The sequence below is a fragment of the Mercenaria mercenaria genome, chromosome 19 (genome assembly GCF_021730395.1).
Source record: "Mercenaria mercenaria strain notata chromosome 19, MADL_Memer_1, whole genome shotgun sequence".
NCBI classification, from domain to species: domain Eukaryota; kingdom Metazoa; phylum Mollusca; class Bivalvia; order Venerida; family Veneridae; genus Mercenaria; species Mercenaria mercenaria.
In genome coordinates, this window is record NC_069379.1 from 16,623,823 (window position 1) to 16,768,001 (window position 144,179).

The following is a 144,179-nucleotide window of genomic DNA, read 5'->3' on the forward strand; positions in this document are numbered from 1 at the left end:
TTCATGTCATACAAGTGAGTAAATAGAAAGAATGGTAGGATATGGTTCTGTTTTTGGTGACAGGGTGAGCTTTTGTGATCGAATTTTGTCCGTCGTCTGTCCATTATCCGTTCATAATTTCTTGTGAACACGATAGAGACCAATTTTGCATTCAGTTTTAATCAACCTTGCACACAACTTGTATTGTCATAATATTTCGGTTCCTTACAAAAACTGGCCAGATCCCATCTTGGGTTTTAAACGTATGGCCCCTTACAGGGCCTAAATTTGTCAAACTTGCACACAACTTCACAGTATTGGCAATATCTTAAAGGGCCAAAATTTGCTATTTTTTGGCTTGTAAACAGGATAGAGACCACATTTTGCAATCAATTTCAGTCAGACTTGCTCACAAGTTGTATTGGCATGATATCTCGGTTCATTTTGAACACTGATCAGATACTATCATGGGTTCTAGTTATAGCCCATTAAATTAAAGGGCCAAAATTTTCTTATAGTTAAAACAGAGTATAAATGTGTACAGCCAATAAAAAACTGGAAGTTTTTTTTAAATAATTATAGCATGACATTTGATTATGACTGTGGCGCTACACAAGCAAAATTTTTTTGAGCCGTGCCATAGGAAAACCAACACATAGTGGGTTTGCGACCAGCATGGATCCAGACCAGCCTGGGCATCCGCGCAGTCTGGTCAGGATCCATGCTGTTCGCTTTCAAAGACTATTGTAATTAGCGAAACCATTAGCGAACAGCATAGATCTTGACCAGACTGTGCGGATGCGCAGGCTGGTCTGGACCCATGCTGGTCACAAACCCACTATGTTGGTTTTCTAATGGCGCGGCTCATTAATAATTTATATTTTTAGCAAAGTTAATTACATTGGATGAGGATTTTCTACATTTGAAGAAAATGCCTAAAGATAAAATATTTTAGTGAAAGACAGCAATATAATATAATGTTTTATTTTCTGTCAGGCAGCCTTGCTACATGACACAGTGGAAGACACAGACACAACTTTTGAGGAACTGGAGGAACATTTTGGACTGGAAGTAACAGGTATGTAGAGGGAGCCTGCGTGGCCAAGTGGTAAAGGTTGCTGACTTCAAGTCACTTCCCATCACCGATGTGGGTTCGAGCCTCACTCGGGGTGTTAAATTCTTCATGTGAAGAAGCCATACAACTGGCTTACGGATGGTCTGTGGTTCTACCCAGGTGCCCACTCCTGATAAAATAATGCACAGAAGGGTGCCTTGTTTCTTCCTCCCCCATCAGAGCTGGAAAGTCACCATATGAACTTTAATTGTGTTGTTGTGATGCTATAATATGACCAAAGCTTTATAGGAAGATCATTTTTAGTCAAAATCTGGAGTTCTGTGTCTTTAATAATGTTGCCTATGTTGACAGTGATTGTCAAGGAATATCATTATAGGGCTGTATAAATGTATCTGCAACAGTTACTTTAACATTAACTAACATTAACTTTTAAGTATAAAATGCTACATAAAAGAACCAGGATGGTGAGCCTGTCTTAAGGCTGTGTGTGAGATTTAATTTAAACTATGTCCTTAGACAGGGGACATAAATACAGGTCTGTGTAAATAGAAAAGCTAGAGTTACTTCCTCCTAACACATAATGCCGTTCAATACTACAGGGCATAATATACTGAAATCTTTGTATAAGGAAGTGTACAAGATTAAACAGATATTTCTACATGCCCGTTTTTTGTTTGGTTTAACATCTCATTTACATAGAAATATTTTCAGCCTGCTACATTAGCCAGTTTTTTAACATATGAGCCTGCTATGAGAAAACCAACATAGTGGCTTTGTGACCAGCATGGATCCAGACGAGCCTGTGCATGATGGTCAGGATTCATGCTGTTTGCTTTCAAAGCCTATTGCAATAAAAGAAACCGTTAGCATACCCGGATCCTGACCAGACTGCACGGATGCGCATGCGGGTCTGGATCTATGCTGGTTGCAAAGCCACTATGACAGTTTTCTCATAATGCTCATATTGTTTCTGGTTTCAGGTTTAGTAAGGGAGGTTACTGATGACAAATCTTTACCAAGTGCTGTACGGAAACAAGAGCAGATTAATCACGCCCCACATGCCAGTCCGAAAGCCAAGCTCGTCAAACTTGCCGACAAACTTTACAATCTCAGAGACCTCAATCGACAGGCCCCACGTGGCTGGACGGACGAACGTGTACACGAGTATTTCATATGGGCGTCAAAAGTGGTGGCCGGCTTAAGAGGAACTAATGCAGTCATGGAAAATCAGCTTGATATTCTGTTTAGAGATAGGAATGTTACACACGGGACAGTTTAGTACATAATCAGAATGTAAAGTTAGATATGATCATGGTGATATTTATATTTTATTTTTTAACTCCAGTATTGCATTCCACAAATTTTAAAACAGTATTTTTTTTTTTGCAAATTTGTTTTAGTTGTTTATCTAGAATTCATTTGTGATGGAAATTTTCAAAGTTACACATCCTGTACACAGCAATGGTAAGGTCACAACAGCGTTTTTATAAGAACTAAGAAAAAGTGCTACCATATTTGATCTACATGTACTATATTTTGCATAAAGGCATGTAAGAATCAGAATAACATACAATTGCTTAAGCATATTTTAATTGATTAAAGCCTTCCGAATTAGAAATATGCCACACAGAATAATTCATTTGTCTCATGAAAGAGCATTGTATAACATTATTTCCCTTGTCTGATAGACAGGTTCCAGTAGAAATTATGAAAGAAATAGTAATGCTGCAATAATGTTCAGTTTAATAACAAATGCATGAAATTGAGATCAGTATCCAAAGTTGGGGTGTTTATTCTGGATGGATTCATGTAACAGTTCTAGTTATCAATGCTTAATCCTTTTATGTACACACTTTGATTGACCTTGGTGCCAGAAATAAGAAATAATTTGTTTTAATACTATTTATACACGATGGGCTGTTATACGTGGCCGTAACAATTTCACAAGAGCACAGTTCTATTGAAATTATTTTGAAGGACGTATCACGGTCCGAGTGTATAAAAAGTGATCAAATACAGTTTTTCTATGAATTATTTGGATTGTAATATGTCTTTTTTGTTAAATTTATATCAGATATGATAGAACTGTTTCTTAGCGCCTGAATTGCGCCAAATTGTAGGTCATCACGCTTCATTGTTTTTACGCGCCAGGACCATAATTGGTAATACATCTTGAGATAGAGTTCAATTTTTGCAAAAATGATGGCAAGTTACTCTTCAAAGGGGATAACCAACTCAGTATGTGTGTAAATTAATCAAGACAGTTGTGCAATGTGACATTTCGTTTTAACAATGCTATTAAGTAAAAATTTGATTAATTCAGAAAGTGCTACATGTATTTCTAGATGCATTCATGGCACCATTAACATAATATCGTGATGATTTGAGCATTGCCAGTCATATTAGAATAAGAAATAGTGTTTTATATTTTTTTGACAAAAATTTGCTTTCGGTCTATTTTGCTGTGATATTTTGAATTGGCATTCGTACAAATTTCAAGCAAGGTTATCAAAACAGCAAGAAATTCTTTCATTTTGTAAGAAAAGTAAAAATGTAGTAATCAAGTTAGTTATAGCATTTTTGTTTTTTTTGTTAAATGTTTTTTGTAGTCTTTGAAATATGTAGAAAAGCTGTCTTTATGACTTAGTTACATTGTAAAATGTGATAAACATAAAATAGTAGGAAATGATTAAGGTTCACAACTTACAGCGTCTTCAGAATAGTCCTAAAACTTAGTTTGAAGACCAGTCTCACATTGCAGCTTTGCCATTGGCCAATTACGAGATGGAATTCAATATTAACCAATCAGATGCTTGAGATTTTAGACTGGTCTCCTGACTCAGTTTTAAAACTTTTGACTGTGATTCATGACTTTATAGATTTTATAGAAATTGTTGTTGGCAGTGTTGGGCTATAAGACTTATACAAAGGGAGATGGGGCTAGTTTGGTTCCTTTTGTGCACTGAATATGTATAGAAGGCTGTGAGGAATGAATTTATTTATCTCAGAATTCATAGGAAACGAATAGCAAATGTATTTTTGCACAGCTGATCATATTCTGTCGTTTATTTCCCTTTAACTCGGAAAAAATTAATTGGTTTCTGTAATTAACGTTATAATTTAATTATTTCATTTTCATTTGTGAACATTTTTTTTCTTAAATTGCACACATTTCGTTGTATTTGACAGTAGAATTAGCTTCCCAGACAGAACAAGTGTGACATCATCTAACTACAAACAAGCATTGTCAATACAGCAGCAGTTTATTACTCAATAGTACTATCGTAACTTCAATAAGATATATTAATAATTGAGCTGCGCCATGAGAAAACCAACGTAGTGGGTGTGCGACCAGCATGGATCCAGACCAGCCTATGCATTCGCGCAGTCTGGTCAGGATCCATGCTGGTAGCTAACAGTTTCTCTAATTGCAATAGGCTTTGAAAGTGAACAGCATGGATCCTGACCAGACTGCGCGGATGCACAGGCTGGTCTGGATCCATGCTGGTCGCAAAGCCACTATGTTGGTTTTCTCATGGCGTGGCTCAATTTATGTTTTCTTTATTTTGAGAATTTTTAATTGCACATGTTTAAATACAGCTCAAATTTTTTTGCTGATTTTATGATATTATTTGGAATTATTTCATTTGCGATATTTTTTTTTTTTTTTTTTTTTTTTTGGTATTATATGGTTAAAAAAAAGCTTTTATCAGTTTGATTATCACAATGGCTGCTATTTTTTCAAGGCAGGTTTATATTTCCATGTGCTTGAACCATGCAGGTTTTAATGTACATTTTTAGCATAAAATTAATGTTTTTCCTGAAAGACTCCTGTATGCCTTTCTAAACATAGTAGAAAAAATTGTTGAATATCAAAGTCTTCACCAGGAGAAACAATCCCATAACTCTGATTTGAATGTTGACAGAGTTCTGACACTTTTTAACTGAGAATTTTTTTTTTGTTAAAGTTTTTGATAAAGTGAAATATCTCTGTTACTATTAAAGTCTACACCAGGAGAAACAATCCCCATGACGCTGATTTGAATTTTGACAGAGTCATGCCCCTTTTTAACTTAGAATGTTTTGGTGAAAGTTTTTGATAAAGTCAAATATTTCATTTACTGTTAAAGCTTTAAAGCTTTTGACTTGAAACTTAAAATGAGCCGTGCCATGGGAAAACCAACATAGTGAGTTTGCGACATGGATCCAGACCAGCCTGCGCATCCGCTAACAGTTTCTCCAATTCCAATACGCTTTAAAAGCGAACTGCATGGAGCCTGACCAGACTGCGCAGATGCAAACCCACTATGTTGGTTTTCTCATGGCACAACCCACTATAGTTGGTTTTCTCATCAAAGTCTACACCAGGAGAAACAATCCCAATAACTATGGTTTTGATTTTAACAGAGTTATGCCCCTTTTTAACTTAGAAATTTTTGGTAAAAGTTTCATCAAGTTTTTACTGGCAAAGCTCTAAATTAAATTCAGAGTCAAGCACTGAGAAAAGTCTAGCGTGCTTTCTTATGGAAGCTCTTGATTAAATGTCTGTTTGACCAGACACTGGTGAATGAGTCACTCTAAATGTCTTTTATGTAATTTTAAGTTAATAATGAGCAAATTCTTCAAGGAATATGATCAAAAAGGCCATAAATTGTGCTGCAATTTAAGTGGTTTGTTTACATACTTGTTTCTAATTTATGATCTTATGTATGGTACTTATCAGTATAAATTTATGGTCTTAAAAACTGCTTACTGTATATAAAATGTCTCTTAACAACTTTAAGAATGATTTATGAAAGTATCTCACCTTCTCAAGAGTTGTCTGCCTTGAGTGATTAACATAACAGCTACTTTAGTTGTTTATATACATTTTTTGATTTACAAAATCCACTTTATAAACATTTTGAGATCTGTTTATCTTTGGTTGTACTGCATATATTTAATAAAAATCTCAGGCTAAAAGTTTTTTTCTAGAATTTATTTTTTGTTTGTTGGTTTCTTGTTAAAGATTGAAGATTTTTTACTTATGTAGAAAAAGTATTAGTATCAGATCATGTTGTTTAGTAAATTTTTTATCAATGACAATTATTAAGAATAATTTGAAGGCATAATTGATACTTTTTATATTTGTAGTAGTTATTTATAGAACAAAGAAGAAACAGTATTGAAAGAATTTGAAAAATGGATTTGATAAACCTGTAACTCTAAAGTCTGAAAAAAAAATGAGCCATGCCATGTGAAAACCAACATAGTGGGTTTGTGACCAGCATGGATCCAGACCAGACTGCGCATCCGCGCAGTCTGGTCAGGATCCATGCTGTTCGCTAACAGTTTCTCCAATTCCAATAAGCTTTAAAAGCGAACAGCATGGATCCAGACCAGACTGCACGGATGCGCAGGCTGGTCTGGATCCATGCTGGTCGCAAACCCACTATGTTGGTTTTCACATGGCACGGCTCAAATAAATCTGATATGTATACATTTGTATATGTTTTTATTAAGCTGTAATCATTATAAAAGATTTTCAGAATATATTTTTTTTTTTCCAATATCATTTTAAAAATGTTGTCTTGTTAATGTTGCTGAATAATAACTGAAGAGAAAAAGTTGTTCCTCTTGGTTATGCTTTTTGCTTTTTTCTTCATAAATGCACAATCATAGAATCTTGTACCTTTTGCCATGACATGTCTCATGTTTAGGACATAGGATAATTTTATGAGATGAATTGGGACCCAGGGGCCTCCGTGGCCGAGTGGTTAAGGTCGCTGACTTCAAATCACTTGCCCCTCATCGATGTGGGTTCGAGCCTCACTCAGGGCGTTGAATTCTTCATGTGAGGAAGCCATCCAGCTGGCTTACGGAAGGTCGGTGGTTCTACCCAGGTGCCCGCTCGTGATGAAATAATGCACGGAGGGGCACCTGGGGCCTTCCTCCACCATTAAAGCTGGAATGTCGCCATATGACCTATCATGTGTCGGTGCTACATTAAATCAGAAAAAAAAAAGAATTGGGACCCAGTATCACTACATTTTGATCCACCAAGTCCCTAACAGCGTTTTTCGTGAATTATGCAGCATTTGTCACCGAGGGTAATAAAAGATCTGTTTTCATTTTCAATACATCTTTGATATTGTCAATTTTAATGGCAGAAAATGTATTTTTTCTGCTTTGTAGAATTAGATGGAATCACAGTTTCAAGAAATAAACCGCTGGCAAAATTTCTAAAACGTTGCCTGTAGTGGCTATCTAAGATATCCTTGAAGTTTTTTAACAATTAGTTTACAAATACAGTCAAAGTTGATTTTGTCTAATGTTTTAGTTTGAAAAAAACATCAAAAATACAATAGAAAATACATTTTTTTTTGGTGGTCAGTTCAAAACTAATTAAGACTGTTTGAAAATAAAGGGTTCCTATTTCTTCCCTTAAGATTCTTTACAGTGATAAATGAGCCACGCCATGAGAAAACCAACATAGTGGCTTTGCGACCAGCATGAATCCAGACCAGCCTGAGCATCCGTGCAGTCTGGTCAGGATCCATGCTGTTCGCTAACAGTTTCTTTAATTGCAATAGATTATGAAAGCGAACAGCACGGATCCTGACCAGACTGCGCGGATGTGCAGGCTGGTCTGGATCCATGCTGGTCGCAAAGCCACTATGTTGGTTTTCTCATGGCGCAGCTCAAATTATGTCAGTCACTGTGATAATGTATTATATCTAAAGAGAAATCAAAGGAAAAACCGTGTTACAAAAAGATGGATGAAAAGATACAATTGTTATGGCACAGGACGTAAGAAGAATCTATCATAATGGTTGTTTTAATTCCTGGGATTATAACAACATCTCAAGGTCCAAAAAGAATTCCGCTTGTTAAGACCAATGACAGACGGTATAACGTACAAGTCATAATTTTAGCACGTCCGAAACATTGCGGAAGAGACCAATGGCTACATTTTACTTGGATTTTATGATAGACTCCCTGGTGGTAAGAGATTTCGGTGATAAAAGTCTTCCAACACACAGTCAGTGTTACTGCCAATATACACCCATCATCGAATTTGTTGGCAACTTTTATGTTTTGATGGTGGTAATGGAATAGTTAGAAGTGGCTTGATACGTTTACGCTAATCACTGTTCGTCGCCTCAACGCGAAACTAGTCTATGTGTATATAGAAATAGAAGCAGATAGACTAGTTTCGCGTTGAGGCCACGTGTTAATGTACCAGTTTTGGCTCGAATCCTGTTTGATACATTCTACATTTAGACAGAAATGTTCCAGTCTGTTAATATGTTCAAACACGAGTACGCATCCTTGTTTCAAGGTGTAGTGGACACAGTAATGTATTTTAATGCCGTGCATCTTGATCTTACGTATCATCAGGAAGGTCTAATACGGGGAGTAGAAACTCCGTATAAATCAATACATTTATCTGTACTATGCTGTCGTCCATACCTGTAAATATCGACCAGTCGTTAGCGATCGATATTTTGTTTTCGCCACTATCGATTAGCGCGTAAATTAAAATAACAATATTTTTTTAAAAAAAAGGCCGACAACGAAGTTACATTTAGTATTCCGAACTTTTAGATAAAACTGCAGAAAATCATCTAGGTTTAACACGCATTTAAATGGTGAAGAACAGAGCAATATCATAAACAAATATTTTCAGGCAACAGTTTACAGTTTTGACTTGCTATTTTCATTAAAATATGTCCTAATTTTTTTTATTCTAAATACTCCGAATCAACAAGGCAAATATCATGTAAAAAACGACATCTTTCTCTCTGGGTAAGACAAGTCTAGATTTAGCCATTTTCACAGGGCGAAAAGTAACATTAATGTAGATATTTTCGATATAAAAACAGATGCAGGCAATAATTTCATGGCAGAACTTTTGTTTTCAACAAAAAATTCAACAAATGCTTTCCCAGATTTTCACTGAAAGGACGAGTTAAACTGTAAGGCGTAAGTGTTTGAGTAATAGCAGAATAACCTACGGCATACGCTTCGATTGGACGACAGCATCAGATAAGATAAATGCCTGTTTCCAGTCCCCGTATCAGTTGTTCCAGATATCATTTAAGTGTAATATCTCTTTAAGAAAAGAAATGGTGTATTATATTACAGGAATGTAAGTTTTAGGGTTCCTCATTATAGTATATGACTGAAAACAATATATTTTGTTGAATAGCCTATTTTAAAATTGAAAGTATAGTTTGTTTGTCTTTCTGTTCGTCAAACTTTTGTATATTTTAAAAAGCATTTAAATTATTGTAATGAACCTGAATTAACTTTACAGACATGATTTATGGCCACTCTACTAGATTATGTATTCATTTAGTGTTTGATACATTTATGCGCGTTTTTTTTTTGTTTTTTTTTGTTTTGTTGTTGTATTTTTTTTAATTAGAGTCATTTAAGTAAACGCTATTTATGTTCATGTGAAACTTCAGTGCTAAATTATATGGGTCTGCTGAAAACTAAAAAGTTAATAATGAAGTTGCTAACTTCATGAAAACCTTCAAGCTTGAAACTTAAGAGTTATGTGTTTCAAGCTCATTTGAATGTGTTACCCGTTCAATACATTAGTTTCGGATCAATATCGGCAAGCAGATATCCATTTTTAGTTGAGTCGACTTTCAGCCGATATCGGACAAAAGGTAACCTCCATTTTAATTGGTCCGTCCGCGAACGTTTGAATTTTCGAAACGGGCCAATAATAAGTACGCGCTCATATATGGTCGAGCGATGTCGGACTTTTCACTCAAATGGTACTCCATACATTCGCATATGTAACCACTCTAATCATACCAATATTACGGCAACTGCATAGTGATATATCAAGCGATGTCAGACTTTTGACCCAAATGGTACTCCTTAGATTTGCATATAAGCACTCTAATGGGTCCAATATTACGGCATCTCTGCATATTGATATGGTGGACGTAACTTGACCCCGATAGTTGACCTTTGTATTATAATACATAATGAGGCACAAGCTATTATTGAAAAGGAGTGTACGTAAAACACGAGCTGCATGAGAAAAAGGAAATATAAATTTGTGCAAGTATAAATTAGTGTATTGGACAGTTTTAACTGATCAAATGTAAGTATGCATACTTTGATACTGCACTGTATACAAACTAATTCCATATAAATATACACGGCTACCCTAAGCACCCCTTATTTCTAAAATGAAATAATCGATATGAATAATCAGCCTAAGGTCAACCATCGTGGTCAAGTTGCGACTACTATACTTGCTTGGTACTACTAGCACACGGTATTTGTAACATTAACATGTTTATGATATTGTCAAGAAACGGGGAATCGGGTAGTGAAACCATTATCCGTGACACAATAGTTGATCGTGTTGACTATAAAGAAAACCCTAATTTACCAATAAAGACATAATCGACTTTTCCGATAACGTTTTCGTTATCGTTTTCTATTTATATATCGCATTGTTTGGAAAGTAACACTACCATGCACACACTGTGTTTTGTATCTGTTTTGAGATATTAATTACTTTGTATTATGTCTTGTCAAAAGTAACATGACTGAAAGACACCCCAGTCATCAGCCTCAATCATCAAGGTCGTAGAAATGAAATACTAGCGAAACCTATACACAACTGACGAACTTTTCTTGAACTCCAAAGTGAAGAGTTAGTTGATGGAAATAAGATCTGCAACAAACTATTAGTGTAATGTAAAACTATGTTTTAAGTTCATTTGCTCGACTGTTCAGGTGTGAGGTATACAAAACAATCTGCTAAAGTCATCATTTAGATAATTTATGTTCATCGTATGACTTTCGTGAACCCCAGACCGATTATTTGATATACAGTCTGTATATATATGAAAACGTAGATAAATATTGTAGAATTGTTATGTATACAGAAAAGACTTGGCTATCACGTCATCTAAGTTATGTTGTTGTATGAACCAACTCTGCGATAAGTCTGTTTCCACAGAAAACTGTCATTGGGCAAGTTTTAGCAATCAAAAATCTCCTTGGACTTGTTCAAATTTAATAAAGGTTTAATTTTCTCATACTGGTGGAATAAACGATATGAAATTAGGCGCAGCAAATATGAAATCATCAGTGTAGCCTTTTCGAGGGGTTGCCCCCCCCCCCCCCCCCCCCCGACGAAAATGGTCGTTTCGTTATTCCCTCGTGAAGGCCAATGATAATTTCTGCGACTTTTTAGCTCACCTGTCACAAAGTGACAAGGTGAGCTTTTGTGATCGCGCGGTGTCCGTCGTCCGTCGTCTGTGCGTCCGTGCGTCCGTCCGTCCGTCCGTCCGTGCGTAAACTTTTGCTTGTGACATCTCTAGAGGTCACATTTTTCATGGGATCTTTATGAAAGTTCGAAACTGGGTCACGTGCCGTCAAAAACTAGGTCAGTAGGTCAAATAATAGAAAAACCTTGTGACCTCTCTAAAGGCCATATTTTTCAATGGATCTTCATGAAAGTTGGTCTGAATGTTCATCTTGATGATATCTAGGTCATTTTCGAAACAGCGTCATGTGCGCTCAAAAACTAGGTCAGTAGGTCTAAAAATAGAAAAACCTTGTGACCTCTCTAGAGGCCATACTTTTGAATGGATCTCCATAAAAATTGGTCCGAATGTTCATCTTGATGATATCTAGGTCAAGTTCGAAAGTGGCTCACGTGCCGTCAAAAAGTAGGTCAGTAGGTCAAATAATGAAAAAACGTTGTGACCTCTCTAGAGGCCATATTTTTCATGGGATCTGTATGAAAGTTGGTCTGAATGTTTATCTTGATGATATCTAGGTCAAGTTTGAAACTGGGTCAACTGCGATCAAAAACTAGGTCAGTAGGTCTTGAAATAGAAAAACCTTGTGACCTCTCTAGAGGCTATACCCTTGAATGGATCTTCATGAAAATTAGTCAGAATGTTCACCTTGATGATATCTAGGTCAAGTTTGAAACTGGGTCACGTGCCTTAAAAAACTAGGTCAATAGGTCAAATAATAGAAAAACCTTGTGACCTCTCTAGAGACCATATTTTTCAATGGATCTTCATGAAAATTGGTCAGAATTTTTATCTTGATAATATCTAGGTCAAGTTCAAAACTGGGTCACATGAGCTCAAAAACTAGGTCACTATGTCAAATAATAGAAAAAACGACGTCATACTCAAAACTGGATCATGTGGGAAGAGGTGAGCGATTCAGGACCATCATGGTCCTCTTGTTAGAAAAAGTCGCTGCACAACATGTACATCTCTATGAACATTTTCAAAATATAGGTATAAAGTTTAGATGCTCTGAAAAATACGCTAATATCCAAAGTACATTTCTTAAAGAAGAAAAAATATGTTTATATAGTGTAAACAAAATTCTTACCTATACGTCTATTTATTTGGGGGAGACATGCGCTTTTCTGCAAAAGCATCTTCTAGTTAGTACTGAAGTTCGTCTGGACAAGGGAGAGAGATTAAATATATGGAAAGTTTGTAACCACCATCTCTACAAAAATTATTTGGCTATGTCCCTTTGGGTATCATCCAATTTAATGTACTTACCAGTGTGACGTGAACATTCAGCCAAGCATCTGTGATACACAGATTGTGTTAGAATTTTTATATAGAAGCTAAAATAATGTTTTGCGATTATTCTTTTACATGTAGGGAAAATGATATTACGTAGACGTAAGTAGTGACGTCACGTTTTTCTTTGCGACGTTTTGAATAAATTAACAACTGGCTTCTTCCTGGTCCGTTCATTTAGTTGTATCGTATTCCTTCTTAACAGAAGAGTAATGAGATTATATGAGCCGCGCCATGAAAAAACCAACATAGTGGGTTTGCGATCAGCATGGATCCAGACCAGCCTGCGCATCCGCGCAGTCTGGTCAGGATCCATGCTGTTCGCTAACAGTTTCTCTAATTGCTACAGGCTTTGAAAGCAAACAGCATGGATCCTGACCAGACTGCGTGGATGCGCAGGCTGGTCTGGATCCATGCTGGTCGCAAACCCACTATGTTGGATTTCTCATGGCACGGCTTAAATATTATTTGGCTATGTCCCTTTGGGTATCACCTAATTTAATGTACTTACCAGTGTGACGTGAACATTCAGCCAAGCATCTGTGATACACAGATTGTTTTTGAATTTTTATATAGAAGCTAAAATAACGTTTTGCGATTATTCTTTTACATGTAGGGAAAATGATATTACGTAGACGTAAGTAGTGACGTCACGTTTTTCTTTGCGACGTTTTGAATAAATTAACAACTGGCTTCTTCCTGGTCCGTTCATTTAGTTCGGCGCCATGGGAAAACCAACATAGTGGCTTTGCGATCAGCATGGATCCAGACCAGCCTGCGCATCCGCAGTCTGGTCAGGATCCATGCTGTTCGCTAACAGTTTCTCTAATTGCTATAGGCTTTGAAAGCGACCAGCATGTATCCAGACCAGCCTGCGCATCCGCGCAGTCTGGTCAGGATACATGCTGGTCGCAAAGCCACTATGTTGGTTTTCTCATGGCACGGCTCATATTTGTTGTATTAAAAAAAACCCACATGTTTCGTCTTAATTAATATATGCGGAGGAATTCATTCGACGTCCAGTTTTTATTTAATAGTGCTCAGTACGATGAGTAATATAACAATAGAATGAAATTCCGAATGATTCGTGTACAATAACTGAAATACTGTTGACACAGAAAATGCAAACAAACGGGGTACTCATTTTTATGAGATCTTTTATTACCCATTTCTGAAGTGCATTTTCGCACATTTAATCACCTATCTGTCTTCATAGCGGCTGTACAGTGTTTGTACAGCTCTTCAAATCGCTTATTAACGGACTGCTTCTATATATTTTACTTACTTTGTACTTTCAAGAGGGTGATAATCGCGTTCCAGTCTGTACAGTTCTATTATATACCGCTACCATATTTTTTTTACTTTGATATTCTGTACTTCAGCGCAAATGTTCGCAAATTTAACACTGTATTCCACGTTGTGTTCCAGCGTTCTTAAAACTGAAACTGTATTAAACCACTTTAACAGTTCTTAGGGGGTCCAAATGTGAGACTGTAAAAGGAAGGAACCATTGCTCGATTTTGTCTTTTCGAACACGTATCAAATATTCCAAAATATTACATCTATCATATGCTCCATTGGAAACGAGCTAGGGAAGGAAAGGGTCGGGAAAGGGGTCAACGTCACACCGATATAATTATTGATCGTATTGCGTGTTTCCTGCTTTTGATGGTGAAGGAAGTTCCCAGATGCCCCTCTCTGGATTCTCTAGACAATGTTTTCATCAATCGGGTAGTGACCAGCGACCTTCAGTAAGTCAGCTGCTTTCTTTCCTAACATGAAAGAATTAATCTTCACAATGGAGGTTTCGAGCTCATATCGGTCATGTGACCTTAACCACTCGACCGCGGAGGCTTTTAATTAAGAAAGTAGTAAAGCTTAAAAGAAATACAGCGCAGAACCGGTTAGATCCGAATAGGTCTGCGAATGTTCATTTAAATTCCACCTATAAGTATGACTACTCCAGGAGACTGTCATAGTATGTTGGGTGGGGGGGGGGGGGGTGTCGGTGGTTGCGGGGAAAGGGGGTCGCGGGAAGTGGTAGAAACTATCTGGGTCTTTAACGTACTAAGTTCAAAGCACCCGTATCACGTACTCATAACGGATGCTATGTCAGTTATCTGAATTTAGTGAGATTGGACTCGCGCCCGCTGATTTTGAAGTCCGGTGTTTTGCCACGGGACCAGGCTTGAACTATTGAGGTAACAGCTCTATATTATGTGAAAAAGGTAGACAACTATGATCATGATGATGGAGAATTTTTTTTTTCACTTCTTTTCACGAGTTATAATTAGTTAGCTTAAGTCCGTTAAAAGTAAATGAACTGTGTAAATATTACATCTAAAACAGAACAATAGGCCTTCTTTTCTTGTTTAAAGTATAATACTATATAGGAAGAAAAATTCTGTAATGCGAAACCAACTTATATGCTGAACATTTGTATAATGAAAACTTTATTCAATATAATTATGAAAAAGGTCATACTAGAGTTTACATACAATACTTAAAATAATGGTAAAACGATTTAGAATGAATTACATGTATAACGTTTTCATCTAACTGAAAGAGTGCATACACCGATTAGCCTAAAGTTTTTGCCAGACTGTTTTCATCCGCATTCTGATGTCAATTAATAAAATTAATTGTTTTGTTCTTTATAGAAAATGACGAGCCCAGATCCGTAAGTAATTACAAGAAATAAATACAATTTGTTGTCTTTTTGTAAACCTTAGACACTTGCAAACGTTCCGGTCTATTCACACATTTTTAAACGCAGTGTAAGTTAATCCTTTTTACAAATATTGGCCTAATTTTCGGTCAGACACAAAATCTATTTTGTTTTGTGATATGCAAACATATATATATATATAAATTCATCAGGTAAATATTAATTTGCTATTTTTCTTCCTTGACTATAAACCTGATTCAACAGTGTGCAAAACATGGATGGAAACAGTTTATTCCACTCGTCTCATCCGCACACTTAGCTTTTATTACAACCGCCCGAAGTCGCCGTCGGTAAGACTGGTGCCGTCAAACTGTCAAAAAGCGGTATATTGGCGGGATACCAAAAATTGGTCTCCCGCTGACTCTGCTGGCACATTTCGTTAACAAATGCATGGTAGACACACATCATGTCTCGTATAAATGTCCTGCTATATCCGGCCCGTGTCACCAGTTTTGTTATTCAAATTTCAAAATACCCAGAGTCTGCCTACAATAAATAACTTGTCCACCATCGTGTTACCCAACCGACAACATCTCCATCGTCGTGTTACCCAACCGACAACATCTCCACCATCGTGTTACCCAATCACCAACAAGCCAATCATCATTCTACTAAATCGCCAACATGTCTGCCATCGTGCTAAATCTAATCGCCAACAAGTCCACTGTCGTACTGCACAATCGCCAACTTGCCATCATCATCTCACCCGACTGCCGGTGTAATGAAGTATTTCGACCCCCATAGAATAACGACCCCCCCCCCCCCCTCCCCCGGGTCATTATTCTATAGAAAATGTGACTCCTTTCCTGTAAAATATTGACTCCCCTTATAAAAACTGACTCCCTTTGAAAACTCTATAGAATAACGACCCCCGGTCATTATTCTATATAAAAACTGACCCCTCCAAGTAAAATACTGACTCCCTAAAGATGACTCCCTTCGAATCTCATAGAATAACGACCCCGGTTATTATTCTATAGAAAAAGTGACTCCTTACATGTAAAATACTCACTGCCGAAATTACTACATTCGAACTCTCATGCAATATCGATTCCCGGACATTATTCTATTTCAAAAAGTTACTCTTTCCGTGTAAAACACCGGCTCCTAAAAAGACTTTCGACGATAATATCTATTAAAAAGTGATCCCCACCAAACCTAACGGACAATTCTACTAGATCTACAACTCTAATACCCTCCATTGCCAATAGTTAACATTTTGATTGTACTACTACTACTGGTGCCGCTACTTCTATTGCTATTACTACATGTACGTCTTTTTTTTCTTCTACTACTACTACTACTTCTACTACTACTACTACAACTGCTACTACTGATACTACTATACCTGCTTCCACTAATACGTCTTGTACATCTACCTCTTCTTCTCCTGCTGCTGTTGTTGCTGTCACTTATTCCTCTGCTGCTGCTGCTGCTGCTGCTGCTACTGCAACTGCCACTACCACTGCCACTACTACTACTACTACTACTACTACTACTACTTTCTATTGTTGCCGCTACCGTACTTTACTGCCACTGCTAAGTATTGCAACTTCTATTAATACTAAGTTCTATGCTAGCAGTTTCTTGTGCAGTTTTCTTCTGAAGAATTACTTCATACCGAAGTTTGCAGGGATTATTGACACTGGTGTGTTTTGTGAACGTATTGTGAATTGTTATTTTCCTGAAAAAAAATGTATACACCAAGATACAGCGTCTAGAAATAGAATCCCTTTTCCCGTTGCGGAATGCTCTGATTTCTTTCTCAAGTGATGGTATCTGGGGCTAATGGTCAAACAAAAGGACGAACGGACAGACGAACAAGGGCAAATCTATATGCCCCCCTCCCCCGAGTGGGGGCATAAAATGCAGCATTAGGCCTTAGATACACGAGTTATCACTAAATTTGACCAAATGACCGGGGGTCGTTTTTTTATGGGAGTCAATATTCTTCGTGAGGTTCAGTTTACTTCACGTGGGGGAGTCATAGTACTATGATCTGGAGGTCATAATACTATGACCGGGGGGTCACTTTTCCTATAGAATAATGACCGGGGGGTCATTATTCTATGGGGGTCGAAATACTTCATTACACCGGCATGTCCACAATTTTGTGTTGCCCGACCGCAAACATGTTCACAATCATGTCACCCGACCACCAACATGTCCACCATCGTTTTACCTGTCCAAAACATGTAAAAAACGTGTTGGCGAACCGCCAACTTGTCCACCATCGAATTTCCACCGACCACCCGGCGCATAGCTCAGTAGGTAGATCTTTTGGTCTACGGATCGCGGGTCGTGAGTTCGATTCGCGGGCGGGACGTATGTTCTCCGTGACGATTTGATAAACGACATTGTGTCTGAAATCATTCGTCCTCCACCTCTTACTCATGTTGGGAAGTTGGCAGTTACTTTCGGAGAACAGGTTTGTACTGGTACAGAATCCAGGAACACTGGTTAGGTTACATGGCCGTTACATGACTGAAATACTGTTGAAAAACGTCGTTAAACACAACACAAACAAACATGCACGTCAGCTTGTTGGTTTTCTCATATGATAGAATTCCATTCCAGGTGCGGAAAGGCCTAATGATTCGAGATCGGTTTTTTCTTAACCACCCGACAGAAGAGCCGTACTGTCGAATTGGAAGCTCACGTGACCTAAAATGAAAAGAAATAATTGGATAAAATTTAAAGTACGTAAACACACGGACAAGGATCTGAACACGGAATAGAAGTTATAAACATACCTGTATATACTGTTGACAAACTGAAATAAATTTTCAACTGTAACACGACAGTTTGAAATTGCTTAAACGGAGGGAAATAATTAATTCAGAGAGACAAGAGTACAAGGTGAGAGCTAATTATTAATGCAAATGTTTTTGCTAGCTTAAATGAGTGTTATATATTTAATAGTAAATGTATAAGATTAAAACAGTAAACTTTACATTAACTGATTTTTGTACAACATTTCGTTACAGAAATACTACATTCTGCGGATGTTATATATTTCATGATAGTGATTTTATTAGATTATTACTTGATTCTTGTACAACATTTCGCAACAGAAAAAGCTTAATTATTTGTGAACCAGGAATTGTTGTATAACTTTAATGCGTGCAGCTTGTTTAGAAAAAATAGGAAAATACAATATGTCCTAGAAATTTAATTTTTTTTTTGTTTTTGTTTTTGTTTTTTGTTTTTTGGGGTTTTGTTAATCTATATCCTAGTGGCAGTTAAAGCGTGTTTTTTTTTACCTGTTTTGTTAAGTTTGGGCTTGCTTATTTGGGCAGATCGTTAAGAAAACGTTTTATTTGAGTGAATCTTTTATAAACGAGCTTTCATCACTATACTGCGCACAAGTTCGTAAGATATCATTTTATTTTAAATTCGTAGTTTTTGCATGAAGGCACTTTACTCGCGAACCACTACATTCTCAAACTTCACATGCTGATAGTACTTATTGAGTACACGACCCCTACTGACTTTGGGGTCACCAGGTCAAAGGTCAAGACGCTGCGGGGACATTTGTCACCATTAGTGACAGCTCTTGTTTAAAACCTTGTATAGAATGACATTTATTCTTTACTTTTGTTTGTTGTTGTAGTTTTCATTTTTTTAAATCTTTGTTTTTTAATTTTTGTTTTGTGTTTTGTTCTTTTGAACTGCACATGCCCATTTTGAATACTGCTAACGGCATGCTGTTGAAACATGTCCGAAATCTGAGTCAAAAGATACGCAGACAAAGTCGATGTCGTACTGTACGTGTGAACTTACGTATATTTTGCACGTGTGCATTTTACGACTCAGCATTGAAAACGTCACGTCCACGCGTCCGAGCGCGTTCAGTAAATGTAGCAGCCCCCCCCCCCCCACACCCCCCGCAACACACACCCAACTCCTGCACTTTTCACTTTTCTGTAGTGTCAGAAATCATGTCTGTATCGTATGCCTAATTATGGCGAACTGCATGAACACGTTTTCACTAATTATATGAAAAAGTAACTTTAGTGTCTGACGTGCAGATTTCCTAAAGCTATTTACAAAATTTAAGCAGAAATGTAAATAAACTTATGTAAAAATAAGACTGAGAATACAGATTGTTGTACTTTAAGTTAACGTTACAGCAATGTACAAATGCAAATTATTCAAATGAAGTAATGTTAATAAGACATAATTGAGCCGCACCATGAGAAAACCAACATAGTGCGTTTGCGACCAGCATCCGCGCAGTCTGGTCAGGATCCATGCTGTTCGCTTTCAAAGCATATTGCAATTAGAGAAAATATTAGCGAACAGCATGGATACTTATCAGACTGTGCGGATGCGCAGGCTGTTATGGATCCATGCTGGTCGCAATCGCACTATGTTGGTTTTCTCATGGTGTGGCTCAATTATCTTAATCGTTTTATTTGTTTTTCTTCTCTTGTCTTCAAGATGCTTCGCTTTACCTTAGTGTCAGCGATTAATATTAAACCTAACTCTAATGTTGAACATGAAATTGAAACTACTTTTTTATTTTTATTTATTTATTTTTTCTTCCTTATTAAAACGAGCATGATAGGGACATTGGATAAGATACAAACATTTTTACTACTTTGAATGGAGTATGATGTAACATTTTTTTTAAATCGAGGTAACTCTGCACGTTTGATTAAACTTTAGCCATTTCGTAATGTCATTCACGTATACAGTCTGGTTTCGCCAAAATTTCGTAATATATTCGAACGTTTTTGGGGAAAATACTTTAATAAACTTCTATCTTCTTTTTTTATAATCTTTTTTTTAGGAAAGTACGTAATTAATCACTTTAATGGGGGATAATATAAAGTATGGAATCATAAAGGAATCATAGAGAATTCTTATATCATCTCGTGGCCAAGAAATGAAATGAAGGATTTTATTTTCAAAACAAAATTTCTACTTTATCTCGGGAGATAAACTGAAAGGAAATATTTTGAATTGGGAAGTTATTTCGTGACCGCGAGATAAAATTTAAAAACACGCACAGCACATGTGCCCGCGCATTTCTACTTTCTTAATTTTCAAAAAAAAATCCTTCCATTTTTCTCGTGGCACGAGATATATTTACGTAAATCATATTTCCAAAAAATGTAATCTTTCAGAGTATCTTGTGACCACGAAGAAAAAATATCTAAAAAAAATCTTTCTGTCCATCTTGTGACCACGGGATGAAATCATAATTTCTTATGTCCCCTCTATGCTTCCGTATTAATGCGAGTGGTCTTGTTTGTGCACAGTTATTTATAAAAAAATGTCCTGTCAAAATTTAAATGCAATTATTTATGCACATAAATCACGATGTCATCTACCAAAAGAAGAAATGAAGATGTAGATAATAGTTTCACATGATTTTATCTCCAAAGCAAAAAAGTGAATCTGTAAAGAAGATATTCACGTTATTTATCACTGCCTTCAAAACATTTTTTTAATATGTCTATTTCTTACTCCAGAAAACTAAAACTTCACGGTCCAAGATCTCACGATTTCATTTTCGCGATTTCTCGATTTCATGTTATTAATTTCATGACTTTTCGATTTTAACATTTCATTATTTCAACTCCGCAATTTCACAATTTCTTGATTTGAAGTTCATGCACGACTTCTGATTTTGAAATCTTAAAATCGTGAAAATGAAATGGTGAACTCGTGAATTTATGGAATGGAATTCGTGAAATGATGAAGTGGAAATCGTGGACTATTGAATTTGCAATGTCACCACCGGTCTTTCATACTTTTCATTTGTAACCCTAATTAACCGTAAATCAAGTTGTGTACCATTTCCTTATTTATTTTAACACATTCATCTGTGAGATGTTTACCAAATTATGTGACTGAAAACAATAGATGTTTGGCAACTAACTTATTTTAATCTAAAACAGTTTCGTCGTTTGCAAATTTAAAATGCAAATGATGGGAAAAGTACCTGAATAGATTAATGACTTTTTGCGATGTTTTACTGATTCACAACTGATACTCGATAAAGTAGCTACACGCGTAGTTATGAGTATAGGCGTGCATGGAAACTGCAAGAAAAGTAAAAAAAGATACACCCCTCACGGTTGAGTGAAATTTTTGCAACATGTTCGTTTCCACCAAATTTGGCATAGAATGTATATGTATAATAGAGCTACTAAAATGATAAAGTGAGTGAAAAGTAAGTGTTAGATGTTGGTAAAATGATATGATGTTGTCTTTCTGCACTATTTTACCCTGCTAAATTTCTATAATGAACTTGTCCATCTTTCAATTTTGGCATTACCATTAACTGTTAAAAGGGGTCTTTATCAAAAAGATACTGACGGAATGGCGAACAGTGCAGATCATGATCAGACTGCACGAATGTACAGGCTGATCATGATCTACACTGGTCGCAAGGGCAGAATCAGTCGTGCCCAGCATGATAAGAGTTAAAAGCGTTGCAACTGTTTACACACTTGTGCCATCACTTTATATCTTAGCGGGTGTCTTTTGTCATTTAAACCAAAGTTTGACTACTAATTATACTTTGTTAGGCCTGCGGGACTTGGAAATGTCTTCGAGATTTTTTAAAAATAAGGCGTAAAAAATGTTTGTTTCCGGTACCCCGACTACCCTATATTTTTGGCCCGACCCTAAATGTTTTTATGGCCTTGGAGAATAAGTTTTTCAATTTTTTGACAAAAAGTTGCAAAACTGCATTTTGTATGCTTTAAACATGGTCATTGATGTTGGAAATCAACTTACTGACGCTCTAAAGGCATAAGCCCCTTATTTGTACTCATTTTTGACACAAAAATAATTTCCGAAAAGTCTCCCTTGATAAAAAGAACAGAAAAAAATTCCGACCTACCTACAGTACCCTAATTTTTTTAGTATGTTACCAGAAACAAAGAATTGTTTAGGTCTAAGCGAATCAATGTTTTATCTTGACAGTAGTTCGGCGTGGTAATTATCTTTGGACCACTTTCACCACTGCTATTACTATTTGTGCTATTGATATGATTAAATACATCTCTTAAATTACAAATGTTCGCTTTAAAACAAGTCCGTTAGAGTAAATAAACTTTGAAAATATTACATTTGGTATAATGTAGTCGAACTACTATAGCTGTTTACAATGCAGTCCTTTACAACATCAAAAATCATGTAACATGACGCCAGAATGTTTAAAGTGTAATATTTGAACCAGTCAAAACTAAAAATAAATAACATTTTCATTAAATTTAGTAAGGTGTGTATCATGATCCATTTGCTGTTTTCATCCGCATTCTCATGTCAGTTAATGAAAGGGTTGTTCTGTTGTTTAAAACAAATGACGAGGTCGGATCCGTGTGGACTAATCAAGAATGCAATATAGCAAAAACATATTACAATTTGTACCTTCTTCAATATCACAGACTGTTACTAAACTTTTGCTTTTATCAGAGATACATGCATCTCGAGAAAATGACCTGTAATACTTTTTTTGTGAAAATAAATACATAAACCAAATGATTAAGGGCTAACTGATAGGCATGTAAATCAATATGAGTTCCAAAAGCTAACAGAAGAACTACGATAACAACAAAACAAAAGGGAGCGGAAGACAACCGCATATATAACGCGGCGGTATGCATATTTTCTAGTGTAGTGTTTGTTAATATTTAACAAATATTGATATATATTCGGTCTGACATAAAATCTGTTTTGCTAAGAGATTAGACTTGGTCTCATTGCACGATGATATACAAATGAATATGGCAAATCGTGTAAATATTTACCAACCCGTTTCTGCACCCGTACTTTGCATTTTGACGGGTTAGCACAATTGAGTGCAACAAAAAGCAATCATCTTTTGATTTTCTTGCTTTATTTGAGCCGTGCCATGAGAAAATCAACATAGTAGGTATGCGACCAGCATGGATCCAGACCAGCCTGCGCATCCGCGCAGTCTGGTCAGGCTCCATGCTGTTCGCTTTTAAAGCCTACTGGAATTGGAGAAACTGTTAGCGAACAGCATGGATCCTGACCAGACTGCGCGGATGCGCAGGCTGGTCTGATTGCATGAGTGCAACAAAGCATCATCTTTTGTTTTCTTGCACGTCATTTTATTTGTGAATCCCGGAAGTTAGACTGCTTCCCGCGATATTTAGAAAATTTTATTCTTGACCTGATACGTGCTACGTAAAGCAATGGTCACATTTACGTTCACGCACGTAGTTGGTCGTAGTTCATTTTAAACGTAGTTTGTCGTACGTTGAAGTACGTGTATGTATGAACAACTACGTTCAACTACGAGTAAATCGGGTAGGGTTAACTAGGGTATCACTACGTCTTACCACGAGTTACTACGTTACACTACGATCGAAGTACGAACAACTACGACAAATTACGATCAACTACGTTGAGCTACGGAAAAGCGTTTAGCCGTAGTGGAGCCCTAGTTTAGTTTAGCCGTAGTGGAGCCCTAGTTGATCGTAGTTGAACCGTACTGTCGATGTGTTTTTCTTGTACTACGATCAAAAACGATACACACTACTGTTAAGTATGATCAAGTGCGTTTAACTAAGATCAACTACGTTCAAACTACGGTCACAGTAGAGTCAAAACATCGTAGTTAATCGTAGTCAGATTCTGAACATGTCGAAAAATTATTTGCTTACTACGGACAAATCATAAGTTCGAACTACGATCATTACTACGTTTGACTACGATTATCTTCGTGTAACTACGCTTAGTACGATCAACTACGATCAACTACGATCATTCATTACTACGATTAACTACGTGTAGTGTGACCACGCCATAAAACGTTACCAGTCTATCAGTCTGTGTTTTACGGTGTCTCAGGAATGCCAAACGTGATATACTGAGAAGGGGAAATAACACTGTGTCGGAGTTGGTATTCCTCAATGTAGTTGTAATCCAGTCTGATCCGCAGCACGGTTGCTGCAATTATAATTTCAGACTGCTGAATGTCGTCTCTCATCATGCCTTAATATCGCCCCTAGCTTTGAACATTAGAAATCCAGCTAGCAAAATATATGTGACCCATATGGGCCCCTTTTTGTTTTCTATAAGGGGCCCACATGGGATTTGCAAACGGGATATTGGCATAGATCCCACATCTAGGAGATATTGTATATGGGTCCGTTGTGGGCAAATACTTACAATATGGGTCACATATGGGCCTGTATGATACATTTGCTCAGATATAGCCCATATGGGCCCCATTTAGGCTTGCGTGCTGGGAACATATGAAGGTCATTCACGTTAAAAGCGTCGGCCTCCAGAAAGTCGGCTTAAGTTTTCTTGTCATACGAAAGAATTTCTGGATGGTCTTTGGAGTTGTTCTTGCCTATATTATTATAATGGTGGAACATAAATAAGTTGGAGCCAAGATTGGACTCACTTGTCCAGTGGTAACACTGTTTGACTAAAAAAAAAACAGGGATCATGAGTTTGAGCCTGCGCTCCTCCATCCAGATATACAAACATTCGGATAAGAGTCCCATGTTTGTGTGCTTTACAATTGGCGCAGAAGCTTCTGGAATTAGAGCGTCTTCAGTATCTTGCCCTATCCTCTCACTAACATTAGCGACAGTTTACTGTAGGAGTCGCCCATATTGGATACCGGTGGCGACTATAAATAAGCCGTACCATTAGAAAACCAACATACTGCATTTGCGACCAGCATGGATCCAAACCAGCCTGCGCATCCGCGCACTCTGGTCAGAATCCATGCTGTTCGCTAACGGTTTCTCTAACTGCAATATGCTTTGAAAGCGTACAGCATGGATCCTGACCAAACTGCGCGGATGCACAGGCTGGTCTAGATCCATGCTGGTCGCAAATGCACTACGTTGGTTTTCTCATGACGCGGCTCATTAATAAGCTGAAAGAGAAACAAATAATTCGAAGTCGTTTTTTTTAACCACACGACCGAAGTACGTTCAGTCCCATTACATGTCATCTTTAAAAACTTACTGAAAATACTGAATTGATGAGAAGGTCTCGTGACTAAAAAAATGAAATGATTAGATATAAATAACCTACGAAACAGGATATAAGGTATTAACGTAACTGTATATTCTGTTGACAAACTGAAATTAATTTTGTAAAAATTTGTAAAACGATCGCTCAAAACTGCTTAAACTGGAAGGAGGGGGTTATTAGTTCAGAGTGACAGGAGTGCAATGTGAGGGCTATTCATACAATCGTTCTCGTTATTTTTAGACATTAATTTATAAGAACAGAACAAAACGAGATTATTTCAGTGAATGACATATTATACAACAGATGCAATATTTTACGAAATTCTTTTAACGTTCTGAATATGAAGCTATTTTAGGGAAAATGGGCAAATTATTAAAAGCTGTATTAGACCCAAAAATCATCTTTGAAAATATGAACAATTACTTCTTATCTGTATGAAAATAAATTTAAAATATTTATGTTTATAACTAGTAAAGTGTGTTTGCCTTACAAGTGTACTATTTCAGCGTTTCTGAAATCTAGATCAAATATAAAAAAAAAATCAAGTACTTCGTGTAGCTACCGAATCCATCTTGTCGGCTTTTGAAAGTAGCAAACTACCTAACATCGTGCAATACGCACGTATTCACTAATGTATATTCTCATATTTTAAAGGTGGATAATCAGATTTTGGCCATGGAACGGATTTGTTCGAAACTTTAGCATCTGATCATTTACACTCATTTATGTTCACTTAACACTTAATACAAATTAGATTTTCACTGGAGGTATTTTTAAAATTTCATTTTCCTATCCTGGTTGCCCAACCAAGATAGAGTTATTTTATCATAAGTATAAATTTGATAAACATACTTTGCCTAAGGAAATGTATAAATATTAGACATATTGTAATATATTTGTAAAATATTTGCATTAAAAATTATGTATTTAGATGGAATTTATTAAAAAAAGCAAGTTTGAAAAATTATTATTACCTCCCTTTGCCTATCTTGGTTGCGCAACCAAGATAGATTGGAAATAAATGAATTCAGAAGCTACACACGGCTTTAAAACTTGCATTTTGGTTCAGATTGTTCAATAGCTGATATGTCTATCAAATGCAAATGTAAAACTAGACATTGTATCGAAATAAAAAGAAATACCCAGCTTTTCATATACTTTCATATTAAAGGGGAGTAATTACAAAATTTTATAAAAATAATAAAATATGCATTTCAAATAGGAATCTAACTCTATGTAATCGGTCTTTTCGTTCCTTAAATAATTCTCTACCAGAATATACAAAAAGTAAAAAATGTCATTAAATGTTGTTTAAATGTGATTGACCACCTTTAAATATGTTCACAAACGTAGCCAATAGAGCGTTTCGACGTCTGGTATGTTTCGCATTTTGGATCAACATAATTATATAGAATGGAACAACTATATATAGCTTCGTCGAATAAAAGACCCCAAATATGAAGCTACTCATCCACAGTTTGGTTATTTTTTTCAACTTGTTCATTTCCATCAAGTTTTGCATATAATGTATATATGTCTCTGAAAAATGATAAGGTTGGTGAAAATAAAGGTTAGATATTAGTAAAAATGCAAAAAGATTGTAGATTTTCTGCATTATTTAAAAAGCGCTTGCGCACAACGGTTTACTACCTTATGCACAATAAAAGAATATCTTGTCAAAATGTTTTGTCAATAAGTTTGTACTACCAGTCACTTTCAGAGTACTCACTTTTTATGGACTTTTGAGAGATTTTATTTTTCGCCTAAAGTGCGTGGGTCAGTCCCTTTCATATTTCACAGACAGATTTGTTATGTCGTTATGCACACTGTAAACAAAAAAAAAACAGTTAAAAATACACCGAGAACACCGTAAACCAAAACATGTTTGAATGCAAGATTTTTCAACAAGTGAATACAACATAATTCATTTGTTTTTCGTCCCTTTGTTTTCTCAAATTTCCCCGCAGTTAATCACACTGATTTACGGTGTATTTTGAAGGACGCAGAGAAAGGTTAAATCTCTCCGGTGTTGATTTTAATCAATACTGGCAGAAAAGAAATGCACTTTACTTTTAAACTCAGCGACATTAACAAAAATGTTTTTGAATACATTTGCGAATAACGTCTTCTGTCATAATTCAAAAGCTTCTGCAACTGTCATTTAATCATAAATTATACAAAATAGAAAATTTAGATTAAATTTGATATTATTTTACAGCAAAAATATTCATGCCATTTATCATTACCCGGAAAACGTGTCTTGAATAACGTTTATTTTATAATATTACAGAAAAGATAATTATGTTCACATACACATGATATTAGACCCGTCGTGTGCGCGCGAACTGATATCGCTTCTTCGTCATCATACTGACGTAGCATCGTTCCGTCACGATCGTGTCATCGTATTGTCGTCGCATCGCGCATACATGGAGGCGGCATCGATAGCACGATGGGCCTAACGGGACACCGTATATATGATATATAAGCTATGGATGCGAAGTTGACATCAAATAATAAGCGTGGTATCATTATTATTATTATTATTATTATTATTATTATTTGTAACGTGTCAGTCTCGCTTTTGCATGGTTTGCAGGTTGAAGTCACAACAGCGTATTGTAAAACATTTTTAATTTTCTCAAGTTTTTAAAGAAAGCATTCGATAAGCATCCATCTGTATTAAAAAACATAAAAACTAAAAATACATATGGCTAACGTTCATTCATGTTTAAACGACCGAAACCAGACAGTTTCCAAAACTAATTAACACGTTTTTATGCAGCAGTTTGGGTCTAATATTATACTGAAGTATCTAAAGCTTAAAACGTTTTTTTTTTTCGGTTTTCGTTATACTTGATAAAATCGTAAGGCCTAAAAGTTCTTTGTTACCGGTAACTTGCTCAAAAACAAAGTCGGTTTTTTTTTAATTCTCTGAGACTTTTCGGAAATTACTTTTGTGTCAAAGAATAAATACAAATAAGGGGGTTATACCTTTAGAGCATCAGTAAGTTGATTTTTAACATCACTGACCATGTTTAGAGCATAAAAAGTGCAGTTTTGCAGCTCTTTGTTAAAAAGTTTTTAAAAAAATCTCCAAAGCCATAAAAACATTAAGGATCGGGCCAAAAAATTTAGGATAGGTCGGGATACCGGAAACAAACAATTTTTTTTACGCCTTAAATATATTATCTTGTTAACACCGCGCCACACACGATTACCAGAAGCCACTATACATGTTGATTCGTAAATGAGAGTTCATCATTTTTAGCAACGGGAGCATGACTGAAAATAATCTTCTTTTGTTATACAAATATGAAATAATATGTTAATCCCTAGATATAATCAATGGGTTAATATGCGCGGCTCACCGTAGTAATAGAATCACTTCACCATATTTCTTTCATTTAAATCGCTTCTGTTTTGCGTATTTTTCTCGTGGAAATCGACAGAGGTCATAAACCCTCTCATTACGCAGGTTACGGTTTTATTTTGCATAAAAAATGAAGGAAGAATAAGTACAATGTAATGAGTACAGAAAACTAGCCTAGATGGTCATTGTCTATCCAGCGTCATTTTTAAATGGTCCCCCTACCGCGTGAATTAGCTAGCAGATCTATAAATAGGCCTATGGTCGGTCTTAATACAGTTAAAAAATATTTTGAAAAATTCTTTTGTAAAAGGTAACATCCCCAAAAATTTCTATAATGAACGTGTCCATCTTTCAATTTGGACAGTACCACTAACTGTTAAAAGGCTGATCTTGGTCTGCACTGGTCGCAAAGGCAGAATCACTTGCCGACAGCAGGCTAAGGGTTAAAGTAACATCCCCAAACAATTAGCAGATATGGTTGATGTTATTGATAGCTTTTTTTTCACAGGACATCGAGTCCAGTTCCATTTAATTATTCCCCCGTTCGTGATCCACCTCGGTCTCTTGTAAATAAGTTGTGAGTTAATTGTTGGATATAGGTTAGTACTGGTACAGAACCCATAAAAATCAATTAGTACTTGTACAGAATCCAGGAACACCAGTTAGTACTGGTACAGAATCCAGGAACACCAGATAGTACTGGTACAGAATCTAGGAACACCAGTTAGTACTTGTACGGAATCCAGGAACACCAGATAGTACTGGTACAAAATCCAGGAACACCAGTTAGTACTTGTACGGAATCCAGGAATACAAGTAAGTACTTGTACGGAATCCACGAACACCAGTTAGTACTGGTACAGAATCTAGGAACACCAGTTAGTACTTGTACAGAATCCAGGAACACCAGTTAGTACTGGTACAGAATCTAGGAACACCAGTAAGTACTTGTACAGAATCCAGGAACACCAGTTAGTACTTGTACAGAATCCAGGAACACCGGTTAGTACTTGTACGGAATCCAGGAATACAAGTAAGCACTTGTACGGAATCCACGAATACCGGTTAGTACTGGTACAGAATCTAGGAACACCAGTTAGTACTGGTACAGAATCTAGGAACACCAGTAAGTACTTGTACAGAATCCAGGAACACCATTTAGTACTGGCACAGAATCCAGGAACAACAGAAAGTACTTGTACAGAATCTAGGAACACCAGTTAGTACTTGTACAGAATCCAGGAAAACCAGTTAGTACTGGTACATAATCCAGGAACACCAGTTAGTACTAGAACAGAATCCAGGAACACCAGTTAGTACTAGTACAGAATCCAGAACACCAGTTAATACTAGTACAGAATCCAGGAACACCAGTTAGTACTGGTACAGAATCTAGGAACACCAGTTAACACTAGTACAGAATCCAGGAACACCAGTTAGCATTAGTACAGAATCCAGAACACCAGTTAGTACTAGTACAGAATCCAGGAACACCAGATAGTACTGGTACAGAATCCAGGAACACCAGTTAGTACTTGTTGAGAATCCAGGAACACCAGTTAGTACTGGTACAGAATCTAGGAACACCAGTTAGTACTTGTACAGAATCCAGGAACACCAGTTAGCACTAGTACAGAATCCAGAACACCAGTAAGTACTAGTACAGAATCCAGGAACACCAGTTAGTACTGGTACAGAATCCAGGAACAACAGTTAGTACTTGTTGAGAATCCAGGAACACCAGTTAGTACTGGTACAGAATCCAGGAACACTAGTTAGTACTGCTATAGAATCCAGGAACACCCGTTAGTACTGGTACAGGATCCAGGAACACCAGATAGTATTGGTTCCAGGAACAACAGTTAGTACTTGTACGGAATCCAGGAATACAAGTAAGTACTTGTACGGAATCCACGAACACCGGTTAGTACTGGTACAGAATCCAGGAACACCAGTAAGTACCTGTACAGAATCCAGGAACACCAGTTAGTACTGGTACAGAATCTAGGAACACCAGTAAGTACTTGTACAGAATCCAGGAACACCAGTTAGTACTGGTACAGAATCCAGGAACACCGGTTAGTACTTGTACGGAATCCAGGAATACAAGTAAGTACTTGTACGGAATCCACGAATACCGGTTAGTACTGGTACGGAATCCACGAACAGCAGTTCTGTTTAATGACAAAACCAGTTGAAAAAAAAAACGGCGTTACATAAGTCAATCAACAAACATATAAATATATAAATAAACGGAGGACATCCGTTATTTATTTGCATTAATTTGCATATTAATAACCCACCCAAAAATTATGTTTATACACGTTACGAGATAAAAAATTTGTACAACGAAATTAAAATAATGAAAAATGTAACTCGGAAAGGGGAAGTAACACACTCTGTTGTAACGAAATGTCCTAAACCATACACCATATTAAATAGAACAAGAAGACGTTTTAATGAGATTCAAAATTGTTTCATTTTAATAAAATGACGAATTTCGGCCATGCCTTTTGATGTTATTGCGTTAAGTCGTTAAATGAAAACTATATGGGTTTAAGAGAACAGTTACACCAGCAATGCTATAAAACTTAACTATTAAGTTAGTCAAGTGAAAAGAAATGTCTTTGGGGCATAACATTTCAACCGTTTTGGTGATTACGGCCAAATAAACACCCCTTTTGATTATACCATATTATCAAATATCTTTACTTGATAAGGAGGGATAAACACCTCAAAATTGGTAGCTGTGCAAAATATCGGCCAAATTTTCACAGTCAATACCAAACTGTGTTTGAAACGGCGTATTTAGGTATTGCATTACGAAATGCATTGGATATATACAGAAACAGTTCTGATAATATGGTGTATATGTGTTTCTTTTTTGCCTCTTTGTAATTTGACCAATGAGAAAACGTTAAGAAACAATATCGTCTAAAACAAACAAGCCATACTGGCTTTGATATCATATCGTATTTTTGCATCTGTCATAAGCACTGCCATCAGCATCATCGTCATCAGCAGCAGCAGCAGCATCAGTCATCAGTCATCACCATCACCATCATCATCATCATCACCACTATCATCATCTTCGTCCTCCTCGTCGTAGTCATCATCATCATAATTATCTTCCTTGTCGTCGCAGTCATCATCATCCGTGTCGTCTTCGTCATCATCATCATCATCATCATCGTCATCATCCTCCGTCAACATATTATTGAACTATTTACAAAACAAGATTTTATCATAATTCTTATACAAACTGGAAAATTTTAAAGGGTGCATACATTGTCCATCCGTCTTGAGTACGAGTTAAAACTGATGATACTGATGATGAAACTTATAGTGATGATAACGACGACGGTCATGAAGATGATGATTTATTATGATTATGAATACATTATGACAATAATTGCTCTACACGTGCTACAGCTTTTGCCGCTAACAAAAAAAATGCCGAATTTCGCTACTTAGTCAACCAAATTGCGTTGCTTGCATTTGAAGCGTAACAAATATTGAGACAGAACGTTTAAAATTTGTTTTATGTTTCGCAATTTAAGTATTGTTACATGTGGTTCATGATGTATGCTGCATTAACTACATTGTATTCAGTGCGCACAGGTGTGAATTTATATAATTTAACACCGCGTGTAACATTCAGGAGCATAAAGTTGACTTTTTTGGAAGTTTTGGCATTTTGTGTGTAAGAATCTTCCTATAGGTTAGAGACCACCACTTGTTTTCCCATAGACTTACATTGTAACATTATGGCGTGTACGGCCTTCCATACATCGAAAAATGTATATCTAATTACAAGTTTTTCAAGAACTATCTTAGTTCTTAGACTACCAAAATATCGGACGAAAAACATATGAATAGTGATACTTCATTTAAGTAATTTTCGTGCCCCTGTTAACATCATAGGCATGGCGGGAGAAATTCGTTTGATATAACTTTTTTTCAATACATTTAAAATGTAGCAAATTTTGTCAAAATGTATGATGAAATACCGTATTTGCAGTGAAAAAAAAAATATCAGTTTTGAAAAAATAATCACTTCCTGGGTTTGTTTACAAGACTGACCAATCAGAATGCCCAGACGTTACCTTATTCCCAGATATACACTTACCTCATTTCCAGTAAGTTCCCTGTACTTTTTTAAATTGGTGGTCTCTGTTGTCGTCATTCGTAATTTCATCATCATCATCATCATCATTATTATTATTATTTATATTATTATTATTATTATCACCATTATCATCATCATCATCATCATCATCATCATCATTATCACCACCACCATCATCGTCATCATCATTATCATAATTGTAAACAAAACAATAAACATATCATTGTAAACAAAACAATAAACATATCACAATTAGCTGTCGCAGCAGCCGATGAAGCAAAATTTGTACAACTGTATACATCATCATCATCGGTGCAATAATAGAAATAATACCGATAATTTTAAAAATAATTATAATAACAATAATAATAATAGCAAAATTGGTAAAATATTTTAACAGTTAAAATAATCACCATCAACATCATCATCATCATCATCATCATGCAACATGCCATTAACTTGTAGCTTCTGTCTTCAGTACTTTTCTAGTTATCATCACTACAAAACAGTTTAATACAAAGCGTATATATGGCCGAAACAGCGAGATCTGTTATCAGAAGTTTCTAAACGTTTTCCATAGTTTAACCTGTGTACAACATCCTTACTGGAAACACTGAAATCTACTTGTTGTGAAGGGTTTGCTGAAGAGACTGTTTTACTTTAGTTTTTTTTTTGTAAAATGGTATAATTCGATTAAATGAGGCCGGGGCTGTTAACAGACGTTTTGCTGTACTCGAAACATATAACGAATACATCCAGGAACCAAATAACTCATTTCATTTTCTTAAGAAAATCGGATAATTCGAAAACCCCACTAATCTCTGTACACTGTAAATTGTTAGATGGCTCAAACTGCTGATAACTCGAACAAATTTGCTGGTCCCGACGCGTCCGAGCGGACGGAGTTTGACTCTATATATACCGATGCTTTTCAGTTTACAGATTCTTACATTACTTACATTATACATGTTACACTGATATATACTACACCGCCTAAAGATTTCTTTTAAAGTAAATTACATTATTCATCAAACTCTAAATTTTATCATGATTAGCAGAAATGATGCATCGGAATAAGAAGAGATTTGTTAGATATGAAAACATAAATTATAATGTAACGTAAAATTGTAATGATATGACTGGATAAAGCTGGACTATCAGATGACAGTATCTTGTTAAAAATCAAAATTATGTTCAATTTGAAGTGTTGCAGGTTTAGATATATTTAAGGAAAAAATATTAAAGTGCATTTTATATCAGCGAATATATTGGTTACGTGAAAACCGTTAGGCCAAGAAAAGAGAATGGATTTTTAAAGTGCACGTAAGTCTCTAGCAAAATTACAAGCCAGCGAATAATTCAGATGCAGGTTTTATCATATTTTGCAGATGCTTATGCCAGTTCTGATCGTTTTGGACTATGTGTTAAATTATGTAGCAACTATTTTTTTTCTAAATGATTTTGAGCAAACTGAAATTTTGAGGAAGCATGCGTATTAACTTAAAAATACGGAATTCTATTAGGGTCATCGCCTTTGAATGTGTTGACCTGAAACGTGATACTGGAAATACTCGAAAGACGCGAAATCATAAAACTACAATAATGAAAACGCGGCAGCACGATGATGATAACGCGATACTTCGATAACGAAAATGTGATAATACGATAGTACGATGATGATAATGCGATATATTATCACGTTTTTACCATCGTACTATCGCGTTTTCGCCTTCACACTACCGTAGTATCGCGTTTTCTTTATCGAAATATCGTTATTTCACAATTTTCATTACCGTACTATCGCGTTATCACCATCGAACTGTCGCGATGTCGCCATCATACTATGGCGTTATCATCATCGTACTTTCGCGTTATCACCATCGCACTGTTGTGTTATCATCATCGTGCGATAATGAAATTGTGATAGCACGATACAACGATAACGAAAACGCGATACTTCGATAGTACGATAGTGAAAACGCGACAATACGATGGTGAAAACGCGACAATACGATGGTGAAAACGCGACAATACGATAGTGAAAACGCGCCAATACGATGGTGAGAACGCGATAGTGTATTGCATTATCATCATTTGTCAAAGTGTCTATATTGAAATTGGGCAAAATTTTCATACAGAAAGAATTTCTTCTTTAAACTATGTTTACATCAAAAACAGAGATATGAAATAAAGCAAATTATACGTACCCAGACTTGGTTATGAATGATTTGCCGTAGAAAGTTGGAAACTGCTGGAAATAAATTTATTTTCAAGGGCAGATAATTCAATATAAAGTCTGGGTACCTATGATTTTCAATGCATATTTCAGTTTTAAACTTGGTTCTCAGTCAGTACACAAAGTGTAAAGAAATTCTGTCAATAAGAAAATTATTGCCTGTATACATAATAAAATATAAGCAACAGTTGCATGTGCGTATTTTATTATCTGTATTAATTACATTAAAGCTTTGTCAGGTTTGATATTGTAAATCAAATACCTGGTGCGCAACGACAATAAATTTAATGACGAGCGGAGCGGCAGTTTTGTTATATTTTGCATAGACGTGTCATTTAGGAAAGTTGTAATGACTTAAAACGTATTGAAAATTTCTCAAAAAGCCTCATGACACCGTTTAACGTCTCCACTTTACGTAATGACCTCTCTTATGACACCGTCAAATGTCAGTAAAAGCCGCTATACGTTTTGAACTCCCTTGTGACACCAGTAAACGTCAATAAAGGCCGCTATACGTTATGTTCTCTCTTGTGACACAATAAACGTCAATAAAAGCCGCTATACGATATGTTCTCTCTTGTGACACAATAAACGTCAATAAAGGCCGCTATACGTTATGTTCTCTCTTGTGACACAATAAACGTCAATAAAAGCCGCTATACGTTATGTTCTCTCTTGTGACACAATAAACGTCAATAAAAGCCGCTACACGTTATGATCTCTCTTGTGACACAATAAACGTCAATAAAAGCCGCTACACGTTATGACCTCTCTTGTGACACAATAAACGTCAATAAAAGCCGCTACACGTTATGACCTCTCTTGTGACACCGTTACACGTCAATAAAAGCCGCTACACGTTATGACCTCTCTTGTGACACAATAAGCGTTAATAAAGGCCGCTCTACGTTATGACCTCTCTTGTGACACAATAAACGTCAATAAAGGCCACTACACGTTATGACCTCTCTTGTGACGCCGTTACACGTCAATAAATGCCGCTATACGTTACGACCTCTCTTATGACACCGTTAAATGTCAGTAAAAGCCGCTATACGTTATGACTTTCTTCTGACACAATAAGTATAGGTTAATAAATGGGAGAGCGGTGCCTTTGAGTGATAATGGCCCTGGAAGAAGATAATAGCCCTCGGGCTAAAGCCCTCGGGCTATTATCACCTTGCCAGGGCCATTATCACTCAAAGGCACCGCTCTCCCATGTATTTACCTGTTTATTACATGTTTACCTATAATATAGTAAGAAATGGTTTTTTGTGTCATTTTTATGGGTAGGCCTACTTGCATCTTCTGGCACAATAAATTTCAGCTTTTCAGTTTCTATATTATTTGTACAAGTGTCTATTTACTGTAACCTAGATAGTTGTACTTTCTTGCTTATTGCATAATTTAGGGATAAAAATACGATATTTCACGAAGAATACACGATGTTACGCTCAAGATGATAAAATAAAACGGAAATATTCGCTGTTTTACCTCCACGAAACGCCATGACGTCATTTTTGTTTACGGACGTTAATTTCCCGCGCTAACGCCAGGGCCATTATCGATAATGGCCCCGGGGCTTATAATGATAATGTGATAATGCATGACGCAATGCGATAATGAGAGAATTTTCAGCACAAATTTGTTACTATTTATAGGTACTCATGTAATAAACGTCAGTAAAGGCCGCTATAAGTTATGACCTCTCTTATGACTTCGTTAAACGTCAATAAAGGCCGCTATACGTTATGAATGTAGGGATAATACATGTTTGTTTTTTGGTGTATTAACGTCTGCAGAAGCCCGCGGGATTGTTTGTGACCGAGACCGAAGGTCGAGGTCACAAACATATCCCAAGGTTTTACTTATTACACGCAAGAAACATGAAACTGATCTATCTAAAAGTGCCAAATAAAGAATTCAGCAGTGTGTAAATGAGGTTATAAACACACTAGCTGGATGGCTGCCTCCGCGGTCACCCATTTTCTTAAATTTCAAACTGCCATATCCGATATCTATTTCAATAGAAGTCCGATTCAGCGCTATGAAAGGCTTGTGGATGTCATTCATATAAAATTGACATATTGTCGGACATTCCTTGCCCTTTAATAATTTTACTCCCATTAGAAATTGAGAGAATGCAAATATAATACCCTTTTTGCATCGACAACAAAAAGTTAGAACTGTGAAATGTGAAAGTCACATTTCCCACTTCTCATTTCATAGTTTGTTTGTTTTGCGTAACGTATAGGAAGATACGAGAACTTAACAAAATGTGAAATTAACATCTCTCACTTCACACTTCTCAATTTATGTATCAAAAACGAGAAGTGACAGTTGTGAAATTTTCATTTTATAGTGTCGATATTTTTCATAGTTCATAATAAGAATTTAGAAATGAGCCGCGCCATGGGAAAACCAACATAGTGCATTTGCGACCAGTATGGATCCAGACCAGACTGTGCATCCGCGCAGTCTGGTCAGGATCCATGATGTTCGCTAACGGTCAGGCTTTGAAAGCGAACTGCATGGATCCTGACCAGACTGCACAAAGCCACTATGTTGGTTTTCTCATGGCGCAGCTCAAATAGGAAATAGGAACAGTGAAACGATAAGTAGCCACCTGGCTTCTGTACCAGTCATTGACTTTCCAGTTTCATCTGCATGGTTTATTTCTGAAACAGGCTTTTTCTGGTCTTTGGTCTCGTCATAAACTAACAGACGAAATCCGATTGTCTTTCGGTCTACCGAGAACATTTTGTTAAACTATTACTAGTCTATAGTGGAAAGTTATTTAATAACAATGCCTTCATTCTGTCATACATGGATAATATAAACTAACTGCGTCGTCTTTGCTTTCAGAGACACAAGATCATCTACTATCAGACGACTACAAGCTGTTTATCGATAATTATTTGGTTTATATATTTTACAACCGTTTAATCCGGTTGCTTATTTCGATGAGGGGGATCTAGCTGTGCTATAGTATATAATATTACTACGGATCGGGTATACAAGTCTCCGGCAGCAGTTTTGTGATAAAGCTATGCCGAGTGAATACGAGCTCTCCGACATTAATGTTAAATACAGGCACGAAAATTCTGTGAACGGTGAAAGCACTGCTAAAATGTCTAACGGATTTTATATTACGACGGCAAAAGCATTTATTCTTGTGTTTTTGGCATTGGCTATTGCCGTCGGTGTCGGCATTATAGTGCATTTTGCCGGTCCGGCGAGGGATGTGGAATGCAAGTGTACTTTTCCGACGACGGGCGATGGAAGTTCCGGTGGAGAAACAGCAGCTCTTGAACAGTGCAAAACCTGGGCTTCAGAAGGAAACTCTGATATTTGTAAGTTGTTTTTTTTTTCCGTCTTTTCATAAGCCCTTTCATCAGGAACCCTTTTTAAGTATTTTTCTTGTTAAGACCTTAGGCTGAATTTTAATTTTATTGAACAAATGTTTACATCGATTTTGAAAAAAAGTTTTGTAAAATCTGCTTTGTGAAAAGAAGCATGTACCTCTGTGAAATATATTAGATATAAGAAAATCAGCATTATTTTAAATATTTTTAATGATAGAACCAAATAGTGAGAACTTGCATTCAAATTCAGCGTTATACCTGTATAAATATATTTAAGTTTATAAAATCGATTTTGGTTGAACGTGTAAGCTCATTTGAATAACTCTCTCGCTGGCTTTTTAAAAAGTTAGTACTGATAGTTATTTCGTTTAAATAAAAAAAAAAGTCTCGCATTACCTAAGTTGAAAAAAAGTGTGGAACGTGTCACTTTAGGGGCACCGTATAATTGATATAATTATGGTCTTTTGCATGACAATCACTATGAGCCCACCCGCTTAGCTCAGTAGGTAAGAGCGTTGGTCTACGGATCGCGGGGTCGCGAGTTCGATCCTCGGGCGGGGCGTATGTTCTCCGTGACTATTTGATAAACGACATTGTGTCTGAAATCATTAGTCCTCCACCTCTGATAATTCATGTGGGGAAGTTGGCAGTTACTTGCGGAGAACAGGTTTGTACTGGTACAGAACCCAGGAACACTGGTTAGGTTAACTGCCCGCCGTTACATGACTGAAATACTGTTGGAAAACGGCGTTAAACCCAAAACAAACAAACAAACAAACTTTAAATTATGAAAAAATAAAAAGTTTCGAACGGAGTTATAAAAAGCGCCAAGACTGACATGGAAAGCTAAAAACAAAATCACGATCGCGGTTTGTTGGCTTTACAAACGTTTAACCTGTTATGTAAAGTATTCACTTTTTATCTAGTTTTGAGCATAAGAATATTTTCTATTTGAGAGTAAGACAGTCCTGATTTGCATAAATGTTGTTTTTTTATCATAGTTTGATAACAAAATTTACCTACGCCGTGTTCAGACATAAATAGCTGTTTTAATGCGTTGTACCGAACGATAACTGTACTCTTGAATAAAATGCATCAGCACACACTGTTTTTTTTTTCTGACTACAGTATGTCTAAGATAAACAAACGGATCTATTTAATATTCATATATGAATTCAAGCCAAATTTGACACACTGCTAAAAGAGACATACTTAATTGAAATGGATTTTTTCTTTGGTTCTAATTTCTGAAAGATACAATAAAGTTAAAGGTCTTGACCACGAATTAATTCGATTTGATTTTATTGTTTACCAGACCGTGATGATGCTATTCCTGATTACACAAGGGCATAGAGAGTCTAAATCATTCTTTAACGGGCACACGGTGTGTTTAAGCTGGAAAAGTTAAGCTGGAAGACATGGGTTCTGTAATAATATCGAGTAATAGTAACAAGGTTTATTGACAACGTAAACAAGTATTTCTTGTAAAGGTGAAAACAGACTATAACACATGGCGGAAGTTGCGCAAGCGTGACAACCACACGCCGTTATAATTGTCATCTCATTAATTATACATTTTGTGATATCATCTAACTCACAAATTCGAGCATTGTACACTCAAATCGTTGGCCCTGATAAAGTTCAGGAGCATATTACTTCTTGAATTTGTTCACATTTAGGCCAGGTTACAGCGAAACGTTCGTGGCATTTTGAAATATTGTATTATAGTCTGTTTCGTGAAGTTCATTTAATTTAGTTGGTTACGCTTTATAATTTTTAAACTAAATACAGAGTTTCAACAATTAAATATTAGCAGAGGAATTTCTTCGCAAACATTTCTTTTAAGCGTTTTTTTTTCTTTACTTTTATCTCGACCAGAAATATCGCTGTATTTTGTTCACCCAATTTTTACGAAATGAATGTATGAAACATGAAAACCGGGTTATGATAATTCTTTAGTCACATTCCTTACTTACTGTAATGTATACTTTGTTGTTTTTTTTTATGCAAGCTCTGTATTTCATAGGTTAATTTTCTTTTGACAAAAAATGCAAACATTTACCCTCGCTACATGTGCCACGATAGAAATGAGACGCACCGACTTGAGGTACATTGACCCTGACAGATGAATAGGAACCATAAAATAGCAAGAGATCTGACGTTTTGCAATGAGATCTGGGTTTGAAACCCGATGAGAACGGAATCTGACCGAAGTCCCAGTATATACTATATACTGATGCCACTTCTAACTCCTCAAAATTCATGCGACAGTCGCCGAATTTTTGAAATTTCTATAAAATATTTGCAGGATACGCGTTTTAAAAGCCACCTTCGAATATAGACCACATTTAAAAAAAAAATGCTTTTAAAGGGTACTATTTTCTTTCGTTAAGTCCTCTACAGACGGTAGGTTTTTGTTGTACAACACTAATTATCTCAAAGATGTACAATTTTGAAATTGTACATTTTTCACATACAGACAGTATTCCATTCCCATATAAGTCATACCAAGTAAACATAGTGCATCAGGTACTGAAAAGAATATAATCATTAATAATAAAAAGTAATATTCACCTTTTTATGTCCCATGAATTTGATTATGCATGCCACAAAGGAGCCACACCATGAGAAAACCAACATAATGGCTTTGCGACCAGTACGGATGCATACCAGCCCGTGCACCCGTGCAGTCTCAATGATGTTTGCTTTCAAAGTCTATTGCAATTAGAGAAACCGTTGGCGAACATCATGGACCAGACTGCGCGGATGTTGGTCGGAAACGCATTATGTTGGTTTTCACATGGCGCGGCTCAAATCATTTAACTTTTCAGTGTCATCCGTTTTCCATTATGCATTATTAGAAGCTATTTTATATTCAGATTTGTATTTATTTTTGGGCAATTGTTTCTGGAATTTCATTTACTTGCCTCTTATCAACTAATTATTTACCAGTTTGTTACTTGTCAACGTGGGTGGTCCGTAACGCAATAGAACATGTCCTAATGGTTAAGTCAAGACTTAAGATTTACGAAATCAAGGAATAGCATCATACACACGGTAATACTGTAAAATCATTCAATTTCGTGGGCATGAAATTTCGTGGTTTTGGTCAGAACGGAATTTTCGTGGGGATATGAATTCGTGGATTTCAACTTTTGAAGATAAAATGAATGAGAATTTTACTTGTTCGTTGGGATTAAATTTCGTGGATTGCCTCAACCACGAAATCCACGAAAATTAGTCCCCCACGAATATTAATGATTAAGCATTGCGCATTAACCTACTTTGAGACACAATTTACTTAACTAATACCATTTTTAAACATACGTTTTTAATATCAAACTGATGTCAATGGCGATAAGCGTGTGCAGCTGTCTGTGAAAAAATATGGAGAGAAAAAAGTTTGACATTTATGCAAGATTATATCAATATTTGAACTTAACATGGACGACTTAAGATATACTTCCTGCAAAGATATCATTTTGATTTTCTAATTTCCCCAAAGATAACTCCGCGTCTGGCTGTCATTCTCGGTTCTTTGTTAATTTGATCAGCGAAAAAATCACCGCGTCTATTTTGACACGTCTGTGGAGACCATTGAACTGCTGGTTATCATAACCGGGGTTAAAGTGAATTGCTGAAAATGACAGTGATATGCTTTTTGGGGTATAAACTTAAACAGAATCACTGTTGTTTTTTTGTGATTTATAAATTCGTCGTCAGGCCAGAGAGAACGGCTGAAAATGACAGAGATATGCCTTTTTTTCGTGGGACATATACTTACACGAAATCATTGTTTATTTTTTTGTGATTTTTCAATCCGTGGACAGGCCAGAGAGATGACTGAAAATGGCATAGATATGGTTTTTGTTTTGTTTTTTTTTTTTTTTTTTTTTTTTTTTTTTAGTATATAGTTACTTAAATCATTGTTTATTTTGTGATTTATCAAATCGTGGACAGATGAGAATGTCCGCTGAAAATGACATATGCTTTTTTTATGCGACATATACTTAAAAAATCATTGTTTTTATTATATACCTATATAAATTCTGTCAAAACACAGCTTGCATTTCATAAGGAAATACTAACAGGCTGAAAATAATTCCGTATTGTACCTTCCGTATTGTATGTTGCCGGACTGTTTTCATTAATATGCGCATCCGCATGCGCGCCTCGTGAGATCCGATCTGGCAAAATCCACTCGAGCCGAATACAGCATCCTAGATCGAGCTGCTGTCATAAAAACCCTATTATATATATGATTTATCAATCCGTGGACAGGTCAAAGAGAATGACACATGCATTCTTTTTGTGGGACATACGTGAATGGAATCATTGTTTACATTTTGATTCATCATTCCGTGGTAAAATGTATATACTTTTTAGAGTATAGAGCTATACTTAAATAACATATATTTTTTTTTATTTTGTGAGGTCAGAGAGGACTGCTGAAAATGACAGATATGATTGATACTGTTTATAGTATGAAGCCATGGTTTCTTATTTGATATACCATACATTGAACCGATCATAGAGAGCTTCGAAAATGCCAGTCTTGCATCAATCATATGCACACGTTCTTTCGCGGAATTATATTGCGCTCCTAAAGGTGCGCAGTATTTCCGCTGCAGAACTTGTGCATCTTTTCACTACAATCTAATAACCTATAAATATGGCAAGACAGAAACCGCCTCGGTAGCCTAGTGGTAGAGCGTCCGCTCCGAGTGCGGGAGGTCGTGGGTTCGATCCCCGGCCGCGTCATACCAAAGACGTTAAAAAATGATACTTGCAGCTTCCTCGCTTGGCGCTCAGCATTAAGGGGATAGTGCTAGGACTGGTCAGCCCGGTGTCAGTATAGTGTGACTTGGTGGGGGTATCATGCCACGTGGTATCATGCCACGTGTCTACGGCGTGATATTCCAGTGAGGCAGCACTATAAAGTTGGGCATTGTGCTCACTGCTACAAGTAGACACCGTCGTTTATATGACTGAAAAGTTGTTGAAAAAGACGTTAAACCCGAACAAACACACACACACACGCAACACACACACACACACACACACACACACAATAACATTTTAAGCAAAAAAAAAACTGTATGTTTAGGTGTACAGACCTAATTTAATGACTGTGTCTAATTTAATGACTGTGTTAAGAAAAATAAACTTACAGAACAATATGGCGTCTCCATTATTATGAAGCATGTGAAATTGTTTAGCTTAACAAGTATGCAACTGACTTGAATTCAATGTCCCCAGACTGGCACGGTGTGTTTACAAATGTAACTTAAAACTTGCATCATGCGTATTAAACACTAATTAATCTTCTTGCATCTTCATATTCTACCTGTCACGAACAAGATATTATCTACAATAAATGGCGTCACACCACATTATTACAATATTGTATCTTTGTATCATATGTAATGCTAGACATCGTATCATCTTAAGATAGCATCTTCATCCGAAATAGAATCTTTATCCGAAATAGAATCTATATCCGAAATAGTATCTTTATGAACTTTCATGCAAATTGTTGTCGCTGTTTTTCTTTCTTTTTGTCGAACGTATCAACATATAGTTATGCAGTGTACTAATTTTTCCGAATGTGCAATCGATACTGCGAAGAGTCTACAGAGATTTCATGAAAATACTCAATTCCCAACTTAATCACTTACGTAGTTCGTCTAGTTGTATGAAAATGTAACTTGCCCGTACACTGTATGATGTATATAATGGAAGACACTTCTTTAAAGTCCCTTAATTTCGACAAAATATACTGAACGATACAATATGCATGCATGATTTATTTATACAATAACTAAATTAAAACTTTGCAAGAGATAAAGTATTTTCATACAAATCCTACTAACTAGGGTCCAGTTTCACGGAAGTTTGTGGGTACTTCGAATATGTATCAGACGTCGTTCATTTTAGTTCAAAATATAATTTAGTTGCATATTAGTATCTTTAACTGCCGAGTCGGATGGACCGGACGACAGCCAAATTAAAAAAAAACTAAAAAAAAAAAAAACTGTCAGCTTGACCAAATTTACAAATTTTCAGAGATAACATCGCTTCATATATTCATACTTTAACTAGGTCAAATATACGTCAGAATGTACCAATGGAGGTACACATGACAAAAAAATTCTGAGGCACGGACCCACATAAAATTGTACTGTTCCCCCATACTAAACCAAAATCAAAATTCGCCTCGGATCTGAATTTCTAAAATGGATCTGATTTAAGGCATTTTTGTGAAAAAAAAAACTTTCACCTAAGTTTCAAGTTGTGTCTGAGTAGGATCGTGGAACAGGATCCTGGGGGTGGGGGTGGGGGGGGGGAACACAACGTGTAATGATAACGTCTAACCGCATCATTCCTTTATGACTGGCTTCCTGGTTGGATTGACAGATCTACGTGCTATGTTTCAACGGTGAAATTTCATACACCTCAAACCGTAACATGAAACGTCAACCAATCATTAACAAAGCGATAAAATATGAGTATCTTTCAAACTCTTTATACCTGTCGCGAAAAAAAACATATTATCTATCGCATACGAATATTCATAACAAACTGGTACGGATGATACGGTATAATTCGCGGTTTTGCGGCGACGTTGCGTTTCGCCTGTACCAGTTTACAGTTCTCATCAACCAACGCTATAGGCTACGATTTCTAGTGTCACGCTGACAATTTTCTCAGTTTTATGTCGTAATTTCTAGTCTAGGGCCCCCAAGTGAAATATGCAATATTTGAACAAAACTACAGAAACATTTCTGTGGCCATATTTTTTAAATTTTCCATTGATAAGAACATTCTTTGACGTTCCACATGTTTTCTGCAATTTTATAAAGGGAAGCGCATACACTTCTTTCATTATCAGCAAATCACTATTCTTTCTGATCGATTACCCCACGAATTAACTTTATCCTGCTAATACCTAAAATGGACTGGTCCACCATTTAATTTGGGAAGTACCACTTGTTATTTAAAGTGTGTTCAATGCAAATTTACTAATTGAATAGCGAACAGTGCAGACCATGATCAGATTGCACGGATATGCAGGCTAATCTTGGTCTGCAATGGTCGCAAAGACAGAATCACTTGGTACCAGCAGGCTAAAGGTTAAATGAATTACTAAAGAGTGGCCTGAAATTGGTCTAATTTGTTTTACATATACTTAGATGTCATTTTGCGGAACGAACTTACATATACATGAAAACACAAGTTCAAGGTTATCACCATCTTCTCCACTTGATTCTTTTGTATGTATTAAATTCTGACGCTGGCAATGCTTTCAATCATTTGGGCCTCCGCGTCCGAGTGGTTAAGGTCGTTGATTTCAAATCACATGTCCCTCACCGATGTGAGTTCGAGCCTCACCTGAAGCGTTCATTTTATTCATTTTTCATATGAGGAAACCATCCAGCTGACTTTTGGAAGGTCGGTGGTTCTATCCAGGTGCCCTCCCGGGATGAAATAATGCACAGAGGGGCCCCTTGGGTCTTCCTCCACCATCAAAACTGGAAAGTCGCCATATGAATTCGGTGCGACGTTAAACCCAAGAATAAAAAAAGACTTTCAGTCATTGCATTTACCTGGTCATGGCTAGGCATCTTTCTCGTGTTTCATAAGGTGTCTGTAATAGGGCTGTTCCAGTATAAGCTCAAAATGAGCCGCGCCATGAGAAAACCAACGTAGTGCGTTTGGGACCAGCATGGGTCCAGACCAGCCTGCGCATCTGCGCAGTCCGATCAGGATCCATGCTGTTCGCTTTCAAATACTATTGGAATTAGAAACAGCATGCGGATGCACAGACTGGTCTGGATCCATGCTGATCGCAAACGCACTATGTTGGTGGCTCAAATATCCTTCAGATGCAATATTTCTGGAGAGGCATGGTGTAATGTACGATGCAGGGGTTGAGAATTAATCTTAGATCGCTTGAATAACAGAAACAATACGGCCATAGTCAGACTTTACCAAACAATAGTCTGTTAGAAATAGCAGCCTCGCACGATCGATTTCTGGACTGAAATGGCTGTTAACAAACGTTTCAATTTATGATACTGGTACCTACTCATTGGTAAATAGCAAAATTTGATAATTTTTAGAGTTGTCGAACTTGACAAGTTCCAAATCGTTTTTTTTTTACCGTGCCATATGTGGCGGTTCTATAAACAATAAATCAAACAAGATCATTGAAGATGTATTAGCATATGTAACTATGGAGGTAAAACCTGCAACAATACAGATTGCTGAATTACATATTTAAAATTGGTGAAACCTAGATTACAAGAAGTTCACCAGCACTTTGAAAAATATTTGACACTTCGGGATATCTTCTTACGTACAAATCTTAAAAGCGTAATAAAATTGTTCAAGTTCGGGTAATGAAATATGTACCTGAAAAATTAACATGACGGTAGATTTACACTAAATCTTACACCATGATATCGACACAAATATTTTCTTTTATTGGATAGAATGGGGAAATTCAATGCCTTTCAATTATTGGGCAGCTGTAAAGCTACACTCTCTGTATCAAGTATATCAATAGTCTTAAAACACGCAGCAAAAGACCGGGGTGATCCAGTTGACGACATGGTTCTCTGTTCGGGAAAATTTGAAGAAGAAAAATGGAGATAAACATATTTGGTGAAAGCAAAATATCGTCGCGGTAGCCAAAAAAATAAAGAAATAAATAAATAAATGAAAAAAAAAGTACAGGGATCCTGTACACTTATATTTGTCTTAAATATGTGTCATGTCTAAACTTGAAAAAAGCAGGCCTCGCTTGTATTTGTAAGCTTCGATATATTTATTACATTTAAGCGGATCATATAGTCTGTTTATGTTAATGTATTACAAAGATTTTTTATTTAACAAATAATCAAGGCCTTCGCGTTGTTTATCGTCTAATTTACCACGGTTCAGAGTTCAGATGCGTAGGAATTGAAACACGAGGGCGTTAGCCCGAGTGGTTAAATACTGATTCAGAAGCATCTGAACGATGAACCGTGGTAAATTAGACGATAAATCACAAGAAGGCCTTGATTGTTTTCATTCTGACATGCACGTTGATATATTTCAATAGATATTTTGCTGGAATTCATTTACGCGAGGAGTAATGTATCGGACGTCAGACGGCCACATGACGTCATAAATGACGTCATAATGCTGTCTTACCGGTCCGCGCGTCAATCGTTGTTTATCGCAGGATATACAGCGTTTGATTTTCTTCTCTGTTTAACTGGAAATCAATTCGAGCCATGTTAGAATTAAGAAATAATTTATAGCAAAAGAGTGCTTTAACACTATTTATGCACGATTGGCGGTTATACCTCGGGCGTAATAATTTCACGAGGGCGTAACCCGAGTGAAATTATTTGTACGACGTATTACCGCCCGATTGTATAAATAGTGTTAAAACACGGTTTTTGCTATAAATTATTTCGATTCTAGTATGCTCTAAATCTAAAACAGTAGAATAAATATAGAAGCGCTCTTTCTTGGTCGCAACAAAAACATTGACGTCACCGCACGTTAACGTGACGTCATTCTAGCGTAAGAGTGTTTTAACAGAGGAAAGCATATTAGAATTTAGTATTCAGTAGGCCTATACAATACTTTAGCATTTGCCAGTATACATCTGCAACACTACTTTCATGATTCCACAATATCTTAATTTCGTCAAGATTTCATCATCGGGATTGATTGATTTCACGAGCTAAACATTCATATTTGAACTTAGAAATTGTGAGACCGTTAAATCGTGAAGTTCAAATATTGATATCGAGAAATCGAAAAATCATGAACTTTAAATATTGATATTAAACAATGAAGTTGAATTCGTGAAATCCGCTTGAAATAGTAAGACTTGAGTACTGTAAAAGCACGTATTTTCGCTGGATCAAAATTTTGCAAATTTTAAATTTTGAGTATGTTCGCGAGGTTCAATTTCCGCAAAACTGTAAAAATGATCTCCTACTTGAATTTGAATTATGCCAATGGTGGATAATTACGCGAGGATTAATTTTCGCGGTATGTAGGGCCTGGCCAATATAGCGAAATGTAAACCCTCGTGAAATATTTTTGCTTTTACAGTAATGAAATTCAAATCGTGAACTCTTAACAGACATAGCGTCGTAAAGTTTAAATCGAGAAATCGTGAGGTGGAAATCGTTGAATTGTGATTTTAAGAAATCATGAAATATTTGAAATGTCACCGACGGTCTTCCGTATGTTTGCGGCATCATCAATCTCGGTCCGTTATTAATTATAACGTAGGGTCTAAAGTTAGTTACTAAATTATGTATAAAGTATAAATTGTAAATATAGAGATGACATAAAATGTTGATGGTAATAAATTTGAAATTTGCGTTATGAATATTTGTTATGTCGTTAATTTACATGCCTGGCTGATTATCAGACCACACATGCTTCAATTGATTTTTTTTCTTTCTTTTCTATTTTTGATTTTTTTCTCTCTTGATGGCTTATCACAAATAAAATTGCAGTGTTCACATTTTTGTATACTATGTTATGTTTTGGTAAAGGCTACTTCTGCCATTACATCTGTTTAATTTCATACAGACATAATAATAATAGTTGTGCTTTTTAAATGTAATCCAACGCTTTCCCATATTATTTTCACATAAAAGCTTTAGTGTTTTAAAGTAGACATTATACTTTAACAACTTGTAATATCTAATATTGTCTAGATTTTAAAATACATGCTGTTAATTTGTTCATAATAAGTTATTTCAATACATGTCTTTCATTTCACTGTCTATGCTACATATACTGAGGATGACTTTTTTACATTATGTTAAGAGGAGGGTATGTTAGACTGGCAGTAGTCAAATATGTTATCCTCTTTAAATAAAGTTATTATTATTATCATTATTACTGTTATTATTATTATTATTATACCAGATTTGTTGAGCGCCCTTTTCATATGTAATATGCGTTCAAAGGCGCTTTACAATTAAACATGTGACACATCGCAGATATGTAGGAAAATAACAAAACATGACATATGCAATCACAAAACTGAAACTGAACAATTTGATTAAACGCCTTTTTTATAAATGATATTTTCAATGGCGCTGTACATAATAATAAAAATATAATAGTTATTACAACAATATCATAAATGAACAATGATAATATTTACAGCCTCATTGCAACAAACAGTCATGACCGCACCCCCCACCGCACATGTGTTCAAACAATGACATCTTAGTCATCACGTGTTAGAACTTAAAATTGAAATACTTTTCTTCTTCTAGTAGCTTCAGTTTAAAAAATAGTAAAATAACTTACAGTCACGAGTTAATGATTAAAGGTGACGAAGTGGTGTCTGATAAGCCGGTTGGACCTTGTGTGATAGTTACTTTATGTAATAATAACAATCTATTTTATAAGTTATCCTTAGACATCTAAAATTTTATAATGATATGATACATCAGTATAAAGGATTAAAATCTATTACATATTTCCATAAATAGCTCTCCCATACAAAATGTTAAGGCTTCTTTTGAATCGAAAGGTATGGTATAAATAGCAGGCAAATTATTACTATTCATTTTACTACATGAATAGCAGAATTGAAAAGCATCTTCATGGCAGGGAAGACACAAGATAAATCTTACAAATAGAAACACTCCAAAATAGTTCAATGACTCCCCTTCGAAAATTAGCAGGAACAAAAGTACATACACATATACATTAACAGAAATATTTGGAATGTTAATTTTGACAGGCTCGGCAGAAAGCTCTTTCGACCAGTAGACCAGGTGTGTCATAAATCACACTGTTGCTTACGCCAATCGCGCTGCTAGTTTCAGAAATACAGAAAGCTCAAAGGAAGCTCTTTGTAAAATGTAAATATATATAGTTTTTGTTATATACAAAATAAGACGCGACTTTGTGTGTGATGAAATCCGTTTATGATAGCGTAACGTCTGATTTTATACGCACGAACTGCTCGAGTATAATTGGATTGGTTTACCCTGGTGAATAGCACGTGGTGTCCGAACTCATACGCCATACATATAAATTTTCCCCCCAGATTATAATCGACAAAACAGCAACAGGACCTGTTTACATATACATATTTCTTCAAATTAGTTCAACATGTACTGAGATGTGAGACTAAGTTTATATGCCCTTTAATTTTAAGACGAGATCATAAAATTGATATACCGTATCAAATGCTGAAAAGGTTTTAAATATTTTAATTAACGATGTGGTCTGAGTTATCAAATTTCAGAAGTTAAAAATGATTAAATTTTTGCCATTTTTTAATCTGATTTTATTATCCTGTGAAATACCGTGGTTACGTGTAGAATTACTTGTTGACAATATCACAGATGTAAACAAATATGTACAGTGCGTTTTCTTTTGATTTTAAAGAAGATGGATTTTGACATTTTGGAAAAAAAAAATGACACAACAAAATTAAATTTTTGCTAAACACTTAATATTCAGCTGAGCGTTATATGCGTGATTATCTTTTTAACATCAAGATAAAGTGATGATTTGAATTTCAAGTTATAAGAAAATTAAGGAGAAAATGCCCATTTAATCATTTCGTTCTGTTTGTATAATAGATTACTAACTCTATCTGCACTCTTAACATATCAGACAATCTAATTCTAGTCTGTTTAATAAATTTTTGTCGTTGAATTAAATAACTGACTTTTAAAAACTAAAAAGAATCCTCTTTAATTTTCTTTTTATCTGATTTTCTGTTTTCTTCTGTGTGAATATGAACATTTCCGATTGTTACAAAATAGTATACACTTATTGAATAGATTGAATAGTAGTAAAAACTATTGTCCGAGATCCGATGGACCGAGGGTCGAGGGCCAATAATTTTTCCTACTGGCCAGTAAGCTATACAATAAGTGTTATATTAGATCTAGACTAATTGACTTCAGAAGAAATCTATTTTCACACTTTAAATTTTAAGTTGTTAACTAAATAGCCTAGTAAAATCGTTTGAATAGATTGGTTATATAGCACGCTATGAACCGGTGACTTATACAAAGAACCATGTAATATTACGCACTGTTAACCATATACAATGTAACGTGCAATGTATCCCGACAAATAAGCCGCGCCATGAGAAAACCAACATAGTGCGTTTGCGACCAGCATGGATCCAGACCAGCCTGCGCATCCGCGCAGTCTGGTCAGGATCCATGCTGTTCGCTTTTAAACCCTATACCGTTAGCGAACAGCATGGATCCTGACCAGACTGCGCGGATGGCGTAATGGGTGATGAAAGGAAATAAGCGAAGACAATATAAGGGAGATAAAGGCACTGGCACCAGATCAGACAGAAACTGCCTCTGTACATGTTATACCCTACCCCTAGGTATCATATAGGTTCTTATATGATACCTAGGGGTAAGGTATAACATGTACAGAGGCATTTTCTGTCTGGTCTGGTGCCAGTGGATAAAGGAGAGAAAAATAAAATAAAAGAATAAAACCAATTTATGATAGTAAGAAAAGTTTTAAGGAAATTTAAAAAAATAATGCATAGTAAAAGATACCATTGAAGTATGAGTAAAACATTAAAAAGAGAAGTGAATAAACACTCGAAAACTTAGAAAAAAAACGATAATAATAAAGAAATAAATATAGAGTCACGAGAGATGAATACGGTTTTTATTATTTTTTTATATGTATATATATATTTTATTTTTCTTTTGTATATTATTTTTTTCATGACGTCAGTTGATAGATTGATTTAGCGTATGATTTATATTTTTTTCTTCCCTGAAACAACTTATCTTGCTCACTGTTCTAAAGAACTGTATATAATCTACTCAGTGGCACGATTGCCATAAATCTGCCCAATGGAGTATTATTTATTGCATATTGTAAAGATCTGATTGTATGCAATGCAAACATAATAAATAATCTCCCTGATGTTCAGACGGCATAAATACGCCTGTTTTCTGCTATATCAGATTATGAAAATTATTTATGGTTATTAATAGTTTTGGTCAAACATCGAAGAGTTATGTCCTCCGTGACATTAATCTACATTATTTGACCTTTCAACAGAAAATAGTTCAGTTCAGTTCAGTCCGATTTGGAAAAAAACCCAAACAACTTCCAATCTTCTTATTTTGAGTTCCATTCGTGAAAAAAGTCTAGTCATTTTTTATTGTTCAGGTCCTAATGTCAGCCGCTTTTTGACCCATGACCCCAGTGTAATAGTCCAGTAAGGCACTATAGGAAATAGTTCATAATGGACGGGCACCAGACTAGACCCAAAAATTAAACGCCCAGGGTTGGAGGGTTGTGGGGGGGGGGGGTGGGGGAGTGCTTTGAGGTCAGTGACCATAACCATTCGATCACGGAGGCCCACGTATGATGTTAGAAATGGAGAAAAAAATAATGTAACGGGCGTTATCACACCGTGGAGTTGCAAGTTGCGCACGAAATACTCGTGCAAATTCATGTGACAAATATGTTTTTATACAAGCTCCTGTTTTGGCTACATGTCTAACAGGTCTCAAATGTGAAGAATGAGATCGTATTTTTCGTAGGGGTATAAGGGAAAAAATGAAAATAACAAGATACTTGAAGCTCGATTCTCAGCAGAAGAGCTTTTTTCCCGGTATGATCTGGCAGAAAACAGATCTGAAGTTAATTCTCCTCCATTATTCTCTAATTCGTGTAAGCCAAGCAGAAAGCACTATCGCAGAATCCAGGAACCAAAATGTATAAATTGACCGTCGTTACAAATCTAAGATATTGGATGAATTATGATATTGCAAGAAAATAAAGAACAAAGTAAATGGTCAAATTGTTCATAGCCGTCTGAGGTGCATAAACGAAGGGCGTGTAATCTTGATAAAATATTTAAATACGAAATTGTAGCATTTACTTCCCTTTATCAGAATCGCTGCGATTTTATGGTTTCGATTCGTATCTAAAAATGATAAAATACATTTTCTTAATATCATTTTAACATATACTATTAAGTTTGAATTTGGAATTAAAACGAATTAAAAAATATTTAGCGTGATAATTCAAAGATCAATTTTGTCAATATGATGTTCCGTCCAGCAAAATGATACAGGGGTTTTTAATTAAGTTTTTTTTTTTTACAATAAAACTTAAAATACACTGTTAATAGGGAATCGATCCTACCGGTTTTCGTCGCGGGGTCGATCCCTCTACGGTAACATGCGATATATACCGAATGAGATATACTATCGAATTAAAAAATGAGGTCTTCCGGCACATGCACAGAGCGTCTGACTTCGGATATTTTGGAAGAATACGCATTTTCCTTGTGCGTAATAAGCATCCACATAACTTTTCTGAACCGGAACGTCATGCACATCAGTACAAATATTTGCAGTATTGTTTTTTATTCCAAAATCTACCTTTAAATTGATACAAACGCATATTTCTGGGCAAGCTGATGGATTGTAACGATTCCCGATTGAGGCATTCCCTTATTTCATATTACATACATTCGCCAACAACAGTGTACACTTTGTTCAAACAGGAAAATAGGGTAACGACACATTATTACATGATATAAATAATCATGAGTGATTGCATACGTATTAGAAGTTTTATGGTTACGAATCTTATCAACCTGTGAAGAGGTTATATATATTTCACTTGGGGGACAATATATCGGTTATCATATAGGTAATAACGACATGGAGGCCCTGAGTGGCTAAAAGACCTGCTCCAGGCTAAAAGACCTGCTCCAGTCCTATCTTTTAACCTTAAATTGTCATTGAAAAAGCATGAAAATCCTGACTACGAACAGTGACGCCTGTCAAAATAGTCTATTTTATATAAAATTCTATATAAAATTCCTGTGGTTTTGCGTGCTAAAGTGTGGCGCGTGGCCGTTAACTGTTACCTATTGTAATCATGGGTTGCATACACATAACAGAATTTGAATAAATTAAAGTTCACCTGTATTTTACCGGTAAGCGCTTTTAACGAATACTTTCATCCCCATAACACTGTTTTTGTGCCCCCCCCCCCCCCCCCATGAGTGGTGGGGGCATATAGATTTGGTCTTGTCCGTGCGTGCGTCCGTGCATCCGTGAGTCCGTCCGAAGTTCGTGACGCTACTAGCTCAAAAAGTATTTGATTGAAACATTTCATGAGTCTTTATCATAATATTAACTTGCGCACCTCCTGTTTTTCGTCAGGCCCCGCACCCCATTTTAAGAGTTATGGTCCCTGAAATAATCAAAAATGCACATTTTCATCCTGTGACACACCTATCTCAAAAAGTCTTTGATATAGATTCATGAAACCTTGCATGAGTCTTAATCATGATATGAACTTGCGCACCTCCTATTTTTATCTGGCTCCGCCCCTTATTTTTAGAGTTATGGCCCCTGAAATAGTCAAATTACACATTTTCACCTTGTAGCGCGCCTAACTCAAAAAATATTTAATAAGAATTGATTTAACTTTGCATGAGTCTTTATCATGATATGAACTTGCGTACCTCCTATTTTTCATCTGGGATTGCCCCCTATTTCCAGAGTTATGGCCCCTGAAATAATTAAAATGCAACATTTTCACCTTGTGAAGCATCTAACTCAAAAAGTATTTCATATAAATGGATGAAATCTTGCATGAGTCTTTATCATAGCATGAACTTGCGCATCTCCTATTTTTTGTCTGCCTCCGCCCCCTATTTCAAGAGTTATTGCCCCTGAAATAGTTAAAAATGCACATTTTCACCTTGTGATGCTCAAAAAGTATATGATATAAATAGATGAAAACTTGTCTTTATCATTATTTAAACTTGCGCACCTCTTATCTTTTTGGCAGGCTCCACCCCCAATTTTTTAAGTTATGGTCCCTGAAATAGTCAGAAATGCACATTTTCACCTAATAATGTGCATAGCTCAAAAAGTATTTGATGTAAATTCATGAAACCTTGCTCAAATCTTTATCACGATGTTATCTTGCACACTTGGCATTCTTCTTGAGAATTTTAGTGCTTATTACAGAATTACGGCCCTTGAAATAGCCAAAATAGTAGATTTTTTGTTTGTGATGCTCATAGCTCAAAAAGTATATGGCCTAGAATACTGAATCCTTTTCATAAAATGTTAGTTTAGGCTCTATTACCCCCTTAAGACTGCAAACATTTGAATTATTTCCCCTTATTTGTGACAAATGTACCAGTGGGGGCACACCCTGTGTCCTACAGACACATTCTAGTTATTTTATTTATTGAATAACTAATTGTTGCAGTTTATTTTGGAGACTGTAACAACCACACCGTGCCTTTTACTATGATAGTCCTAACAGAAAGAGTGTACCCTTAAATTGCATAATAGCCTATTTTTAATTATACGCCCTCCCCTCTCCAAAAATGTGTGTACTATGATATTTTATATTTAGTTTTTGTGTGGGTCCAGTTAGCTCATGCACTATCAAAGTCTAGATTACCTTAAACTTATTCAGTTTCTTCTTTATTCAATGATCATAATAACAAGTAAATCTTAACCCTTACCCTGCTAAATTTCTCAAATGGAATGGTCCATCATTCAATTTGGACAATACCATTTATTATTCGAAGGGGTGTTCACTGAAAATTTACTGACTGAACAGCGAACAGTGCAGACCATGATCAGACTGCACGGATGTGCAGGCTGATCTTGGTCTGCACTGGTCGCAAAGGCAGAATCACTTGCCGCCAGCAGGCTAAGGGTTAAGACAATATCTGCAGTACTATTTCAATGTTATGAAATCAATACATTTGTTTAGCCGGTTAGTATAACGTGATTTCTTTCCAATAGTAGTTGTAGTAGTAAAAGCAGTAGTAGTAGTAATAATAATGATAATAATAATAAAAAAAATAATGATGATAATAACAAAATAAAACATCGAGGTGTTCTGTTTCACATAACAAAATACTCTGTTTTGAAGAATAACACCCTCATAAATTTCTCCGTGTGTAAACATTTCCTCAATGAATAAAGATCAAAGAAAGTGGTCTAGATCTTTTCTAAAAGCATCAGACTTTAAAACTTTATATTATATACCCTTCTCAAATGCGCTCATTTGATTGGTACACGCGCGGGTCCGCAAAAAAGCGATATTGACCCGCAAAGGTGACAATGACTCTTGTGATATCACGTTTTCTATATGTATGAAATATGGGCCAGTCAAATGAGTGCATTTGAGAAGGGCATATAATATAACAATTATAGACTTATGTTTCGGTCAATATGTGTTTTTACAGACCTGTAAAAGTGATATTGACCTCGGACTGTGTCCTCTGTCAATATCATTTTCACAGGTCCGTAAAAACACATATTGACATCAACATAAGTCAATAACTGTATAATATAAAGAAATAGCACTAAATCACAATCCTTCTAATGACTCATTGTATCATATTACATCAACAATACGGAACTACATTTTGGACTACTTCTCGAAACACAGAGTAGGCACTTCCGATTTGGCGTAGGTAGTCCTTGAATTGCACCGTTCTGTAGTTCCTGGTGTCGTTATTTTTTTTATTTTAGAATTTTCATAGCGACTGAAAATCTACGTTATGCCATACGTCCTGCTCTTGTGTGAAAAGGTGGTATGTATTTGCAAAGTCAGGGGTGGGGGTAGGGATTGATTTTGGTAAGAAATCTATAAGAAGTCTAAAAAGACTGGAAAACATTACACAATTGAATTCAGTAGATAAATGACGTTTTAGGCCCTACCAAACTAAAACGAGCAAGCCACTATGGTACGAATTTCAGTGAAATCGGTGTATCAATAGACATAATCGGCCTGTGTATACTGTAAAATCATTTAATTTCGTGGGCATGAAATTTCGTGGTTTTTGGTGAAAACAGCAATTTCGTGGGGATAATAATTCGTGGATTTCAACTTTTGAACATAAAATGAATGGGAATTTTACTTGTTCGTTGGGATTAAATTTCGTGGATTGGCTTAACCACGAAATCCACGAAAATTAATCCCCCACGAATATTAATGATTTCACAGTACCCGTTTTATGAGCTGTCTTAAATCCTACATAAATGAATAAAAGATCAGATCAAAACTCCTAATAGATCTTTTGATAAATTAGCGTCAGTAACTTTCTTGAGCTACAAGATACAAGATTCAAAGTTGTATTTATAGCCGACAGTACCCTAACAGTTATTAGTTTACTTATTACCATGGCCTGTATTCGCCCGAAACTTTGATATAGACATTGGAACGCTAAATTTTATTTTTATTCTGTCATTTCTAAATTTATAACAGATTGTGATGAAACTTTGCACGCAAGTGTGTTCTAAAGCCTCAAACAGCTGAGTCAAATTCATTTGTGTGATTTTGATATATACAAAGTTAAGGCAAATAGAAAATTTTCCGTCTTGAGTGTAACTTTAAGTTTTAAACTTTAGAAGTTGATGAATACGGGCCCAAATCCTAACGTTTACAGGGTCCTTGGTATGTAATAACCTTGTTCAGATTATCACGGCTGTAAAATTAAGTATTCTTTAATTTGTAATAAAGATAAAGTTTGTCATAAACAATTAAAATTGTAACATAATCTTTGTAGGTTATTTAAGAATCTTAATTTTGCTTTAAATTTCTCTTATTTTTGTTATATTCGTGCTTGGTTAACGGTCATTTCAAAAACGAATGGGAGGCTTTAATGTTACCACACCTGAAAATAGTCCAAATGGAAGTGACAGACATGGGATGATAGAATTAGGAAGTTCAGGAATGTCGCGTCTGAAGAAATTAGGAATGGTTATTGTTAGTGTGACAGCTGTTGGTTGCATGGTTGCCTCGGTTGCAATGCTTGGAGTCCTTTTTAAAGAAATCAAGGAAGATAACTCGTCCCTAAATGACGTCGGTCAGTCTGAAGCAATTGTGCAGTCTACAGGTCTGTTGGAAATATTTGGGTTGAAATGTGCTAAATGCTTCGGTCACAATGCACTTCACATGTAAAAGGGAATCTATGTAGACCAGAGCTGGTACAGATTCTGAAATGTTTTTAGCATTTTTGGGAAGTGGGAAGGCTTATTTCCAATAATACATAATAAAAAACAACATTTTTTCAAGACATTTTACAAAATTTTGCATAAGAATATTTCTTTTATATTGATAATTAGGATATTCTGAAAGTTTTGTAACAATGGCTTTACAAATAAAGTCAAAAATTGATTTTGCAAAAATAATAGTAGTGTCAAAAGGTGGCCGACATCTAAAATAGAACACTCAGTCCCCATGACCGTAAAGTAAAAACTAGTGAAGATATTAAAAAAGGTTATAAAGTTCCTGATACTACATTTGGAGCTAGCCCGCCCTCTTAGCTCAGTAGGTAGAGCGTTGGTCTACGGATCGCGGGGTTGTGAGTTCGATCCTCGGGCGGGGCGTATGTTCTCCGTGACTATTTGATAAACGGCATTGTGTCTGAAATCATTAGTCCCCCACCTCTGATAATTCATGTGGGGAAGTTGGCAGTTACTTGCGGAGAACAGGTTTGTACTAGTACGGTACAGAATCCAGGAACACTGGTTAGGTTAACTGCCCGCCGTTACATGATTGAAATACTGTTGAAAAACGGCGTTAAACCCAAAACAAACAAACAAACATTTGGAGCTCCTTTTTTTTATCAATGGTATTGATTAAGCATGTAATGTGTTGCTTTGAGTCCTGAATTACACGTAATGCAAGGTCTTATTTTTGTATTCTCTGAAATTGCGAGAAAGCAAAGCGGTCTAGGAAATAAAGCTGGTGATAAAACGGACGCTTGAAAAGACATTAGATATTAATATTTGACAAAATTTATGCAGTTTGTCACTTACGTAGACTAGTATTGTTCCATTTACATTCTAGGCTCAGCATGTCCCAGTCAAGGAAGCTCTGCCACATGCCCGACGGTGCCAACGGCGCCGACGGCGCCGACGCAGGCGACAAAAACAACGACGCCACCACAAACAACTCCCACTTCCGTTGCAACTACAACAGCGACCCCTGCCGTATTGGATGTTCGGCTTCCCACGGCTCTCAACCCTTTGTTGTATACAGTTGAACTTCAGCCTCATATGTACACCATGAACTCGGAAGAGTTCACTTTCAACGGGTCGGTCAGGATTTTGTTTCACTGCGTGGAAGATGCCAACAACATTACCCTTCATATTAACAAATTGAATATTACGGGTAAGTAAGGATAATAAACGACTTTTACTGTATATTGTATCTTTTTTTTTCATATTCTTTGTACGGTGCTTTTCTGCAGAAACACACATACGTTTTGATTAAAATTCCCCTGAGTGCTCGCATAATTTGTCGTGCATCAAATATAAGATGCTGTGCTCTCGAGAAAAAATGTCATCCGATCGTATTACTGGAATAAGTTGCCATACACCTCCAGGTAAGATGTCGAGACCTCGAAGTAAGTTGTCAAGTGCTCGGGGATACTATGTCGTGTGGCCGAGATAAGATGTCGTGTGCTTGAGATAAGATGCCATGTGACCAAGATTATATATCGTGCGCTCAAGATAATTTAATCTTAAAAAAATAAACATCTTATCTCGAGGTTTACGCTCAGTCAAACGATGGGATGATATCTTACCTCGAGCGAACGTACCACTGTATCATGCACTTAGAACAAGGAAAATATATCTCCTTATTGTTTTAACTTTTTACAGGCAGCATTGATATTTCTTACAAATCATAAAGAATGCCGTAAAAATATGATATCAGATACTAAGTGTATGATATGTTCGATATGAAGAGCTGTCAGATATGCAGATTGTCGAACGAAAAGGTATGTCCGAATATGGTTATGTCAACGAAAATATCGTTTATAAGGACATCTCGCTTTAAAACGTTAGGTTGCGTGAGCAATGATACTTCATGTATAAAAATATATATACGAACGATAACTTAATAGCAGTAAGAAATTTGTACTTGAAGAATCAAGAAATAAATCTAATATCAGATATGTCAGATAAATGAAAAAAAAGTATTATGTCTGATATTTATAGGTTATTAACTTTGTATGTGGATATATGCACGAGTTCATGCAGGGGTAATATTGCACGACTTTGCATTGTACGATAATTCGTCATAAGCAGTAGGTCGGATATAAAGGTATGTCGCTTGTGACAGAAAACACTTACTTTGCAGGTTCAATATCCGTGACTCACGAGAATGAAATTGAGGGCTTGTACAACAGGCATGAGTTTGACACTGCACGACAGTTTATTATCATCTACACAACCAAAGAACTTATGGCTGGACAAAACTATACCGTCGATATTACCAGCTTTGTCGGTCCGCTGGTGCCGGATTTAGCAGGGTTGTACCTTAGCTCATACACAAGAGGGGACGAAAAAATGTATGTATACACAAGTAAATTGTCATTATTATACAGAATGATATAATATAAGAAATACAGAACTGTTAGATAATTTAAACAGTTTTAAAGCATGTATCTAAGTTAACAGTCTTTTACGAAAATTCAAATTACAGAAAGTTTAAATTGTATCGATGTGAATAAGGAGAAAGCTCGTAAACTTCTGTTTAGCATTATGTGTTCACGACCTTGCACGTGCTTTATTTTGCAGCGTCTAAACTTGTTCTTATATCTTCGGTGGTGTAATTTTGTGCATGCAATTTTTTTTTTATTTCTCTGAAAAATATGCTTAAAGGCACTGACCTCCAAATTTGGCTAAATATAATCTTTCTTTCAGATTGAAGTTTGGTCATATAATGAACATTAGAATATGAATTTTTGTTTCTAAAATATTTTTAAAATTCCAAATCAAGAAAAAAAAATGACCGCATTGGGAATTGAACCCCAGACCGCCGCGGCAATAAAGACATTTTCCCGTCGTCGTAACCAATAGAGCTATAGCTGAAGTAGTGAATAATGACTTCGAAATAAAGATATTTATAAACGAGACAGTTTACCTGGAGTAAAAGCGTGACAAATGCTTTTCGATTTCATCGTAAAAAAATAGTAAAAACAGCAAATTCTCATGTGTTTCCGTAACAGAAAGTTTGTAAGTAATTAAGTTTTAAAGCCTTCTTAAGAAATACAGCATTTATTTGAAGATATCTAAAAACAATTATTTTTTGTTTGTTGTCGAACGATCTTGAGGCCAGTTGCTTTATGGACTGTATGTATGAGTTAATGAAGATTTATTGTACGTGTGTCTATTCATGCATGTGTAGTGTACGTCCTTCAGTGCACGTTAACTCGTTCCGACAATATATAGGAAAATGAAAAAAAAAACAGAAACGCACCATGAGAAAACCAACATAGTGCATTTCCGACCAGCATGGATCCAGACCAGCCTGCGCATCTAGATGCAAACTAATGCTTTCTCTAATTGCAAAAGGCTTTGAAAGCGAGCAGCATGGTGCCTGACTAGACTGCGCGGATGCGAAGGCTGGCTTGGATCCATGCTGGTCGCAAACGCACTATGCTGTTTTTCACATGACGCGGCTCAAATCAATTATTTGTCATCAACGTAGCAAATGCGATGCTTGCTTCTACAGATTTACCAACTTCCGGAAGTTCAGTATTACCGGAAGTCGCCATTTTCAGAAATCTTGGTTGCAGAATGCTAGAATAGTTGCTTCCATATTTGTAGACAGTATATCCTCTTGCGTTCAAGCTTCACCATTACATAGCCCATGTAACCACATTTAACTATTGTCACTGCATGTCTAGACAGTATAGATACATGAATCAGCTTAGTGGGCAGGATGTGTACCCCACCATCGACAAAAATGAAGATAGACTGACCAGAGGTTAACAATATCCACAGAACCTGGTTGGTATGAACTTAACTGTAGACTATATTCCTTAGCGTTTTCATTGCATGTCATGCATGTTATATCTTAGACGTTTTAAAGTAAGAACTACTTTATTATGGAGTTTTCCCCATGTTTTATTAATTTGATATAATAATCTGTTTTAGTTATATCGCAACGAGTCAGATGCAACCCACAGACGCTCGAAAGACGTTTCCGTGCCTCGATGAGCCGGCCATCAAATCAGAGTTCGAAGTCACTCTGGTGCGAAAGAGACACATGAAGTCTATCTCAAATATGCCAATAACAAATAAAATCGATAGGTAATATCTGCTGGCGTATTATTTGTACCTTCATTTAGCATATAATATGCAATTTTGTGGAACTACAGCCGTCAAATAATGGAAAGAACAAAGGATTACGGGTACAGTAAAAATAATACTGACTTCCGGTGCAACACATCGACTGCTGTCTGGTTCCTATCCCATACTTCCGTTTCAGAACGAAGATGAATATTCACTGCAAATTTGGCTACTGCTTTGATGAGCAGGTTCATCCAGGCATGCGGCGCTTTTGAAGCTCTTCCGGTTTATGAAACATTCTTCGTATGAAAAAAAAAAAAAAGAAACGATCTGATTAATTCCAGATATCTAGCCACAACACTGTTAGCGCCAATTGACGCCAGGAAAGTTTTCCCTTGCCAAGATGAACCTGCTTTCAAAGCAGAATTTGACGTTACTCTTGTGAGAAAAGAATCAAAAATCGCAATTTCTAATACCCCTGTTTTGTCAAGTGAGAGAAGGTGAGTAAAGTTCACTTTGAATTACAGTTTGGCATACGGAATGTTTCATTCTAGAGATTATGAACTATATATTGAAAGAATGTATGAAACGTTCACCGGTACAGAACTAAGAGTTAAAACAAGACAATGAAATTGCATTTAATAAAAAGAGAATTCCTTCGTTTTACATATAAGTGTTATTTCTTCGAGCGGCCACTAGCTACAAAATATTGAAGTGTGGCATAGCCGGGAGGGAAAATGTAAGATCTCTGTTCGTGCGTCAAATAAACACACAAAACATACAAATAAGGCAAGTGCCACTTGTGCTTTTTTTGCCGCAGTAAAGAAATTATGTATGAACGAGAAGACGAGTTTTCTGTTTCGAAGTTATTTTCGTCATGTTTCAACGGTGACTTAAGACATTTTGAACAGAAAAAAATATGCATATTTATAACCTTTACAGCAAAACAAAACGACGATATATTACTGTTTATATATAGACCATCAGATAATTAATCTTCAGTCTGCTGGTGGGAAGTGATTCTCCCTTTGGGCAATACCATTTATAATTCGAAAGGGGTGTTCACCTAAAATTTACTTACTGAATAGCGAACAGTGCAGACCATGATCAGCCTAAAGTCAACCTGCACATCATTCAGGCTGATCATGGTCTGCACTGTTCGCTATTCAGTAAGTCAATTTTAGGTGAAAACCTCTTTCGAATTATAAATGGTATTGCCCAAATTAAATGATGGACTTGTCCATTTTAGAAATTAAGCAGGCTAAAGGTTAACATAAACAGGAGCCTCTGCTGCTGACTGGTGAATCACTTGCCCCTAACCGGTGAAGCTTCAAAACCTTGCTTAGGGTATAGAATTCTTTCTTGGGAAGAAGCAGTCCGGTTTGCTTGCGGGAGGTCGGTGGTTCTGCACAGGTGCCTGCCCATGGTTGAAATAATTCTCGGAGGGGCCACCTAGGGTCTTTCCCCACCAATAAAAGCTGACAGGTCGCCATATGACATGGAGTTGTGCCGTTGTGATGTTTTACACAAATAAACAAACAAACGGTAAACATAAATACTTCTCTTACAAACCATGTCTGAGAGTTGCTTTCTCGTTTTAGGGGAGATGACTGGATTGCTGATAAATTTCAGAGAACTCCGAAAATGTCAACATATCTTCTTGCTTTTATCATCTGTGACTTTAATTACACCGAGAATACAACAGAAAACGGTGTAACGGTAAGAATATACATGTACTACCGTATCAGTTTTTGTAACCCAACATTACTTGTATTCGATTATTATACCATTTACCATTTCTTTCAATGTTTCATTTTAAAGTATTCTTATTATTGTACTTTTTGTACGCCCGAAGGGACGTATTATGTTATACCCCCGGTGTCCTTCCGTCCGTCCGTCCGTTAGCAATTTCGTGTCCGCTCTGTAACTCTTGAACCCCTTGAAGGATTTCAAAGAAACTTGACACAAATATTCACCACATCGGGACGACGTGCAGAGCGCATGTTCTGGATGGCTCGCTTCAAGGTCAAGGTCACAGGGGTCAAATGTCATATGAGTGTGTTTCGTGTCCGCTCTGTAACTCTTGACCCCCTTGAAGGATTTCAAAGTAACTTGACACAAATGTTCACCACACCAAGACGACGTGCAGAGCGCATGTTCTTGATGGCTCACTTCAAGGTCAATGTCACACTTAGGGGTCAATAGTCATATGAGTTTGTTTCGTGTCCGCTCTGTAACTCTTGAAGTAAAGAAACTTGGCACAACTGTTCACCACATCAAGACGACGTGCAGGGCGCATGTTCTGGATGTATCGCTTCAAGCTCAATGTCACACTTAGGGGTCAAAGGTCATCGAACTATAACTCTTAAACCCCTTGAAGGATTTCGAAGAAACTTGACACAAATGTTTACCACATCGACACGATGTGCAGAGCGCATGTTCTGGATGGCTAGCTACAAGGCCAAGGTCACACTTAGGGGGCAAAGGTCATACCTTCGGGCGTCTATTGCTCCGCATTGCGGTGCTCTTGTTTAAGATTGAATGTGCTGTTATTTGTTTTGTCCAAGTTAGTTTGAATTTACAAGAGTAACAGTGGAACATTGGGGTTAATGCGTTTTTTTTCATTAAATGGAGAACTCTTTTTGCCAGGGCGGCCAACCCCACCGTGCACACGGAGAAAACGTCCCGATTCGGGTAACCTTTTGCCTATATTCTTCTTATTATTTGACGGATTTAAATAAGATAAAGTGCGTGGAAGATAGCAACATTAGTGCTTTCTCCGCACAAAGCGTCTATCACTTTTCATATTTTTTCTCAAACATTTCGCCCGACTGCTTTTTCGAGGAAATACTATTAATTAACGTACACACTTTCGCATTTGGGCAAAGAATTTGTAACGAGAACTGATTGCAGACGCTCTGTGTGAAAAAAAGCACTCATTTTGCTGTCTTAGACGCTCTTTTATCCTATGAAAATCATTCATGTAATAAAGAAAATACATTGTATAGGCAAAATGTTACCTGTATCGGACAGATTTTCTCAGTGTGAACGGTATTGAATAGTCACGTGGGATCAGATATGCAGCATCTTTGTTAGAGTATAAACCAAACCGAAACCTATCGCTCAGACTACATACTGTCAAACAGTGTTGTATATATTTCATGTGCTCTGTAGCGGCCACCGTGCCTGAGTTGTTATGGTCGTTGACTGTTCGAATCACTTGCCCCTCGCCATTGTTGATTCAACATCTCGTTTGGGATGTGAAATGATTTCATATAAGGATGAACGGCTTTGCTTATAGAAAGTCTTTGGTTCTGCCTAGATTCCTTCTTGTGTCTCAATAATGCCCGAAGTGTCACATGATGTCTGCAATCACCATGAAATAGTGGAAAGTAACCATATGAAATGAAACTGTGTTGGCGTGACAAACCAAGTCAATATGAGTATCGTATCTTATAAGTCAAACTACAGTCACTCTGCATGGAGCGTAAACCATCGAAACAGCAAAGTTTGTTTGTACATTTCTTTTACCATTATCATGATGGACACGACTGATTCTGCCTTTGCGACCAGTGTAGATCATGATCAGCCTGTACATCCATGCAGTCTGATCATGATCTGCACTGTTCGCTATGCAGTCAGTGTCGTTTTGGTAAGCATCCCTTTAAATAGTTAATGGTACTGTCCAAATTGAAAGATGGACAAGTTCATTATAGAAATTTAGCAGGGTAAGTGTTAAATAAGTAAAAAAATTGATCATACTTCAGTACCGTGCCTGGGCCAGACCAGAAGCCATTGAACAAACTCCATATTCCCTCAAAGTTGGTGTGGAGATATTGACATTCTTTGAGGAATACTTCAGCATATCCTACCCGCTTCCGAAACAAGGTAAACTCGATTGTACTCCAGCTTCGCCCCTGATTACATTTCAATTATTCCTGTTTAATCGCTGCATCTCCGTTTATAATACAATTGAAACTCGATGTCTCGAATTCACTTGACTCAAAATCTCGGTTTTCTCGAATACATTTTCAAGTCCCTACGCGAAAACACTTGCACAAAATATCGCTTTAAGTCGAACTTCGGTTATATCGAAGTGAAACGCACGATCCCTTGGAATACGAGATACCGGGTTTCAGACGTATTTGATGTTCTCTTCAATTTGTTTGATTTAACACCTGTCTTCTCTAAGATTTGACCTGTATTTTAATAAGTTGGAAAGTTAATACAGTGCGGAAATTCCACGTACTCATTTACAGTTCCTGTTGTTTTATCATCCTTGATTATGTTTAATGTGATTTTACCTCTCGCATCTTTTGGACATTTTATTTTCAGATATGATTGCAATTCCGGATTTTGCGGCGGGTGCTATGGAGAACTGGGGGTTAATAACTTACCGGGAAACAGCCATGTTGTACGAGGCTGGTGTGTCATCTGAAGGTAACAAACAGCGTGTTGCCGTGGTCGTTTCGCACGAACTTGCACACCAGGTACGTCGGTCTGTCAGTACTTGAATTATAATCTGACATTTATTTTTTTTTGAAATTTGACCTTAACTTTCAATTACTTTTTGAATTCCTAAAACAAGTGCCTAGAGCCGGTAATCAAGGGAGGTAAACACTGTTATTCCTACATTCTAACATGTCTTGTACAATTTGCTTCTTAGTTTCCTTATTTGATTTTTTATGCCCCCCACCACTTTGGGGAGGGGGGGGGGGGGCATATAGATTTGCTCTTGTCCGTCCGTCCTTCCGTCCGTCCGTCCGTCCGAAAATGTTGTGTCGCGCGTAGCTCTGAAAGTATTAAGTATTTGACGTAGAGTCATAAAACTTTACAGGAATGTTGGTCAGCATGTGTAGTTGTGCACCTGGGGTTTCGCGTCCGGATTCATTCAGTCATGTAGAAGTTATGGCCCCTGACTTTGTAAAAATTGGTCATTTTAATGTTGTGTCGCGCCTAGCTCCAAAAGTATATGACCTAGAGTCACAAAACTTTACAGGCATGTTGGTCAGCATGTGTAGTTGTGCACCTGGGGTTTCGCGTCCGGATTCATCCAGTCATGTAGGAGTTATGGCCCCTGACTTAGTAAAAAAATGGTCATTTTAATGTTGTGTCGCGCATAGCTCCAAAAGTATTTGACCTACAGTCACCAAAGTTTACAGGAATGTTGGTCAGCATGTGCAGTTGTACACCTGGGGTTTTGCGTCCGGATTCATCCAGTCATGTAGGAGTTATGGCCCCTGACTTAGTAAAAAAATGGTCATTTTAATGTTGTGTCGCGCATAGCTCCAAAAGTATTTGACCTACAGTCACCAAAGTTTACAGGAATGTTGGTCAGCATGTGCAGTTGTGCACCTGGGGTTTTGCGTCCGGATTCATCCAGTCATGTAGGAGTTATGGCCCCTGACTTAGTAAAAAAATTGGTCATTTTAATGTTGTGTCGTGCGTAGCTCCAAAAGTATTTGACCTAGAGTCACAAAAGTTTACAGGAATGTTGGTCAGCATGTGCAGTTGTGCACCTGGGGTTTCGCATCCGGATTTATTCAGTATTGTAGGAGTTCTGGCCCCTGACCTGGGAAAAAATTGTCATTTTAATGTCATGTAGTGGGGGCATCTGTGTCCCATGGACACATTTCTAGTTTTATTTACAGTGACTCAAGAGAAGTGTTTGTCGAACTGCTTACATAATCTGTTTAACTTCACACTCTTACGGCCTTAAGGTTTAAAGTATTATTGTATCTATTCTTGACAGTGGTTTGGTAATCTAGTGACACCCTCATGGTGGGACGATCTGTGGTTGAATGAAGGATTTGCCAGCTATGTGGAGTACATGGGAGTCGACCACGTGCATCCAGATTGGAAAATGGTATTTATTGATTTGTAAATGGAAAAATAAGTTTTTGATAAATATCTTTATAAAGCTTGATAAATCAAATGACCCAACAAACGAATGAACTATTATGCATGTAATCTTGGTAGACGTTGGAGCTGTGCACTGTTCTGTCAGATCGAACCATTCCGGCAAAACTTGTTGAAACTAAATGGCGCTTATTTGCCTTACCTGCTTATTGTGACCGAAGATCGTATCACTAATTTAAGCAAGACAATAAGACATTCTGATTGTGTATGTTTTTTGATTGACTCATTTTAAATTGACAGAATTTTCACTAGTTCAGTATTATTGTTATAACTGAAAGTCACAGAAAACAGCATTTTATGTATTTGTACATGTATAGTTAGAGAATGATTGTTTCATAAATTTAGAAATTAAATTTAAGTTACTTATATATTATCTTAATATGTTGAATGTTGTTAACAGTTTGAACAGTTTGTTGTCGAAGACCTTCAGGACGTGTTCAACTTTGATGGACTGATTTCGTCACATCCGGTGTACGTGCCAGTAGCGCATCCGGATGAGATAAACGAAATTTTTGACAGGATTTCATACGCAAAAGTAAACACTACAGATACGCATGCGCATGATAGTTCCTACAGATACGCATGCGCCCGATAGTTCCTGTAGCTAACATGATTTTGTTGCTTTTCAGAATTGATATCAACGTTGTAAGTCTGAAATGTCAGTTCTCAATGTGTTTTATTGTTTTGATTTGATAAAATATTTTAAATACCTTTCGTGCGAGTGAGTCGTTAGACTCCGGAAAGCTTTACAAAATTTCAGAAGCAAACATGCATCGAAACACAAAACATACAAAGAAAGAAACATAAAAACACATATGACATAAAGACTTATAACGTAGATCTAGGGGTAAATGCGAAAGAAATGCTTCTTTATCTATATACATTAAGGTTTTTTTCGCATTCAGGCATTTCTATGTTTTGCTTAATTCGTAATATCGTATATTTTACGTGATAATTTAATCAACGGATGCATGTATATTTACCATTTCTCGCAGTTTGATCAATTTGTTCTGAGCAAACTTCAAGCTGTATTTAACTATGATGGGCTCATTTCGTCACATCCAGTGTATGTACCGGTGTCACGTCCGGAGGAAATCAATGAAATATTTGATAGTATTTCATACGCAAAGGTTTGCATGACTGTTAGATCGTTTCTGTTATTCTATGTCCCAGCTAACAGTGGAATATTGGACCAATATCGGCACATGGAAGTTTTTATGATATTGGTCCAGTATCAGCCGAAATTAGACATCAACGCCTAACCACTCTCTGACCAATATCGCGTTTACTTTGTAAAACTGATATATTATACCAGATTTATACAGCACCAGATTTATATAGCGCCCTTTTCATGATAAACACGTTCAAAAGCGCTTTACATAGAGACTTACTCTAAGCCCTCTTTACACAAGGGGAACAATCTTTTTATAGAGTGAAATTGTTGAACGAAAACAGTTTGTCAATCATAATCCTGTCCATGTTATACCAGTGCAATAGAAAAGTAAGCTATCTATGTTACCTGCTATATATGATAACACAGTCATGCATCTAATAGTCCTGAAATTGTTTGTTTGATTTTCTCATATTTCTAGATATTTTTCTCATACTTTGACGCATATATATGGGTAGCAGAGATCATTCTCTCTCCAGCAATAGCTTTCTCAACATATTTTACCTTGTGAAATTCTGTGTGTTTTAACATTTTAAAAAAAATCGTCTGTTTGTTGACAAATTTCACCACAAAAATGTCATACTTTCCCCTAGGGCATTAAATGATTTGATCTTTACATATTTTTTTCTTTTCAAAGTGCTGATCTCTGCCGTAATTGCTTCTTATTATGCATGATTTGTTCGTGCCTAGAGGTAAAAAGAGATTCTATGTACATAGCCACCTAAGCCTACAGTACAGTTTTAGCGGAGTTGTCTCCATTTTTATGCCCCACTTTGGGGGGGGTGGTGCTTATAGATTTTCCCTTGTCCGTCCGTCTGTCCGTCCGCCCGTCCTTCCGAGAATGTTGTGTCGCGCCTAGCTCCAAAAGTATTTGACCTACAGTCACAAAACTTTACAGGAATGTTGGTCAGCATATGTAGTTGTGCACCTGGGGTTTTGCGTTCGGATTCATTCAGTCGTGTAGGAGTTATGGCCACTGACTTTGTAAAAATTGGTCATTTTAGTGTTGTGTCGCGCCTAGCTCCAAAAGTATTTGACGTAGAGTCACAAAACTTTACAGGAATGTTGGTCAGCATGTGTAGTTGTGCACCTGGGGTTTCGCGTCCGGATTCGTTCAGTCGTGTAGGAGTTATGGCCCCTGACTTAGTTAAAAATTGGTCATTTTAATGTTGTGTCGCGCGTAGGTCCAAAAGTATTTGACCTAGAGTCACCAAAGTTTACAGGAATGTTGGTCAGCATGTGCAGTTGTGCACCTGGGGTTTCGCGTCCGGATTCATTCAGTCGTGTAGAAGTTATGGCCCCTGACTTAGTTAAAAATTGGTCATTTTAATGTTGTGTCGCGCCTAGCTCCAAAAGTATTTGACCTAGAGTCACCAAAGTTTACAGGAAAGTTGGTCAGCATATGCAGTTGTGCACCTGGGGTTTCGCGTCCGGATTCATTCAGTATTGTAGGAGTTATGGCCCCTGACCTAGGAAAAAAATTGAGTCCTTTGTCATGTAGTGGGGGCATCTGTGTCCCATGGACACATTTCTAGTTTGCCAGATATTTTACCCAGGATCATATTTTTTCAGCTCAAATAACTCTTTTTCAGAAAATGATATCTGAAATTTTTTTTTAGACTATGTACTTTGATGCAGTTAGCTACACATATATCTACTTGAAGTTTGTATTTTTAGTTACAATTCCTACTTTACATAGCGATCAAAGTTCGATATCAGGTCGAAATTAAAAAAAGTATGTCGGTCCGATATTGGTAAGATATATAATGCATGATGGGGAAGAGACGACATGTTTGGTTAAAAAGAGCCAGACATGGCTCCAAAGTAATAAAACTGAGTTTCAAAACCATTCTCAGAATGCTACTTCGCCTTTGTTCAATTTCCAATTCAAGCTCAGAAATAACCAATCAAATGCTAAGAAGTTTGCTAAGAAGTTTGAAATTGCTCTCAAAACTCTGGTATATAACTTTGAAACATGGTTGAATATTATGACTGCCTATCTTTAACTGTTCTTTTTCTTCTTTTTGGAATTGATGTGTTTAAATTTGTCGCATCTTATTGTATCTATGGCTTTGTTAGATGTTGAGTTGCCTTATTATGCTAGACATTTTATGTAGAATATATTCTTTAAAAGCACGTCTCCTGAGTTTTGCCAATGTTTTCTAAATTCGGAAGGATCATTTATTAATTAGTAACTGTGTATATAATGTAAATAATGTTCAGGATGTACAACAAAATGTAATGTGTAAAATACAGTTGAAACTTAATATCTCGAATTCCAAGAGATCGAGCGTTTTACTTCATGATAACCGAAATTCGACTTAAATGATATTCTGTGCACGTGTTTTCGGGATGGGACTTGACAATGTTTTCGAGATAGCCGGAATTTTTAGATAAGCAAGTTCAAGATATCGAGTTTTAACTGTATGCAAAAAAGCTCTCTAAAGTGTTAGCCCCGCAGTAGATATGTGATGTACATGTAAAATAGAACGAATTTAGCTGTACTTTATGTCATAAAATCTAATACTTTTTTGCAAAACCACGCACTTCATATTCATGTTACAGTAAATCTTTATGTATATTTTGTAAAATAAGAAATATTGAGTCTGAATATCATTTCCTTCTATAGTACATATTGCAAGAACAGTAATAAAAGAATTTTTTGAAAATAATTCGATTAACAAATTAATTATATGATATATATGATGAGTATGATTTAAAAAAAATAAACCTTTGGACTTTTATCTAAATAAATATTGTTTATCAATATCATTTTGATTATTAAAGCATGAATAAGTTAAACTTATCTCTTGCATATTTAAGGGAGCGTCGATTATTCGAATGATGAGATTTTTCCTTGGGGACGCCACGTTTCAACATGGACTTACGGTAAGAGAAAAGGACAGTACTTTTGTTGTTGTTGTTCATTGTTGTAAGATTAAGTCAAATTTAAGCTTATTTCGATAAAGCCGTGTCTTTCTAACCAATTTAAAGGGTAGTAAAATTGTTGTTTCGAAACTGGCATACACACGAAAGAGAATGTCTTAGAACGACCCTGATAGTTGTGACACATTTGAAACTAAAAGGACATCGATAGTTATCGGGTAAAATCGGCATATTCCGTGCATAAGGTAAAAGCTTATGACAGACAAAGTACTATGGAGGGTATCATCGGCCACAATACAAATTGCTATATCACATATTTTATATTAGAAATTTCAAATTCCATGCACCTAGATGACAACTTCTAACTTCCATGTGGTAAATTGAATGTTGCAACTCAGAAACCTTTGTACGCCGATATACATTGTAAGGAATGTTGAAGTATAGATTGTTACGAATGTCACAATGGATTAAGTGAATTATAGTGTAATGATGTACATTCACGGCCGTATGTATGTTAACAGTACAATTATGACAATTTAGGTAAAAGTACTTCGGCTCGATATCTTTTGCAATCCTTTTCATGTCTTATATAACTTATTTATTTTCAGCGATACTTAAACAGTTTACGTTACGGTGCCGCTTTCCACGACGATCTTTGGTTTGCCCTTGGTAACGTAAGTAATCATTGCAAACGTAGCAACGCAGTTTCAAAACTTTAAAAAAAAGATTTTTTTTCATTTGAATTGTTTGCAAATGTTGTAATTACATGTATATCGTTTATAAAAAGTATCATTAATGACGTAAAATATTTCTGCAACCCTTTTCATACAGTATTTCAGATTTTTTTTACATTTGTATATATTTTGAAAACAAAGTCCCACTGGATATTTTTAATCCCCCGCCACGAGTGGTGGGGGTTATAGGAATGGTCCCCGTCCGTCCTTCCGTCCTTCCGTAACATTTTGTGTCCGCTCTATATCTCCTAACCCCCTTGAAGGATTTTCATAAAACTTGGATCAAATGATCACCTCATCAAGACAATGTGCAGAACCCATGAGTCAGCCATGTCGGTTTAAGGTCAAAATCACAGGTTTGAGCCTTCCATTTCGTGTCCGCTCTGTATCTCCTAAACCACTTGAAGGATAATCATGAAACTTTGGTCAAATGATCACCTCATCAAAACAATGTGCAGAACCTATGAGTCAGCCATGTCGGCTCAAGGTCAAGGTCACAACTCAATGTCAAAGGTTTGAGCCTTCCATTTCGTGTCCGCTCTGTATCTCCTAAACCCCTTGAAGGATAATCATGAAACTTGGGTCAAATGATCACCTCATCAAGACGATGTGCAGAACCCATGAGTCAGCCATGTCGGCCCAAGGTCAAGGTCACAACTCAAGGTCAAAAGTTTGAGCCACTATCCATAACAGCGGCGGGGGATATAGCTGTCTTTCAGACTGCCTTTTTCCAATTGCAATGGGACTTTAGTTTTTTTGAAAAATATCAATTAATATACTGTGAATATATTAACTGCTGAGTTCAGTATTTAACAAAAGAACAGAACATAATTTTACCATGCCGTCTGCATTTTTTTTCTGGCCGCCAAATATCGCGAAATTTCTGGATTTGTTTACTTTCCATTGTAAGAAGTCATCCCGTATGGTATATTTGTATCATTGGAGTTTTTTGTAGTGTGAAATTTCAATACTGTCGATAATAACATTGAAATGTCTTTTAAATTTCGGGTCAAATTTTCAGTTGTGTTCTTGTTTAAGTGAAATATTCTTCAAACATGACAAAGAAGCTATCAAAGCAATTTGTGTGACGAATGTTACCTTATTCTAGGTAACTACAAACTAACATCGTGTCTACTTTTATGATACATTCTATTTAAAGTAACATAAAACAAAACTTTTAACAAATACAATCATGATTCAGAAATAGAGGTCGACTGATGTTTATTGAGTTTGTTCTTACTTTGTAAATGATTTTAACTGACTAAACATTAAATTTCAGGATAATGAGTACAAAATATAGACAGCTAAAATCATTTCTGTTTTAATTTTTAGCAATCGCTAGCGGAAAGCAATCCCATATCAAACGTTAAGGAGATTATGGACACATGGACTCTGCAAATGAATTACCCAGTTGTCACAATAATGCATGGCAGTTCAGGAAGTATCACACTTAAGCAACATAGATATCTACAAGATCCAAATGCGACGGACCCTGGGAAATATACATCACCTTTTGGGTTCGTTAAATGAGAAAAAAATATTGCTGATTTTATATTTGTTGAATATCATGTCCATTTAGATGTGTTGATACCCCTTGATATGTCTGAAAAATGGCTTATGAAAATGAAGAAATAGGTTTTCTTGCGATTAGCTGTTTTTCTGTAACTCGTAAATTTAAATAAACATTCTAGTTATAAGTACAGTGAAACACCGCTCGCTCGAGGTCGCAAGGGGATGAGCAAAATGCTCGAGTTATCCATGGTTTCGAGCGACCCAAACATTGACCAACATACGAAGAAAATTGAAGTTTGGTTTACCAATTGTCATCGAGACCATTTGCAGAGGAAACGGTGATGCGTATAATAATAACACACTCGTGACATTTTCAAAAAACGTATTACAAACGTTATTTATGATAGATCGTAAATGGCACATGTGAAGAAACAGCTAAGACATTTTTAACGTTATTTATGATAGATCGTAAATGGCACATGTGAAGAAACAGCTAAGACATTTTTTTTATTTGAAATACTGTAATCGAATTCGCAATTTTCTTCTCCAAATTAAGATCTCATAATTATCGACTCAATTTTATGAAAAGGCTTTATTTGCATGCAAACAACTGTTGATTAAAATATTAAGATCTCATAATTATCTTCTCGATCCTGCAGAAAAAAGTAATAATTAATAACAATTTTGATCAATAAAATTTTTCTTCCACCTTTCATCTATAATTAATCTCATTATCAGATCAAATATACCGACAAACAAACATTTAAGATAGTCGGTGAATAGACCATGCAATTCTAACGGCGTGCGAAAATTTTAAATTAACCCATACATTCTGACCGCCGAAGGTGTGAAAATTTTGACACCTCTGCTCGAGTTTGCCATAAGCAACAAAGAGTAAATTAATACACAGGGACCAGGTGTCATGCTCGAGCGATCGAGTTATCGATGCTCGACCCAGCCATGGTAATTTCTCATAGAAAATAGAAGGAAATCGGCCGGGACCACATGAATTGCTCGAGCGAGCCCGGGTGCTCGAGTCATCGATGCTCGAGCGAGCGGTGTTTCACTGATATTGTTGAAAGTAAATAACGCGAAAGATAAAAATTATAAGGATCTTACATCCTGCCTGTGTAAGATAATGTTAAGCTGTACCCACCCGATGGACGGCACGGAATGAGAAACCGGGCGTTAGCGAAGTTTATTAGATCTATCCATGCTGTGTCGGGTGTTTTGAAAACAGCTGTCATAGACAGGTAGACATTCAAGGTCATTTTTCTTGTCTACAGTTGTAAATATCTTGTACCGTCAACAAGGTCTCACAGACAATCATCATTACGGTAACCGTGGATCATTTTATAGATATCTATAATAATATATCTACAACCCTTTACATACTGAGTGCCATGTGTGCGAGTTAAGTTAAAACTAACAGCAGGAATTTCACATATTTTGAATCACGCGACTTGTGATCGAACCTGCGATCTCCCGCAGTTGAAGCAGACCGAGTCCGGTAGGAGTTTTATTAGGATTCTTTGAGTATAACATTTATTAAAGATTTTATTTTGATTTTTGTTAGTAGGGGAAGTGGTTTTATACGTTTCCTTACTTCAGATACAAGTGGAATATTCCGTTTACGTATACAACCAGTACTGAAAAAAGGTTTGACGTCACTTCAAACGACGTCATAATGATGAGCAAGGACGAACCATCAAGTATGTAATTATTTTAAATTAACAAATTTTATAAGTTACACTGCTTGTTGGTGACAGCATACGGGATGTACGCTGTCGAGGAAATCCATATCAGGCGAGAGCTAAACTTGAGCCTGATATGGATTTTCGAGACAGCGTATTTCCCGTATCCTGTCAGCAACAAGCTCTTGAGCCTGATATGGATTTTCGAGACAGCGTATATCCCTATCCTGTCACCAACAAGCTGTGTAACAATTTTATCTTGCCGACTACCCTTTACTTCCAAGATATAATTAACATATTTTGTAAATTAACAAAGCTACTTAAAGTGCAGACTGGACTCCTGCAATCATTTGTTGGGCATCGTATTTTGTTTATAGTTGATGAACACCAGCCATAAAATGCACAATGAACTGTATTTTGACACAAAACACAAAGCTCATTTATAAAGGTTATGACTGACTGGTTTTGATCAGAAACATAAAATCTTTATGTTCCATCCTTTCGAAAATCATCAGAATTCACGATGTCAGAAATGTCTCGGAACTTCGGCTTTCATTTCGTTTCCTTTATCTTGCACGTAGATTGAATGATCCCACAACAAACTGCTGAGTAACAGATATGTTAATTCCTTTGCTTTACGATGAATTAACTAAAAAAAATGAGATTTCCTTAACGGCCGCTAAAACAGAGTTACTGTTCTTCTATTTCCGCTTCTTACGGCTAACTTTACGAGCCTAAACTAAGTAGGAGAATGAAAACGGCAAGAAAACACTAAATTTACTCTCAGAAACGATATCTATAGCTGGAGCTAATAATCAAACTTGATTCAATTACGCCAGCGATGCCGCAGCCATTTTGTTTTAATCAAAATTTATATAGGAAAATTAGGCTACTAAGATATGGAATATATCCTGTCTGCACGTGACTTCTGTTGGCCAGTAAAAATGCAAGAAACTTGTAGAAGGCGAGATTAATTATGATATCTACTCTATCTTGTATTAGACGTACTGGCGACCTTCAATAACTCGGAATTATTTTAACTGTTTTGAAATTTCAAATAATATCGTATTAAGCAACATTATGTTAAACTGAATATAGATATTTCATTTGCTTCAATATGTAATGAACACACATTGGTATGACGTCACACAAAGACGGAATATTGCAGAGGTCTTTTGAAGACAATTTTTACATACGTCACGACGTCATATGAAAACTATAAGATATAAATCATGGTTCAATATTTAATTTCTGTTACTGTGTTTAATTCGTGGTCTTTATATTTAATTACTAGATGCAGACTACCAAAACGTACTTTATTTCTGAATTCGAGTGGCATTTTAAAAAAAAAAGTTTTCACGAAACATTTATAGATAATTGGTATAGTTATGCCACTTGTTCAGTCCCAGTCTGTGCCTAGTAACCTTCCCTGACGGTCCATCCGCAGATTGAATAATTGATTAATGTCTGCATTTGTAGCAAAATATATTTTACAGTACCTATCGACAACGCCAATATACCGGCGGCAACAGGCAACAACTGGGTGCTCGGAAATCCCATGCAGTACGGATATTACCGCGTGAATTATGACGAGAGAAACTGGATTGCCTTAATAGAACAACTGAGATCTGATCACAGTGTATGTATTGTTGATGGAAATTAGTGCAAAGTATTATAAAACACACTTGTGACTTTTATCTGGGAGACATATAGAGTTTACATAAGCATATGTGTTGGAAAAACAATTGACATTTAACGGCAAAATATCAAAGCACGTGCTACACTGGAAGTTATTGGTAAAAGGTGCACTGTCAGATGAATAGGGACAAAAATATCATTAACTAGCCCTTAAGTTTTATCATTAGCATTTGCTTAGGCTACACTCTTTATGAAACTACAAAAAATCTGATGAAATGAGATGTATAGTACAAAATAAAGAAGAAGTAACCTTTAGAAATTGCAACAGTATTACAACACAAATGTATTTCAGTGCATTCACAAGAGCAGTGTTTATTTCACTGTCATTAGCATCAATAATTTGTTTATGAGCTGACGTCAATTTAATTTCCAGGTTGTCCATGCTATAAATAGAGCGCAGATAATAAATGACGCTTGGAGTCTCGCAAGGTAGGAATATATGACACGACGTATCTGTTTTGTAGAGAAATGTAGGATTGTTAGTCCGCGGAACTAATGTTTTAATTAACCACATCATTTGATCACAGAGCTACGTTTTTTTTATATTTACATAATCCAATACTGTAGTATAGCGCTTTTTGATGATTCATTCCGAATTAAGATGCATTATTGTTTTGGTATCCGGTGGTGGCAGAAAGATTTTTAAATTTCAACGATATTTCTTATATTTTTAATAACCATTTTATTATGGAGACGAAAACTTGGCAATAACTGTAAATATATATACTTTTTTTTTGTTCAAAATGACGTTTTCAGTTACAGATGACTGTATCACGTCGATTCCATTTTCTTTACTTCTTGACGGCTCGGACTGTGATATTATAAAAATATATTCTTTTTAACGGTATATCAAAAAGTTTTTAGAGAGCATTTGCATGGGGTCGGACGTTAACTTTCAACAGCGGAGGTTTAAGTGAGGCAAGTGTTCTGTCCGGATACAAAGTGTCAAAATTCTCATAGGCTTCCAGTACCAGGGGTGGCGAAATCTGATTTTGACTTGCTTGTCCGTTTTTATTAATCGCTTTTTTTTGTACTTGTCCGTATGAAAGTTATATAGTAAATTCTGGTCAAATTTCACTTGTCCGTACAAGCTTTGGGACAACCTGGGCAATACGGATAATTGCATTTGCCACCCCCGAGTACATGGGAGCTTTCCCTGATTTGGGAACATCATCCATTCACACAAAAAATATTCAAAAACCAAACTGAAATTAGAATTCGCAGTTGTCCACCATTTGTAAGCTATTGACTTTATCTTTTAGATCCGGAGACCTGGGCATGTCGCTGGCATTAAGAACAACTGAATACCTAAATAACGAAAGAGAGTGGATCCCGTGGTCTGCAGCCAGCAGCCAGCTTGGGTTTGTGGGCTCTATGTTGGAGAGACATCCATTGTACGGATCATTTACGGTATGTTTGAGTTGAGTTTAGTTTATTGTCCGATAAGAAAATGTTATGCGGGTCTGTGCAAATATTGAAGTTAGTGCTTTTCTAACCATTTCATTATGCATACCCTCTGTTTTGGACAGTGGTTCATCATTTTTTAACATAAAAGTGAAATTCCTCTGGAACTTTAACTAGAGCCTCACTCGGTGCGTTGAATTCTTCATGTGAGGAAGCCATCCAGCTGGCTTACGGAAGGTCGGTGGTTCTACCCAGGTGCCCGCTCGTGATGAAATAATGCACGGAGGGGCATCTGCGGTCCTCCTCCACCATCAAAGCTGGAAAGTCGTCATATGACCTCGGTGCGACGTTAAACCGAACAATAAACAAACAATAGGTATACCTGGGGCCGGTTGTTCGAAACTTTAACCGGCTGTTAAACTAACCGCCTGTTAAATTTTGATTTGAAATACTAGACTTGGTGAGAAGAACTAGTATGATGTTTTGATTTTATTGTAAAGAGTTTTTATTGTTCATAATTCTTACCTCATACATTTGTTTTTCAAAGTTGACTGAAATGCCGAAAAATAACTCTAAAAGTTAATCAACCGTTAGCTTTATCGCCTGTTAAACAGGGCCCTGGTCATAGCTAGATAGCTTTTCCGTGTTTTATAAATTGGATTCGGTATAAGATGAACATAATCTTTCGTCGAGTGAACACCAGATGCAGTATTTTCACGAGAGGTGGTGTTGATGACTGGTTGAAAGTTGATCTTTGATCGTTTAAATAACAAAAGTCGCTGTATGACCTTAAGTTAAACCCAACAAAAAAGGCGGCTGTTCTACGTTTGCGTCATAAATACTACAACGTGTGAATGTACAACGACTTTTTATGACGCAAACGTAAAACAGTAATCTGATAAAAGTGTGATGCGTCATCAATGTACTCAATTTTTTTTCTGTTTTCAGAAATTTATGCAGAACAAGACCAGCTCTGCATTTGAAGAATTAACCATGAATAACACCGGAGCGTCACATCTGGAATCGTAAATAAGCTTTTCCATTGATATTATTACTTGAAATCTTTGCTTTTTGATCTAGTTTATTATTTCATAAACGTTATTCTGACAGCATAATTGTATAGTATTTCCTAGGCAGTAGGCTATGCTTGGTGTGCAAGGTATAAATCGACCGTTTAGACAATAATGTTCCATATTTCAATAGTAAATTCTTACCTTAGTTTGCTCATTCGTATTATGTATAAAGAAGACCAAGAAGACTAGCAATGGTTTTGTTCTAGTTATATGTCGGCATATTATTCAAACCTACAATTATTATAATGGATATTTATATTGCTGCTTTCACCACATAGGCAATAGCACAACCGGAAAAGCCGTCGATTTCATTGCTGTTAATCAATTTTATTTTTATGTGTCGGTTCGAATCCTGGTAATGACAATACTATTTTGTTTTGCCCTTTTTGCTAGATACTTACGGTCGACTATTACCAGCCTTGCTTGTAGCTATGGTATTCAGGCCTGCGTGGACGAGGCCAAACAGTTGTATTCACAGTGGATGCGCAATCCAAATAACAATCCGTAAGAAATTTTTTAATGGATGATTTTTAACTAATATGACAATTATGTAAATCACTTGCTCATTTACCCAATCTTACTAACTTAACCCTTACCCAGCTAAATTTCTATAATGAACTTGTCCATTTTTCAATTTGGACAGTACCATTAACTGTTAAAAGGGGTGCGTACCAAAACGATACTGAATGAAAAGCGAACAGTGCAGATCTTGATCAGACTGCACGGATGTGCAGGCTGATCATGATCTACACTGGTCGCAAAGGCAGAATCAATCGTGTCCAGCACAACAAGGGTTAAACTGTTCCTGGATTGGATATATACATGACGTATGCGGTCTCATTTATAGAAAATAATGCTAGAATTTGGTTACTACAGCTTTTTTGCAAACCTGAACGAATCAGAGGTTGCTAGATTCAGCAATTTAAGTATGAGCTCTTGCAAGCCATATCCAATCTTGTTATACAATTTGGACACACATCTTGTACAGAACAATAGTTTTATTAACAGTTTTGCCATTCGGCATTTATATTTTTTAATGCGAACAAACAGTTTAAAAAGTGTACATTTACTTTTGTGTCCTAGAATCGACCCTGGAATCAAGTCTACTGTGTATTGCGTGGCAATTGCTGAGGGCGGCATAGACGAATGGGAGTTTGCCTGGAATCAGTACCAGACCGCCAACGTGGCTGCAGAGAAATCCAGACTCTTGTCGGCCTTGTCCTGCTCTAAAGAAACTTGGATTCTGAGTCGGTAAGTACATTAACAGACCATAAAGAAAATCTCTTCCGTAGTTTACAAGCTTCTTTCTGTTACTTTAGTCGTAAAAAGACTTTACAGCCAAGCGTATATTTTTTAAAGAGATATCAATACACGTTAAATATTCAAAAGTCACTTTACCTGGAGAGAACGTCCATATAGCTGTACAGAGGAATCCGCTTAGAGACTGTTAAAAATGTAGGTGTTACTGCCTGATTTGATTTAACCTTTAACCTGCTGGCGGCAAGTGATTCTGCCTTTGCGACCAGTGCAGACCAAGATCCGCCTGCACATCCGTGCAGTCTGATCATGGTCTGTACTGTTCGCTATTCAGTCAGTAAATATTAAGTTGACACCCCTTTGAATAATAAGTGGTACGGTCCAAATTGAATGATGGACCAGTCCATTTTAGAAATTTAGCAGGGTAAAGGTTAACTTTGTACTTTTGACTGTTTTGCCCAGATTGTTATCGAAGCGGGACCTAGTTTGAGAGGCATCAATTTACCAAAATGCAAAAAACTTTAGAATAGCAGTGCTGCATAATTTGTTGTCATCATTGTCTTGCACATAAAGGTACTTGCCGTATCATTATTAAGAGATTAATATACGGCTTAATTGTGCCTTCATGCCGTAATGGCACACCTAGTATTATAATTGCCATTATGAAACTAGGAGTGCCATTATGGCTAGAAGGCATACACCAGACGTCTATTGGCCTTTTTATTGTATACCTTCGCTTCATATTTATCTTGGTGTTTTCATTTTACAATATTTTCCACAAATTAAAAGGCCTCAATTGTATTGGCAAGTTTTTTTTCATCAACAGTGCCATCATTATTTGACAATCTATCTGAAAATGATTTCAGCACCCTTTCACCCGCCATAATGACGTTGCTACATGACGTCAACGTCAGTGCTTTAGGCTTTAGGATTTTCTAATTTGTTTGCACTCAGCGCAGAAACTTGACGGCCTTCACACATCCTTACTGTTTAAAAATATGTTTTTTTCAGTTGCATATAAAATTTCAAATCGAAATAGAAATAAAAAAGACATGTTGGCACTTACCGTCCCGGGGATTTTCATCTCCTAATAATATCTTTTACTTTCACATACATGTACTGGCCGTATCATTATTGTTTTTTTTACTTTCAGATACTTGGACATGGCTATAGATCCAAACCAGATCCGACGACAGGATTCGGTGTCGGTAATTGTATACATATCAAGAAACACAATTGGTCGGTAAGTCTAACAGCAACCAACAGCAAAATATTGTGTATATAGATTATCCAACTATGCGTTCATACAGCTCTTTTTGGAAAATATTGCATATTCAGATTTTAAAAAAATCAAAATTCGAGGAATGAATATTTCGAAATAACTAATTAGTATGCAGGGATCGTATTTTTTATACACCTGAAATACAGCCTCTATCCCAACAATGAATACAAAATTCAACTCCCATCTGATACGGACAGATATTCAGTGGCTGGACAACTTGTTCTTTTTCGACGTTTCATTGGTCAGAAAGTTCACCGTTTCTAATGAGTTTTCAGCCTTATTTGTCTAAAATTGTAGTCCATTTTGGCTGGTTTAACACTAGAAGTAGGTATATGTATATGATACAAGTCTCATTAAAGCAGTACCTTGATCTGCTATGATGCATTCGGCTCCCGTGGATTTTTGCTAGTCTAAACTGGATAACACTCGTCGCAAGAGCCTCGATGGATCCAGGCCTCGAAGAATCCATTCTAGCGGAATACAACATTGCATATTAAGGTAACGTAATAATAACCATGTTATATGCATTTGTCGGGCTGTGTGATTAAGACCACTGGCTGCATATTACTTGCCCCTCTCCCGTGTGGGTTTGAGTTTTGATTTTCTTGTTTTATGAGGAATCTATCAAGCTTGAAGCTATCCAGCACCGTTGAACTGGCTTGCTGTAGTAAAAATGTTTCGATCAAGGTGTCCCTCTAAGCCTCAGATTATATCCAAAGTGGCATATAAGATCGTACTACTGAAAACACACTACATGAATAAATGACATGAATTTAAAACAAAACCAAAACAAGAAACTTGTATTTAGCGTTTGCTTTTTAGTTATTTAATACGTTTTATAAATTTTACCTAACAAATTTTCAGATCACTTGCATGGGATTTCTTCCGAGCCAAATGGGATTTCTTATTGAATGAGTAAGTACAAACGTTCCTATCTTATTCATGTACTAAATTTAATGCAACATTTATTTCTGTCATTTTTCCAGAAAGGTTTATATCTACACAACGAATGGGAAGTACTTAAAGTAGCGGACCCGTAACGACGATCGGCAGTTTCCGTTACATTACGTATTCTACGTGTACGGTTTCGGCATTCTCCGGTTTGTACGGAAAGCATTGTTTTCATTGAGATACATTTCATCTGAAGAATGCCGAAATAACGAAACAAGATTACGTAATAGCACGGAAATTGCCGATTGTTATTTCTGATCACTAAGCCCGCCCGCTTAGCTCAGTAGGTAGAGCGTCAGTCTACGGATCGCGGGGTCGCGAGTTCGAACCTCGGGCGGGGCGTATGTTCTCTGTGACTATTTGATAAACAATGTTGTGTCTGAAATCATTAGTCCTCCACCTCTGATTCATGTATGGAAGTTGGCAGTTACTTGCAGAGAACAGGTTTGTACTGGTACAGAATCCAGGAACACTGGGTAGGTTAACTACCCGCCGTTACATGACTGAAATACTGTTGAAAAACGGCGTTTAAACCCAAAACAAACAAACAAAACAAAAGTTCTGGTCACTAACCTTAAGAATAACGCAACTAGAAGCATTTGATTCAGCATATCGTTATCTACACCAAACAGTCTTGTACACTGAATAAAAATGATTTAGAGTTATGAAATGTATGTAGGTGACGACTTACCGCAATATCTTATATTTGTATGATTGTAAGTAATGACAATACGGTAATGTGTTGCAATTGTATGACTGTAAGTAACGACATATCGCAATACCTTACATTTGTATAATTGTAAGTAATGACAATACGGTAATGTGTTGCAACTAACGAGATACCGGAATATCTTACATTTGTATGATTATAAGCAATGACAATACGATAATATCTTGAACTTTGTATAGCTGTAATTAATGACAGTAATATGATTGTAAGAAATACGGTCATATCTTGCATTTGTATAGCTGTAATTAATGACATAATGGTAAATTCTTACATTTGTATGATTGTAAGTAATGATAATATGATCATATCATGAACTTGTACCTATAGCTGTAAGTAATGACCGCAATATCTTACCTTTGTATGATTGTAAGTTATGACAATACGATCATATCTTGCACTTGTATAGCTGTAAGTAATGACATAATGGTAATATTTTGCATTTGCACGAGAGCATTTAGTTATAACATGAGCACAATATGTTACATTTGGTTACCCGTTGCAAAAATGTTTAGAACATTTCAAGTTATGGTGAGGACAGATGTAAGGGACATTAGATTCTTACAGCCTACTAAAATAATATTTCTAAGATATTGTTTCTCGTTTAATTCGAGAATCAAACAGTCCGTGTTTTGTCATTGCTATTTATTCAAAATGTACCTTTTATATTTCTTTAGCTATTTTGAAGGAATATCATACGTGTTATCGGGTTTAATCAACAATGTTCTTGCAAGCTTTAACACTGAATTCGAATTAACCCAGGTATATAATTTAATGTATTTCTGGATAATGTGCTGGCGTGCTTCAGCCACCGTTCTTATAACCCGACAGTGAAAGGGATAACAGCACATATTCACAAACAAAAGGGTTAGGAGATTGATGCATATTTCGGCTACCTCTACAAACCCTTTATGTGCATATGAGTTTAAATCGTATTTTGACTTTCGTCTGGTAAATACGGTAAAGTGCATTCGTGAGGAAATTCTGAGCTTTGAATTATAAACTTTAATTTTCGACTGTTATCACTTTCCAAGTTAAAACATTTCTTCAGATTGTTACACTGACGTTGCATCATAACAATATATCTATTACTTATAAAGTTCCAGCATATAATCTAGGCTCCTGTCTTATGGTGCACGGTATTTTATTAGACGGTTTTCGTAACTTTATCTGCTAATGGTTTACTAGAATTGTACGTTACATTTCGCGGATTATCTCGATACTGTGCGGTCTACATTTTTATCTTAATTAAGTTGAAATCATAACCCACCGTGGGTATACTCTGATATTACAAATGCAGACGGAGTTTTTTAATTTTAAGCCCTTGCCATTCAAATCGGGGTGGTGCATATAATGCCGTAACGACGATCGACAGTTTCCGTTAGATTACGTATTCTACGTTTACGGTTCCGGCATTCTCCGGTTTGTAAGGAAATCATTGTTTTCATTGAGATACATTTCATCCGAAGAATGCCGAAATAACGAAACAAGATTACGGAATAGCACGAAAATTGCCGATTGTCATTACGGATCACTACCGTGAACAACGTAAAGAGAAGCAGTTGACACAGCATATCGCTATCTAAATCAAACAGTCTTGTACACTCAATAAAAATGATTTAGAGTAATGCAATGTATGTACGTGACGACTTACCGCAATATCTTATATTTGTATGATTGTAAGTAATGACAATACGGTATTGTGTTCCAATTGTATGATTGTAAGTAACATCGTATCGCAAAATCTTACATTTGTCAAATGTGTGATTGTTAGTAATGATAATACGTTAATGTGTTGCAGTTGTACGACTGTACGTAACAAATATCGCAATATCTTACATTTGTATGATTGTAAGTAATGACAATACGGTAGCGTGTTGCAATTGTACGACTGTACGTAACGACTTATCGCAATATCTTACATTTGTATGATTGTAAGTAATGACAATACGGTAACGTGTTGTTGTACGACTGTACGTAACGACATATCGAAACATCTTACATTTGTATGATTGTAAGTAATGACAATACGGTAACGTGTTGTTGTACGACTGTACGTAACGACATATCGAAATATCTTACATTTGTATGATTGTAAGTAATGACAATACGTTAATGTGTTGCAGTTGTACGACTGTACGTAACGACATATCGCAATATTTTACATTTGTACGATTGTAAGTAAAGACAATGTGATCATATCTTGAACTTGTATAGCTGTAAATAATGACATAATGGTATTATCTTACATTTGTACGAGTGTATTTAGTTAGGGCATAACCGCAATATGTTACATTCGTTGCAAAATGTTTAGAATATTTCAAGTTATGGTGAGGACCGATGCAGGGAACTTTAGATTCCTACATTCTAATAATATAATATTTCTGAGATATTGTTTCTCGTTTAGATCGTGAATTAAAAAATCCGTGTTCTGCACGGTTAATATTTTAAATTATTCAAAATGTACCTGTTATATTTCTTTATCTACTTTGAAGGAATACCATCCGTATTAAATCGTTTAATCAGCAATGTTCCTGCAAGCTTTAACACTAAATTCGAATTAACACAGGTATATAATTTATAGTATATCTGGATAATGCGCTGGCGTGCTTCAACCACCATTCCTATAACCAGACACCGTTCTTATAACCCGACAGTGAAAGGGATAACAGCGTACATTCACAAAACTAAGGGTTAAGAGATTGTCGCATAATTTGGCTACCTCTACAATCTCTTTATGTACATGAGTTTAAATCGTATTTAGACCTTTCGTCTGGTAGATACCGTAGAGCTCATTCGTGAGGAACTTCTGAGCTTTAAACTATATCTTCAATTTTTGACTGTTGTCACTTTCAAAAACATTTCTTCAGATTGTTACACTGACGTTGCATCATAACAATATATATGTTACTTATAAAGTTCCAGTATATCATCTAAGCTCTTGTCTTAAAGTGCATGGTATTTTATTAGGCAATTTTTGTAATTTTATCTACTAATGGTCTACTAGAATTTTACGTTACATTTCGCGGATTATCTCGATACGGCGCGGTCTTGCGAATCTTTGTGGTCTACATTTTTATCTTAATTATGTTGAAATCATAACCCACCGTGGGTATACTCTGATTTTACAAATGCAGGCTGATCTTTTTAATTTTAAGCCCTTGATGATGCATATAATGCTTCCACTGTCCGTATTTTTTTTCTCGTCCGAGAGTTCGCGGGTACAAATAATTTGGTGCGGCCGATAATTTTGTTGAGCATGGTCGGAGTTTGAAATGTTTGGTACCAATAGTCATCATGATAAAAGGAAATGTCGGTTGCAACATCCATACTCCTAGCACAATGGTCAAGGTCACATTAAGAGGTGAAAGGTTATAATGTTTTTATGTGCACAAATGTTATCCGGCCGATAACTTTGTTGTTCGTTGTCGGATTTTAAAACAATAAGGCAAAATTAACCGCCATAATAAGACGACATGTTGTGTTCAAATCCAGACACCTAGCTTAAAGGTCAAATGCACACATACAGGTAAAAAATTTGATGTCATTTTTTTTCTTGTCCGCTCTAATATATGTTATGCATGCATGGGCATCCAAATAACTTGGAATAAAAATTGACAATAAAGGACGCGTTCAACATCTATACCCCAATTTTAACGGTCAATGTCATTCTTAGAGGGCAAAGATTAAAGATCCTTTTCTTGTCATCTTTGTAGGAGACATGTGCTTGCATGGATATTCATATAACTTGACGCAAACATGCATCATAACAAGACGATAAGTCGCGTGTAAGACCCATTACCCTATCTGAAAGGTTGAGGTGGCACTTTTTCCATGTGCGCTCTTTACATTTTTTAGCTCACCTGAGCAATGCTCAGGTGAGTTTTTCTGATCGCTCGATGTCCGGCGTCCGTCGTCCGTCGTCTGTCGTCTGTCGTCCGTCGTCTGTCAACATTTAGCTTGTGTATGCGATAGAGGCTGTATTTTTCAATTAATCTTCATGAATATTGGTCAGAATGATAACCTTGATGAAATCTAGGCCGAGTTCGAAAATGGGTCATCTCGGGTCAAAAACTAGGTCACTAGGTCAAATCAAAGAAAAACCTTGTGTATGCGATAGAGGCTGTATTTTTCATTTAATCTTCATGAATATTGGTCAGAATGATAACTTTGATGAAATCTAGGCCGAGTTCGAAAATGGGTCATCTCGGGTCAAAAACTAGGTCACTAGGTCAAATCAAAGAAAAACCTTGTGTATGCGATAGAGGTGGTATTTTTCAATTAATCTTCATGAATATTGGTCAGAATGATAACCTTGATGAAATCTAAGCCGAGTTCGAAAATGGGTCATCTCGGGTCAAAAACTAGGTCACTAGGTCAAATCAAAGAAAAACCTTGTGTATGCAATAGAGGCTGTATTTTTCAATTCTTCTTCATGAATATTGGTCAGAATGATAACCTTGATGAAATCTAGGCCGAGTTCGAAAATGGGTCATCTCGGGTCAAAAACTAGGTCACTAGGTCAAATCAAAGAAAAACCTTGTGTATGCGATAGAGGTGGTATTTTTCAATTAATCTTCATGAATATTGGTCAGAATGATAACCTTGATGAAATCTAAGCCGAGTTCGAAAATGGGTCATCTCGGGTCCAAAACTAGGTCACTAGGTCAAATCAAAGAAAAACCTTGTGTATGCAATAGAGGCTGTATTTTTCAATTCTTCTTCATGAATATTGGTCAGAATGATAACCTTGATGAAATCTAGGCCGAGTTCGAAAATGGGTCATCTCGGGTCAAAAACTAGGTCACTAGGTCAAATCAAAGAAAAACCTTGTGTATGCGATAGAGGCTGTATTTTTCAATTGATCTTCATGAATTTTGGTCAGAATGATTGCCTTGATGAAATCTAGGCCGAGTTCGAAAATGGGTCATCTCGGGTCAAAAACTAGGTCACTAGTTCAAATCAAAGAAAAACCTTGTGTATGCGATAGAGGCGGTATTTTTCAATTGATCTTCATGAATTTTGGTCAGAATGATTGCCTTGATGAAATTTAGGCCGAGTTCGAAAATGGGTCATCTGGGGTCAAAAACTAGGTCACTAGGTCGTATCACGTAAAAACCTTGTGTATGCGATAGAGGCTGTATTTTTCAATTGATCTTCATGAATTTTGGTCAGAATGATTGCCTTGATGAAATTTAGACCAAGTTCGAAAATGGGTCATCTGGGTTCAAAAACTAGGTCACTAGGTCAAATCAAAGAAAAACCTTGTGTATGCAATAGAGGCTGTATTTTTCAACTGATCTTCATGAAATGTAGCCAGAATGATTACCTTGATAAAATCTAGGCTGATTTCGAAAATGGGTCATCTGGGGTCAAAAACTAGGTCACTAGGTCAAATCGAAGAAAAACATTGTGTATGCAATAGAGGATGTATTTTTCAATTGATCTTCATGAATATTGGTCAGAATGATTGCCTTGATGAAATCTAGGCCAAGTTCGAAAATGGGTCATCTTGGGTCAAAAACTAGGTCACTAGGTCAAATCAAAGAAAAACCTTGTGTATGCGATAGAGGCTGTATTTTTCAAATATTCTTCATGAATATTGGTCAGAATGATAACCTTAATGAAATCTAGGCCGAGTTCGAAAATGGGTCATCTCTGATCAAAAACTAGGTCACTAGGTCAAATCAAAGAAAAACCTTGTGTATGCGATAGAGGCTGTATTTTTCAATTGATCTTCATGAATATTGGTCAGAATGATTGCATTGATGAAATCTAGGCCGAGTTCGAAAATGGGTCATCTCGGGTCAAAAACTAGGTCACTAGGTCAGATCAAAGAAAAACCTTGTGTATGCGATAGAGGCTGTATTTTTCAATTGATCGTCATGAATTTTGGTCAGAATGATAACCTTGATGAAATCTAGGCCGAGTTCGAAAATGGGTCATCTGGGTTCAAAAACTAGGTCACTAGGTCAAATCAAGGAAAAACCTTGTGTATGTGATAGAGGCTGTATTTTTCAACTGATCTTCATGAATTTTGGTCAGAATGATTACCTTGATAAAATCTAGGCTGAGTTCGAAAATGGGTCATCTGGGGTCAAAATTTAGGTCACTAGGTCAAATCGAAGACAAAACATTGTGTATGCAATAGAGGATGTAGTTTTCAATTGATCTTCATGAAATTTGGTCAGAGTGATTGCCTTGATGAAATCTAGGTCGAGTTTGAATATGGTTTATCTGAGATCAAAAACTAGGTCACTAGGTCAAATTAAAGAAAAATCTTGTGTATGCGAAAGAGGCTGTTTTTTTTCAATTGATTTTATGAAGTTTGGTCAGGATGATTGCCTTAATGAAATCTAGGTCGAATTTGAATATGGGTCATCTGAGGTCAAAAACTAGGTCACTTGGTCAAATCAAAGAAAAAACTTGTGTATGTGATAGAGGCTGTATTTTTCAATTGATCTTCATGAATTTTGGTCAGAATGATTGCCTTGATAAAATCTAGGTCGAGTTTGAACATGGGTCATCTAGGGTCAAAAACTAGGTCATATCTAAGAAAATGCTTGTTTTATCGCAAGAGACCAATTTTTTGGTCCAATCTTAATGAAAATTGGTCAGAATATTTGTTTCCATGAAATCACCAGGTCAAACATGTTTTACACTGTTATGGAGTGTTTCTTAGGTGAGCGACCTAGGGCCATCTTGGCCCTTTTGGTCAGTTGATCTTCATGAATTTTGGTCAGAATGATTGCCTTGATAAAATCTAGGTCGAGTTTGAACATGGGTCATCTAGGGTCAAAAACTAGGTCATATCTAAGAAAATGCTTGTTTTATCGCAAGAGACCAATTTTTTGGTCCAATCTTAATGAAAATTGGTCAGAATATTTGTTTCCATGAAATCACTAGGTCAAACATGTTTTACACTGTTATGGAGTGTTTCTTAGGTGAGCGACCTAGGGCCATCTTGGCCCTCTTGTTTATGGATGGATGTACATTCTTGTAACTAAAGACAGGCATTCAACATAACTAGTCAATGTGATGTTTGCAAGTCCAACCGGTAAACCACAGCTTGAAAGGTCAAGTTCAAATCTCAGCAGTCAAAAAGGTTATATATATATATATTTGTTGTATGAATGGATGACATTCACAGTGATTAGATGATGTGTTAAATATTGAATGCAAGACGTAGACACCTAGCTCAAAGGTCAAGGTCATATTTAGGGTTCAAGAGTTTTTTCTTATTTTTCTTCTTGTTCAATTTATAACTTTTGTATTTTGTACACGTACATATAGATGAATATTCATGTAAGAAAGCAAGATCGGTACCATTCGCCATAAGATCACGATGTGTGCAAGACATATACCTCTAAATATCAAAGGTTAAGTTCACACTTTGAGCGCAAGGTTTAAATACCATTTTTCTTTCCTGATCTATAACTTTTATTAAAAAAACAATATTCAAACAACTGTACAAAACTTTCACCAAAACAACACTATGTAACTTTTATAGAGAACATACCATCAGTATGCATGTTCTTTCTTTACGGGGCTCACATTTCTGTGTCGTAACATCACATAGCCTGTGCATCCATGTCCAGTGTTAAGAATTTTAATAATTTACTTCGCTTTTATGTAGGCAAACGTATATTTTAACTATTTTCGAGTATTACAGTAGTATAACATCTAAGGTAATTTACAGTTTTCATATTTTGACAAAAAAGACATGTTAATATATATAATCAAATTACAGAGTATCAGGACTGTTTGCCTTTCAACGATTGATAGGTGGAGTTTTGTCTTCATTGAATACGGATTTTGAGTTTAAACAGGTAGAGAGAAAAATCAATAAAATGTTTCAATCCTGGTCACGTAACCAAATGCTTGCTTGAATAAGTAAATCATATGCAGAGATGTAATCAAAACTGAATTAGTAAAGGGGAATGTTTACCGGAAGAAACATAATGACCTTGTATCACTAATCATGATATTTAGTCGCTTGCCGGTGATAGGACTGCACACTGCCCGTCCGTCTGTCTATTTGCCCGTCCGCAAATCTCCTGCAATTACTATGAAAATATATTAGATATCTTAATGAACACGGTTAGGTTATAAAGCACTATAAAGATATATGCACGTTCGTTTGTTCACAGTACATTATTTTCGTAGCTTTTACGGCACGTAACGGAATCAGGCTTTATTGATCCTAACGCCACGTTATGGTATCGTATAATATGTTATTAAATACTTTGTTAAGTTACATTGGAAACTGAAACATCAATAGTTTTCCATTTTGACGTGCAAATTCTATATCGGGTACATGGCGTCAGTTGTTACGTCAATTTCATGTGTGTTCTCGCGTTTATAAGAGCTTTGCCGATGATATTTTAAATTTTAATTACATTAAATATTTTTTATATCATTTATACAATGATTATAAGAAAAGATTAGTAATACTATGTAATAAAAAGATTATTTGAAGGGCAACGAAAAATTTGCACTGCATCTTTCGTGAAATAATATCGCACTCCTAAAGTCGCGCTGTATTTTCATTGCAGAACGCGTGCATATTTCTCGATACATATCCAATAATCTAAAAACATAGAAGACATTTGCGAATTAAGTCTACGTGGACTTTGAACACCTAAGACGATCGATTTTTCAAGGGGACCGTCTCAACATGATTATTTTTATTTATGTGTGGTAGGAAAACAATCATATAATGATGGTAAGGTCTGGCTTATTGTGTCATCGCACAGGATAAGATTTGGATTTGTCTGTCCGTCCGTCTGTTCGCCAGAGAAATGTTTTGTTATACATATCGCAAAAGGTATTTGATTTAACGTCATAACACTTTCTTGAAATGTACTTAAATTCTTATAAGTTGCGCATCTGCGACAGAGTTGAAAAGATTAGCTAGTCTGATCGCAATGTATCCGTATTCCATCGTCGTCGTCGTCCGACGTGAAAAAAAATCTAAACTAGGTCAGCTGGGATCAAAGTGTTGGTCGGCAGGTAAAACATTGTGAAAACTGTAGAAAACGTAATATCATGCGTCTCCATTCCTTTGTTGTTATTATACGCCCGAAGGGACGTATTTTGTTATACCACAGGTTTTCATCTTGCCGTCTATCTGTCTGTGTGTCCGTCTGTCCGTTAGCAATTTCGTGTCGACTCGTGAACCCCTTGAAGGATTTCAAACAAACTTGATACACATGTTCTCCACACCAAGACGACGTGCAGAGCACCTGTATCAGGTGGCTCGCTTTAAGGTCAAGGTCACACTTAGGGGTCAAGGTCATATGACTTTGTTTCGTGTCCGCTCTGTAACTTTGGTCTGCTTAAAGGATTTTAAAGAAACTTGGCACAAATGTTCACCACATTGAGACGACGTGCAGAGCGCATGGCTCGCTTCAATGTCAAGGTCACACTTAGGGGTCAAAGGTCACATGACTTTGTTTTGTGTTTATGTTGGTTTGCATTGCGGTGCTCTTGCTTTTATTTGGCAGACCCCTTTTTGTTCACTTACAATATTTTTTATTGAATTACTTCCCTTTTATGTTACTATAAAAAGGTTATTTTGTAACCTTTTTTAATTATTGGCCGTAGGGAAAAACCGAGACCACTTTTCTGTGGTACAACATTGACAACTTTCAAGAACCGTACATGTCTGTGCATCCCTTGTGTGTAGAAGGGATCATTCAAGCAGTTCAAGAGTTACACATCTCACTCGAAACAAAGTTATATGACCTTTGACCTCTGCACGTCGTGCTGATGTGGAGAACATTTGTATCAAGTTTGTTTGAAATCCTTCTAAGAGTTCAAGGGTTACAGAGCGGAGTCGACTAGAAATTGCTAACGGACAGACGGTCACACAGAGAGACAGACAGACAGACAAACATACAGACGGCCAGAGATGAACACCTGGGGTATAACAAAATACGTCCCTTCGGGCGTATAATAACAACAAAGGAATGGAGACGCAAGATATAACGTTTTCGACAGTTTTCACAATGTTTTACCTGCTGACCTACATTTTGATCCCAGCTGACCTAGTTTATATACTTTTTCATGTGGGACAACGATGAAAAACGGATACATTGCGATCAGACAAGCTCATCTTTTCAACTTTGTCGCAGATGCGCAACTTATAATATTGAAGAACATTTCAGGAAAGTGTTATGACGTTAGATCAAATACTTTTTGCAATATGTATAACAAAACATTTCTCTGACAAACAGACGGACGGACAAACAAATCCAAATCTTATCCTGTGCGGTGACATAATAAGCCCTTACCATCATTATAGGAATGTTTTCCTACCACACATAAATAAAAATAATCATGTTGGGACGGTCCCCTTGAAAAATCGATCGTCTTAGGTGTTCACAGTCCACGTAGACTTAATTCGCAAATGTCTCTAGTATAACGGTTGTGGCATTTCGGGACGGTATGCAAGTCTATTGTATCTTACGGAAGAGTATAGATGACACCAATCTAATCTTGTCACATAAAGAAATTATGCATAATATCCATAACCCAATACTTCATTACAGGGCTATAATATGACCAGTTCCGCATACTAATATGCAACTTGCACAACTGTATGCTAGTAAAAACATACACTGTATCGTGTTCAATTTGTTATTCTTTTAGCTTCGGAGCAGGATCATTTTCATTTTCGAGCCTTATAAGCGGAATAACCTCGTCATTCAATACAGCATTTAATCGGGAACAGGTATATTCATAGCAAAGTGTATACGTATATCTTTTCTCACACACTTCTTATCTTCTGAAAAAAAATTGGTAAATTGCGCAAAATGGTCAAGCTGATTTAGAATATGTAATAGTTATCTTTCGTGAGGTTGCAGTATGGGATCTAATATATTTTCATGTTTCAGTGTCTAACATCGTTTTACCTGTGAAAAGGCCATTTGCTCAGTTTACCACATAACCTAACACTTGTAATATTTATATATACTCTTTACGGCCTCTAAATGCTAGATTTTCACGCCATAAAAAAGAGCAGTTCATCTATTCTTATTATGTCTCCCACCACACAGTGGTGTGGGAGACATATTGATTTACTCCTGTCTGTCTGTCTGTCGGTCGGTCACAAAGCTTGTCCGCACTATCAAACATTTCTCACCCGATCTTCACCAAACTTGAACAAAATGTGTCTGACCATAAGACCTCGGCCAAGTTCGATAACTAGCCAAATCAGCTCAGGCACTTCGGAACTATTGCCCTTGAATTACTGAAAAATCCTGATTTCGCATGCGCTTTCATACAGGCAAAACGCACCCTATACTACTTACTAGTAGTATAGGGTGCGCTTTGCCTGCACGAAAGCGCATGCGAAATAAGTTTTGGGTGCACGAAAGCGCATGCGCAAGATAATTAGGCAGTTGTGGGAGACATGCGCTTTTCTCAAAAGCATCTCTAGTTCTTGTTTTCTTTTCAGTGCTTTGCTGAACTGCTCGATTATATCCTGATAAACTCATTTGTCGGTTAAGACACATCTGTCTTTGATATGTACTTGTAATAGAATAGACTCTTACCAAAGCATAAAAATGTACACCCCATTTATATAAAAACTTGAAAGTGGCTGTGCTTTTCATTGAACTATTTTATTCTTGTTACATAATGGTTTTGACGTCAAACGATTTTACAATTGCAATTTTGGTTACAATTATTGAAAGGACAGGAACTGTTTGACCATATCATTTTTCAACCGTGAACATAAATTCAACATTGTCACGAGTGACGTAACTTACACTTAAATATGTATAAGTATTTCATCAGATGTCCCCCTTGTATATTAGCAATTTTAATGTCAGAGTATTTTTGTTTTCTGTTTCTCAGATTTTTCCTCAAAAAGTGTTCATAGGAAGATAGGAAAATATGATATATTTAATAAAAGACATTGGAAATTCATCGAATTTTGCTGAATTTATTCCCTATAATTCAATAACCGAAAAAATGACTAGTTTTATGAATGACTCTAATAGCAAAAACACTAGATACTTAAATCTCCCCCATCTCACAGGTCAGAACATTTGAAAATTGCCTTGAATTCAAGTATTTTAAAATTTTGAATTACGAACATTTGTAAATTTCTATTTTGTTTATTTCAACTTTTGATAAGAATGTGGAAAGAAGAATATGAGAAACTGAAAATCAAGATAGTTTTACTCAGTCGTTAATTAGAGCCGGCAGAAAGGGTCTTACATACAAATGCCTTCTCTTCATGTATCATTCTGTTCTTTCGCTTATTACACTACTTTTCAGTGTTGAAATACCTACCTACATTCGTTTTCTGTTCATTTTTTCTCTGGATGATATTTGCCACCTTCTTTCTCGATTCGCCGTAAGCTCTAATTCACTCACTTCCAGTGGAATCTGTAAACAGTGACCACGTTATAATATGTCTTTATTTCTATAGTGAGTTTCGTCCACAAGTTTAAATAAACTGAACGCATAATACCACCAAACCCGTAAAATCTGGAAAATAAAGTTTATCATTGAATTGGCACGGGCATTTTGAAAAAGTGAAAAACGTAATTTCTGAAAAGTCAGCGAAATGTAGTTTTCATAGTTTAAGTTTAAAATTAAAGCTTGATTTCAGTCACGAATATCTAAGTATCATCTCGTCTGTACAAACAAAAAATGCTCACTTTGGTTGCTATGGTTATTTTATGTACCTTTTTTTCTGCTGTAAGCAATCAACTTAAAAATGGTTCAGAGACACAACATATTTACTATAAATTATATAGTCTTAATGTTAAATGTATTGTGCTGCTGCTTGTTAACCTAAGGACAGTTTGCAATTCAAAAAAAAAAAAAATATCAGTAAATATGTGAAATGGTTGGTTGTAAGTAAGGAGGAGGCCGGCAAGGGAAGGTATTAATGTTCTTAGATCAGTGTAAGGCCAGGAAATGATGTTTCTGATTATTAATCAGTGATATCATATACATTTGTATACATTAATCAAGGCTTTTGTGTTGTTTATCGCCTGATTTACAACGGTAATGTCGACGTTCCATCTTTAATAGATCAGAACACAATGTGCTAAAACTGAGCTTTTGTGATCACCCACCGGCCTATTGTTCATCGTCCGCCAGCGTCAACAATTTCTTAAACCGTTATCTTCTCCAGATGCGTTTGTTGTAAGTTGATGAAACTTTGCTGGGATATTTCATAGTTGTCTGTCTTTCTTACTAATATATTCATACGGTCCCGCTCAGTTGCTTATAGAGGCTGCCAGAGCTAAATATAGAAAAATGAATGTTCAAACTATATTTTCCTACTAAATCGCTGGTTCGATCTGGAACTGATTTCACACACTTGTTCCTTGGGTGACCTCTACCAATATTATTGAAATTTATCAACAACACGGTTCCCAGGGAATATGGTCATATTCCCACTATATATATTAGCGAGTTTAAAAATCTTCTTATCAGAAACTTCTTTTATACATATGATCCTCTCTGTCATACTAATTCCTTTAATGGCCACCGAATGTTGTGTTCATTTTTCTCCAGTTATTGTTCGATCCTGCTGGTTTCAGTTTTAAATGAGCCGCGCCATGAGAAAACCAACATAGTGGCTTTGCGACCAGCATGGATCCAGACGCGCAGTCTGGTCAGTATCCATGCTGTTCGCTAACAGTTTCTGTATTTGCAACAGGCTTTGAAGACGAAAAGCATGGGTCCTGACCAGACTGCGAGGATCCATGCTGGTCGCAGAGCCACTGTGTTGGTTTTCTCATGGCGCGGCTCAAATGATTTAATACACATGTTCCCTGTTCCTTGGCCGAACCACCAGAGCTAAGGTTACAAACAAATGATCTTTGGGTTAATGTCGTCCTATAGTGTTAACATTATACGTATTCATCAAAAACATGGCCACCAGTTTACTTTGTATATAGTGGGAAAACCTCTAGTTAGACCGATTGTAAAACAATTTTACACAAATGTTCTTATGTCTTCCTTCAATAATGCTTGTTCAAATTGATCAATCAGAATCACGGGTACCAGAGGGGCCATGGTCACGATTCACCATATGAATATATTTATTGGAAACGAAAAAAAAAATGACAGAATCTTCATGCCACGTTTTTAAACAATTTTACACAAATATTTCTTTGCTAAATCTTTGCTGAGTGCGTTCCAATTATTCCAAATCGTCAAAACTTTTGGCCACCAGAATGAATAGCAAAAAAAGTTCCATTTAATATCTCCTAAATTATTATGTTTTATTTGAAATAAGTTCACAGAAATATTCCATAGGTGACCATCTACCAAGAATGCTTACACTGTTGAAACCCTAAACGACTTCATTGGAAACTTCTGGACTTGCATAATGGTTTTCAAAGAAATTTGAAGTTTTATTGTTTTGAGCTTTGAAACGCTTGTGAGCGATATAGAGCCTTCCTGGTCATTTTGTTAACGTAATACATTAGTACATGGTAGATGGACTGATAATGTTCAGTTGAACTTACGTAGTTAAACATACATTTTCACTTTTGTTTATACACCTCAGATCTGTACTACTATGTAGTAATTATTTAATTGCATCTTTTAGGCATAGACATTTTAGCTATTTTGCGAGAAAGATATCCTCGCTCACTGGAAGCTTTGAAACAGTTACTTTGTACAAAGAGGTAAACTTCTGTCTGAATGTCATTTTCAAGTGTTACTTTATGTTTGTTCGTTTATAATCGCTGACTATGAGATGACAGAAATGTTGTAAAACGCATGTTTATATTATTGCATGAACACCGTTATACGCCGAAACCTTCGGCGATAGCAAACGTCGGTATCTTGAACCAATAACTGTTTGAGATATTGGTCCGACATTCAGCAGATTTCAAACATGAAATAGCTAAACGATATATGTCGCAAACAGTATCTAACCGACACTAGATCAACATCACAAAACTGATAGTGGGCTAATATCAAAACCAATAGCGGCCCAGTATGAGATGCTTGCCGGGTATCTACTGTTTTAAATACATACTGGATAAGTCGTCTGCAAATCGCACAAACTCTTTCTAAAAAGTGTTCTTGCTTATTTTTAACACAGATTTGGGCGGAAATTTTTCAAGTTTTCTCGGCTCATTAGAGACATTTGCAAGACATTCTTGTCAGAAAATATGCTGAACGAGGTAATTACAGTGACATGATACAAGATCGCCTGTTATTTTTGCGTTTCGTACAATATTAGAGCAAAAAATATAACATTCGTCTGAAATGGCATGAGCAGCTTTTAGTGTTTTCCTTTTCTTTTTTACTTTTTTGTGGCATGGACAGTTTGTTGACACGACTTGCATGCAACGCTGCATTTTCAAAGCATGTCGTGGTACATTTTACACAGAGGCACACTAGTGGTTAAAACAGCACTTTCCTGTTTAAGATATGTATAAAACTGTTTGAATCAAATAAAAAAGTACGAAATTAGTATTTTCATTCTAAATGAGAACAATTATCCCTGCTCCATATTTTTTATATCTTAATTAACCCTAACCCTGTTAAATTTTTATAATAAACTTGTCCATCTTTCAGTTTGGACAGTACCATTAACTGTTAAAAGGGGGATGCTTACCACAAAGAACTGACTGAATAGCGAACAATGCAGACCATGATCAGACTGCACGGATCTTCATGCTGATCTTGGTCTGCACTGGTCGCAAAGGCAGTAATCAAAGCGCCAAGTTCTTATCTTTAAATTAAAAAAGGCTCATTGGTGCTATAATCATGTTGGATTTTATAAAATTATTTGATTGTAGCATACGTTTACGGTAAATAGCACTTGATACATATATTAGTTTCAAACGTTGACCATGCGCAAATGCAATCTGACTTATTAATGCATAGGTTATTCCCGACGAAAGTGTCTGCAATCTGCTGATTTATTAGGATGGTTTACGATAATCCCTGTAATAATGCTTGTTCAAATTAATCTTATTTGTCAGTCAGAATAACGGGTACCAGCCCGGTTTTTGAATATTTTTACACAAATGTTTCTTTGCTTAAGCTTTACTGAGCTTGTTCCAATTATTCCAATTCTTCAAAACTGTTGGATAGCAGAATTAATAGCAAAAAAAAAAACAAAAACAAAAAAAACTATATGGTCCATTAAAAAAACAACAATGGCACGAGCCTCAAGTAACTGCATTAAGCTCATACGCTGTTGAAAGACTATTTTGAGAACATTTGCGATCTTTTTTGTTCTCTTACAATATTTTCTTTTTAATAACTTCCCTTTTTGTTACTATAAATAGCTTATTTTGAAACTTTTTTATTATTGGTCGTAGGTAAAAATCGAGACCACTTCTCTGTGGTACAACATGGATGGTACATCCAATTTGTAGATATATTTTGACATAACTTTTTTTTTTTTTGGAATTTCTTCTTTTTGTTGTTCCTGTCCTTTGGGCTTCAACAGTCAAATTCTTTAAATTTTGCTCACATCCTGTGATGTAACCCCTTGGGCGTATATTGCCCTGCTAAGCGGCGCTCTTGTTTTAAAGAGTGTTCTTGCTTATTTTTAACACAGATTTTGGCGGATATTTTCTCGGCTCATTAGAGAGGTTTGCAAGACATTTTTGTCAGAAATTATGTTGAACGAGGTAATTACAGTAACATGATACACAATTGCCTGTTATTTTTGAGTTTCGTACAATATTAGAGCAAATAATATAAAATCCGTCTTAAATGGCATGACTAACTTTTATTTTTTTTTGTTGGCACCAAGTGGCATAGACAGTTCGTTGACGTGATTTGCATGCAATGTTGCATTTTCAAAGCATGTCATGGTACATTTTACACAGGGGCACACTAGTGGTTAAAACAGCGCAATTTTCAAGTCGGTAGGTAAAGAAGATCAGTTGGAGGTGCCTCTTTTTATTCTGTTTAAGATATTTATAAAACTGTTTGAATCGAATAAAAAATACGAACTTGATATTTTCTCTTTAAATGATTCTATATTTTATAGATATATATTTTCGCTTATAAGACACACTTGCTTATAAGACGTACCTCGAAATCGGACATATAGCTTAGATTTCATTTTCTTTTAATTTCTTTGTAGTACACGCCTATAAGATGCTCCCCACTCTTGAACTGGAAATATGACTCCTAATAGTGCGTGTTATAAGCGAAAATATACGGTAACTTAATTAATCAAAGCGTTCAATATATTCACGATTGAATTTTTATCTTGAAATAAAAAAATAAACCCGTTAGTGCTATAATCATGTAGGATTTATAAATTAATTTGATTTAACATACGTTACGATGAATATCACTTGTTATATCTATTTGTTTTAAACGTGGACCATATACTCATGCAATCCAACATTTTAATACATAGGTATGTTCCCGACTTAAAACCCTGCAATCTATTGATTTATTAGGATGACTTTTTATGCCCCCGAAGGGAGGCATATAGTTTTTGAACCGTCTGTCCGTCTGTCGGTCTGTCGGTCCGTCGGTCTGTCGGTCTGTCTGTCTGTCAGTCTGTCCGCAATTTTCGTGTCCGGTCCATATCTTTGTCAACGATGGATGGATTTTCAAATAACTTGGCATGAATGTGTACCACAGTAAGACGACGTGTCGCGCGCAAGACCCAGGTCCGTAGCTCAAAGGTCAAGGTCACACTTAGACATTAAAGGATAGTGCATTGATGGGCGTGTCCGGTCCATATCTTTGTCATCCATGGATGGATTTTCAAATAACTTGGCATGAATGTGTACCACAGTAAGACGACGTGTCGCGCGCAAGACCCAGGTCCGTAGCTCAAAGGTCAAGGTCACACTTAGACGTTAAAGGATAGTGCATTGATGGGCGTGTCCGGTCCATATCTTTGTCATCCATGGATGGATTTTCAAATAACTTGGCATGAATGTGTACCACAGTAAGAGGACGTGTCGTGCGCAAGACCCAGGTCCGTAGCTCAAAGGTCAAGGTCACACTTAGACGTTAAAGGTCATTTTTCATGATAGTGCATTGATGGGCGTGTCCGGTCCATATCTTTGTCATTCATGCATGGATTTTAAAATAACTACGCATGAATGTGTGACACAGTAAGACGACGTGTCGCGCGCAAGACCCAGCTCCGTAGGTCAAAGGTCCTAAACTCTAACATGGGCCATAACTATTCATTCAAAGTGCCATCGGGGGCATGTCTCATCCTATGGAGACAGCTCTTGTTCAGTAATATGATTAAAGTAATGTGTTTGCACTATGCCTGTTTGTAACAACCTTCACGGTTGATATTACAATCTGTTTACATTTGCAAGGCGTAAATAAGGCATAAACAATTGAAATGTTATTACATTACGTGTAAGAATAATTTTGAAATACTCTTTTCATATATTTTCAAGAATGGTTCATGTCTTCTTGTAGTGTATTTTTGTTACCAGTCCTGCTTTATCTTAGACGAGAAATCTTTTCACGGCTTATACACTTTCATATTATATCTATATCTATTTATGCCATGCATATTCTATATAATCACGATGTAGCAATAGCAGTATGTTTTACGTTTTAATTGTAATGTCTATCCTTTGCTTTCTTTAGAAATATGACTTCTTCATTCTACATATAATCATAACTTTTTTTGTCCTATATACAGACGCCAAAACCTAATATCTTCTGATAGTTACTAAATATTCCGTTCCGTATTGCACACTTGAAGCGTAGATAGTTTCAAACACCGAATTGTAAGTAATGAATATAACGAAATTCAATGTTAAATGCATTAGTAACGTACATTACATATGTTTAGCTTTTTACATGATAAAACTCACTTTTTCTATCATATAATAATGTTTATATTACAGCGAAGAAAGTTATTACTGGTTTAATTTTCAAGAAAATACTCAAAAATAGTAAAATACTCCAACTGTTATTTGATAACGCATTTCAGCTGTAGATTTAATTGGTGGTATATTTTTTTTGGTGTAATGTAAACAAAGTCTTAATTTCAGAAAATATTGTGTAACAGTTGTTTAGGATGGAATTTTAAATTTATTAGATAAGCACAAAGAAAAGAGTTCTTGACGTGTACTTGAATCTAAACATTCTTTAGAAAAAAATAAAATTAATGCGTTTTATTTCTATGACTTGGTAACAGCTGAAAGCATTTGTGGACAGTAAGGACGACCTAGGATCCGGTGCACGTGCATTTGCTCAAGCGCTTGAGAAGACACAGAGCAATATCAACTGGATGACTGCAAACGTCCCAGTAATCGAGAGCTGGCTTCACGATCAAGGATACTGAAGGTATCTTATTTAAAGATGTGACACAATGCTTCCGTAGGTTTTCGGATAACATATTAAATTAGTATCCCTTATTAGATTATTGCAATCACGTCCAAGAACAGTGAAAATTTCTTAAAATTTGAATATGTTCTGTATGTTTGAAAACCTTACTTATAACTTAGATTCTGATTGCTGAAGGCCTTGTTTAAGTGGGCTTTCGGTGGATTACTGTTTGATTTACTTAATCTGTAACAGGGATCTTCGTGAATGACTGTTTTATTTTTTGTAAGATCCAGATTAAAAAGTCATTCTAAATTACTCGGGATGCAAGTATAACAACAATTCTTATTGTATATATCTGGAATTGTTCCATATATCAAACAAAATCATCGTCAACTAAGAAAAAAAAACGATTAAATTTGAATTTTGATGTATGTGTCTCATTTGAATAAAGATTTAGAATTTTTGAACACTATTTTTATATTTTCAGAAAACAGTTGAGAGAATGAAGGGACCAGAGAAGATGGAAAGCGAATTAAATTTAAAGACATAAGGTTTAATTTCCTAAGTGATGAATTTATTTAAAATTGAATATTCTTAACTTAGAAGATATTCTAGTGCGTGTAATGATTGTGGCTATGGCAGGATTGGCTTCTTTGACTTTATAAATAATTTATTAATAATTCCCTTGCTCATCACAAAGAAATACCTCATCTTAGAAGCTATGAATTAGTATACATTGACGTCAGATTGGTATATTTTTTTATAGGTTAACATGTTTGTATAGAGAAATACGCGCTTGTTCTGCGCGACTTTGGAAGCGCAGTATCAATTCGCAAAAGAACGAGCACATAATTTCCCTACGCAAAACCTAGTGATATGTTATGACATACGCATTCACACAGAACTTATTATATAACGGAAAGTTCAAATACTGTTATTATACATATCCATGAAATTGTATAGGTGACATTAATGTGTCACTTGCTATGAATAACAATGAACCTTTTAATGCGACGCACACAGGAAACCGGCAACAAAATTGATGCTTCCAATTTGAAACTTAAGCGTAAATGTGAAATTAAAATACACGTTGTAGATTCCATTGTTACTAAACGGAGTTTATAAATTAGTTCTTAATAAAAATGCAGTCCATGATTAGAAAAATAAGTGATACTAAAGCTCTTGTTACACATATTCATTTGCATAGATTTCTATGCTTAATTTATATGTTTTGTACCCACTACTTCTATCTTCATTATTTTAGATTTTTGTTATTTGTCATTTAATCAGAATCGTATGTGTGGATTTTATATTACTGTTAAATTAAAATGTTCTTTTTTCTCCTTAGCACACAAACTTAAAATGCAACTTGGCACTTGATCAAAGTTGCTGAATATTTAAACAATTGATGGTAAATGTAAAATTGTTAAATATTTGAAAAATAGATGGTCAGTGCAAAATGTTTAAATATTTTAAATATTGATGGTCAATGCAAAATTTTTGAATAATTATCAATTAATGGTCAATAGAAAGTTGTTGAATATTTAAGCAATTAATTGATGAATTGTTGGTTAATGTAAAATTGTTGAATATGTAAACAATTGTTGGTCAATATAAAATTGTTGAATATCTAAACAGTTACATGAAATGGTCAATCTGTTATTGGTCAATTTAAAATTGTTGAATAGTTAAACTATTGTTGGTCAATGTAAAACTGCTGAATATCTAACAATTATTGGTATGTGAAATTGTTGAATATTTAAACAATTGTTGATTATGTTTACCCATAACCCTTCGTTTTTCATTAGCCAAATTATAAAACATTAACATGAGGTATTATGCTTGGTAAAATGGTATCGGATTTTGTTTGGTACGGTAAGGTCAAATGTCTGAAGCATAGGATGTTTGTGTTTGTTTCACTGTAGGTCGAATAAATATAAAATGCAGTATTTTCAGGAGAATGAAGTCATGAGGGAAAGACATTTGATCTTTAAGATTTTCTCTTTCTTTTGCGCCTTGTCTTTGTAATTGTTTTAACCAAAGACTACATATCTTTTTGGCCCTGCTAGTGACAGAAATTTCATATATTTGTCTCTATTACCCTATTTAGCTCAATTATGTAGGAAAAGGCTCTGATAGTTATGTTCTCAAAGTAAAGAAAAATGCTGCATTCAAGAACTCTGAAAAAAAGGAGTATTTGGATGAAAAGATAAAGATATCTCGATTCCAATTCAAATATTTGAAATGTGTGTTTTGTAACCGGATTGCGTGCAAAAAAGTAGATCAATTTTGGCTTTTTACTAGTATGTGTTTTTGTCTGTATCTCCTTATTTTGGTAGCATTTCCCAGAGACGGAAACATAACTCAAAAGTATTGTTTTTTATTTTTATGTAGATAAAAAGACGTTTTATATGATATGATGTATGATAATTAAACTTTTGTAATAAGTATGTGTTCATTGTTTTCCTTTTAACCCTTACCATGCTAAATTTCTATAATGAACTGTTCCATTTTTCAATTTGGACAGTACCATTAACTGTTAAAAGGGGTGCTTACTTAAATATACTGACTGAATAGCGAACAGTGCAGATCATGATCAGATTGCACGGATGTGCAGGCTGATCATGATCTACACTGGTCGCAAAGGCAGAATCAATCGTTTTCAGCATGGTAAGGGTTAAGAGTCCCTCTGTATCAGTAACTTGTTTCATCTATAAGCGGTTCATTTTTCTACTAATTATTGTCTCTATATTAGGATTAAAGTAAAATTTAATAGTAAGATGAATTCCAATCCCACTCAATGAATTTAAAATTGAAATTATGCGGGTCACCCTATAAAAACCAGGAAAGAAATTATTGCGGTTGGCATTAATTGTACACACGCATTGTATACATGTACATTATTTACCTAGCCACAACCCTTAGCCGATAAATTATACTCAACACGTGTGCACAGCTAATACATGTATGCGAATTAATTATTGCCCTGATTTGTATAAATTACAGTGAAACGTCTTATATGAATCAGCACCAGCCTTAATTTTACCTATTAAACAAATTCTTTTTTACTTTCAAATTAAAAAAAAATAAATGTGTTAATCACGCGACACCGGGATTTTACTACAGCCACTCTTAAAATAATAACAATCGCGCGCTTCCGTAGAAGTTCTATATGCAGAAATAAATGTGTTAGCCTCATTGATGATGCATGAATGACTTTATAATCATGCAAAGTTTAAGTGAAAACTATCGTTAAGGTAATATTAATAATATAATTTTATGTCATGTGTTTACGAATCGGACAGAAATATCCGTCCTGACGGCAAGCCTCGTTACCGCCATATGCAGGTGGCCTAGGTACGGATATTTCTATCCGATTTCGTGAACACGTGTAGAAATCTACATGACTAATATTTGTTCGTGCATGTCGTATAGATATAAGTTTTTTATTCTGACAGAAATTTTGCATATAATAGAATGGATAAAGCTAATATTCTTGGACACCAGAATGACATTTCCAAAGATTTTACCTATGCGGGCAAAACCCATCTGGCATCCCCATCCAAGATGACTCTCGTGCTGTTAATGACAACTAGCGATTCATGCATTGATTATTTATTGTTTATGTCAAATACGAAAAAATCAGTTACCTTGATAGTTTTTCTCCTTTCCTTATGCTAAAGCTAGTAGTATATTTTATAGTTATAGTTATTTTATAGTAAGAACATACCGTTACGCTACAAACGATAAAACTAAAATGCAACTTTGTTGTTGCGCGTCACTGAAACATGACGTCACTTCTGCTTACGGACGTTAATTTCCCGCGCTTTGCGTACATGCTCTACTATAAGATAGAGTGCTACACAGAAAGAATTTTATTCCATTATCAGCTTATCTATGTATACGATATGCAAGTAAAAGTATCGGCCATGTGTTTACAAATCGAATAGTATTTATATATTGCAACTGGAGTCGAGGGAGGTAGGGGAACCAACTGCGGGTGAAGAAAAGAAAACAGGCCGGTTTGAGTGACCTCCGTTTTATATTGCAAATGGCGTCGAGGGAGGTAGGAGAAGTAACTGTAGGTGTAGAAAAGGAAAACAAGCCTGTTTAGTGACCTCCCTTTTACATTTCAAATGGCGTCGAGGGAAGTAGGGGAAGTAACTGTGAGTGGAAAAAAACAAGCCGGTTAGAATAACCTCACCTTTATATTGCAAACGGCGTCGAGAGAGCTAGGGGAAGCAGCTGGATGGAAAAAAGAAAACAGACTGGTAAGAGTGACCTCCTTGTTCTAATGCAAATGGCGTCAAGGGAGGTAGGGGAAGTAATTGTGGGTGAAAAAAAAGGCCGGTTAGAGTGACCTCGCCTTTATATTACAAATGGGGTTGAGGGAAGTAGGGAAAGTAACTTTGGGTGAAAAAAACAGACCGGTTAGAGATATCTCCCCTTTATATTGAAAATGGCGTCAAGTGAGGTAGAGGAAGTAACTGTGGGTGAAAAGAAACAGGCCGGTTAGAGTGACCTTCCCTTTATACTGGAAGTGACGTCGAAGGAGGTAGGAGGAGAAACTTTGTGTAGAAGAAAGAAAACAGGCAGGTTAGAGTGACCTCCCTTTTATATTTCAAATGGCGTCGAGGGAGGTAGGGGAAGTAACTGTAGGTTGAAAAATTAAACAGGCTGGTTAGAGTGACCTCCCCTTATCTTGCAAATGGCATCGAAGTAGGTAGGGGAAGTAACTGTGGGTGGGAAATGCCAAATAGGCCGGTTGGAGTGACCTCCCCTTTTATATTGCAAATGCCTCCGAATGAGGTAGGGGAAGTAACTATGAGTGAAAAAAAGAAACTGTTAGAGAGGCCTCCCCTTTATATTGCAAATAGCGTGGAAGGTGGTAGGGGAAGTAACTGTAGATGGAAAATGAAAAACAGGCCAATAAGAGTGACCTCCTATTTATATTGCAAATAGCGTCGAGAGAAGTACGGGAAGTAACTGTGGGTGGAAAAAAAACAGTCTGGTTAGGGTGACCTCCTTGTTACTTTGCAGTTGGCCTCGAGGGAGGTAGGGAAAGTAATTGTGGATGAAAACAGACCAGTTAGAGTGACCTCCCCTTTATATTGCAAATGGCGTCGAGGGAGGTAATGGAAGTGTGTGTGTGTGTGTGCGTGTGTGTGTTTGTGTGTTCGGGTTAAAAGTCTTCTTCAACAATTTTTTAGTCATATAAACAACGGTTAATGTGGGTGGAAGAATCCACTAAGCCTGGTTAACAGACCTCCCCTGTATAGCAAATGTCGTCGAGGGCAGTAGGGGAAGTAACTGTGGGTTGGAAAAAGAAAACAGGCCAATTAGAGTGACCTCCACTTCGTATTGCAAATGGCCTCGAGGGAGGTATAAGTTAGTGTGGGTGTGAAAAAGAAAACAGCCCGTTAGAGTGACGTCCCCTTTATATTGAAAATGGCGTCGAGGGAGGTAGTGGAAGTAACTGTTGGTGTGAAAAATGAAACAGACCGGTTAGAATGACCTCCCTGTTGAATTGCAAATGGCGAAGAGGGAGGGAGGGAAGCAACTGCAGGTGTGAAGAAGAAAGCAGGCCGGTTAGAGTGACCTCCAAGTTATATTGCAAATGGCGTAAAGGAAGGGAGGGGAAGCAACTGTGGGTGTAAAAGAGGAAACAGTCTGGTTATAGTGACCTCCCTTTTATATTGCAAATTGCGTCGAGGGAGGTAGGGGAAGCAACTGTTGGTTGAAAAAAGAAAACAGGCCGGTTTGAGTAAACTCCCCTATATACTGCAAATGGCGTAAAGGGAAGAAGGGGACGTAACTGTGGATGGAGAAAATAAAACATGCCGGTAAGAGTGATATTCGTTTTATATTGCAAATGACGTCTAGGGAGGTAGGGGAAATTACTGTGGGTGGAAAATAGGCCGGTTAGAATGACCTCCCCTTTATATTGCTGATGGCATCGAGCTAAGTAGGAGAGGTAACTGTGTGTGGAAAAAATAAAAAAGGCCGGTTAGAATGACCTCCTATTTATCTTGCAAATGGCATCGAGAGAGGTAGGGGAAGTAACTTTGGATGGAAAAAATAAAACAAACCTGTTAGAGTGACCTCCCCTTTATATTGCAAATAGCGTCAAGGTAGGTTTGGGAAGTAACTGTGGGTGGAAAAAAGAAAACAGGCTGGTTAAATTGACCTCCCTTTAATATTGCAAATGGACTCGATGGAGGTAGGGGAAGTAAATGTGGTGAAAAAAAAGAAACAGATCGGTTAGAGTGACCTCCTATTTATATTGCAAATGTCTTCGATGAAGGTAGGGGAAGTAAATATGGTGAAAAAAAAGAAACAGATCGGTTAGAGTGACCTCCACTTTATATTGCAAGTAAGGTCAAGGGAGGTAGGGTAAGTAACGGTAGGTGTGAAAATGAATAAAAGCCGGTAAATGTGACCTCCCCTGTACATTGCAAATGGCGTAGAGGGAGGTAGGGGAAGTAACTGTGGGTAAAAAAAGGAAAACAGGCAGGTTAGAGTGACCTCCCATTTAAATTATAAATAGTGTCGAAGGAGTAGGGGAAGTAACTGTTGGTGATAAAAAGAAAACATGCCGGTTAAAGTGACCTCCCTATTTACTGCAAATGGTGTCAAGTAGGTAGGGGAAGTAACTGTGGATGTGAAAAAGGAAACAGGCCTGATAGAGTGACCTCCCCTTTATATTGCAAATGGGGTCGAAGGAGGTAAGTGAAGTAGCTGTGGGTGAAAAGAAGAAAACAGGTCGGTTAGAGTGACTCTAATAGAAAGTATACCTTGGCGCTATTTCTAAAATACAGGGGAGGTTACCATAGTTGTTTTACTTCACGAACTTCCCTCAACGGCATTTGCAATATAAAGGGGAGGGTACTCTAACCGGCCTGTTTTCTTTTTCACTCAAAGTTACTTCACCTACCTTTCTCTACGCTATTTCCAATATAAAGGGGTGGTCACACTTACCGGCCTGTTTTCTCTTTTTCATCAACAGTTACTTCCCCTACCTACCTCGACGCCATTTGCAAGATAAAGAGGAAGTCATTCTAACCGGCCTGTTTCCTTTTCCCACACAGCAGGTATACAGACCACTTTTGCAATATATGTTTACAAATGAGTGAACTTCCGGATGGTTAACAAATATGGTTCTGGTTGTAAAATGATCCATACCAAAGATATCAATGTATCTGACATCTACGGTATAGCTAGACAAAAATCTTCAAACTGGGCTCCTGAAAGGTATAAGGACAACAGGACTCTACGACTTACACAAACAAGCCAGCTTAATGATCAGTGTGTCTTTATGAAGCTAACGTGACGACCATAATCCTAGTATGTCATATTATGCATTTAAATACAGGTAAGCGATAGTACTACGCCGACAAAGTATGATAAAAATAAGGAAATAACAAATCGAGTGATGCGCAAGAAACTTGTATATGGCTCACTATAAATTAGAACTTTTAAAGCGTATTTGACTTAAATATCTAAGCAAGTAACTTACAAAATACATTTCAAAAAGGTTGCCATGTTTGAAAAGGCTTTCGGCGTTTTCGCGTAGCTTTTTATTTCTTTGTTCTTACACAAGAGATCACAGAGTGATCTTGGCGTTCACCATTGAGCCATTTTTGAATGTTCCAAATTTCAAGACTAGCTGACGGTCAAAATAAAGGTCAAATTTCATTTCGGTACACAACACTGCGCATGTGGTTCATGCATGTGGTCCAAATTTGAAAGCTTCAGCTTGAGCAATGTGAAAGTAGGCTATTAGATCAACTTCAAGGTCAAAGTTACTAGTATGTCACAGTATACATTTAAATACAAATAAGCGATAGTACTACGCCGACAAAGCATGAAAATTAGGGAAATTACAATTTGACAGATGTGCAAGAATCTTTTGTAAGGCTTACACAGAAATCCGAAGTTTTGGTGCATATATCTTGCTGCGTATTTGATCTGAATATTTGAGTAAGTAAATTGCTAAATACATGTCTTCGCTTACATTATCCCTGAACATAAGCTCAGGAACTTCGATAAACGCGATACGAAACTTTCTAGACACATTCTCGTAGCATTTAGGGACATTTCTATATACAAAATATATTATATTCTAATGTGTTCGTGGTCCTCTTTCATTGTGGTAAAGATCATTTTTTGATATTAGAGTCTGAAACTTTTCCAGTTCTAATTGATAAATATATGATCACTTAAATTGATTCCTACTTACAGTACTTTAGCTTAATGCGTGGCCGCAATCGGCTATATGGAGGAAATAAGTTTAAATCCCCAGCTCAATGCTTTGATATAAAATTTTCTTATGGGAAGGAATGATTAAAATACAAAAGATTAAATTAAATAATAATTGATACAATATATATGCTTTTGAAATGCATCTCAGAAAATAGGCTGGGTCAAATTTACCAGAACTGGCGCTTTCACATTTTTGATTGCGGATCACGTTTCAAACTGCGGCAGTTGTATATGCTCACTTCATAAGCTTTGTCTAGCATTTCTCTACATGCGAAACTAATTCATTGTCAGTTTCAAATTCTGAAGCAGGTATACAGACCACTTTTGCAATATATGTTTATAAATGAGTGAACTTCCGGATGGTTAACAAATATGGTTATCTGGTTGTAAAATGTTCCATACCAAAGATATCAATGTATCTGACATCTACGGTATAGCTGGACAAAAATCTTCAAACTGGGCTCCTGAACGGTATAAGGACAACAGTTCTCTACGACTTACACAAACAAGCCAGCTTAAGGATCAGTGTGTCTGTATAAAGCTAACGTGACGACCTTGATCCTAGTATGTCATATTATGCATTTAAATACAGGTAAGCGATAGTACTACGCCGACAAAGTATGATAAAAATAAGGAAATAACAAATCAAGAGATGCGCAAGAAACCTGTGTAAGGCTCACATGTAAAATCAGATCGTTTAATGCATATTTGACTTAAATATCTAAGCAAGTAACTTGCAAAATACATTTCGAAAAGGTTGCCATGTTGGAGAAGGCTTTCGGTGTCTTCACGTAGCTTTTTATTTCTTTGTTCTTAAACAAGAGATCACAGAGTGATCTTGGCGTTCATCATTGAGCCATTTTTGAATGTTCCAAATTTCAAGACTAGCTCACGGTCCAAATAAAGGTCAAATTTCATTTCGGTACACAACACTGTGCATGTGGTTCATGCATGTGGTCCAAATTTGAAAGCTTCAGCTTGAGAAATGTGAAAGTAGGCTATTAGATCAATTTCAAGGTCAAAGTTACTAGTATGTCACAGTATACATTTAAATACAAATAAGCGATAGTACTACGCCGACAAAGCATGAAAATTAGGGAAATTACAATTTGACAGATGTGCAAGAATCTTTTGTAAGGCTTACACTGAAATCAGAAGTTTTGGTGCATATATCTTGCTGCGTATTTGATCTGAATATTTGAATAAGTAAATTGCGAAATACATGCCTTCGCTTACATTATCCCTGAACATAAGCTCAGGAACTTCGATAAACGAGATACGAAACTTTCTAGACACATTTTCGTAGCATTTAGGGACATTTCTATATACAACAAATATTATATTTTAATGTGTTCGTGTTCCTCTTTCATTGTGGTAAAGATCATTTTTTGATATTAGAGTCTGAAATTTTTCCAGTTCTAATTGATAAATATATGATCATTTAAATTAATTCCTGCTTACAGTACTTTAGCTTAATGCGTGGCCGCAATCGGCTGTATGGGAGAAATAAGTTTAAATCCTCAGCTCAATGCTTTGATATAAAATTTACTTATCGGAAGGAATGATTAAAATACAAACGATTGATAATAATTGATACAATATATATGCTTTTGAAATGCATCTCAGAAAATAGGCTGGGTCAAATAAACCAGAACTGGCGCTTTCACATTTTTGATTGCGGATCGTGTTTCAAACTGAGGCAATTGTATATGCGTCACTTCTTAAGCTTTGACTAGCATTTCTTTGCATGCGAAACTAATTCATTGTCAGTTTCAAATTCTGAAGCAGGTATACAGACCACTTTTGCAATATATGTTTATAAATGAGTGAACTTCCGGATGGTTAACAAATATGGTTATCTGGTTGTAAAATATTCAATACCAAAGATATCAATGTATCTGACATCTACGGTATAGCTGAACAAAAATCTTCAAACTGGGCTCCTGAACGGTATAAGGACAACAGGACTATACGACTTACACAAACAAGCCAGCTTAATGATCAGTGTGTCTTTAAGAAGCTAATGTGACGACCTTGATCCTAGTATGTGATATTATGCATTTAACTACAGGTAAGCGATAGTACTACGCCGACAAAGTATGATAAAAATAAGGAAATAACAAATCGAGAGATCCGCAAGAAACTTGTGTATGGCCCACATGTAAAATCAGAACTTTTAATGTGTATTTGACTTAAATATCTAAGTCAATAACTTGCAAAATACATTTCAAAAAGGTTGCCATGTTGGAGAAGGCTTTCGGCGTCTTCACGTAGCTTTTTATTTCTTTTTTCTTAAACAAGAGATCACAGAGTGATCTTGGCGTTCACCATTGAGCCATTTTTGAATGCTCCAAATTTCAAGACTATCTCACAGTAAAAATAAAGGTCAAATTTCATTTCGGTACACGACACAGTGCATGTGGTTCATGCATGTGGTCCAAATTTGAAAGCTTCAGCTTGAGAAATGTGAAAGTAGGCTATTAGATCAATTTCAAGGTCAAAGTTACCAGTATGTCACAGTATGCATTTAAATACAAACAAGCGATAGTACTACGCCGACAAAGCATGAAAATTAGGGAAATTACAATTTCACAGATGTGCAAGAATCATTTGTAAGGCTTACACTGAAATCTGAAGTTTTGGTGCATATATCTTGCTGCGTATTTGATCTGAATATTTGAGTAAGTAAATTGCGAAATACATGTCTTCGCTTACATTATCCCTGAACATAAGCTCACGAGCTTCGATAAACGAGATACGAGACTTTCTAGACACATTTTCGTAGCACTTAGGGATATTTCTATATACAACATATATTATATTCTAACGTGTTCGTGTTCCTCTTTCATTGTGGTAAAGATAATTTATTGACATTAGAGTCTGAAATCTTTCCAGTTCTTATTGATAAATATATGATCATTTAAACTGATTCCTACTTACAGTACTTTAGCTTAATGCGTGACCGCAATCGGCTGCATTGAGGAAATAAGTTTAAATCCCCAGGTCAATGCTTTGATATAAAATTTTCTTATCGGAAGGAATGATTAAAATGCAAACAATTAATAATAATTGATACTATATATATGCTTTTGAAATGCATCTCAGAAAATAGGCTGGGTCAAATAAACCAGAACTGGCGCTTTCACATTTTTGATTGCGGATCGCGTTTCAAACTGCGACAATTGTATATGCGTCATTTCATCAGCTTTGCCTAGCTTTTCTTTGCATGCGAAACTAATTTATTGTCAGTTTCAAATTCTGAAGCAGGTATACAGACCACTTTTGCAATATATGTTTATAAATGAGTGAATTTCCGGATGGTTAACAAATATGGTTACCTGGTTGTAAAATGTTCCATACCAAAGACATCAATGTATCTGACATCTACGGTATAGCTGGATAAAAATCTTCAAACTGGGCTCCTGAATGGTATAAGGACAACAGGACTCTACGACTTCCACAAACAAGCCACTTTAATGATCATTGTGTCTTTATAAAGCTAAGGTGACGACCTTGATCCTAGTATGTCATATTATGCATTTAAATACAGGTAAGCGATAGTACTACGCCGACAAAGTATGATAAAAATAAGGAAATAAATCGAGAGATGCGTAAGAAACTTGTGTATGTCTCACATGTAAAATCAGAACATTTAATGCGTATTTGACTTAAATATCTAAGCAAGTAACTTGCAAAATGCATTTCAAAAAGGTTGCCATGTTGGAGAAGGCTTTCGGTGTCTTCACGTAGCTTTTTATTTCTTTGTTCTTAAACAAGAGATCACAGAGTGATCTTGGCGTTCATCATTAAGCCATTTTTTAATGTTCCAAATTTCAAGACTAGCCGACGGTCAAAATAAAGGTCAAATTTCATTTCGGTACACAACACTGTGCATGTGGTTCATGCATGTGGTCCAACTTTGAGAAATGTGAAAGTAGGCTATTAGATCAATTTCAAGGTCAAAGTTACCAGTATGTCACAGTGTGCTTTTAAATACAAATAAGCGAGAGTACTACGCCAACAAAGCATGGAAATTAGGGAAATTACAATTTGACAGATGTGCAAGAATCTTTTGTAAGGCTTTCACAGAAATCCGAAGTTTTGGTGCATATATCTTGCTGCGTATTTGATCTGAATATTTGAGTAAGTAAACTGCGAAATACATGTCTTCGCTTACATTATCCCTGAACATAAGCTCAGGAACTTCGATAAACGAGATACGAAACTTTCTAGACACATTTTCGAAGCATTTAGGGACATTTCTATATACAACATATATTATATTCTAATGTGTTCGTGTTCCTCTTTCATTGTGGTAAAGATCAATTATTGACATTAGAGACTGAAACTTTTCCCGTTCTAATTGATAAATATATGATCATTTAAATTGGTTGCTACTTACAGTACTTCAGCGTAATGCGTGGCCGCTATCGGCTGTATGGAGGAAATAAGTTTTAATCCTCAGCTCAATGCTTTGATATAAAATTTTCTTATCGGAAGGAATGATTAAAGTACAAACGATTGATAATAATTGATACAATATATATGCTTTTGAAATGCATCTCAGAAAATAGGCTAGGTCAAATATACCAGAACTGGCGCTTTAACATTTTTGATTGCGGATCGCGTTTCAAACTCCGCAATTGTATATGCGTCACTTCATAAGCTTTGTCTAGCATTTCTTTGCATGCGAATCTTATTCATTGTCAGTTTCAAATTCTGAAGCAGTTATACAGACAACTTTTGCAATATATGTTCATAAATGAGTGAACTTCCGGATGGTTGACAAATATGGTTCTGGTTGTAAAATGTTCCATACCAAAGATATCAATGTATCTGACATCTACTGTATAGCTGGACAAAAATCTTCAAACTGGGCTCCTGAACGGTATAAGGACAACAGGACTCTACGACTTACACAAACAAGCCAGCTTAATGATCAGTGTGTCTTTATAAAGCTAACGTGAAGACCTTGATCCTAGTATGTCATATTATGCATTTAAATACAGGTAAGCGATAGTACTACGCCGACAAAGTATGATAAAAATAAGGAAAGAAATCGAGAGATGCGTAAGAAACTTGTGTATGGCTCACATGTAAAATCAGAACATTTAATGCGTATTTGACTTAAATATCTAAGTAAGTAACTTGCAAAATACATTTCAAAAAGGTTGCCATGTTGGAGAAGGCTTTCGGAGTCTTCACGTAGCTTTTTATTTCTTTGTTCTTAAACAAGTGATCACAGAGTGATCTTGGCGTTCACAATTGAGCCATTTTTTAATGTTCCATTTCAAGACTAGCTGACGGTCAAAATATTTGAGTAAGTAAATTGCGAAATACATGTCTTCGCTTACATTATCCCTGAACATAAGCTCAGGAGCTTTTCGATAAACGAGATACGAAACTTTCTAGACACATTTTCGGAGCACTTAGGGATATTTCTATATACAACATATATTATATTCTAATGTGTTCGTGTTCCTCTTTCATTGTGATAAAGATCATTTATTGACATTAGAGTCTGAAACTTTTCCAGTTCTAATTGATAAATATATGATCATTTGAATGGATTCCTACTTACAGTACTTTAGCTTAATGCGTGGCCGCAATCGGCTGTATGGAGGAAATAAGTTTAAATCCCCAGCTCAATGCTTTGATATAAAATTTTCTTATCGGAAGGAATGATTAAAATACAAACGATTAATAATAATTGATACAATATATATGCTTCTGAAATGCATCTCAGAAAATAGGCTGGGTCAAATATACCAGAACTGGCGCTTTCACATTTTTGATTGCGGATCGCGTTTCAAACTGCGGCAATTGTATATGCGTCATTTCATAAGCTTTGTCTAGCTTTTCTTTGCATTCGAAACTAATTCATTGTCATTTTGCAATTCCGAAGCAGGTATACAGACCACTTTTGCAATATATGTTTATAAATGAGTGAACTTCCGGATGGTTAACAAATATGGTTATCTGGTTGAAAAATGTTCCAGACCAAAGATATCAATGTATCTGACATCTACGGTATAGCTGGACAAAAATCTTCAAACTGGGCTCGTGAATGGTATAAGGACAACAGGACTCTACGACTTACACAAACAAGCCAGCTTAAGGATCAGTGTGTCTTCATAAAGCTAACGTGACGACCTTGATCCTAGTATGTCATATTATGCATTTAAATACAGGTAGGCGATAGTACTATGCAGACAAAGTATGATATAAATAAGGAAATAACAAATCGAGAGATGCGCAAGAAACTTGTGTATGGCTCACATGTAAAATCAGAACTTTTAATGTGTATTTGACTTAAATATCTAAGCAAGTAACTTGCAAAATACATTTTAAAAAGGTTGCCCTGTTTGAGAAGGCTTTCGGCGTCTTCACGTAGCTTTTTATTTTTTTGTTCTTAAACAAGAGATCACAGAGTGATATTGGCGTTCACCATTGAGCCATTTTTGAATGTTCCAAATTTCAAGACTAGCTCACGGTCAAAATAAAGGTCAAATTCCATTTCGGTACACAACACTGCGCATGTAGTTCATGCATGTGGTCTAATTTTGAAAGCTGCAGATAGAGAAATTTGAATGTAGGCTACTAGATCAATTTCAAGGTCAAAGTTACCAGTATGTCACAGTATGCATTTTAATACAAATAAGCGATAGTACTACGCCGACAAAGCATGAAAATTAAGTAAATTACAATTTGACAGATGTGCGAGAATCTTTTGTAAGGCTTATTCTGAAATTAGAAGTTTTAGTTTGTATATTTTCTTGCGTATTTGATCTGAATACCTGAGTAAGTAAATTGGGAAATACATGTCTTCGCTGTACATTATGCCTGAAAATAGGCTCAGGAACTTCGATAAACGAGATATGAAACTTTCTAGACACATATTCTTAGCATATAGGGACATTTCTATATACAACATATGTTATATTCTTATGTGTTAGTGAACCGCCTCGGTAGCCTAGTGGTAGAGCGTCCCCGGCCGCGTCATACTAAAGACGTAAAAAATGGTACAAGCAGCTTTCTCGCTTGGCGCTCAGCATTAAGGGGATAGTGCTAGGACTGGTTAGCCCGGTGTCAGTATAATGTGACTGGGTGGGGTTTCATGCCACGTGTCTACGGCGTGATATTCAAGTGAGGTAGCACTATAAAGTAGACACCGTCGTTTATATGACTAAAAAATTGTTGAAAAAGACGTTAAACACGAAAAAAAATGCGTTAGTGTTCCTCTTTCTTTGTGGTAAAGATCATTTATTGACATTAGAGTCAGAAACTTTTCCACTTCTAATTGATAAATATATGGTCATTTAAATCGATTATTATTTACAGTACTTTAGCTTAATGCTTGGCCGCAATCGGCTGTATGGAGGAAATAAGTTCAAATCCCTAGCTCAATGCTTTGATATAAAATTTTCTCACCGAAAGGAATGATCAAACAATAAGTAATAACTAATACATTATATATGCTTTTGAAATGCATCTCAGAAAATAAGCTGAGTGAAAAATACCAAACTGACGCTTTCAAAGTTTAGATTGCGGATCGCTTTTCAAACTGCGGCAATTGTTAATGCGTCACTTAATAAAGATAGTCTTGGATTTCTTTGCATGCAAAACTAATTCATTGTCAGTTTCACGTTTCTGAAGGGTGTATATAGTTCACTTTTGCAATATATGTCTATGAATGTGTGAATTTCCGGACCGTAAACAAATTTGGTAATCTTGTTGTAAAATGTACCATACTTAAGATATCAATGTATCTAACATCTAAGGTGTAGATAGACACAATCTTTAAACTGGGCTCCTGAACTGCTTCAGGACAACAAGACTCTATGACTTACATAAACAAGCCAGCTTAAGGATCAGAATGTCTTTATAATGCTAACGTGACGACATTGACACCAGTTTGTCACAGTATACATTCAATACAGACAAGCGTTAGTCTTACGCTGACAAAGCATGATAAAAATTAAGGAAATTACAGTTTGACAGATTTGCAAGAATCTTTTGTAAGGCTTACACTGAAATCAGAACGTTTGGTGCTTATATTTGGTTGCGCATCTGATCTGAATATTTGAGTAAGTAAATTGCGAAATACATGTCTTCGCTGTACATTATGCCCGAACATAAGCTCAACAACTTCAATAAACAAGATATGAAACTTCCTAGACACATTTCGTAGCATTTAGGGCCATTTCTATATACAACATATGTTACATTCTAATGTGTTCGCGTTTTCTTTTGTTGTGTTTAAGATTGTTTATCGACCTTAAAGTCTGAAACTTTGCCAGTTCTAGTTGACGAATATATATCGATTACTACTTACAGTACTTTAGCTGAATGTTTGGCCGCAATCGACTCTATAGAAAAAATAAATTCAAATCCCCAACTCAGTGCTTTTATATAAAATATTCTTATTTGAAGGAATGATTAAAATACAAACAATTAATAATAATTGATGCAATATATATGCTTTTGAAATGCATCTCAGAAAATAGGCTGGGTCAAATATACCAGAACTGGCGCTTTCAGATTTTTGATTGCGGATCGCGTTTCAAACTGCGGCAATTGTATATGCATCACTTCATGAACTTTGTCTAGCATTTCTTAGCATGCGAAACTTATTCATTGTCAGTTTTAAATTCTGAAGCAGGTATATAGATCACTTTTGCAATATATGTTCACAAATGAGCGAATTTCGGGATGGTTAACAAATCTGGTTATCTGGTTTTAAAATGTTCCATACCAAAAATATTTATGTATCTAACATCTAAGGTATACTAGTAGGTGGACAAAAAACATCAAACTGGGCTCCTTAACGTTATAAGGACAACAGGACTTTACGACTTACACAAACAAGCCAGCTTAATGATTTGTGTGTCTTAATAAAGCTAACGTGACGGCCTTGATCCTAGTATGTCATATTATGCATTTAAATACAGGTAAGCGGTAGTACTACGCCGACAAAGTATGATAGAAATAAGGAAATAACAAATCGAGAGATGCGCAAGAAACCTGTGTATGGCTGTCATGTAAAATCAAAACTTTTAATGCGTATTTGACTTAAATATCTAAGCAAGTAACTTGCAAAATACACTAAATTTTCAAAAAGGTTGCTATGTTGGAGAAGGCTTTCACGTAGCTTTTTATTGTTTTGTTGTTATACAAGAGATCACAGAGTGATCTTGGAGCCCACCATTGAGCCATTTTTGAATGTTCCAAATTTCAATTCATGCATGTGGTCAAAATTTGAAAGCTTCAGCTTGAGAAATGTGAAAGTAGGTTACTAGATCAATTTCAAGGTCAAAGTGCATTTCGGTACACAAAACTATGCATGTGCTTCAAATTTTGAGACTGTAAGGAATTTGAAAGTCGGTACTTGGTAAAAATTAAGGTTAAATTTCTATTCAGAACACAAAAATATGCACATGGACCAAATCTGAAGCCTGTAGCTTCAAAAATGTGAAAGTAGGCCGCTAGGTCAATCTCAAGATCAAAGTTCATTTCGGTACTTAAAACTATGCATGTGGTCCAGATTTGAAGACTTGAAGGCTGTAGCTTCAGAAATGTGAAAGTAGGTCACTTGGTCAAAATCTAGGTCAAATTTCATTTTGGAACACTAAACTATGGATGTGGTCCAAATTTGAAGCTTGTACCTTCACAAATGTGAAAGTAGGTCACTAGGTCAATGTAAAGGTGAAAGTTTTTTTTCTGTACACAAAACTATGCATATGGTCCTAGCTTGAAGGCTGTAGATACATAAATGTGAAAGTAGGTCACTAGGTCAAGATCAAGGTCAACTCATGTCAAGATTCATCTTGCCACTCAAAACTATACACGTGGTTCAAATTTGAATGCTGCAGGTTATGGACTAGAAGATTTAGTACACAAAACTATGCATGTGCTTCAAATTTGGATTTGTAACTTGAGAAATGTAAAACTAAGTACTAGGTAAAAATCAATGTCAAATTTCAGTTCAGAACACACAAATATGAACATGGGCCAAATTTTCAGCCTGTAGCTTCGGAGATGTGAAAGTAGGTCACTAGGTCAATCTCATGATCAAAGTTCATTTCGGTACTATGCATGTGGTCCAAATTTGAAGGCTGTAGCTTGAGAAATATAAAAGTAGTTCACTAGGTCAAAAGATTGGTCAAAATCGCCCCAGTAGTTTCTGAGGAGATGCGATCACAAGAAATTGTTAATGCACGGACGGAAAGACGACGAATCACGGACGCAGAGTGATATGAATAGCCCACCATCTGATAAAAAAAACCCAACAATTTCACAATAAACAACTGGGGGCTATTATTCCACGACCTGAGTAATTATGTCTTCAATTCCACGTTTTTCCTTGCAATAATTAGTCTTCCAGTGTGATAATTTGGAAGTAAATTAATACAATGTGCTAAGCGTGGATTAGACATTCGTCAATCATCGTGTTTCTCAAATAAATAAAAAACAAGGGTTGGTATAACAAGACGCCCAACAACGACAATAGACAGATCTATGGACTTCGACACAGACCCTGACATGTTTTATCAACGCATATAAAACCGAGATCTTGAGTTCTAATATGGTTTAAGACGAAACGTTAATCAACTTGTCAGAAACAGATTTAATTTAAGGTAATATGCGCCACCTAACGATTTTCAACGGACTGTTATCAAATTTTGCCAAATTAAAGTTCGCGATATTTCCGATTGACTGGTATTTTTTCCAGTTCTCTGTTATTCTTCATTTTGCAGCTGTAAGTCTTCAAACATGACCACTAACGTCATTTTTTTCAGCAGAGCGCAAAATGACGTACTTGACAGGTTTTTTTAGTAGCATTTTAATATACAACAAAAATACGACAAAAAATCTTTATTTTCAAGTTTGTATTAAAATTATCTCTCCAATGATATATAATTTGTCAAGTTTCTTTCGACGTCACATCGGAGGCAAACGATTTATGAACGCAAAACATGCAAAACTGACGTCGAGCTTCACCCAAAATTTAGCGCAAAGACGCCTATATTTAAGAAACTGCCAGATAGTTGTTTGAATAAATTTGAACAAGCGTGCAAAATTTCAATCGCTATCGATTCCGTAAAAGAAAATGGGAGTCACCGTTTTAGATTTCGCTCTATTTACCGTGGCGCTTCCCCTACCCCAAGTAAAAAAAATCGACGATTTTTATATTTATTTCGTAAATTTCCATTAATCTAAATTCAGTCTCTGTTTCTGTTGGTGGATAAAATGGAGAATAACTGAGAACTGGAAAAAAATTGGCAAAATTTCATAACAGTCCGTTGAAAATCGTTTGGTGGCGCATATTACCTTAATGACTGTCCTGAACAAATTTTTCAAAGAATTGTTAAATATAGAAAGATGAAGACTTAAATATTTTTGTACAATTTTTAATTTTTCCCACTTACATAATGAGATGCTCTCATGCTGTCCTTATAGTGCCTTATTTCTGCTTAACCTCATATACATGTATCTTTCTACACATTTGATCAAGAGTGTGTTTCTTTAAGGTTGTTTCTGTAAACAGTTTTCTGCATATCTCACATTCATAGAGACCTTCCATTATATGGATACGCAAGTGTATCTGTAAATCCGAGGACACTTTGAAGGACTTTCTGCATATTCCACATTCGTAAGGACGCCCGACAGTATGTGCACGCTGTATGTGTTCCTTTACTCTTGCTGTTTGCGAGAACCTTCGTCCACATATTGGACATTCATATGGCTTCTCTCCAGTATGAACATGCAGGTGTTTCCTTAAAACTGCTTTACAAACGAATGATTTGCTGCATATTTCACACCGGTATGGACGATCTCCTGTATGAACTCGCATATGTATGTTTAAACGTTCTGCACGTGAATACGATTTTCTGCAAATGTCACACACATAAGAACTGCCTGCAGAATGAACATCCTGTTGGTGTTCTTTCAAGACTACTTTTTGTGTAAATGACTTCCGGCATATGTCACATTCGAAAGGACGCTCTCCAGTATGGACACGCTGGTGTCTCTTTAAATTTCCTAACTCTATAAACGATCTAAAGCATACGTCACACTGATATGGACGTTCTCCTGAATGAATACGCTTGTGGTTATATAGATATGACGCATGTGCAAAAGTTTTCTTGCACGTTTTACATTCATAACCCCCAAAAGCATGGCTAGTCCTTAAAAACCTTTCTTTCGCAAATTCTTCTGAACTCACTCTAGACTCTGACTCTGACGAACTTTTTACATTACTTATCCGTGGCTGTTGTTTTATATGTTTACCTTTGTTATCACCATCTCCCATATTTCACAACTGTTTTCATTTTCCCAGTTTTAACAAACGAAGCTTTTCTTCTTACTCAACCTCAGCAAAAGTCTTTTTCGGATTATTTCACGCTTGTAGATCTAATAATCGCAATAATTCTGTTACATTCACGCTTGCAGACTCTGAAAGATGAAAATGAAAGTTTAGAATGCTTTTGAAAACAGGTTGTACAGGAAGCAAAATATACACGCACATTTTGTTTGCAGTGGAATTTTTTTTATATCGTTTAGAGCCATTACAACACAATTTAGATCATACGGTAACTTTTTATGTTTTTTATGGTGGAGAATTACAGTCTAACCAGGTTTTTCAAACTCACATTTACAAGTAATTCGAAATTAGCGAGCATAACCATTTGGCCAGGGAGGTCCTCAAAAAATAAAAGAAGAAAAAACTAAGACAAGCTTTGTTTTATACTGCAACATGTTCAATGCAATGTTTAAGGTACTATTAACCCATACCCTGCTGGCTGAATTTTTATAATGAGCTTCTCCGTCTTTGAATTTGGTCAGTACCATTATCTATTAAAAGGGGTGTTAACCGAACAATTACTGACTGAATGGCGAACAGTGTAGATCTTGATCAGACTGCATGTCCAGCAAGCTAAAAGTTAAACATAATTAAAGTTGCTGCAAAATGAAGTTTGGTCCGAAATTCAGTTGTAAGTCGAACCCATCGTTATTCCAAACTCCCCGCAGCGATTACTTCCACTTACGGTACTTAAAATCACTGCAATCATGAGTTGTTTTAACCAGATGTGGTTAACTGAACAGAACAGAACAAAAAAGTGAATAATAAAAAACATAAGTCACGACCCTATGGTGGCTGATTTCTGCCATTTCGCGTTTTCGCCCCGCGACCCCGCCGAGCGAAAACACGAGATTTAAGAAGACAAAATGGCGGGAGCGCGGGGCGAAAACTCGCTATTTAGCGGGGGCGCGGAGCGAAAAGACGATAATTAGCGCTGCTTAAACGTCGATTTTTCGCACCGCGCCCCCGACGTTCCAGTTCCTAAATCTCTCCCCTCGACCCCGCTGATTATCGTGTTTTCGCTTCATGCCCCTGCTAAATAGCGAGTTTTCGCCCCGCGACCCCGCCGAGTGAAAACACGAAAATTAACAAGATAAAATGGCGGGGGCGCCAGGCGAAAACTCGCTATTTAGTGGGGGCGCGAAGCGAAAACACGATAATTAGCGGGGGCGCGGGGCGAGATTTAGTAACTGGAATGTCGGGGCGCAGTGGGAAAACTCGACGTTTAAGCAGCGCTAATTATCGTGTTTTCGTCTCGTGCCCCCGACATACCAGTTACTAAATCTCGCCCCGCGACCCCGCTAAACAGCGACTTTTCGCTCCGCGCCCACGCTAAATAGCGAGTTTTCGCCCCGCGCCCCCGCCATTTTAACTTGTTGATTCTCGTGTTTTCGCTCGGCGGGGTCGCGGGGCGAAAACGCGAAATGGCAGAAATCAGCCACCATACGACCCAGTACTCCAGATAACGTTTGAACCTAAATGGTACAGTACTCCTTGATTTTTGTCGGAGAGTGTATTTTACTCATTCATATTTTTTATTTATTTGCAGTGCCATGTGGCTTTCTCGACGTCACGTGGTATCTCGTGAATGCAACAGTTATAATTTATGAACGCAAGGGAAGGCAACCGCTATGAGGGGCTTGACATTATACATTAATAGATAACCGTTTCCTCAACGATCTGAATTCAATGGCATTTTTTTTTCAAATACAATATTATATTGATTCAAACTAAATTCTTAAAACGTTATGAAAGAGCCAACTTCCGGTTCCTTGAGCGATTCCACAACAAAAAACAATGCCTTGGACAAATACACAACCGTCGGTATCACATTCCTGAAAACACTGCATATTTACGTAATATGTCTTTTGCAAAAAGGTCAGCAGACTTTTATTTTGTCAATAACTTAATTCTGAAAGAGCACCGCGAAGACCGCACTCCAAGCAATTCAATGCCTTTCAAAGGTCTGTTTTGCTTCTTCGTTTCTTTTTTTGATTCATTTCCGTGCAGTCTGATCATGATCTGCACTGTTCTCTATTCAGCTAGATCTAGTACACCTTTTAAAAGTTAATGGTACTGTCCAAATTGAAATATGGACAAGTGCATTATAGAAATTTAGGATTAAAAGGGCTCAGAACGCACACAAGCAAAACAATAAAAGTCATTTCAAAATCCTTTCATGGACGGCAGAGTTACAACCCGGACAAAAATTTACACGGACGGACGGACATTGTGATTTTAATATGCCGACATTCGTGGGTTTAAAAGTCTTGGGGAGGGGGGCAAATTGTTTTCGCACGTGTGGTAAGAGGCAAAAGCGATCTTTTTGCATTTTGATCAATTTCATTGCGTGATATCTAACATTTTTTATTGAAACTGAAAATCACCTTCATAAATAAAGCTAATTATTTTTTAAAAATATTCAAAGCACGGTGTTTAACTCTTAGCTTGCAAAATTCATTAATTTTGGGCAATACCATTTGTTATTGAAAGGTACGTCCACTGAAAATTTACTGAAATCAACTTACCTATTCTCCAAAGACATAACCCCTTTATTTGTATTCATTTTGTAATACAAAAGTAATTTCCGAAAATCCGACCTGCCTACCCTAATTATTTTCAGCATTTACCGGAAACAAAGATTTTTTAAGCCTAAATTTAAGAGGGTTTTATAGTAAAGATATTTGTTTTGAAGAACTCTAACGACTGATGCCAGTCTAGGATTCAAAAGATTGCTGAAACCAGCGGAGCACTAAACTTATCTTGTGGGAATTAACAGGGCATAAACAAAATAACCCAAGGTATTATCCCCTTTAATCAAAACATAAGATCAGAATACCAGATTATAGCTTGTTCCACTGATCTGTCTTATCAATACAGTAAATAGGTAGTATAAACGTATATGGGAGAGTCTAACCAGATTATCATTTTAATATCTGTAAATTGACGAACGTTTTGTAGAATAATATTAATGTTTTTCATGTTGTTCAATATTTATTAGACTGGTTCCTGTATCCTTGTTTGTTCTGACATATTTCTCATTTGAGCCGCGCCACAAGAAAACCAACACAGTGCGTTTGCGATCAGCATGGATCCAGACCAGCCTGCGCATCCGCGCGCCCATCCGCGCAGTCTGGTCTGGATCCATGCTGTTCGCTATCGGTTTCTCTAATGCATTGCAATAGGCTTTGCAAGCGAAGAGCTGGTCGCAAACGCATTATGTTGGCTTCCTCGTGGAGCGGCTCATATATAAGTTGTCTTCATTAACAGTGGAATTAACCCCAGCAGGTTCTTTCTTATTGGCATTTTTATTGCCCCTGGATCCGAAAATTGGCTCAAAGTATACTTACATTATAAAATGTCTGCAGTATTTATAAAAGGAATAACCATTCAGCCAGGAAGCCAAGCTTAATATTCACAACTTTTTTTTCTTTAATTTTGTGACGTTCAAATTTATTGCAAAACAATATTAATCCAAAATTATTAATATTATTAATGTTAACGTATAAAGCTCATCTAGCACAACTAGTACACGAGAAAAAATGAAAATATTCATAATATTCTAAAATGTTTTCCGGATTCAAACTCCGTATCTCATATCAATATACATCAGCAGGATTTATTTATCGCAATATTCTTTTACTTCATTGAAATGCCGACTTTAAAAATGAACTCACAAGCCTTAGGAAAATCTATCAGAAGTTTCACAAGTGCTGTGTACATGCACATATGTTAGACATTATTGAACGAACAATATGCTGTGCAACATGATTTACCAGCAATATTATTCAGCAGTTTTGTTAAATGAAATATTCCAGACGGCGTGAACCCGCAGTCACTCAAAGATGTTTTATCCTGTTATTTTGGTGATTTTAGACATATTCTTATCATTTGTGAAAATTAGTACTGACACAGAAATACTAACAAAATTTTCATCAATATTCCCAACAAACTTTTCATAGTCAGTCATCAATATTATCACTCACCATGCTGTTTGTGTAAAGTTATCACTCTACTGGCCGGTGTTTACATATGTAGGGCACCTTGCAGAGATAAATTAATGCATTAGTTATGGGATAGACTAGACTAGCCACTAGACAGATAATAAAGACTGTTTATAAATTAACATTTTTGTAACTTTTATATCCGGCGTAGCTGTCTACGCCAAGTTTTGACCTACTGAAAGAACCAATAAAATTGTAATTTTATCATTCTTCAATCAATAAAGACAACAGAACTGGCCAGGAATGAATACATACTTACTTTTAATTGGCTGAAATACAAATAAACATTTACTGTTTTCATAAAAAGTTTAAGAGCATTGCATAAATACAGTAGAAACTATCTATAATGACGTTTATATATTATTGTAGACAGGAGGCATTTATACACATTATATTGTAGTTTTACCAGACTGAACATTGGATTTTAGTACACGAATCTTAGTACTCCAAATTTGTGTACTAATAGAGCTCTGTTGTTTCTGCCGCTCGATTGAACTAAAAGTAGTCATACCTTGAACATTAGAATATGAAATTTATTTTCCAAAATATTTGAAAAATTCCAAATAAAAAAAAAAGATGACCGCGTCGGAAATCGAACCCCGGACTGCCGTGACAATAAAGATATTTTCCCGTCGTAGTAACCAGTAGCGCTATAGCAGAAATAGTGACTAATAACTGCAAAATATAGATATTTATAATCGAGACAGTTTACCTTGGGTAATAGCGTGACAAACGCTTTTATACAGCATTTATTTCAAGATATCTAAAAAAAGTTTTAGTTGTTGAACGATCTGGAAGCATGCCACTTTAAAGTTCTTACATAAAATTTGACACTTGTTGAAATATATCAGATTTTTAACCATTACATCCTAAACATGTTTGATGAGAAGGCAATCATGGGGAAAATGAAAAAATTATGAAATTATTAAAATCTAATGCCTCAAAAAAAGAAATAGATTAACTTGCAGAAACTTATCATCTCTGTAAGATGTGGAACATTCTTTCCTCTCAAAGAACAATGAAAACAGTCCGAGTAAACAAATCAAATCACGATATATTACATTATGCATGTGAAATATGTATTTTGAAAAAATCCTGGACATGAGATACATGGTTGTCCTTATCTACATGTCTAAGGAAAAATTTGCAACAGGTCTGTAATTGATATGTGCTATAAATTACTAACCAGAGTAGGGGTCATGACATTGTCAATTGCATTAGCACTCTCCTGTGTTCTATAAATAGAACATACAGCAGTTATACCATAATGCAATGCGGACAAGGGAGCGTTTTCTATATATAACGAATCATCAACTATTTCAGTAAACTAAAAAAAAAAAGCAACATGCCACCTGTATAAAAATGTCGCACCTGTTAACAGAATAAATAAAAGCTAGATGAAACAATAACTAATTAAAGAAATATATTGGAACGAATGTAAGGAATATACAAACTATACAGACATATATTATTTTAACAAGACGATTCAAAACGGGTCGACTAAGCAAATAAAGAGCACTGTTTAAAAGCATGTTGCATGCACATTACCCCATATTCTGCAATAATACTATTAAAATCTTGCATCAGAAGAACGGTTTACAGTCTTATAATAACAAATTACAATATTTTCGAATGCGACACACCGAAGGGCACTTGTGGTTAAAACTTTTAATGCTAAATCATTTTGATTCATGACGTTCAAAGAATGTATCAGCACAAAATTATAACAAAATTATAACTACAATAACTACATGTATTTCATTTTAAACAACTTATACACACAACACAAGACGCAAACTTGATGGTGATCCCCGATGTCAGCTGTGGTCGGTGTCCGTCAAACATTTCCTTATTGAAAATATGCATGATTTGGTAGAAAATAATGGTGTTGCATTAGATTAGCAACATGTTTTATCAGATAACATCTAAATATTATTACCAAAAGTCAAATATCTATATGTCACACTAAGGGGTCATTTGTAATAAAACACAACATATGTATATCACAGAGGTGTTAATTGTTTCAACGAATAAATGAATATGTGGCCGAAAATGATAATATGTATGACAGTTTACTTTAAAATATGTATGTTGTTCATCATATTTCGAAATTTCAATAAATTTAAATTATGCGATCATAAGATTTCTTTTTACATTCACAAGTAGATCTATTAAAATAAACACTTACGGAAGAATTTATTTTACAAAAATATAATGTTAATATATGACGGTAACTAAGAAGAACAATTTGGATTTTTTTTCTGTTCTGTGAATACATTTTTGTTTTAATTAACGCTTTCCGTTTGGTATTAATACATTTTTCCGAGTTATTCTATTTTTTCTAAATGTTCTTTTTTAAAACTGGATGTGTCACAAGATGAACAGAATAATATAATGACAACATCAATTCATACATATATATTGCATATTGATAATTGTTATTTCTAACATGGATATAAAATAAAGAGATTCTCGGCTAGTTTATTGAATTTAAAAGTGAAGAAAAAACATCTCTTCGCGATGTGCAGGCTAGAAACCTGAACAAAAATAACGAAATAAATGCAAAATCTATGGTTTACTTATGCTATTGTACAATGAATATGCGCTGATTGTTTGTCCGCAAATTGAGTCCTGTGCTATTTTTAGATAGCAGACCTTATCGGTGACGTCACAGATCCTTACATACGGGAGTGTGCTATTGCTTGAAATAGATAACATGCTGAGAGCAGTGGAACAGAAAATTTTGGATACCTTAGCAAAATTCCTAAGACTGTAAATGCAAGCGTGAGATTGCTATGACTTCGAATCACAAAATGCCATCTATTAGAAAAATAAATACAATGCACAGGATTATAAATCGAAAAGAAACGAGTAAAAAGAACGAGTACATATTTCTCAATATCAATGCACATACTACACCCAAAATTATCATGATTTTTTGTTAGAATAGATTAATGCATTTCTTATGTATCATTGGAGTGTTGGAGTGCCTCGCGGAACAGTGATTTTATTGAAACTTCATTATGATAGTTTAAGAAAAACGTTGTGAGAAAGCTTGTTGTTTAAAGAAAATCACTTTATTAGTTTATTATTCTTTTTTTCTCTCATTTCTTGTTCGAACAAGGCACGTAATATTAAAGACATGGCAATTTTCCGGCTTTCTGGCGTTCTGGTGATATCGCTTCTTTTTTAGAAAAAAAAAAATTTCTGATGTCATAGGAAGCATTTATTTTGACTAACATGTATCACGTATATTTTGCAAAAGCTTACTTTATATATATTTTTAGCATCTACATGTGTTTTCCAGAAAAACTAAGAAATTCGTCAGAAAGATTTCCTTTAGCAAAAGAATAAGGATTGGCCGTGAGTTTTGTACAATATTGTAGTTATAGCAGTTAATTAATTCAATTATTTAAAAGATAGAGGTCAATGCATGAGATACTGAAAATCAAAAGATTATATTTCAATATTATTGAACATCTACTTTTTATGTAGAAATAATCAAAAAATTATAAGACTGATTTTCTTCATTAATTTAAAAGATATAAGGAGTGTCATATTCTGGAAATAACAAGTATGAAACGTAGAGGGCAGGCAATGAATCAGATACTGAAGTTCAAAAGATTATTTCACAGTGCATGTTATTGAACGTCTACGTGTTTCACAGAAATAATAAGAAATTCGAAAGACTGACTTTCTTACTTAAAGACATTAAGAGCGGCAATAAATTGTGTAACATTCTGGTAGCTTTTTGTTGGGTTTTAACGTCGCATCGACACAGTTATAGGTCATATGGCGACTATCCAGCTTTGATGGTGGAGGAAGACCACAGATGCCCCTCCGTGCATTATTTATCATGAGCAGGCACCTTGGTAGACCCACCGACCTTCCGTAAGCCAGCTGGATGGCTTCCTCACATGAAGAATTCAACGCCTCGAGTGAGGGTGAGGGGCAAGTGATTCGAAGCCTTAACCACTCGGCCACGGAGGCCCCCATTCTGGTAACAGCAGTTAATTGAATCAAGTGAAAGACAGAAATCAAACCATCAGATATTGAGATTAAAGAAGTATATTTTCAGTATAATTCTTGCTTTAAAGTGGCATTATGCGCATCTTACTGCACATAGTGTGTTTTTGGTGAATGTTTTATAAAAACAATTTTCGGTTGCTGTGCATTTAAATGTGATAAATTAACGATAATGTCGTATAAGTATTTGAGGTTGATGCTTTAGAAATAAAAGGAATCAGATTAATAGAATAATAGTTGTTTTCCTTAATCTTCTACCAAGTGATCTCCCTTACCAATATGTAGAGATTTCTGAAGTTGAAGGGAAGCAACTCCTGCGTGCAGTTTGACTTTTCTTAAAATGACTGCCGCAGTCAAAATAAGAAAATTAATATTTGGGAAGTTTTTATTTCGTACTGGTAACAGGAAAAGTTTGATATATTGGGTTAAAAGCTATAATTTCCTCCGCCCTTAACTATTTCATCTGAATTTTTACTTGAAAAATGCGCATAATTCCACTTTAAAGAAAGAAAGATATAAGCAATCATAATGGATTTTCACAGCATGGGATTTCATAACTCCTACGTGAACGTCTGTACGCTACCGCAATCTATATAATCTGTGGTAGAATCAGCTATGAACGGTTCGGAAACACTAGTTAAGCTGTGCTTCAGATTAGAAGTATAAAATCTAACACGTACCCGAACACGTAGTCAGCATAGCTAATGTTATATATACTGAACAACAAAAGAAACTATCCAGTTTTATAACTGGGGTATTTTTTATTAAAAAACTTTTATTTATAAATCACTTGTGTTTTTCATATCACATTACACTTGAAGAACTTCACCTGTAAAATTTTAAAAAAAATCAATCAACCGTGAAGTCAGTAGTCCCACAATAGCCGATTTGCACGAAATTCACGTGCGCCTTTAATTAAGAACTTTCTTTGTGAAATTGTATTGTCATTGGAAATATTGATCATTGACTAACTCGAAAAAAAGTAAAAAAGTTTGAAAAATAATGTTGGTTGCACCGCAAGACTGAATCAAATTTAGCGCGAGCGCCCAATTGGGATGTTACAATGCAACTGACGCGCAGAAGATATAGCCTTTCAAACGGCTATTGTGGGACTACTGACTTCACAGTTGATTATTTTTTTTTTTAATTTATCACGTGAAGATCTTCAAATGTGATTTTGGTATAAAGAAATAATTCAGATTTGAAATTCTTTTTATTTTATTTCAAAATATACCAGTTATACATCTGGATAGTTTCTTTTGCTGTTCAGTATACTTAGGCTACTGCTTCTCAAATTTTACACGTACCCGTACAGGTATATAACATCTGCATAGCTAATGTTATCATGGCGCTTCTTATTTAAGTACTAAAAACTTTCATTTTATTAATTATAAATCACTTGATAGATTTTCAACAATTATAATTTATAATTAGCACATGTAACATCTAATATTTAGAATAAACCATTTAAAGATCTTAGATAACTGGTAAATTAATTGTTGTATATTCCATGTGAAGAAGGTTTATCACAATTTGGATGATTTTTTTCAACATGTTCATTTCCACAAAGTTTGGCTTAGAATGTATAATTATATGACACTGAAAAAATGATAAAGTGGGTGAACATTAAAGTTAGATATCGGTAAAAATGCATGCAAGAAGAGTGTAATTTTTCTGCACTATTTCAAACACGTTGCAACAGTTTACTATGGTCTGCACAATATTTCTGGTTATTTATAAGAATATATTGCAAAACTCTTATGCCAGTTTGTACCACTGGCCCCCTTTAAGGTATTCACCTTTTTATGGATTTGTGAGAGAAGTTAGTTTTCACCTAAAATGTGTGGGTTAGTCTATTTTAGATACGTTTATTGCAACCAAATACCTTATAACGTATGTTAAGGTAGTAGTAATATTCAAGAAAGCACGCATGTCAAACCGGAAGCAAATGTATGAATTACCGTATATCTACGCTTACCTGGTCCTTTGGGGTCATGGAGTCCATTCAACATTATGTGTAACAGAGTTCCGCTTAAGCCGGTGCTAGCGGGGCGTGAGAGGTGTTGAACAATCCAATTACCTCGCATGAACAGACTCAATCAAACCGAGTCTGCTATTATTCTTCTTGGTTGTATTATTTCCCTCCAAAAAGTCTTTTTACAGATTTTATTATGAATACCAGCCCTGGTGACGTTTTCTAGAAAGCAGACATACATGAACCTAATGTATTTTTCTGTTCTCCAATTACTACAACGAATCAATGTTGAACATATATGATATGAAGATATATGCTTATAAATAGTTTAGTGTTAAAATTATTATTCTAGCATGGCTCGATTCGATTGCCAGTTAAACAAAGAAGTTGTAAGCTCTGTATATTTAGGAAATAATGTATCTCATTTTGTGATTTGTCGTTGAATAAAATAATTGTTTGGAGTTCAGATGCGAAGAAATTATATTACGAGGGCGCATCTGAACGACAAACAATTACTTTATTCAAGAGCAAATCACTAAATGAGATATATTATTTCAATGCTAACATGTTGCCAGGGTTTTAAAGTACACCCTTTACGATATCCATTAGATATTTGCCTGTTTACTGTTAGTTTCTTTTCCACCGCGCCGCCATGCCGTTTGACGCTATATGACGATTGTTGTATAATAGCCTTCTTTGTTTAATAGGAAAATAAATTGGGTCTTGTTAGAATCTGCGACAAACAAGGGTTGAAGCGCGAACCAATAAGAGAGCATAATGACGTCAATTATGATGTCAAATTGCCGCATGACGTCCGGTGGTTCATTACTCATTGCATAAATTAAGTCCAGCATTATATTTATCAAAATATTTCAATCAGCATGTAAGAATGAAAATAATTAAGACCTTCTTGTAGTTTATCGTCTAATTTAACACGGTTCATCGTTCAAATGCTTCGATTTTAACCATTCGGGCATATTCCTCAGTTCAAAAACAATCCTTATCAAAACATTTATAGAAGTGAACCATACCTGACCTTTTTGTAAGAAAATAAGACTGTTTCGTTTTCTAAATAAAGCTTATTATATTCTGGAAAACAGAACGATCTACGAATTCTAGGCATACGGGATATAAACTAAACTAATTTTCACATATACATGTAACTTGCTTTGTTTTATTTCATATAACTAAGTTGTAAAGAAATAACAAGATAAATGGATATTTCAAGACTGATTCCCTACGTTATTAAAGAAATAAGGAGAAGCGATTACAAAAGCTTGGTGAAAGGAGTTCATTCACTAGGTTGACAGATAAAGAACACCGCAATTTTGACTTTAACATGTAGATTCTCTAACTTTTCCACGTACATGCAGCATACTGTTATCCAAAACATAGGAAACAATGTATTTATCCATTTGACAAAATGTTCTGTCATATGGATCTACCTGATTGAGATCGTTGTCTTCAAATGTAAAAATGACGGAACTAAAGTTAAACAGGACAACCTACATTCAGAGAACGTAGCCGTCCATACAGCTTAGAGTTATGATGTAAATACGTGCAAACCGACTTAGCATATGCATACACAAACACAAGTAAACGCATTGATAGAAAACACACTCACATAGACATCTAAAAAGAAGGAACACAGCAGGGTATAGCCTTGGAAGGCTCAATGACTCAAACACAAAATAAACTGTTTATTAGTGCTCTTTGTTTTTGGTTGCCCGAGTTTGAATTCAATAAAAGTCATACAAATACCGACAAAATCTGTCAGCAATGATTGATTTACTAAATTTATTGATAGAACTCAGTTTCTTCTTACAAAAAAATATTAATCATCATTAAAACATCACCATTATGAGGATGCTGTTTACAAATTTTGTACGCTTCCATGAAATTTTCGGTATTCGTTACAATTGTAAAGATTTTATTAAAATAGTTTATGATCCTAATGTTGGACGCAATGCTTTTCTTCATTTTGTTACAGGGAATAGTTAGAAGACACAATGAAAGACAGTTCAAAATGTCAACTTGGACAACGTTGCTTATATATTTTTCTTTTGGCCTGTTGGAACATCAATACTGTTTCTCTGAGAGTTCTCCTTTACGCGGAGGGGAAGGGTACGATCAGGTATGATTGGTATTTTTATACACGTTTACGTCTTTCACATATCGTATTTATTAGGTAAGAAATCACATGACTGGTATAGCTTTTATAATGTTTTACACTGACTTTTAATTCGGGTCATATGATTGGGATTAACCGATTTTTAAAAAAGGTTGATAAATACGATATTAAAGACCTGCTCCAGCCCCACATTTTAATCTTAAATTGTCACTGAAAAAGCATGAAAATCTTGACTTGTCTATGAACTATGAAAAAGTGTGGCGCGTGATCGTTAACTGTTACCTATTGTAATCATGGGTTGCATACACACAACAGAATTTGAATAGCCGCGGAATAGGGCTTTAACACAATTTAGCCAAAAAGATCTTCCACTTAAGACTCATTGTAACTATTGTCACTTGTTTAGATAGTATTATTGTGTGGGAGATGAAAAATATGTAATGCTTTTCATTTCGTTGTAATATATCTACTTATCTATTTAACCTTTAGCCTGCAGGTGGCAAGTGATTCTGCTTTTGCGACAAGTGCAGACCAAGATCAGCCTGTACATCCGTGAGTGAACACCCCTTCGAATAATAAATGGTATTGCCCAAATTGAATGATGGACCAGTCCACTTTACACTTTAGCACGCTACGAAATGTCCCGTTGTTTTGAACAGTTGAATGACTCAGATTATTTGTCTTTTTCTCAAACAATCAGGTCACTATACACACAGTCAGAATCTGCTTTTATATTTTAAATTGTAGGGAAATATTTTATATCGTAAATAGAAATAATTTCTTATCTATAAATAAATACTAGTATATTTTAAGTATATTTGAATGATAGTGTAACTATTCTTCCCTTTTATTTTAAATTTATTATCTATGCCGTTAGGTAATTAGTGTTGTTTACCTAGCCTTGTACAGAGCGGCATGTGTACATTGTTGTATTAGTAAATGCATTCTTGCATACCAGACAGGGTTTTCCGGGGATTTCACCAGTGCTGGAAAACTCCATCTTACATCCCGGGTTGTAAAGAACTACATCTATGTAGAATTGTGCAAAGATTTAAACTTTTTTTAATACATAAAAATCAAATACCTTGATACTTCCTCTTTGTTCCTTATAGTAAATTTCTCGATTGAAAAAAAAAGGAAAATACATAACATTACGCTGCAAATGATAAAATAAAACCGGAACTAAACACATCTCTATTTGAGGGCCCTCTGCCTTGACATGAGGGGAGGGTATTTTGCAGTTAATTTGTGTAGCATAAAGAAAACAAGAAAGAGAAACACAAAAGTTGTGAGTTTGTCATTTAATATAAATGACGAATTTTGAAAAGACAACAAATGAAATGACTAAAAATATCTTAACCAAGATTACAAAAATAAATATCTACATGCTAAACAAAGGTGAGGGATAATTCCGCCAGTAGCAACTCAGCTGCACCCCCAATATCATTTGTCTTTGAAACGTCATGACGTCTTTCTTGTTTACGAACGTTGATTTTCCAGGGTTTGTTTATAAGCGCTACTGTTAACAAAAAAGAACTAAAAGAAAGTAATTCGTTTTATTTCGTCCTGAATATGGCATGCAAGAAAAAGATTATATCACTGGGTGTATGTGTGGATTGAAATATCCCGCTCACGGGTAACTGTTCACGCGGTATCTCGGCAGAGCCTCGTGACAGCTTAAGCAGTTACCCTCGATACCCATCTTCACCTACAACCAGTAACATTATTTGGTGTATAAATTGTTTGATAGAACATTAAACTATTTTTGAACTTTTGACGCTTTCACCGAAGATAATTAATTCATCAAATGATCTTTTGTGATAATATAGCATAATGATATTCTGAAAAAGCCGAAGAATGAAGCATCAATATGTGCCGGTTTAAAAGACGCAATAATAACTAAACTAATTTTTGTTCATTTAAATAAAACATGTTATTACCTATAATTAGATGCCAATGTAGATATTAGGATCAGCGCTTCATAAGTATAAAACTGATGTATGTCAGCAGGTCTTAAACACTTTGTTCGAAGGAAAGAAAATATTTCTGTGAGGCATGACTTGCAGTACAAGTCTTTAAACACAGTAAGTTATTTATTATTTTTTATTTACAAATGGTTTAAATATGCTTGACGATATGACTATACAGAATTTTATTATCTGATTCTTAAATTGAAATTTCCGCAAATTTAGTTCTGTACGTTTGATAAGTACGTTTTATAAATTGGAAGTTATAATGTAATGTCATTTATCGAATAACGTTGGAAAAATTCCAGTGACGGTACGATACCGATTTTGTGTCAATGCGGAAAGTCACAAATGTAATATTCTTTTTATCACATGTTAGATTTTCCTGTCGAAACAACAAAAATTCTATTTTCTTTTACCACATGTTTGACGTCGCGGGTGTGTAATAAATCCATTACTGTGAAATCATTTAAATTCGATGACATGAAATTTCGCGCAAACATTAAAAAGGACTGTTTCGCGCGGACTATAATTCGCGCATTTTCAATTTTAGTGATGAAAAATATAATTAAAAAATAATAATAGCGCGGTCTTAATTTCGCGCATCGGTCCTAGCGCGGAATACGCGAAAATTCGTCCTACGCGAATAAAAATGATTTCACAGTATATAAAAATGATTATACACTAGTGTAATAAAACTTCGACGTCGATGTTGTTTATGGTAGAATACTTTATGTCTCGGCAGGAAAAGCTAACATGTGATATAAAAAATATTACAATTGTGACTTTCCACATTGAATTTATTAATCTATTAATTGATTAAATGCTCGGTAGAGCCTTGCATTTTATTATTTTATTCCACTTGTTTAATAAATTCAGTATGAAAAGACACTCATGTAATATCCTCTATTTACTATATAAATAGAGGATATTTGTTTGTTTTGAGTGAATTTGGAATATATCTCACTGAAAAGTGAGAAAATTTCAAATGTTTTCATAAGCGCTTAGAGCGAGTGAAAATGTTAAAATTTTCTCACTTTGAGGTGAAATATTCTATATTCATGTTAAAAAACAAAAACAAAAACAAAAACAACAAAAACAAAAAACAAACAACAAAAAAAAAACATTTTTGCTTAATGCTTAATTTCTTTGAGATATGCATTTTGAAACAATTTTTAATCTCTGCGCGGAAAACAGACGCCCGTAAACGAATATGACGTCACACGTTTTGTGGCGTTAAAAAGACGTACACAACAAAATTCCGTCTTATTTTATTTCTAGCTGCATCACGTTATGAAACTTTCAATAAGTAAAATGATTTGAATCGAGAAATATACTATAAAGAACAAAGTGCGACCACAAATTTTCACCCTGTTTTAAGCAAATAATTTATACACAATGTACAAGTAGATCGGCAAAGCTAGATCACTTACAATGAGTGGGATTAAATCCCACAAACACAGAAACTATGCTCTTTTCAGTGTCCTAATCTTTTGTTTGAAAATACTCGGTTAAAAGTTGTCGAACATCACAGACATCTTGGCATAACGCTCTCTAGAGATTCTCTTGGCGCGAACATATATCTAATATTGTAAAGTCGGAATCAAAAATACTAGGATCTATGAGAACGTTGAAATTTAAACTAAGAAAGCACACCTTAAATAAAATCTATATAGCTTATTTGAGACCAGTCCTAGAATATGCCTCTGATGTTTGGGATAACTGTGCGAATTATGAAAAAGACCAATTAGAAAAGATCCAACTTGAAGCAGCGCGTATTGTTGTTGGATTAACGCGTTTAGTATCAATAGAAAGACTTCTTAACGAAATTGGTTGGGGTTCTCTTTCTGACCGTAGAAAAAACAAAAATTAATTTTAGTATAAAAAGGAAAAAAATAATGATCTGCCAATATATTTACTCGATTTATTTCTATCGACCGTGAATGACTTAAACCCGTACAATTTAAGAAACAATGCCGATTTTGAAATTTTAGCCAGGCGTATTAAAATTTACTCTCAATCTAATATTCCCTCTGCATTAAAGTTATGGAATGATTTAATCATCGAAATTCGTCAGCTACCAAATCCTTCGGCTTTCAAAATTAAACTTAAAGAAATTTTTAAGCCTCCACAATTCCCTACTTTTTACTTAATCGATGACAGGCGATAATCTGTGTTTCACGCTAGGATATAAAACAAGTGCAGTAATCTAAACGCCGACTTGTTTATTAATCACATCAGAGACGCGAAAATCCAAAGTGAGACTGCGGATCCGAAACGGAAGATGCAGAACACTATTTCTTTAAATGCACTCGTTTTTCACATCAGAGAAGAATACATTTTTCTAAAACAAGATTATTCCATCCGCTAAGTGTCAATAAGCTTTAGGCAATGATAATATTTCTATAGAAGATAACATTACTCTCTTCATTGAAGTTCAAAACTATATCAAACGCACAAGACGTTTCGACAGTAAATAATGTTTTTCTTATGTCCTCTTGTCATTTGGACAGGATGTTTGTGATTACTGGGTAGACACTCGGGGATATGGAGCAGCATATTTGTTGCTTTTATTCATTAATTTTATTATAATTACTATTATTGTTATCATCATCATTTTTATTTCCCTTCTTCTTCATCTTCTTCTTATCACGCTAATTATTATTACTATCATTGAAATATATTATTAGTTACACTGCTTGTTGGTGACAGGATACGGGATATACGCTGTCTCGAAAATCTTCGCTCTCGCCTGATATTGATTTTTGAGACAGCGTATATCCCGTATCCTGTCACCAACAGGCAGTGTAACGATTTTATCTTGCCGACTACCCTTTACTTACATGCTATAATCAAGATATTTTGTAAATTAACAAAGCTACTTACAGTGCAGACTGGAATCCTACAATCATTTGTTTGGTCATCATGTTTTGTTTATAGTTGATTTACACCAGCCATAAAATGCACAATGACCTGTGTCTTAGTTAAATCACAAAACACAAAAGCTCATTTACACAGGTTATGAACTAGTTTAGATCAGAAACACTAAAAAACTTCTTATTCCATCCCTTCGAAAGTCACCAGATTTCACGATGTCACAAATGTCTTGATACTTCCGCCTTCATCCCGTTTCCTGTTAAATCATTTATCTTGCACGTAGATTAAATGATCCTACAACAAACAAGTAACAAATATGTCAATTCCTTTATTTTACGATGATTTAACTTAAAACAAGATTTCAACGTCCGTGTATCCCATACAGAGTTATTCCGCTTTAAATTTACGGCTAACTTTTGTCAAACTTCATGAGCCTCAACTGAAGTAGAATGAAATCGACAAGAAAACACTAAATTTACTCAGGGAAATGATACTAACGCTGGAGCTAATAAATAATCTGACTTGATTCAATGACACCAGCAGTGTGGCAGCCATTTTGTTTTAATCAAAATTCATATCTGAAATACACTAACAGGATATGGAATATATCCTGTCTCCACGTGACGTATATTGACCAATAGAAATGCAAGAAACTTGTAGGAGGCAAGATAAAACAATATCTATGCTAAATTTAACTAAAACGCTTGTTCATATTTCATTTGCTTTTAATAATGTTACGCACTTAGGAAGGGTTGACTTCTAATGTTGTAATAACTTGTAGCCAACCATTTTTCTTTTGTTACTTATTATGTATATGTGCTGTGTATTATGTGTTCAGAAGCAATAAAATATTATTAAATCAAGTTTACAGTGAGTGATATGCAGTGAGTGATATGGATTATATCTCACTGATAAAACACAGTGTTTCATCAGTTAGCATAAAAAAAAGATAATTCGTCGGTATAACGTTATTATCTTTCTAAAGAAAAAGTACGATTTTTAATATTTTATAGATGACATTTTCAGAAACAATGTGTTAATCAGTAGCTTTGAACAGTTTCCTCAAAATGTACCCGGCAGAATATATGTTTATTCACAAAAATGTCATAAAAATTGTGAGTTATCGATCAAGTCCAATTATGAAAATATATTGTGATGTCCAAGTTTTGCAAACCAGTCTGCTTAAATGCGTGCGTGTGACCCTTATTCTTTAATTGCCGAAATTTCTATATTTACGCTGAAGTTTTGAAAAATCAAGGTTTAATCAAGTTTTAAATTGTAAACAAAATGTGGATGCGAACGTACAGAACTACCTTTACCTGTAATTCTAATAACGTAAAGTATAAATGAGCCGCGCCCTGAGAAAACCCACAAAGTGGCTTTGTAACCAGCATGGATCCAGACCAGCCTGCGCATCCGCGCAGTCTGGTCAGGATCCATGCTGTTCGCTAACAGTTTCTCTAATTCCAATAGGCTTTGAAAGCGAACAGCATGGATCCTGAATAGGCTGCGCGGATGTGCAGGCTGGTCTGGATCCATGCTGGTCGCAAACCCACTATGTTGGTTTTCTCATGGCGCGGCTCAAATGTAATTTCTAGTATTATTTTTTTGGTATTAGTACAAAACGAGATACACAATTCTAAAACATCTAAAAATTGAAGAAAGTATATTATTGTGGTATAACTGATAAGTCTGGAAGTGGAAGTGGGTTGCGGGGGTGGGGGGGGGGGGGGGGCGGCGAATTCACAATAATTAGCGATGCTTTAACGTCGTGTTTTCGCTCAGCGCCCCCGCTAGTTTAACTTGTTAATTCTTGTGTTTCTCTCGCGGGGCGAAAACGCGAAATGGCAGAAATCAGTTACCATAGTATACACTTTTTTTGAATGACTTAATAATTTAAGGTAATGGACCCGTAATGAATATTGGTAATTTCCGTGCGATTACGTTTTTTTCCGCCTAGTACTTCGGCATTCTCCGTCTGGTTGCTCATAAACGCCACATCAGCAGCCGGAAAATGCCGAAGTAGTATCGGGATATTACGTAATGTGAAGTAAATTGCCGATTGCCATTACGGAATTTGGAACAATGTTTTGCTCTTAAAAATGAATCAACTGTAGCGAAAATTAAATTTTCAAAAATCATCTCAGCTGGTAACAACAAAAGAACCATGTTTCGACAGTTTTAATATAGTTATTTGAAATACAAATATAAAAACGAATAGTGTCTGGTCAGAATCAAATATATCTTCAAATAACAAGTTCAGTTCTAACGGCTGTGCCATTGTCGGCCATTTTTTGTGGTCTGTTCTGCATGCACCCCCTTAGAAAGACGTGCAAGGAGAATATGTTAGGAATGATGTACTCACTGGCGCCAGATCAGAAAGAAAATGCCTCTGTACATGTTATATATCCTACCCCTAGGTATTC

The 144,179-nt window shown here is 35.9% G+C and overlaps 3 protein-coding genes across 8 annotated transcripts in view; 2 read left to right on the forward strand and 1 right to left on the reverse strand.

The window, feature by feature from the left end:
- The window catches only part of LOC123542333 (guanosine-3',5'-bis(diphosphate) 3'-pyrophosphohydrolase MESH1-like), an 11,391-nt gene extending 6,009 nt beyond the window's left edge, over positions 1–5,382 (forward strand). Inside the window, exons 2-4 of the mRNA XM_045328139.2 lie at positions 1–14; positions 976–1,057; positions 2,035–5,382. The exon at positions 1–14 is cut by the window's left edge and continues 42 nt beyond it. Coding sequence (XP_045184074.2) covers positions 1–14; positions 976–1,057; positions 2,035–2,333 — 395 coding nt within the window. The 3' untranslated portion in view covers positions 2,334–5,382. The remainder of the gene's footprint in view (positions 15–975; positions 1,058–2,034) is intronic.
- A 12,681-nt stretch (positions 5,383–18,063) lies between these two features.
- Positions 18,064–106,595, forward strand: LOC123541791 (aminopeptidase N-like). 6 transcript variants are annotated; one of them, XM_053531355.1, is made up of 25 exons: positions 18,064–18,220; positions 37,949–38,436; positions 59,338–59,661; positions 60,634–60,844; positions 62,436–62,591; positions 64,172–64,289; positions 66,338–66,458; positions 66,906–67,060; positions 68,323–68,436; positions 68,890–69,024; positions 72,484–72,549; positions 73,155–73,220; positions 74,613–74,797; positions 76,404–76,504; positions 77,983–78,125; positions 78,558–78,613; positions 79,447–79,594; positions 80,537–80,613; positions 81,055–81,165; positions 81,745–81,912; positions 83,072–83,161; positions 84,065–84,115; positions 85,556–85,640; positions 104,017–104,165; positions 104,635–106,595. In XM_053531355.1, the coding sequence occupies exons 2-24, from the start codon at positions 38,133–38,135 to the stop codon at positions 104,161–104,163; spliced, it is 3,132 nt and encodes a 1,043-aa protein (XP_053387330.1). In that variant the 5' UTR covers positions 18,064–18,220; positions 37,949–38,132; the 3' UTR covers positions 104,164–104,165; positions 104,635–106,595. The 6 variants fall into 6 exon arrangements, with proteins under 6 accessions (XP_053387330.1, XP_053387334.1, XP_053387332.1 ...); XM_053531359.1 differs by lacking the exon at positions 85,556–85,640 and adding an exon at positions 92,629–92,707; XM_053531357.1 differs by lacking the exon at positions 85,556–85,640 and adding an exon at positions 95,532–95,613.
- Positions 106,596–123,873: 17,278 nt separating this feature from the next.
- On the reverse strand, positions 123,874–124,853 carry LOC123542906 (zinc finger protein 583-like). Its single transcript, XM_053531190.1, has one exon. It carries the CDS (start codon positions 124,720–124,722, stop codon positions 123,874–123,876), a length of 849 nt encoding a protein of 282 aa, XP_053387165.1. The 5' UTR covers positions 124,723–124,853.
- Between the last annotated feature and the right edge of the window lie 19,326 nt (positions 124,854–144,179).

What these genes read in the sequence shown, in the direction of transcription:
- LOC123541791 (XM_053531355.1), top strand. Translation starts at nt 38,133, where the DNA reads ATGCCGAGTGAATACGAGCTCTCCGACATTAATGTTAAATACAGGCAC. An exon ending in ACAGGATTTCATACGCAAAA is followed by an intron (nt 69,025 to 72,483) that starts GTAAACACTACA and finishes TGCATATTTAAG; the next exon opens with GGAGCGTCGATTATTCGAAT. An exon ending in GACGCTTGGAGTCTCGCAAG is followed by an intron (nt 78,614 to 79,446) that starts GTAGGAATATAT and finishes TTTATCTTTTAG; the next exon opens with ATCCGGAGACCTGGGCATGT.
- LOC123542906 (XM_053531190.1), bottom strand. Translation starts at nt 124,722, where the DNA reads ATGGGAGATGGTGATAACAAAGGTAAACATATAAAACAACAGCCACGG.